The sequence below is a fragment of the Myripristis murdjan genome, chromosome 10 (assembly GCF_902150065.1).
Source record: "Myripristis murdjan chromosome 10, fMyrMur1.1, whole genome shotgun sequence".
In the NCBI taxonomy this organism is placed as follows: Eukaryota; Metazoa; Chordata; class Actinopteri; order Holocentriformes; family Holocentridae; genus Myripristis; species Myripristis murdjan.
In genome coordinates this window covers 27,468,634-27,580,276 of record NC_043989.1, presented here as the reverse complement: position 1 = coordinate 27,580,276, position 111,643 = coordinate 27,468,634, and the positions used below count along the sequence as shown (strand labels likewise).

At 42.7% G+C, this 111,643-nt stretch overlaps 8 protein-coding genes and 2 pseudogenes across 9 annotated transcripts; 8 read left to right on the top strand and 2 right to left on the bottom strand.

The window, feature by feature from the left end:
- Nucleotides 1–2,267: 2,267 nt before the first annotated feature.
- Nucleotides 2,268–6,435, top strand: LOC115366674 (reticulon-4 receptor-like 2). The gene is made up of 4 exons (XM_030062237.1): nt 2,268–2,316; nt 3,981–4,207; nt 4,318–4,551; nt 5,563–6,435. The coding sequence occupies exons 1-4, from the start codon at nt 2,268–2,270 to the stop codon at nt 6,433–6,435; spliced, it is 1,383 nt and encodes a 460-aa protein (XP_029918097.1).
- Nucleotides 6,436–17,459: 11,024 nt separating this feature from the next.
- On the top strand, nt 17,460–21,640 carry LOC115367042 (selenoprotein H-like; annotated as a pseudogene).
- Nucleotides 21,641–37,942: 16,302 nt separating this feature from the next.
- LOC115367043 (selenoprotein H-like) lies at nt 37,943–40,602 on the top strand. Its single transcript, XM_030062742.1, has 5 exons — nt 37,943–38,059; nt 38,397–38,520; nt 38,641–38,783; nt 39,637–39,756; nt 40,335–40,602. Exons 1-4 carry the CDS (start codon nt 38,044–38,046, stop codon nt 39,741–39,743), a joined length of 390 nt encoding a protein of 129 aa, XP_029918602.1. The 5' UTR covers nt 37,943–38,043; the 3' UTR covers nt 39,744–39,756; nt 40,335–40,602.
- A 1,482-nt stretch (nt 40,603–42,084) lies between these two features.
- Nucleotides 42,085–44,410, top strand: LOC115366599 (selenoprotein H-like; annotated as a pseudogene).
- A 162-nt stretch (nt 44,411–44,572) lies between these two features.
- Nucleotides 44,573–48,683, top strand: clp1 (cleavage factor polyribonucleotide kinase subunit 1). Of its 2 annotated transcripts, none has more exons than XM_030062831.1 (6): nt 44,573–44,701; nt 46,106–46,371; nt 46,481–46,588; nt 46,690–46,809; nt 47,324–47,461; nt 47,629–48,683. In XM_030062831.1, exons 2-6 carry the CDS (start codon nt 46,108–46,110, stop codon nt 48,313–48,315), a joined length of 1,317 nt encoding a protein of 438 aa, XP_029918691.1. In that variant the 5' UTR covers nt 44,573–44,701; nt 46,106–46,107; the 3' UTR covers nt 48,316–48,683. The 2 variants fall into 2 exon arrangements, with proteins under 2 accessions (XP_029918691.1, XP_029918690.1); XM_030062830.1 differs by having other exon boundaries at nt 44,596–44,701; nt 46,089–46,371.
- Nucleotides 48,684–52,735: 4,052 nt separating this feature from the next.
- On the top strand, nt 52,736–67,631 carry zdhhc5b (zinc finger DHHC-type palmitoyltransferase 5b). The gene is made up of 12 exons (XM_030061560.1): nt 52,736–52,854; nt 55,362–56,913; nt 59,247–59,368; nt 59,727–59,884; nt 60,008–60,180; nt 60,540–60,642; nt 60,855–60,946; nt 61,346–61,478; nt 61,847–61,955; nt 62,625–62,731; nt 63,755–64,707; nt 65,217–67,631. The coding sequence occupies exons 2-12, from the start codon at nt 56,765–56,767 to the stop codon at nt 65,320–65,322; spliced, it is 2,205 nt and encodes a 734-aa protein (XP_029917420.1). The 5' UTR covers nt 52,736–52,854; nt 55,362–56,764; the 3' UTR covers nt 65,323–67,631.
- A 24-nt stretch (nt 67,632–67,655) lies between these two features.
- Nucleotides 67,656–77,045, bottom strand: tmx2a (thioredoxin-related transmembrane protein 2a). The gene is made up of 8 exons (XM_030061561.1): nt 76,778–77,045; nt 76,598–76,658; nt 75,466–75,579; nt 75,097–75,173; nt 69,673–69,779; nt 69,218–69,283; nt 68,933–69,062; nt 67,656–68,299 (listed from the first exon to the last, which is right to left on the bottom strand). The coding sequence occupies exons 1-8, from the start codon at nt 77,042–77,044 to the stop codon at nt 68,126–68,128; spliced, it is 996 nt and encodes a 331-aa protein (XP_029917421.1). The 5' UTR covers nt 77,045; the 3' UTR covers nt 67,656–68,125.
- Nucleotides 77,046–77,083: 38 nt separating this feature from the next.
- pmf1 (polyamine modulated factor 1) lies at nt 77,084–80,097 on the top strand. The gene is made up of 5 exons (XM_030061562.1): nt 77,084–77,363; nt 78,383–78,488; nt 79,028–79,128; nt 79,285–79,480; nt 79,939–80,097. Exons 1-5 carry the CDS (start codon nt 77,155–77,157, stop codon nt 80,002–80,004), a joined length of 678 nt encoding a protein of 225 aa, XP_029917422.1. The 5' UTR covers nt 77,084–77,154; the 3' UTR covers nt 80,005–80,097.
- A 135-nt stretch (nt 80,098–80,232) lies between these two features.
- med19a (mediator complex subunit 19a) lies at nt 80,233–84,055 on the top strand. The gene is made up of 6 exons (XM_030062754.1): nt 80,233–80,601; nt 81,336–81,458; nt 82,463–82,596; nt 82,771–82,867; nt 82,988–83,082; nt 83,635–84,055. The coding sequence occupies exons 1-6, from the start codon at nt 80,382–80,384 to the stop codon at nt 83,698–83,700; spliced, it is 735 nt and encodes a 244-aa protein (XP_029918614.1). The 5' UTR covers nt 80,233–80,381; the 3' UTR covers nt 83,701–84,055.
- Nucleotides 84,056–85,370: 1,315 nt separating this feature from the next.
- On the bottom strand, nt 85,371–104,783 carry slc43a1a (solute carrier family 43 member 1a). Its single transcript, XM_030062745.1, has 15 exons — nt 104,598–104,783; nt 99,870–100,030; nt 99,216–99,408; nt 97,807–97,862; nt 97,269–97,345; nt 90,902–90,994; nt 90,571–90,704; nt 90,274–90,401; nt 89,886–90,032; nt 89,273–89,308; nt 88,946–89,081; nt 88,546–88,675; nt 88,357–88,430; nt 87,519–87,642; nt 85,371–86,933 (listed from the first exon to the last, which is right to left on the bottom strand). The coding sequence occupies exons 2-15, from the start codon at nt 100,021–100,023 to the stop codon at nt 86,736–86,738; spliced, it is 1,680 nt and encodes a 559-aa protein (XP_029918605.1). The 5' UTR covers nt 100,024–100,030; nt 104,598–104,783; the 3' UTR covers nt 85,371–86,735.
- Nucleotides 104,784–111,643: the final 6,860 nt, after the last annotated feature.

Sequence of the window (111,643 nt, the reverse complement as noted above, 5' to 3'; positions counted from 1 at the left end):
TTAAATCACAAAAGTCCTGGAAAAACCTGCTACCAGGGTACACATGAGCAATCCCCATATCCCTTATGCCACTTACAAACCTCTGAAATTAACTCCCAAGTAGCTTGCCAGTAGCACTCCAACACAACTTTCTCACTCTGATGGCTTTGAAGTTTCCTCATTTGTCAACCCCGATGTTCCTTGTAATACACACACACACACACACACACACACACACACACACACACACACAGCCTTTGAGTGTGTATGAGTGTGATAGAGCGAGAAAGAGTGGGGAGGTGGGTAAAGAGGGAGTCAGCAGCATGTTTTGAGAGTCAGGCCAGATCTTGGGAACATGCTGTGTTTACAACAGATCAAATGCCAGTGTGCCTGTGATTCACATGGGTGAACTGGGCAAGTGAAATGAGGGCAGGGATGGGGTTGGGTGGGCTATGGGGGAGACGGGGTGAAAACAGCTGTGTGGGTGAGTGAGACAGTGTTTACATATATCTGTATGTTGTGTAATGTGTCTAGTGTACCTACAACTGTTAGGATCACATGGGGTATCTATGATTTATAGAACATACAAATGTGTGCACAAATGTGTGCAACTCTTTGTTCAGAAATACATGACTGCAAACACACACACACACACACACACACACACACACACACACACACACACACACACACACACACACACACAGCTTATGTCATGCCCTGCACACAGCTTGAAGTTACATATGACCCCCCATGATCAGCTCGTTGGTGAGTGTTTGGTTCATTTGGGAACAGACGATGTGCATCATGGTGCCGCACGGGAAACCAGCTTTGACCCGTGTCATGCTGAGGAGAGTCAGTGGTGAGTAAAGCCGGCCCACCCCTGCCCAGACACGGCTGATCTCACATGCACTGGCCCCTTGTGTCCCGTCCATCCCACGTCCTACCATATGAGACATCCCGCCCCCTCCAAAACGCCGCTTCTGCAGTGTGAAGTGAGAAACTTGGTAAATATGCCCGGTGCTATTAAAGTGACTTATCGACTCATGTACACCCAAATTTGTGACTGCAGTCTGACAGGCACAAGGCGTCCCTCATCCTCCCATCGGTGCGCACTGCTGAGGGATTCCACAACATCTTCATCATAGAAGCAAAACTCACCTCACTTCCGTTTTCCAGCAGTGATTTGTGACATTCAAACTACCACTACCTTGACTTTGCATCGCTTGATGTAGATGATTTAGAAATAAATTAAACGAGAAGAAATTGTGTTGCGCGCGTCCTAAGTCATGTCCGTGCGTAAAAATGCACTCCTAGTCTCCTTTTCCTTTCTTGAAACTCTTCGTGCAAAAATATCTGTAATCAGAGCATGTGTTGGATTACAGGACATGCTGCTGCTCCACTGCAGGGTTTTCCTCTCGTGTTCATCTGGCGTTCCAAATTGTAGGCGACGCGCGGCTTCGTTCCAAGCTGGCCTACACAAAAGAATGATTTTTTGGTTTTTAATGCCAAATGAGTTTTCACACCTCCTGTCCTCCTCCAGCCCCCCGCCGCGTTTCCATCGGGTCAAACCACACATGAATCCACAACCACAATTAATTCCAGTAATAATAACCCATCATAACAATATTCGTCTTTTTTCACCAAAGAAATTATTGGCTACCAAAGTGTTATCCCTGCTAGTCCTTTTGGAGATGTAACAGTGAAAGTAATTGAGTAATACCTTGCTTTAGTTTAGGAAAAATATGTTTAAGCAATGCTGAATGACATTCACTTTTCTCATTTATACTAGCATTTCTGCATATGGCATAAATTCATGCCACCATAATCATAGAATCATCATCGGATTATTAAATTGAAACTTTTCTCACAAACACATACATTGTATTTGGTCGAGATGTGCCTATATGATCATCAGCAACTGTGGGTGCTTTTAGGTTCACCAATTTACAGCAAGCAAAGTAATTACTTTGTTATTTGCATGATGTAATGCGCAACTTTTTGGAGTAGCTGAAGAAACAGTGAACACCACACACTGCCATTGCCTTTCTTGTCGCTTCCTTTGGGGCCTGTCATCCCCTCCTCCTTGGCTGACGTAGAGAGGATCCTCCACTGCCCACGGCCGTGGGCGACTGCCGGCCGCGAGTATAAACGGCTTCCCGTGAATCCAGCCCGTCACTCCCTGAACCCGCAGCGACTCTGTCACCAGAGCTGAACCTCAGCGGAGATAGCAGCAAGCAGGCACCTCGTCGCCGCTCAGGCTAACTCGCTTTCGGCTTTGGTTCGAAATGGAGACTCGTTGGACCGCACGGAACTCCAGCAGCCACAGCTTCAAGAGTGAGTTTTCTCTTTGCCATGCACCTGCTACTTGAATGCATTTATTATTAGCAGTAGTATCATTTATTTCTTTTTTGCATGATTGTAAAGTGTCTTCATGCAGGTTGTCACTCAGAATTGTGGAATGCAATGCTTAAAAAAACTACTGTTGTAGTTTTGGGAACGATCTCTCAAATCCCAAAACGAAGAAATAACATTTTTATTACTTTCTAAGAATTTATACCCTTGTCTGCCTGTGCTAAGCTGATGAATTTATAGTGACTTTGCATGGTGTCTAATGCCTTTACGCACATTCACTACGCACTACAACGTGAAGACTTTCTTAGAAGTTTGCACAATATACATTCAGATTTGCATCCTCGTGTTGCTCCGCATTATATGTTTGGAGCTGACAGGAGTATATCTTACTTAGAGGGACTTAACATGCGTTTGGAGCAAAAACATAAATTAATCTAGAAATGGGTCTGTAACTCGATGATGAGATTTATGTAGCAGCGCAGTTGTCGATTTATTTGTGTATAATATTGACATTGGTAATATTTATAGTAATAATAATATTATTATTAGAACATACTTGCAGCAGCTTCTCAAAATCATGTCCACTTTTTGTTGTTTTGGCTCTCTGCAAAGTTTGCCAAGACCTCCACATCTCCTTTACGCACGGAGAAAAACGGCCATGATTCCATCCGCATGATGCTGAGGCTTGTTGCTCAGTGTCACAGTGACTTTGAGGTAAATTAGTGTTACTTTACTGCGGCATAGACTCACGAGAGGTGTTTTATTCCATTTAAATGCCGGACACCGGTTCTCACTCAGCATCCAGCAGTTAATTGTCCGCCTTGTTAGAGGTCAGGAGGTGAGCCGCTGGAAAATCTTGCGCAGAGGACATGAATGGGAACCTAATAATTATTTCATGAGGGTACTTTTTTCCCGTAGTGGCCACTTTTGTGTGCCGATATTCGAGCTTGCCAAGCCGGTGTGGAATTATTGATGAGCAAGGAAACTGAACAGGGTCCGGTTTCAGGTGTCGTGCTGATTTTACGCGTGCCCCTAACATCACAAATCTCTGGGGGGGGGGGATTCATCCTTTTGGTGTAGATGGCTTGCGAACTGGGCCAGTAGGTTAAGTCAGTCCAGTCTGGCACTTCTGATTTACTTCTCATGGATCTGTCTCGATTTTTTCTTCTCTACTGCATTTCTGGCTTCCAGAGTAATGCAAGCTTGTGCCCCGATGGTCTGGTGGTCACCTATGTAAAGTGATCAGGTAGACATGAATGGGTGAATGATTTATGTAATGTAATTTGTTTTATTATGCATGAGTTCCAAAGCTCTTGGGACAGTCAACAAGTCACGGCTGTGATCACGACAGTGCGGTGAAGAGTCCGTGCGTCACTACAAGTTTCAGCGCCAGGTTGATGGACAGGCAGACAATAAGCCTGGGCTGAAAGCTGAAATCAACCTCTCTTTCTTTGTGTCTTTCTCTCTCTGTGTCTTTCACACACATGCACGCACACACGCTGAACATCTTTTCGAAAATATGACTAACTACTGTAACAGATGGCTTCTACTATCAGTTTGCGGTCTTTTCCATCCCTAGAGAAATCAGTATAGCATGAAATAACCTCCTCCCCCCCTCCTCTCTCTCTCTCTCTCTCTCCCTCCAGGTGGACTGACCCTGTGGTTGGTGTTGTGGTTATTGGTAGTGAAGCCGGGTGGAGCAACAGCATGCCCCAGGTTGTGTGTGTGTTACCCCATGCCAATGACGGTTAGCTGCCAGTCCCAGAACTTCACCATAGTGCCAGCCGGCGTGCCCTATGACTCCCAGCGTGTTTTCCTGCAGAATAATCGCATCACAGAGCTGCGGGCAGACTCCTTTGGCTTTGAGACACAGGTAGGGGTGGCATCCCGTGTGTGCATGCATATTTTCACCCGTGTTGCCTGGTATTTGGAGCTATTTCCCTTTCACTTCTCATTATTTCTCTGTGTGTAACCTGTGTGCAGGTGCTGTGGCTGTACAGCAACAACATCACATGGATCGAGGCCGGGGCTTTCAGTAACCTCAGGGTGCTAGAGGAACTCGACCTGGGCGACAACCCCTCACTGCGGCGCTTGGAAGGTGGAGCTTTCAGGGGCTTGGAGAAGCTGCAGAGCTTGCACATGCACCGCTGCAAGCTGGCCACTCTCCCCCATGACCTCTTCCACAAGCTGTACAGCCTGCAGTTTCTCTACCTGCAGGTATGCAACAACAGCATCCACACACGCTTGCTTGCAGGAACACATGCATGCATGGAAAGAGAGGCATTGTAAAGAATTCAGTTTTGGGGATATTTATTCAGGCAGACAGTGAGGTGGGGAATCATGTGTTGTAAATACTGCAGAAGCTGTGTGGTGTATCACTATGGCATGATGGTGAGCCATTAGTAGAACATTATATCGTTCCTCCCATCAAAGCAAAGCACATGCAAATACATATAACCAAATATAATATCTATAATATTTTACATTTTATTGTCCATAATATCAAGAATCAAAACAACACACTTAAGGTAACATTTGGTCACTAGTGGAAAAACTACATGAAGGCTTGTTGAAGAATAATGTTTTTGATCAAATACAATCAATTGCAGTCAGTAAATTACATTAATTAGAAAGGGCATTAATGTCAATGAGAGTGGTCATATAAAAAAGCCAGTGCATATTTTAAAGAGTGAATAACAAACACAACAGGGACCATGCACCCACACATCTCTTTTTACAGTCTAGCTGCCAGCCAGATGAAGCAAAGTGATCAAATTAAAGTCTATCACCTAAAAACTCTAAAACCTTTTAGTAAAATAAGCTCAACACAAGATGTAATCAGCAAAACTGTCCAAATTTAAAGCACCACTATAAATGCATCACTTGAATACTAGACTACAAAGTAGGGAGTGATTTCATTCAAATTGTAATTCACATTATATTTAAACAGAAAAAAATGCTTCCTGTGCAAGAGTTCTCTCTCTGCTGCAGGGCAATCATAGCTTTTTTTTTTTTTTTTTTTTTTTTTTTTTTACCAATTCTAGATTGATGCTTCAGTTCAGATAGTTCAAGTTAAAATGTTTTGGCATTTGGAATGTAAGTGATTAAATTTTGCAGTACTACAATTTCAGGGAAAAGCTGTCTTCTTCCACAAGGACAGCTTTTTCTATCAACAGCTCTTCTCAACAACCTCATCCCTAAATTTTATTATATTTTGACTTTGCCCAGGAGAACCAGCTCCACTTTCTGCAGGACGACCTGTTCTCAGACCTGGTCAACCTCACCCATCTTTTCCTGCATGGAAACCGCATCCGCATGCTGTCTGAGAATGTGTTCCGAGGCCTGGTCAACCTGGACCGCCTCCTTCTCCATGACAACCGTATCAGGCAGGTCAACCGTCGGGCCTTTCGCGACCTGGGCCGCCTGACCATCCTCTACCTGTTCAACAACTCCTTGGCTGAGCTGCCGGGACAGACCATGAAGGACGTCCAAGGCATCCAGTTCCTCCGCCTCAATGGCAATCCCTGGTCCTGCGGCTGTGAGGCGCGTCCCCTCTGGGAGTGGTTCCGCAAGGCCCGCATCTCCTCCTCTGAGCTGATGTGCACCTCACCATCTCCCCGTCGTGGCCAGGACCTCCGATTCCTCCGGGAGATGGACTTTGCCCTCTGCCCTCTCCCAGACCCTGGCTCTCTGGCGGGAACGACCACGACCACCTTTAGCACCAAGACTCGCTGGTGGTTCTCCAAGCACAAGCCAGCAACTTCGTCCAAGGCCATGTACCAGAAGAGCTCAGAGACGGTCAAGGCCTTCCCTTTCTCCTCCGGCAAGAACCAACACCTCCCCAGCAACCCCTCCACCTCCTTCTCCGCCAAGTATGAACTATCAGAGGATGAGGTGGCGCTTCCTAAGCTGGAGCCAGAAGAGTACTGGGCCAACTACGGCAACGAAGACGCCTCCATCCGCTGCTTCGAGTTGGAGTGCCCCCCAGGCTATGACAACCCAGCCTTCCCCGCATCCTCCTCCTCCCTCGCCACCCCGTCCCTCCTCTCCCTCCTCGCCCTCTCCACAGTAACCCTCTGCCTCCATCTCCTCTTTGGCTGAGCTCCACTCTTCTCCACACCATTTTCTACTCTAACTTCTCTCCTTGCTCTTTCCTACTCTTAAAAAAAAAACAACCTGGATCTTGATTCCTTTCAGTCGCCTCCTTGAGGTGCTGATGCAGGAGACAGGCAAGACAGTAGGGAGCTGCTGTATGGAGTCATGTTCAGTTGAGATGATGTATTGCAGGGTGGGGTTTACATCAGGGAACTAGACTCTATCATCAAGCAAGCATACAGAGGCACCAGCTCCGAAACTTGCCATTACATTTTCACACGATGCGAAACACAACACACAGACAGTCAGCTGGTGGATTCTTCAGGTATTTTTTAACACCACAACTATAGTGGGGGCAGCAAACAACGCAGGCGTTGTGACTCTTTGTCTACAGCGATTTTCTATAAGCACTCACCTCGCAGTCCCTAGCATGGCTTACAGTTCAGCTCGAGCATGCACCTTTTAATTTTCATCTCCCTTACTAACCATTGCTTTTTTCACGAAAATACTTGGACAGCAATGACCGTGACAAACGACAGTGACGCACTGAGAGAGGATAGAGTGTGATTAGTGAGACGAGAATTACAAGACAGAGACAGATTAAGATGGATGGGGCTTTGGGGCGACAGGGAAAAAGAATCGTAGGGAGAAATGGATGGACGAAAGAAAAATCCATCCCAACAAGATGAGTAGGGTTGAAAAATCTAAAGCGGAGAGGATGAAAGGATTATGAACGTGGAATCTGCAGCCAAGAGCAGTGAGAGTGCCAGAGCGGCTCTCCTCTCTCCTGGTCCAACTCCTCAGATTCAATCTTCCCTGATGCTGATCATGCCAGCAAACCACCGCCCACACTTGTACATACCAGACACCATGACTGTACATACACTCACTGCGCTCCAGCAAATATACAATAGACGTTGTTGTTTTGAAACCTTTCTAGTTTGATTTTTATTTTTCTATTTTACCTCTAACTGTTGCAACCAATCCAGTGAATTGCAGTTTTTAAAGATAGAAGAGATTCTTAGGTCCTAAATGGAAAATGTGCACATGAAACGCTGTGACCCATTCCCCACCACCCGTCACCTCCTAAAAATCCCGATCTCCCTTGTGTTTGGAGTCTTGTCTCCCCTCATGCCTTCTGCTTGTTTACTCTGTACCGATTTCAAATTCACCCCAGACTGGATGGAAAAATGGACTGATAGACATAGCACACCACAGCTAACGTCCAGCATAAATTAAGAGATTGATGCCCACTGCACACCTGGCACTACCAGAACAAGGAAGGCTTGTGGTCCAGTTTTTTGTTTGTGATTCAGTTTTTTGTTTTCGTTGTGGGCGAGCGTGGGTGGAGATGAGCGTGAGGCCTGTTGAGGACAAGAAGATAATGCAAGTCCAAATTTCTTGCCAAGCCCAATTTGATGTAGTTGCTTTTCGCCGAGTGCACGTGTCCTTATCTGTCTCTTGTTTGTTTTTCCCTCATGTGACATGTCTGTACGCCAAGATGAATGCAGGATGAGGTATATGAATCATACTGGGGTCCGATAGAGCAGCCCATCAAGTCGTCTGAAGCACTGGGTCTCAGTCTGACACTGAGACATGCTGTTGGTCAGCGACAGATGTGGAGTGACCCAGTGTGTTCAGGACATGAGTGTGTCGTCCACTTTGCCTTGTATTTCCCTTTAACTTGCATTGACAATGTTGTTTAATGCACTGATACAAAACTAGGATCCAAAACACCACAAATGCATTGGAAAGTCAATTGGAAATTCTTTTTCCCTCAATTTCTGACAATCTTAGGTTTTCACCCAACTGCAGTGAGATGTGTGTTTTTGTCCCACAGGCGATTTCCAATCACACTCCTGTTTGCATTTTTGTCGTGCATCAGCCAGCTTTCCTGTGTTAAACCTGTACCTTGTCATTTGACCCATGCAAGTCCATTGTGTGAAATGGGAGGGAGAAGTACTTTGCTGAGCAATCTGTTCACTTCATAGTGCAACCAGATTATGATCTGCATTATTCATGGAGGTTGTCTCCTCCTTGTGAATCCCATGTGTTCAGCCCGCACCTACCAACCCATGTCTTCTCCCCACACCCCAAAACTTAAACCCTGAGTTGTAAGTTTTTACTTAGAACATGAAGGAAACTGTAATGCTGTTAGATTCTGTATTTGTCAATAAAAAGTGTTTTGCTTTATTAAAAAATATAACAGAAGAGTGTGGGACTTTGTTTCATTATTTTTGCTAATGTCGTTGCTCCTTGAGGCTGCACAATAGGAATAAAACACACACACACACACACACACACACACACACACACACACGAACTGTATAGGAAACAATAGATAAGTAATATACAATAGACAGGCAAGTAAGCAGTGAAGCAATACTGTATATGCGCTGTCTTTTCATGATGTTGAATAGAGCGCACAGATTTACACATTTACACAAAAGCAGCCTGCATTTACACTGAAAGCATAATAAAACAAGAAAATGTATATGGCTGGACCATGCATATATGTTTTTATTGTACACACACTAAAATCCCTTTGAACTAAATTGAATTGAACTGAAATGAACTGAAAACCAGGAAAAGTTTCTAAATATCGTAATGTGCGATTCCACTTGGTTACCGTAATTACTGCAGTAGCAGCATGATTACTTTTAAAAATCAGCTGTTTTTTTGTTGTTGATTTATACTTTTTTTTTTTTTTTTTTTGAAGTAATTACTGAGGCTCTGACCTCCATGCCCTCAGAGCTAGCTAGGGCCATAAATATTTTGAAAGAGCAATGGCCAATGGGTAAAATCCAACTGTCTGCCCCACTGCCGCGGCCCAGCCAAAAAATTTAGGCTGCCATAAGCATGAAAGCATCATCACAGTCGTAAGCTGTACACACACTGTAATTCTGTCATCTGACGGTTTCCATCCTGAAAGTGGAGCAGGCAGGGAAATGGTTTTTAATCATTTTCCCCTCTTAGTGTTTTAATCTGCTCCTTTAAGACTTCGTTAAGACTTTGTGGAGTTTTGTATGAGTGTGTATGTGTGCATGTGATAAGATAAGATTGGACTAGATAAGATGAAATGCACCTTTATTGATCCTCTGTGGGGGAAATTTGTTTGACACAGCAGCACAAAAGGAATGTAGTAAACATCAAAGAAAGAAAGGACATTTCCATAAATACCTATGTATTTTCTAAAAAAGAAAGTTAAATAGAATAAAGTAAGATAAAGTAGGAATAAAAGCATCGTAAAATAGATCTCTGTTGTATATACATGTGCAATATCTGTCGCAGTCTGCAAAGAAGTCGTAAGTGTGTGAAGTATGAGCAATCCATGTGACTGTGTATGTGTTAGTGTGTGTGTTAGTGTGTGTGTGCGTGTGATTCAGGTCCAAGTCATTGCTGTCACCAGTCTCAACTGTTTTCACTCCTCGTCCCTGTCCATCTTGTCACCATGCACAGAAGGCAGCTATATTCGGCCGTGTTGTACCGGGTGAATGCATCAAGTGTGTGTATGTGTGTGACTGTGTGTGTGTGTGTGTGAGTGCGTCGGGGTGCGATGATTCAAGGGAGGGGCAGAGTGGGGAGCAAGCCAGGGTGAAGATGTGACAATTTGTCCCGGAATCAGAACACCCCCTCAACAGACCAGCTCTCACCATAGTGATGATGATGAGGAGGATGATGAGGAGGATGAGGATGATGATGATGATACATGCACTCAAGCATGTGCACACACTACACACACACACATGAAGAAATGACATGAAAATTCACACAGCGTCAGTCTAGTGTTTGCTCCAGTGAATGGTGAACAAACTTAAGGAAGCCTGTATCCTGCTGCTATTTGTCTTTTTTTCTTCTTTCCTCTCAAACAGGGCTCACACACAGGGTTCACTTTTGCACCTTGCTTTCTTCTCACCTCCCATTCCTCCCCTTCCCTCCCTCCCTCTCTCTCTCTCCCTCATTTCTCTCCTCCTCTGATGACAACTCCCTCCCTTATTCCTGTCTCACACTCGATAAGACACCAAACCCACATACTTTCCCTCTTTTTCAGAACATTTCATTTCTTTCTGCACCTTTTCTAGTCTCCTTTGACAAATCTGAACATGCCCGTTTCAGAGCACCAAAACCAAAGGACACAAGGATACAAGAAGGTTTATTGGTCATTATACAACAGGTTGAATAATGAAATTAAAGTGTGGTTCCCTCTTGATTGATTAATTGATTGTATAGAAAATAAAATTATTAAACATGGAGGAGTGTAGATGGTGCATTTAGTAGTCTCACAGCCTGAGGGAAGAAGCTGCTCTGTAGTCTGGTGGTACGGCAGCGGATACTTCTGTATCTTTTGCCTGATGGCAGCAGGGTGAACAGGCTGTGGCTGGGGTGGCTGTTGTCTTTTAGGATCTCACCTCACCTCCCCGATATCACTGATGCTTGGTAGATGGGTGCCAATGATGTTTTGGGCAGTTTTAATCACTCGTTGCAGAGTCTTCCTGTCCTGGGCCGTGCACATCCCATGCCAGTTTGTGATGTTTCCAGTCAGGATGCTTTCAATCGCTCCTTTGTAGAAGCTGACAAGAACTTGGCGTGGGAATTTTGCTTTCTTAAGTTTCCTTAAGAAACACAGCCGTTTCTGGGCTTTTTTAACCAGGGCAGAGATATGTGAAGTCCATGTCAGGTTCTCTGTTATGTTGATTCCCAGGAACTTAAAACTGCTCACTTGCTCCACCTCAGCTCCATTGATGTAGACAGGGTTGTGTGTCTTTGCCTCCATTTTTCTAAAATCAACTATCAGCTCTTTGGTTTTGCTGACGTTGAGCAGTGAGTTATTTTCTGTGCACCATTCTGCAAGAGCTGTTTTATCAGAGTTGATGCGTGAGGCATTAATGCCTCTGCTTGGCATTTGAAAGCCAAACTGTAATATATTGTACTGTGATCATTTGAAGATGAAAGTTCAGGATTCAAACTCGGTTGCACTACTGTTGAAATAGGCTTATAAGAGTCTATATTTGCTTAGAGAATGGATTAGATATTCCCCTGTGATTGGGTAAGGAAGCGAGATCATTTCAGAGTCAAATAAGATGTGGTGTCCAAGAGTGACAGATTTTAAGAACAAAAACATGTCCATTTCAGCAAGGGACCAAGAGACTTAATGTCAAATGAAGCAGAACTGCTGAAAAACGCTCTTCAGCATCATTTAGTATCAGGAGCTTTCCAATTCTGAATTCTGTTTTTTTCCTCTGCTTGTTTATTCTCCATCTGGCAGCTCTCACTGTTAAAGTAAAAATCCATCTTAAACAATCCTGTCTCATGCGAGTGCATGCAGTAGTCATGACATTTAATCTACACATTCATGTCCATGGAGACAAATTGTCCATTTTTGTGCATAAAGACACAAATTCAATTTGTGTCTATGAACACAAATTTCCCTTTAAGGGAAAGTAGCCTAAACCATTTTCAGAAGAGGATCAATTTTGGTAGTTTTACATCACCGGAGCTGGGCGGAGTCATATCCAAAACAGATTCAGGTAACATGGCAACATTTTTGTGGTGAGCCTGGTCATGGGGCATGAAACAGCTGATTACACTAATGAGCCAAAATGGGGCGTGGCATATCACAACAAGGTGCATAATTTACAGATGGATTTGCATAACTCTGCAAGATTTTATGGCCAAGTTGAAGTCAAAGAAGCACAGCAAGGGAAATAGTTCCATTAAAATGCTTATGGAAACATTTTAAATGGTATCACAAATATATTTAAGCCCCGGTTTCACAAAAAAGTACAAGCAGCTGCTACTGAGGACAACCAGCATTTATTTTGTGGCTTTATCCAAACTGGTTCATACCACTGTAGCAACATCTAACAACCATGTGTTTGCTGGGGTGTTTTAATGAATCTGGGCACCTGAGGCCATTTGTGCTGATTTGCTGTGAAAATCGTGAGCCACGTGACCTAATAACAGTCTTACCTCGGGGGTGCAGTATTTATAAGCTTCATGTCTCCTGCCGGCATAAGAGCATCTAGCCATGCAAATGAAAACTTTTAATTGTGACCTTAGTGATTACCCTTTCTAGGAATGAAAGTTATTATTTCCTATCATTGTAGGTGTTTTCCTGACTAACAGCAGCTTGTGTGGTCATGGGGCCTATTAGTTGTTGTGCAGTGCAGAAATGAAACACAGACCATTAGCAAAGACAATTTTTCTGAAGCCTCTGATGTGCGCTTATCACACAGCACTGTGCCTACTCATTCTCCCCCCAAGTCTCTGTGCTGCCGTTCTTGTCTCTGCCTTTCTTCCGCTCTTTTGTCTGTTTACTCGTTTTTCATAATGCTGTCACTCTGCCTTTGTCTGAACCCATATCACATCAGCACTTCCTCTCTCTCTCTCTCCCAGTCTCCCCCAGATGGCTGTGTTTGTCTTGTCCAAGTCTGCGTGTTCGCGTGTGTGAGTTGGCGTGTTCGCTTGCGTGTCATTGGCGTGTTCGCTGACGTTTGTCTTCACGTGCGTGTCTTGATTGAAGACCCTGACGTCAGCGGGCCCGCAGATGAAGAGGAAGAATGGCTAAAAGAACATTTCAGGGAGGATGAAATGGATTCACCGCAGAGCGTTGACAGGGTGAACAAATAGAATAGAGTAGATCAGCACTCACCTCACAGCAATGTCCTGGGTCCTGGTGCTTTCTGTGTGCAGGTGACATGCTCTCCCTGTGTTTGCGTGGGTTTCCTCTGGGTGATCTGTTTTTTTCTGCAGTCCAAAGACATGCAGGTCAGGTGAACTGAAGACTCTAAGTTGCGTGTAGGTGGGAATTTCCAACCTGATCTCTGCAGTCTGCATACAAATAACACAACTTTACACGGTCAAATTGCATGCAGTGCAAACTCCGATACACCAATCGTTCCCCTTAACTTATGTGGGGTGTGTCACTCCCTTTACACTACATCACATTACTGGTGGCTCTAGTATATGCCTGGGTGTGCAGCTGGATTGCTGCATCAACTGCACACAAAATTGGATTTTAGCGCATGCACTGCATGCAATTTGAAAGCTGAAAGGTTGTGTTATGTGTATGCAGACTGAAGAGACCAGAACAGAAAACAGAACACAACTGGCTCCTGACCAGTGACAACGCATGACTGGTTAAAGTGACGGCTGACGTATTACATCCATAATTGATAAATATCATTTTCAGCACTGCTGCACTGACCAGCACTCGTTGTCCAGCATGAGGAAACATGAGCCGCCGGGGCGGAGACCTTCTGTTCCTAATAACTCACCCAACACAAGAGGAGAGAGACAAAGGAGATCCTCTCAGCAGCTCATCTTCAGTGCCAACAGAGACTCCCAGCTCAGTGAAGCAGTGAGACTTTGTTGCTGTTATGAGTGTTAGGGCCTGTGTGTTTCTCCACAGTTTAAATGAAAAGCGGCCAAATAGTCCAGGAGGGCACCGTGTCTATCCTGTCCAATGCTGCGCCATCATGGAGACAAATGTCCTCCAGGATTAATCACAAGCCTTAGTTGCACCCAGGCTCACATATAGACAGCCATGCAAATGCATATTGTAATATCACTGTAAGATAAACAGCCTCTATCACCATAATGTCACATTTTCAAAACTGAGCTTTGTTTTAGCTTGGTGTCAACTTTAGACCTTTTAGACTCAACTGTAATAAATGTAGAATAAGCATATAATTTGTTGTTTGAGTCTACATGGCTCTCATCATTGGCCTGCCTCACAGATAAATGACAACAACGATCCATATGACCTGCCTTAGTAAATACATCATGGTGTTGTTATTTACAGGACCACTAGAGGTTGCTTAATGCAAAACCATAACTGCAGGTCATAATACGATGCTGCACCAACGACCTATGGTGTCGTTCTTTGCAGGTGAACACTCAAATTATGTGCTTTCCCATTTTTTTTGTAGGTTGTCAATAAAATCAACTCTGAAATTTTGCACAGTGCTCCTTTATGGTTAAAACGGAGCTGTAGATTTTATACGACAACAGCAACAGGTTATAGAGTTATAAATGTATATGAGCCAATGAAGTTCTTTGCAAAATTAAAACAGAAAACAAAGCACAGTAGAAATGGCACAAAGTGAACACACACAAGCAGACACAGCTAAGGATTTATGAATGATGTTTGTGCATGTGGTTGTTATTCCTCTCAGTGCATCTATGGCTTGAGACTGTGTGTGTGAGCGAGCATTGGTGAAAGTGTGGGATCGATCCCAGGGCCGTACATAGTGAAGCGTGGATGTGGCAGGGAGCTCTGGGGCATCCGGTCCTGAGTCACTTTTCAAAGTAAGGGAGGAGATAGCGGGGTGAAGGCAGGGCACATCTGTCTGACCGTCTGTCCGCTCCTCCACAGCTTTACTCACATGGCCAAAAATACACAGGAACAGACTGCAAAGACAGATTGGAATCCACAGAAACAGAAAAAGATAAGTGTGTTGTGTGTAGGCCTATGCGTCTTTGTGTTTGAGTGTTTCCAAAAGAGAGAGGCACGCTGAGCAGATGATCATATGGCCAAATCAGGGAGAGTGAAAGTGACCGCGCAGCCAAACCGCAATGTGGGCCTCGAGTCTGTAGCGAGCAAAAGAGAGAACAAAAGAACAGTGACTAAATGAAAGCCTGTGAGTCAGTCACACCGCCTCGCTCGGGGAGGTATAGCCCTCATTTGCTGGCACAGACGGAACTGGTGACGTCTTGAGCCGATTTGTTTTAGTTCCCAAAGATGCCTCGTGTACTGCTATGATTTGGTGTTGCTATTCCGGTAACACCATATTTATTCTTAAATTCAGATGGAAGAGTTCTCCAACACATCTGTGTGTTGCTCAGCATGGGTTTTCTGTCACCTCCCTGGTTGATCTGGATCTTTTTTAAAGTGTTGGCTCAAAATTTCACAGTTTAAAGATTCTGCAGGCAACATGGCACCGCCAACCCCTGGGGCCTGCCTTCGTCTGTCCATTTGCTTACGGAGGACTTTACCCGGATCCTCGTTAAAACTGGCAGAAGGGAGTTCGATCCCAGAGTGTGTGTGATGACGCAGATCTGAGACAGTGGTGGAAAGCCCAGCTCCCATGACTCTGACAGAGGGCACGACACGCCATCTGTGTGTCTGCACTGATCGTTTCAAAATAGTTACAACTATTAAAAACACTGCAAAACTATTTGGTATCATAAACTAGAAAAATAAATGAACCAGGGTTGTGATAATTGGTGGCCTCTGTCTCATGCAATTGGTACTGTTAGTGGGCTTATTAGTCTTTCTCATGGCATCATACGAAAGGAAAACACATTTTCTTTTAAAGTCGGAATATATTTTATGACAACATTTTTTAATATGCAAGCAATCAGTGGTGTAGTGGAGGGTATCAGGTTAAGTGGTACACAGATCTTTTTCACACTTTAGAGTATAGCCACCTATCAGCCAGTATAAATGAGTGTATTAGTGTTACCTGATTTCCCCTCAAGGATCAATAAAGTACTTCTGCTTCTGATTCTAATTCCTCCCTAAAAATATCCTCCTGATGAGCCATCACAGCAGCCCTGCTTGCCATGTGTTAATTCAGCCAACAACCCGGCTTTCAGATTGTTTTTGTTCCGACTCTTACTCAATTAATCATTTAATCATCTGCAAACAGTGGAAAATCACACATGCTGCTCTGCATGTGTCACACAGCTGAGACAATCCAAGAGGAAGTTTGTGGGGCATCTGAGGTTGGGTGATCACTTTCCAGGGATGGTATCGCCCACAAAATTTAGCTAAATATTGGTACAAAGTTTGGTAATAGTTTTAGCTTGTGATAGGAATTCTGGCTCTTTTTAGAGAACCGGCTCTTTTGGCTCGGCTCACTAAAAAGAGCCGGCTCTTTCGGCTCCCAAGCGGCTCTTCAGATTTATTTGTTGCTTAAATTAATTCATTACCAACAATAATGTAAAATTATGCACAAAATGAATTACTAATGTAAAAAAAACCAACCAAACAAACAAACATGTTATGTTTTTTTTAATTTATATGTTTATTATATGAATATGCCTTTATTTATTCACTCTACATAGTGCTACAAAAAAATATATTATAAAATACAAAAACAAACTTTTAACTATTTGCAGTTGAATTGAATTGCTGTACACACTGCAGCAGCAGCAGCAACAGTTGCAGTAGACACACTGGCACCTTTGTTACAATTGGCCTTATAGTTCAATGTTTCTTGCATTATCCAATGTATTACATAGTTCAGGACAGCTTGGCTGCTAAGCAGAGGACAGACAAAGCAAAAGCCAGATGTACTTTCTCTATCTTGTTATTTAGGTCTGTTGCATTAGATACACGCCCAGTCAACATTCACACACATAGCATCACACATTCCAGAAACAAGGCATGGACAGTGGTTGGCCTGTCCATGTCCGGGTAACTGGCCAATTATTCTCGGTTGCGTTTAAGTCCAACCTATGTACGGGGCAGGCCCAAGCCCAAGAAGATAAATGTGCATCATTTCCTAATATCAGGGTTCATCCTGATAGAGATCCGGCGACAGCTGTGTCATTTTGAAACCAGTGCTGTCTTGCTTTATATGTGACCAAATAAATATTATATCTGAGAGCTGAAGATTGACTCCGGTCTGTCCTTGGGCATTCAACAAAAGAATCGGGTGCTAACACCTTCATTAATATCAGGTTTGATTTCTTGTGTTTTTTCTTCCCATTGCACTGACGGCCAGACAGTTGTCATGTGCCTGTGCAGGTTGTTTGTGGAGCCGGCTCGATAAGAGATTTTTTTTCTTGCAGACTCTACACCAGGGGTCACCAATCATGTGCCATGGAGGGCCGAGAGGCTGCAGGTTTTCATTCCAACCAAGACCTCCACCAGGTGATTTCACTGATTAGTTCCTCCTTTCTGATACAAGGTGAGGTGATCAGTGAAGTCACCTGGTGGAGGTCTTGGTTGGAATGAAAACCTGCAGCCTCTCGGCCCTCCATGGCACATGATTGGTGACCCCTGCTCTACACTCTGCCTTTCTATCGTCAATAAAATTGAAATGGGTCCACATTTTACTCCTTTTCCTGCTGTCAGTCATTTCCTTAACTACACCTTTCCAGCGCGTTCGTGTTGTCTCTCCTTGTGGCTCCTCACTTTCTTTGTCTCTCGTCTCCCTCCCCCCTGTTCCCCTGTTCTCCTGTTCTCCTGTTCTCCTGTTCGTGTGTAACTGCCGGTCCGGGGTGACGCCCTCAGCGCAGACAGACGGCACCCCACATCTTGACCAATCACGTGCGGCTTTCGCAAAAAAATAACCAATCGGCTCCTGAAAAAAAAAAAACAGTCAGGAGCCGGCTCCCGCGGTTCACTTCAAAGAGCCGGCTCTTAGAGTCGGTTCGTTCGCGACCGACCCATCACTAGCGAGCATGGCTTCGGAGACAGGTAGGTGTGTGTGTTTTGTATTCACTGATGTTATTTAATACACAGCACCAGGGGTGGTCAATAGACGGATACCTCTGTTAGTGCTTTATATCAGACAGACATGACGCAGGTTACTCGCTGATACACGGACAATGTCGCTGTGTCGCTGAATGTTTCTTATCTTCTTAGCTTCTTATCTAATGTGTGTTCACGTGCAGCCCCTGTGAAGTTAGCTTAGCTGCACGGCTAAGTGAGGCCACGAGGATGTAACATGCGTTTATGATTTGGTTCGTAGTAAAGGTTTAGCTCATGTCGGTTAGCTCCTCTGAACCGGTGCTGACTGTCAGACCCGTCCGACCCGCTGCTTGTGTCGCTCAGATCCCCGTGGAGTGAAGCGCAGGGCGGAGGAGGCAGCGGAGGAGAGAGTGGAGGTGGAGGTGGAGGTGGAGGAGAAGAAAGAGAGAGGAGGAGGGGAGAATGGCGCAGCAGGCCAGAGAGTGCTCATTGAACACTGGTGAGTGTTAAAAGAGCTGGGTTACAGTCACTCTGAACACATGCTCACTGCAGGGAGCTGGACATGCAGCCAGCTACACAGTGAATACAGGTGAACTGAACATGACAAACTGTTTCTTTAACTTCTCAGCAGCTGAGGTGTCAGCTCTTACTGAGTTACTGCATTTAGAAAAACTGCTTTTGGACCAGTAACCTTTTCACATCGTGCAGCACTAAACTGAACCAGAGTGCCATCAGAGCTAAGCATTCATACGTACTTTAATAGTTGATGGGATGTCTGTTGCTGTGCTGAAGTTTGCTTGTTTTCATCATATTGTATCTGTAACGACTGTATAAACTGTTTGTTTGCTGTGTCTTGTGCATGCTGTCTTGGTTAAGTTCTTTTAAACCATAAACATGCCAAGGGGACCTGTATGTTTTGTTTTATGTTTATTAATGTGCATATAATAATAATAATAATAATAATAATAATGATGATAATAAAAAATAAACAGCTTGTAAACCTGGCCAGTTATCCTAATGCTATCAGTTACTTATTTCTAAAATGCAGACACCCTTGTTGAGTGATGTTGTCATTCCTTGCAGCAAGAGCTGACGAGTGTATAGGCGTAATGCCAAGGCGATGAAAGCCGCCCTCCTGGCTGCCCACCCTGACCTGACCGTGGTCTTCAAACCTGGGAAGCCCCGCAGGGACAGCTTTGAGATCACTCTGGTGGACGGGGGGAAAGGTGAGGAGGAAGCATCGGTGTCTCTGGGGCAAGGCCACCATCTTGCAGATGATGATGATAATGGCAGGGCTGTCAGTTGTCTGTTGCTGTGTTATGACACGCCAAGCACAGACACACAGTGTACTGACATGGCAGGCTGGGTTTTGGCTAACAGCACCAACAGCAGTGCTGGCTGGGGGCAGTTTTGCAGGCTTGAAGAGATGGTGGACTCACATATGCAAATAAATTAGTGGTTTGCATGCCCTTCACTGGCATGCATCTTTTACATAGCTTGCAGATAGGCTGTGTAATATCCTCAGGGTCACATTTGTCATCTGGATAAAAGATAGAATATTCCCATTTTTTTAAAAAAAATTTAATATCTATAAAACTTTATACTGAAATGTGAAGTGAAAAAGGAATACATGTTTCTACAGTATGCTGTTCATTTCTTTAATTCCAGGATTTCAGTTTGTTTAAATGTCAGCCAGTCAACACATTCTCTGTCTGATGTTGCAGTCTGTAATCTGGGAAATCTTTTCTTGAAATATTACAGTTGTACATCCATATGTGGCAGTGTGTATTCCCTGTTCAGTTCCTGTAACACTTTTCACTGTAACCCTCCTTTCAACAGAAACAACCCTGTGGACTGGAATTAATAGAGGTCCACCTCGCAAGGTCAAGTTCCCTGAAAGTGAGGTTGTTCTTGCTGCTCTGGAGAACGCTCTGGACCCAGTAGACTCCGAGTGAAGGTTTGTCACTCACATCGCTGCTTCAGCTGTAATAAGTGGAGGGTACAGGTGGGACGACTCGTGGGGAGTTTGTTCCATTTTCCGTTAGGTTCGGTTGCTCACTGCTTAATTTATGCAAACAAATGATCTAAAAGCTGTTGAAAAAACAAAGATTGCAACATCTTTACTTATAGATAAATTGCAGTAGCTGCAAACCTTTTTCTATAGCCTGTATAAAACCTTTGTTGGTAATTTTTTCAGCCTGCACTCAGCCTGATTTAACATTGTCTCTAGGCAAGTTCATTGTGCTGATTTGCAGGTTTTGTTTTCAAGGTAAAATGTTTGCACATGTCTCAGTAGTGACTGTCTTCATGGCCCTGTTTCAAAAGAAAGGGACAGTAATCCCAGAAAGTTGATGTATAGTGATAACATTTGTCTTCCTTAAGACATAGCTTGTCAGTGCTGCTTTGTTGTTTTACTGGCATCTCCTCACATCCTCTGAGAGCGGTTACTTCTGTTGATCACTTGGCTGTAATCCACTGTGCAGCTTATACAACAGCCTGCCTTTAGTTCCTCTATCACAGAGCCATGTGCCACCAACTTAACTCTGATTTCCTTCAGATGCCTTGAAATACTGAGATGGCAGCTATACTCTGTGTGATATTGCACTATCCCAAATGAAGGATGACCAAAGTGTAAAAAACTTTAGGATGACCACCACACAGTGTGGCTGCTGCTATGGCCTGTGTCTACTAACCGAGCAATAGGAATGCAGCATAAAACTATACAAAGATCAACATGACACTGGCGCTAAACTCAGCGATGGAAGTAAAATTTGCTCAATTTAAATTTTGGGATTCCAACAAAGAAAATGACCGGGTCCGCATTCTCCTCCTCCCTTCTTGTTTGGATTTTTGTCCAAACAGATTAATACCACCACTGCAAGGACTCCATTCTTGATAGCCTCATTGTTCACCATGCAGATAGATGAGGTAGGCTCATGTTTTCTTGCGTCAGGTTTATTAGATCCACGTTGCACAGCGTGGCTTTCAATAAACTTGTAAGATTGTGAAATCTCACAGGCTGCAGGTGCCATAAAAAAGGTGGCTGCGACTCATGGGTGTAATCCACTGGAGTCCAGGCTGAGTGTTCTCACTCACTGATCAAAATGTTGCCCAAACATGTCAGAGAATACAGTTATTGGTTGCTGGCTGCTTAACACAGTGTGCAGACTGTATCTCTTGACTGTATCAGATTATTAATCAAAACATTTTTCACCAAATGCTTTGGAGAACTGGTGATGGTTGAGACCACTGCCTTACAGGAAACCAGACATTTTGTGACCTAGCACATTACAAATAGTGTTTTGATAGGAAATTTGATGTTTGAGCTTTTTCATTTGTTGTGTGTGCAGCCCAGCGTCCAGACTGTGTGACTCCTGGGAGCAGAATGATGAGGAGTGACCAACGGGATGTTCCCAGTCTCTCCTCTGATGAGCCAGGCTCCACACTCACATGAACTGGACACAGGCTGACACCTAGTGGTGCATCTGAGACATTACCTCATGACCAACATTTACTGTCCTGCAGCTTTTAATTGTGTGCGTTTTTTTTTCCATTTCCCATCTGTGTGTTGTACTTTTATAAAACTATAAACTTTTATAAACTTGTTTTTATACATGAAAAGCGTGTTTGTTTTCATGGTTGTGGTTATAGCCAAATAATCCTCTGTGAAATGTGTACTGTCCTGCTGTTTTTAATTGTGTGTGTGTTTGTGTTTTTTTCCATTTCCCATCTGTGTATTCTTCTAGATCTGTCGGTAATAAACTTTTTTTCTGCATGAAAATGCCAGTTTGTTGGTTTTGATGGTTCTAGATATGTACATAGCTACACAAAGGCAACATCACACAAACAAGATATATTATTCTTCAGTTTAAAAGGATGGTTTGTTTGTTTGTTTGTTTGTTTGTTTGTTTATTTATTTATTTATTTATTATTTTTCCAGTTATAAAACCCAAATATAGAAACTAGTGATAGTGGAGCTCTGTCCCGTGCTTTCTGTAACTCCCTCGAAGCATATACAGACACAAGTGGTTTTCTTGCTACTGATGGGTTTATTAGAAGACTCCGCTTTTCCTCCAACTCCACCGTGAAAACTAAACAATAATAAATAGCACATTAGCAACACAACGTAAGACCAGGCACGATATATAAACAAATAGAAACGAAAGAAAACAAAATACCTCGTTGGCTGCATGCTATTCGAAGGAATAAACCTTCAGAAAGTCCCCGCATCTTCTTGTCCAACTACATGTCTCTTTTTACATGATAAAAACGGAGCAAAAAACACCGTGCTGCTTGCTGCTTCCTTAACGAGCGGAAAATTCCGATGCGCAAAAAACTCAAGTTGAGCGCAGCTCAAACAAGACACAAGACCTTGACCCTTCAAAATAAATGTGTCATAACAGGAAGTGAAACACAAATAACTTAAATCACTAAATTATAAATTTAACTTATAATGCCTGGTTTTAACTGAAATATATAAATTATATTACATGAATTTAACTTATTAAACTTTAACTTATAAAATATAAACTTAAACATAACTTAATAAACAACAACAGTTACACTCCCACCAAATCACACAAATCTTAATGTGGGATTTCTTAAACATCTTTCCTTCTTTTATAAGCAAACATGAATTTCAAAATACATTTACCATGAAATGTCAGGAAACAAAATAAATACACACCTTACTCTGCCTCAAGCAGAGTGACAACCTTTTGTACAGGTCTCTCAAGAAACACCGCTTTAGTAATGGGCTTCCCCTTTTGGTCAAATGTGGTGTCACTAACCAACAATTTTAATTTTCTCACCCTACCATCTGACCCTGGATGGGCTTCAGTGATTCTGGCCAGTTTCCATTCACAGCGTGGTGCCAGGTCATCTTGAAGAAGGACAATGTCATTGACCTTAGAGTTCCTTCTACTCTTGTGCCACTTTTGTCTTGATTGTAGGTTCAACAGATATTCCCCTTTCCACCGGGTCCAAAACTCATTGGCTAAATACTGCACTCTACGCCACCTCTTCTTAAGATAAAGATCTTCTCTGATGAATTGTCCAGGTGGGGGCAGAATTATTGTAGACTTCATTGTAAGGATATGGTTAGGAGTCAAAGGTTCAGGTCCAGATGGGTCATTTAGATGTTCAGCGTTGAGTGGTCTGCTGTTGATGATGGCCATGACCTCATATAAGAAGGTTCTTAATGATGTACTATCGAGCCTTTGTGTAGACTGGTCGAGAACAGCTGTAAGGACACTTCTTATAGTTCTTATCTGCCTCTCCCAGATGCCGCCCATATGACTTGCTGTTGGAGGGTTCATAAGAAACTCACATCCCAGAGCCTTCACCTTTTCTTGATCCATTCCTTTCATGAGTTCTGCAAACTCTCTCCTTGCACCAATAAAATTGGTACCTTGGTCACATCGCAGTTGACGAACATTTCCTCTTATGGCAATGAATGCTCTTAAAGCATTAATAAACGCATCTGTTGTCATGTCATCAACAACTTCAATATGTATGGCCCTTGAACATAGACAGGTAAGTACAAGACCGTATCTTTTGAGATCCTTCCTTCCTTCTTTAACATAGATTGGACCAAAGCAGTCTACGCCTATGTAAGTGAAAGGCGGAGTTGTCTCCATTCTATCTTCAGGTAAGTCACCCATTTTCTGTTCCTCAGTGCTTCGTCTGTACTTTCTGCACTTTACACATTTGAATATGTGTGATGAAACTAAACTGCTACATCCCAGGATCCACCATCCATTAGCTCGCAGTTCGTTCATTGTCATTCCACGACCTTGATGATGTATTCTTTCATGAAAGTGTTTGATGAGTAACCTTGTTACGTGGCTGTTCTTTGGGAGTATTGCTGGATGCTTCACATGTGGGTGTAACGTAGCTTTGCTCAAGCGTCCTCCCACCCTTAGGATACCTTCTTGATCCAAGAATGGATTCAACTTATACAACTTACTGTCTTTAGTCTTGGCAACATCTTTCTTTAGATTCAAACTCTTTATTTGATCTAAGAAAGCTTCTGCTTGAACTAGCTTGACAATAGCAAGTTCTGCTTCCTTCCTTTCTTCCAGGCTTGTACTTTCACTAGTTCTTTGTTTCACCCCTTTGAACTCCTTGACAAGTCTTTTCAACCTGGCAATTGCTCTTACTCCCCTTGACCATTCAGAGAATTTCTCTAGGCGATCCAACAAGAATCTGTCTTCATTTGCCTTAGTGTTGCAAGTAAAAGTTTTATGGAGTTCAGGATCATCATCCTTAATTTCTCCCACCATGCGTTCTCTTTCAGGTAGGTGCTTTTGCCAGAGAAATTTTGGTCCTGTGAACCAGTTGGAGGTCTTCAGTTGCTCTGCAGTCAAACCTCGAGAGGCGTGATCCGCTGGATTATCCTCAGATGCAATGTAAGCCCACTGTTCAGGCTTTGTGCTTGACTTAATTCTCTGTATTCGGTTGGCTATGAACACTTGGAACCTTCTTGCATCATTGTTTATGTAGCCAAGAACAACTGTGGAATCTGTCCAAAAGAACTCTTGTAGATTTTGGATTTCTAGTTCTTTTCGGAGCATGTCACTGGTTTTAACTGCAACAACTGCTGCAGAGAGTTCCAGTCTCGGTATAGTAGTGACTTTGGTTGGTGAAACTCTTGACTTTCCCATTACCAGGCAACTATGAACTTCATCTGACTTATTGATGGCTCGCAGGTAGGTACATACACCATATCCAGAGAAACTTGCATCGGAAAAATGGTGAAGTTCATACCTTTTGACATCGCCAAAACTTGAAGGTAAGTAGGGTCTTTGGATTGTCATTTCTGCAAGATCAGGTAAGTCTCTAATCCAGGACTCCCATTGAGGTCTTAGGGTTTCTGGAAGTTCCTCATTCCAGCCAACCTTTTCTCTACACATTTGCTGGAGAATCTGTTTCCCCAGTAGGACAAAAGGCGCCATGAACCCAAGGGGATCATACATGGACGCTACAGTAGAGAGCACACCTCTTCTTGTTAGAGGATTGTGTTTCACTTGAACTCTGAATTTGAATGTGTCAGATGTTATACACCACTCGACTCCAAGAGCTCTTTCAATGTGTGGCAAACTCAAAGCCATGTCTTGATCTTTGATTACAGCTCGTTCTTCTTCTGGGATGGTTGCCATCACGTTCTCACTATTGGAGACAAATTTGTGGAGTCTTAACTTTCCAGTACAACAAAGTTCTCTTGACTCTTTAACAAGTTGGATGGCTTCCTCCTCACTTTGAACGCTTGCGAGACCATCATCAACATAGAAATTTCTTTGAATGAAGCGTACAGCATTTTCACTAAACTGACCTTGACTTTGTTCTGCCAGATGTTTTAGGCCGAAATTGGCACAGCCAGGAGATGAGGCCGCTCCAAACAAGTGGACCGTCATTCGGTAGGTTGCTGGTGTGGTTTCCATGTTGCCATTCTCCCACCATAGGAATCTTAAATAATCTTGATCTTCCTTTCTCACGTGAAACTGGTGGAACATTTTTTCAATGTCACACATGACTGCGATAGAACCCTTGCGGAAGCGGCATAGGACACCAACTAGCGTATTGGTCAAATCAGGGCCAGTGAGCAGGTGGTCGTTGAGGGATGTTTCTTGAAACTTGGCAGAACAGTCAAATACTACACGTATCTTATCTGGCTTGTGTGGATGATAAACTCCATGATGAGGCATGTACCAAGCTGACTGGCTATCAAGTTCTTCCTCAGGGACCTTCTCTGCGTCACCACGTGCAATTATGTCATCCATGAAGGTTACATAGTCCTTGAAGTACTTTGGATCCTTCTTCAATCTCCTCTCAAGACAATTTAGGCGGTGCAATGCACATATCTTGTTATTGGGTAATTTTGGTCGTTCCTCTTTGAATGGTAATGGCATTTCATAGTGACCATTGTCCTTCTGTGTAATGTTCTCTCTCAGCTTTGACAAGAATTTAAGATCTTCTTGAGACACAGGAGTGTCTTCTTCAGTTCTTTCTGAGAAGTCAGATTCAAGGACCTTAATTATGTCTGAGGGAGTGATTTCTTTTACTTGGCTTCGATTCACATAGTGTACTTCGGTTTTGAGTTTGACAGAAGGCTTAACACCTGGTGTAACTTGTCTCACTACTATGCGATGGCTGATTCCGATGGCGTCACCGTAGCCTACACAGGGATTCCCATGGCCAACAATACTCCATCCAAGGTCTGTGCGCTGCGCATAAGGCTGATTTTCATTGCCAGACACAACTTCCCTTGGAAGTAGGGCTTGTGAACAGTTGTACCCAATGAGCAGACCCACTTCACAGTCTTGGAGAGGTGCTATTTCATCTTGGAGATGCTCCAGGTGGGACCAAGCTTTTGCAGTTTCACCTGTTGGTATGTGAGTTCTGTTGGCAGGGATAAACTCACGTGTGTAAACTGGTGGTAGAGAGATCCTCTTACTGGAGTAAAAGCCTCTGACTTGTAAGTTGCTTACCTTTTGAGAACTTACTACTGTAGTTCTTGCAGTCATAGTAGAGAGTCTAAGCTTCACTTGTTCTTTGTCTGTTTCCAGAGCTTCTGCTACTTCACTTAGAACAAAGGTTGTGTCACTTTGAGAATCCAACAGAGCATATACAAGGACTTCTCTTGCTGATTGAGATGTGGATGAAAGCCAGACTGGAATTATTGCAGCTGTTTGTGTGTTAGCTTCCTGAAGTATTACTCTGTTTGAAGTAGCAACTGTGGTTGTGTCATTGTTCTGTGATGACTGAAGTCTTTCAGTGTATTTTTCTTGGTTTGTACTTGGCCTTTCTTGACTTGGATTCTGCTTAGCTTGTGATGGTTTTTGTTCTTCTTTGGCTCGTTCCGCATGTAGACAGGTAGGGTGTTTCTTCTGGCATGTATCACAAACACTCCTACTGTTGCAGCTCTTTGAGTGATGACCAGACTTAAGACAACCGAAACAAAGTTTTTCAGCTTGAACAAACTTGACTCTGTCTGACACTGCCTTCTCCATGAACTTTCTGCATTTGTGCAATATATGCCCTGTCTTCTTGCAAAAGATGCATGTCACATTCCTTTCACTGGAGATTGTAGTCAGTGTCTTTTCATTAGAACTTGTGTTCAATGTCTTTGCTTCTAAGCTTTGTTGTCTTTGAGTCTTTGGTTTTTCAACATCACTTTGTTTCAGTGACTGCAGTGATGTGACAGGGTTGCAGGCAATTTTTGCTTCCTTCATCAGAAATCTGACAAATTGGCTGAAGGAGGGAAATTGGTTACTCTCTTCTTCCATATTGACAACCTTTCGATTCCATCTCGCTGTGAGCCAATCTGGTAACTTTGAAAGTATCTTCCTGTTCTCATTGCAGTCATTCAGAATTTCCAGTGCCTTGATGTTGACCATGGCAGCCTCACAGCTACGAAGGAAATCAACAAACTCTCTGAGCTCAAAGCTGTCTTTAGAGCCCATCTTAGGCCATGATTGGAGTTTATCTCTGTATGCCTTTGCAATGGTAAATGGGTTTCCATATCTCTCCTCCAAAATCTCCCATGCAGCAGCGTAGGCAGATTCAGTTCCGAGCAGGAAATAGCCATCGAGTGCCTTCTTAGCTTGACCACTCACATATCTGCGTAAGTAATATATCTTCTCCTTGTCTTGAATGTTCTTGTGGTCAATCAGTGTTTCAAAGGAGAGTTTCCAGTCATTATATTTCAATGGATCCCCACTGAATACTGAAGGTTCAGGAATTGGGATTCTGTTGGCACTTAAAGCACCTGCAAGCACCTTAACGAGCTCTGTTGTACTTTCATTTGAAGAGCTGATCACAGCTTGTGGAACAGGAAACCTGTGCATGGAATGAGAATTTATGGGAGCAGGTACTTGGTTATCTGATACACTATTAAGTTCCAATATGTCTTCTCTCTCTTCTTTGATGTTTGCCTGATCATATACTTGCAGTCTCGCTTGTGCTGCAGTGAGATTTTTTACTGCCTCCAAACGCTGTATCTTTCTTCGTTTTTCCTCCAGAGTCCTTTGTATAGCTATATGCTCTTCCTCCATTTGAGCCTTAATCTTAGCTTCCTCTTCTTCTCTCTGTAAACGACGCTTTGCTACAGCTGCCTCTTGGTCAGCTAACTTCCTTTTAGCTTCTGCTTCTAGGCGCTCTATTTCCAATTGCTCATTCTGTTGTTCTTGTAACACTTTCAGAACAGCTTGGCTTGCAGCAGCGTCAGCAGCAGCTTCTTGTCGTTTTACAGTAGACTTATTTGAATGCTCTGAGAAGAGGCCCTTCAAAATGGAAGCTGATTTGGAGGTGCTTGTGTCAAAAAGGGAGCCTGCTTCTGGCCATTCTTGCTCTTCCTCTGGAATCCTTTCATCCCGTCGACTTAAAACTCTGGAGATAATAAAATTAGAAATCTCCACACACAGATCCACTTTTCGGCGCATTTCTTGGTCTGGAGTTGAAACTTTACGTAGCTCTTCAAAAGCACGTGTGACATCTGAACAAAGACCTTTAATTTCAAGAATGGTGTCATTAATTAGCTCTTCAGATAGAGATTCTGTAGTTTGTGATAAAGGCTGCTTAGAGGTTTTAACTTGTGACCTCCATTTAGCATACACACAGTTGAACTTGTGTTGAAGAGCTTTAAATCTTCCAGCTTGCATCTCTTTACCCTTCTCTGTCAGAGTTCTTGTTCTTTGACTCCGCCTTAACTCATTCTCTTGCTGTGTTTTCTCTTGCAGGACTTCATCACCACTTACTTGACCTTCTTCAGGGCCATGCTGTTCTTGGGAATTTTCTCTATCCCTGTCACTGTCCCTTACCTGTTCTAAGAGTTGACCTGTTTCTGACATTTTTTTTTGTTTGTTTTTTAAATCACAATTTAAATGACAAAGGACCCTGCAAACACTTTTCAAATTCACCCAAACATCAACAGATGAAATAGCTGCAATGAAATCTCTATATGAATTTTGTACGCTTGTAAACTTACACTACAAAGGTACTAGAAATATGAATACTATGAAATTTCAATTCTAAGATCAAATAATTCAATACAGCTTTGAATATACCCTTGAAACACTCAATATATATATTTACCTTAAACTTCAACTGTAAATGTCAAATGGATGAAATAGCATAAATGGTTAAATAGTAAATCCTTCACTTATTAATACAAACAAACACAGCCTTAAACTTCAAATACACATAGAAATGAGATGAGAAAAGGTGTAATGTCTCTTTAAAATGGCATCTTGAATGTGGCTAAATGGAAAACTTAAATGCACTTAAATGAGCCTATCAAACTTTACCAGGCACTTCACAGCATCTATGAACAAACGTTTTTGGAGCACTCTTAACTTATTAATGTCCAAGTTCTTGAAAACGTTGCTCACGTATCTTTTTATTTGTGTGCATGTGCGTGCGTGTGTGGCTCAACTGTCAGTCCCTTGCTGAAAGCTCCGTGCGCTCCGTGGGCATGCGCTGACATGTCCGTTGAAGTTAGCGACCGTCAATTAACGTCCACTGCGTCGATGAACAGTGCGAGTTTTCACTGTAACTCCCTCGAAGCATATACAGACACAAGTGGTTTTCTTGCTACTGATGGGTTTATTAGAAGACTCCGCTTTTCCTCCAACTCCACCGTGAAAACTAAACAATAATAAATAGCACATTAGCAACACAACGTAAGACCAGGCACGATATATAAACAAATAGAAACGAAAGAAAACAAAATACCTCGTTGGCTGCATGCTATTCGAAGGAATAAACCTTCAGAAAGTCCCCGCATCTTCTTGTCCAACTACATGTCTCTTTTTACATGATAAAAACGGAGCAAAAAACACCGTGCTGCTTGCTGCTTCCTTAACGAGCGGAAAATTCCGATGCGCAAAAAACTCAAGTTGAGCGCAGCTCAAACAAGACACAAGACCTTGACCCTTCAAAATAAATGTGTCATAACAGGAAGTGAAACACAAATAACTTAAATCACTAAATTATAAATTTAACTTATAATGCCTGGTTTTAACTGAAATATATAAATTATATTACATGAATTTAACTTATTAAACTTTAACTTATAAAATATAAACTTAAACATAACTTAATAAACAACAACAGTTACACTTTCCATAGGATCTCCACGGCGTCTTCATCATGATGTAACTTCGCGATGATCACTCGCGGTTTCTCCCGGTCTCCAAGATTTCTGGTGGCGAGTACACGGTGTGAGCGTTCCACCTTTACATCCCGGTCCAGCTGTAGGATTTCTCTGATACATTTAGCGACCGCTTTAGGAGAGCTGGAGTTCGGATGTTCTTCTATGCCTGCTATCCTGAGGCCTGTACCATAAAGCTGGATTTCGGCTTAGCGAGCTAACTTCAGGCTTAACCCTGGCTTTTCTGTACCATAAAGGTGGCTTACTTTTTATCGGGCTACGTTGCCATGGTAACGTATGCTGAACACCTAACCTGCTCCGGAGCAGGTTAAGTTCAGGATAAGAGCTCAGCAGGTAGAAAAGCCCCACCTACTGACCAATCAGCTCTCTTGGAAAATGGCCTGCCCATTTTCCCTTTCTTCTTCTTTTATAAAATTAAAATTAATACATTTTACAATTCTTCTTGTAGGCTATTTTTTTTTTTTTTTTTTTTACTCATGACTGCACTGTCCAACCAAAAATTGATCTTGTAGACTGATGTAGCCTAATGATTTTTTTTTTTTTTTTTAATGTTTATGAAAATAAATGAGGGGAATTTAATTCAGAGGGTTAAATAAAAGTTTGATAAAATACACGCCAGCCTCTGGGCTCCTTTAGGTTTCCATTAGTTTGCTCATATTTAGTATTTAGGGGGTCTGCCCTGAAAAGTCCACATGGGAGTTGATGCTAAATGTTTTACTGTCTTTAAGTGACAGTGAAATAATATTTTAACCAGCAGAATAATCACGAGGCGTCAGATGCTTTATAAAATGAAATATCAGAATCAGTTGAATCAAAGTGACGATTCTGACGAAACTCAAACTGAAGGCAGCGGTCCAGCGAGAGTCGCCCCTCACTGTGAGAGAGAGCCAGTTCCTCTGCAGGAATGTGTGGTTGAGTGGGAGACACATTCATTTAGTGTAGTCAGATCGACTCTTGCCGTCATGGTGGGGAAGTCAGATTATAATCCCACTAATTTACGCATTGACACAGTCGGCGATTTTTTGCCACCATTCCTTGCGGCTCTTGGCAGCTGCAACTGAGTTGCTTTTTGCCTGGATTATTGATTTATATTCCTCGTATTTATTAATGATTATTGTCTACTCCTCGGTTGTGACGTATGCGGCTCGGGTAGATTTTTCCATGTCTGCGATTGGTCGCATGCAGCAAACTCCGCCCTTTTTATGTGAGCGCGCACAGATCTAGATTGGAAAAGCCTGGGTTGAATTAGCGAGTTGATAGTCGGCTTTATGGTACCGAAAATCCTGAGTGCTGATGTCTCGTTAAGTGAAGCCAGATAAGTAAGGGAAAGCCCGACTATGTTAATCCAGCTTTATGGTACAGGCCTCTGATGTTGTTCCGTCTCATTCTCCCCTCCATGTCCTCACATCGGTCTTTATGAGTTGTCATCTGGTTTTTAAGGCTGGATACCGTGGCTTGCAGGGATGTCACTTCATCGGACCATGTTGATAATCCGTCCTTCACATCCTGTATGTCTGCTTTGAGGTGGTCTACTTCTGCATGCATTGCCTTTGTATTATTGGCAACTTCAGACTTCAGTCCTTGAAATTCCGATTTAAGTGCATTAAAGTCATCCGCCAGCGCACTTTTAAGTTCATCCCTTATGATTTTGGAAATCTCTCCTCTCAAGGAAGATAAGACCTCTTCTTTAATACCTTCAGCTCAGCAGACATATCTGAGTTTTCAGACCGGGTGGGCGAGGGTTGGTCGGAATCACCTGTTGTGCGCTGCCTCGCAGTTCTAGCAGGCCGTGAACTGTTAGCTTTAGCTTGGCCGCTGTATTTGTATTTTTGAAGCTTTTCCACCATTCAAATCCACGCTCAGCATGCAGTTCTATATTTAGCTGTTTTTTGGAAAAAAATATTGTTTATTCTGCAGGAGCTCTGAAAAACGCTTCCTATTCCATGTCTTGCTCACAAGCGCCCCCCTCCTCAGAATTATGATAGAAAAGTCAAAATTATGACTTTTTTCTGAGATAAATCTCAGAAGTCAGTTTATTTATGTGTTTATTTATGTATTTACTGTTGGGTCGGCCCAAATCCTCTTCCTTATAATTGCACTTCATGTGTGATTCTTGAAATAATGTCCTCCTTCCTTCTCTGAGCAAAATTTAACTGGCAGAACTTATAATAAAATATGAAATAACACCATCTAGCCAACAAAGTACAGTAAAGAGACTTATTCAGTAAAAAGCAGCGATCAGGGAGCCTCAGCTGAGGGAGAGACAATTGATTTTACTGATGGGGGCAAATTTAGTCGTGTTTTTGGAGTGTGGGAGGAAACCGGAGTGCCCGGAGGAAACCCACGCAGACACGGGGAGAACCACGAAAACTCCACACAGAGAGGACGGGGCCGCGAGCCCAAGCCCCGCCCCCTCGCTGTGAGGCCGCAGTGTTTCACCAGCAGCCACCGTGCCGCCCGAGGTGCACTCTTAAAAAGGACGTGGAGCTTTTCAGGACATCCCGGCTCCCAGGCTGGGACGTGTGGAGCGCTGGAAAATAAACTGCCGACGTCCTTTTTAAGAGCGCACATTCATCTTGAAAAAAAAAAATCTAATCTGCCAATCATGATGAGACCTTTTGGTGTGTGTGTGTGTGTATATGTGTATGTGTGTGTGTGTGTGTATATGTGGTGTTCATTAGTATGTAGGGTTTAAGGGGCGTGGAGATTGAGAGGAGTGAAGGGTTGTGGTGGTGGTGGTGGTGTGTGTGTGTGTGTGTGTGTGCGTGTGTGGTGTTAGAGTGTGTAGGGTTTAAGGGGTGTGGAGATTGAGAGGAGTGAAGGGTTGTGGTGGTGGTGGTGGTGGTGGTGTGTGTGTGTGTGTGTGTTAAAATGGGAAAGGATGCTGAAGGTGAAGTTGGTTGGGATCCTTTCCTCAGTTTAGGACAAAAGGTCTCATCAGGAGGAGATTTTGTTTTCAAGATGAATGAAAAAAAAAAAAAAAATTAGGATGGGCCCGAGAAGTCCTCCTTCTACTCTGCTTTCTTCTTCTTCTTCTCCTCTTTTCTGCGGGCCTTCTCCTGCTGCTCTGCTCGCCATTCTTCCTCTCTCTTCTGTCTCTCCTCTTCCTTCCTCAGCAGCTTCTTCCTCTTCCACTGCTGCCGCTCAGCCACCTCAGGGCAGCCGTCCACTGCAGGAGAAAAGGGACAGGTGGACAGGTGGACAGGTGGACAGGTGAGTGTGGAGTGTGACGGAGCTGCAGCGGCTCTGAAGGAGGCCACGCTGCCGTCACTCCTCCTGCTGAGTGAGCGACCTGACTTACCTTCACAGCTGCAGCAGACGCCGTGCTCCTTCTGCAGAGACCTGGAGATCTTCTTCAGGTTTCTTTCTTTCTCCTGCTTGAAGGTCCAGGCCTGGAGCTTCGCCCTGAAGCCGAGCTTCAGCTCCTCCTCTGCTGCCGTGGACGCTGCCTCTTCCTCCTTTTCTCGGGCCTCTCTCTCTCTTTTCTCTCTCTCTCTGGCCTTCTCCAGCTGCTGAGCTCTCCACGCCTCCTCTCTCTTCTGTCTCTCCTCCTCCTTTCTCAGCAGCTTCCTCCTTTTCCACTGCTGCCGCTCAGCGAACTTCACCCCTTCTGTAAAAAACACAACATTATTTTAAGTTGACGGTGCAAAAAGGTGCTCAAACAATATTGCATGAATGTCCCTGAGCTGTTTAAGTTATATTAAATTATAAATCATTTTAAAAAAGAAATAAATGTTAAATTTAAATTAATTGGAGACTGACTATATTATTGTTAATGGTTTCACACACCACTTTGAAAAAATACAACAATGTGTCTGTGAAGCTACACATCCCTGAGGGGGATACAACTCCTAACCTGACTTACCTTCACAGCTGCAGCAGTTGTGCTCCTGCCTCAGAGTCCTGGAGATCCTCTTCAGGTTGCGGTCTTTCTGCTTCCTGAAGTTCCAGGCCTGGAGCTTCTCCCAGAAGCCGAGCTTCAGCTCCACTTCTGCCTCTGGGACTCCTGCTGCCTCTTCCTCCTCCTCCTTTTCTTGGGCCTCTCTCTCTTCGGCCTCTCTCTCTCTTTTCTCTCTCTTGCAGGCCTCTCTCTCTCTTTTTTCTCTCTCATAGGCCTCTCTTGCACAGGCCTCTCTCTCTCTGGCCGCCTCCTCCTCCCTCCTCTGTCTCTCTTTTCGGAGCGCTTCCTCCCTCCTCTTCCTTTCCTGGGCCTTTTTAAATTGTGGAGAAGGCTCCAGCATCCACTCCCTCCTTTTCTTCAGGTTGGCCCTGAACAGCTGCCTTTGGCGGCTGAATCTGTCCTGGGGGTCAACAATGACGAAGGTCAGTTTGGGAGCTTCATCACCTTCCTTCTTGTTGTCCTCCTCAGTGTCTTTTGTGGCCTCCCTCTCTTGGTGTTTCTTCTCTGGAGAGGCGAAGGAGCTTTGGAGCTCCTCAGAAGTTTGGTGTGGCTCCTCAGCTCTGGTGGAGCTGAAGGTTAAAGGTCAAGAGTCATGCATCAACAGCAGTCCAAACATCACAAACTACAGCAACAACATAATTAGAGCAAAAGAACAAATATAATGTAGCACCATACATGTCAGACATGATACAGCAGTTTGTTAGTGGCTCAGTCTGATTGGACAAGAGGCGCTCAGTGAGTGCTGATATACAGAATAACAGCACGCTGCTGTTTTACTGTTATTATCACTAAATGAGTAAATCATAATCTGTCGTGTCTTATTTCCGTTATTTGATGGAAGCTGTTTGTGGAAGTGTTGTATAAAAGCAGCATCACAGGAGAGCGAGCGCTGTCACTCTGAACATCAAACCTGTCAAACCAAATCTAACCGTCTGAAACCTGGATCAACGTCACGTTTCCTGTGTTTAAATTTAATTAACCCTTTGCAACCTGAGCAAACTGGCTTGATTTCTTCCAAAAAATGGAAACAAAAGCAGAGAGCAGCTGAGCAAGATGTGACCCGAGAGAGAGAGTCAGAAAGTCCCTTAGAAAGTTGTGTAGACAGCAGGGAAAATGTCCATACCTGGTGTGAATGTGGGTGATGGGAGCCTGGTGGAGGCTCTGTGGAGCCGGACGGAGCTGTGAGGAGCCCGTCCTCCTGTGGTTGTTGACCTGCTTCAGTGACATGCTTACTGTAAGTGATCACTTTGGAAATGAAAGTCCAGACACACGCGCAGGTCCAGGTGTCTGCTGTGTGTCGCCGATGTCACAGAGGAGCTTTGTGACGGCGTTCCGATGCTCCTCTGTGACGGGAATTCTGGAATTCTGGACCGAGTCAGAATCGAACCTTCTGAGACCTCAAACTTTTCAAAAATATTTTAATGGAATAATATATATAACATATATATGTCATATGTATGTAATGCTGCTTTCACAGCTTTAAAATATTTTTTAAAATATCAGTTGGTCTAAGCCTCCAAATTTTAATGGCTGTCTTGAATTTTAGATTGAAATATTTCTTGCAAATTTCCAATTTCCAAATTTCTTCCAAATTTTCCCCTTGATGCACAGAAACATATGTTTCTTTGTTGTTGTTGTTTTTTTTTAAATCACAAAAGAACAAATGTACTCTTCCATTTGGCAGTCTGTTTGTGTTCTCTCTCATCTCTCTGGCCTTAAATAAAGGTTGAAGGGAGCTGAAAAGTCGATTGTGAGTATTTAGGCATGATCTGCTCAAACTTCATCTTCGATCCTGCTGGACTGACACATTTTAGCAGATAATGTGGAAAATCATAACTTCACAGTTACCGGTTATATAGTTTTTATAGAATTTTGCATATTTTGGATGCTTATGTTTGCTGTTTACTTATGCATGTACACTCAGTGACCACTGTATTAGGTACAATCTAATCTAATCTAATCCAGCTGTTGTGCCATAAAGTCTCCTCTCCTGCTGCCTTTAATGCTCATCTTGTCTTGTTGTCACAGTAACAGAGGTGATCATTCACTTCTATGTTTGGCATTGAGCTCATAGTTAGTGCTGCTGTTGGGCTGGACTGCACTTTACTGACAGCTGTTTCCACTATTCTGTCCCCCCTCATGTATATTAAATAGGCGAGGACAAAAAATTAGAAACACCTCTCAGTATAATGTAGTCCAGTAGCAGACATCTGCAAACTACAACCTCAATAATAAACACAGAATTAAAGTGACACATTCTCCACAATGTCAACACAAACTGAACATTATAAACTTTCTTTAAAAGTAGAATTTAAGGCAGAGCTGCTGAGCTGAACTGCAGCAGACTGGACAGGTGGAGCTGATAAAGTGACTCTGAGTGTGTATATTTATTGATCAAATTTTGATGTGCACACATCAGAAGAAAAAGAACCTCTTCTCTCAGAATTTTTTTTTTAACTTAATTTTTATTTATTTTTTCACAATAGTAACATGACATGTACATTTCCCTTCATTTACATTTTTTTCCCTTTTCACATAATCTTAACATTTATAATCAAAATCATGTATGAGTACATACATGACAAAATAAAATAATAATAAATAGAACATAGGACCAATTAAATTACACAAATTTAAGATGAAAGAAAGACAAGAAAATAAGGAAAAAGAAATAAACAATTCAATAAAATAATGATAATAATAACAATATTAAAGCTGCAAGCAGCGTTGGATGGGCCCTCGCACCCGTGCTGCCGCGTGCCCACTTGTGCCTGGTGGCTGTGGCATTAAGCACACACACACACACACACACACACACAGAGTTGTTACTGCTCCTTCCCAATGAGTGTGCATTGGGAGAAGGCTGCAGGCAACTACTGTGAGTCAGAGGAGTGGAGGAGGGGAGGGAGAGCAGTGCAGAGCAGAGAAACCAGAGTCCAAACCTGTTGAACAACTCTTCACAGTGGACACACACTTTTTCCAGTCCACACCATGATACATAATTTTGTAGGAATTGTGGTCCTCTTTCCATCGGCATAGGTTTGAAAGCTGTCAGACATGTACTTTAGTCACCAGGGGCCTAATTAGCCCCTAGGAGTCTGAATTATTCCCACCAGGGTCCATGAGAAAAAGTGGAGGCGCTGGTTGTGGACACTCTGACTTTGAGGGCTTCTGAAATCCAAACCGTTCGAAATGTTACTTAACCTTGAAGAACTTTTGTTAAGCACTGTGTCCTCTGTCATATATTAGCTGTTCAGGCCGATAAAATTAACTCCCTGGGAGGAGATAGATTTCATGCAAAGTGGAAATTTGGGCGAAAACGTGACTTTCAAATGCACATTGTGGACTTCCTGTTGGTTTTAGGTGGGGGGCACGGCACGAAAAATGTCGGGCTTGATGAGATCTACGTTTCGGCGCCGGTTTGGTCTTTCTATGACATTCTTGTGGGCCGCAGCGGCTGCCTTTGCGTCCCTAGGTGGCGCTACCGAGCCCATTTTTTGATTTTATCGAATTTTTTGCCAGACCTGGTGTGCGTGCCGAATTTGGTGAGTTTTTGAGCATGTTTAGGGGGTCAAATTAAGCCTCGAAGAGACGTAATAAGGGAGAAGAAAAAAGAAACGGTACAAATACAATAGGGCTCTCTTCCAGAGAGGCGAGGGCCCTAATAAAAAGCAGTTCTTGTATTTCGATGGAATAACTGGACACCCAGACAGAGAGTACAGGAACTGGCCGTGGAGGCTGTTTTGACTGTGGGAGGCAAGAAGGCCACAGTCGCCCAGCCACAGGGTGACCTGTTCAATGCTACTACCACTAGGGGCGCTGGAGCAAAATGCCACAATGTCAAAACAATTTACCTAATGTTATCGATTATGTCTATATTGTTATTGTTGCACTGTGTAATGCATTTTAAAATATAAGAATATCTTTATCATTTGTCTGTTAATATACTTTACTGATCACGCCTATATTGTTATCGTCGCACTGTGTATTGCATTTTATGTGGGTATACCGGGTGTCGCCCACTTAGCCCAGCCCCCGTCCCCCCAGCCTGTTGTGCATAATGGTACAGTCCACGACACACGTGCGCGCCAAAGTTTTGTAGCATTGGCAGCAAGCATGGCTCCGAAGACAGGTGGGTGTGTGGTTGTTGTGTGTCCACTAATGCTATTTAAGACATAGTACTGTGCTAGTACTCCGTATCAGACAGACACGAGGCAGGTTGTTCGGGCACAAAGTAAATTTTGTTGTTTAATGTTTTGGCTGACGGCTGGAGAGTGCAAAGTGCGTGACGTTACGTAAAGCATGACACAGTACGGAGCTGCACGGCTAATGGAGGCTTACGCCTCAGAGGCTGAGTGCGGGAGAAAACACGGTTTATGACTTAGTTTCAGTGAAGGTTTAGCTTAACGACATTTGTTATGAGCCGTTTTCACTTGAGACTCGAAAAAGCCGCTGCTTGTGTCGCTCAGGTCGCCGTGGAGTGAAGCGCAGGGCGGAGGAGGCAGCGGAGGAGAGAGTGGAGGTGGAGGAGAAGAAAGAGAGAGGAGGAGAGGAGGATGGCGCAGCAGGCCAGAGAGTGCTCATTGAACACTGGTGAGTGTTAAAAGAGCTGGGTTACAGTCACTCTGAACACATGCTCGTGAACTTATTTTAAATAGAGTAATGCAGTTCACAGAAATCTCTGCCTGAGTGATCTGCTGTCATTTCTTGCAGTAAGAGCTGACGAGTGTATGGGCGTAACGCCGAGGCGGTGAAAGCCGCCCTCCTGGCTGCCCACCCTGACCTGACCGTGGTCCTCAACCCTGAGAAGCCCCGCAGGAACAGCTTTGAGATCACTCTGGTGGACGGTGGGAAAGGTGAGGAGGAAGTGTCTCTGGGGCAAGGCCACCATCTTGCAGATGATGATGATGATGATGATGGCAGGGCTGTCAGTAGTTTGTGGCTGTTGTGAAATTGCACTATTTTCCAGATAATTTCTCCTCTTAGTTGGCTAGTTGAAAATGTTTGGAAGTGTGTGAATTTGATTTAAGAAAAGGTGTACAAACAACGAATAATGTGTTTACATTGTACCCAGTTTCAGACTGTGTACACAGATCACATATCAGTGAGGGAAGAGATGATCAACAGTTGTTTTTTCCTGCGCCAATATTGTGGCAATAATAAAAAATACTATCACAACTAAGATGTTACAAAAATAATTGCTAGAATCTGGCTCCTACTGTGAATTTAAAATGTTTATTGTGGAGTGCCATGTCCACCCGCTGAGCCCCATTAAGGCAGTTTTGCAGGCTTGAAGAGATGGTGGACCCACACATGTGCAAATAAATTAGTGGTTTGCATGCCCTTCACTGGCATGCATCTTTTACATAGCTTGCAGATAGGCTGTGTAATATCCTCAGGGTCACATTTGTCATCTGGATAAAAGATAGAATATTCCCATTTTTAAAAAATTTAATATGTATAAAACTTTATACTGAAATGTGAAGTGAAAAAGGAATACGTGTTTCTACAGTATGCTGTTCATTTCTTTAATTCCAGGATTTCATTTTGTTTAAATGTCAGCCAGTCAACACATCCTCTGTCTGATGTTGCAGTCTGTAATCTGGGAAATCTTTTCTTGAAATATTACAGTTGTACATCCATATGTGGCAGTGTGTATTCCCTGTTCAGTTCCTGTAACACTTTTCACTGTAACCCTCCTTTCAACAGAAACAACCCTGTGGACTGGAATAAAAAAAGGTCCACCTCGCAAGTTAAAGTTCCCTGAAAGTGAGGTTGTTGTTGCTGCTCTGAAGAACGCTCTGGACACAGAGTAGACACCGAGTGAAGGTTTGTCACTTACATCGCTGCTTCAGCTGTAATAAGTGGAGGGTACAGGTGGGACGACTCATGGGGTTTTGGTACATTTTCCGTTAGGTTCAGTTGCTCACTGCTTAATTTATGCAAACAAATGATCTAAAAGCTGTTGAAAAAACAAAGAATGCAACATCTTTACTTATAGATAAATTGCAGTAGCTGCAAACTTGTTGCACAGCGTGGCTTTCAATAAACTTGTAAGATTGTGAAATCTCACAGGCTGCAGGTGCCATAAAAAAGGTGGCTGCGACTCATGGGTGTAATCCACTGGAGTCCAGGCTGAGTGTTCTCACTCACTGATCAAAATGTTGCCCAAACATGTCAGAGAATACAGTTATTGGTTGCTGGCTGCTTAACACAGTGTGCAGACTGTATCTCTTGACTGTGTCAGATTATTAATCAAAACATTTTTCACCAAATGCTTTGGAGAACTGGTGATGGTTGAGACCACTGCCTTATAGGAAACCACACATTTTGTGACTTAGCACATTACAAATAGTGCTTTGATAGGAAATTTGATGTTTGAGCTTTTTCATGTGTTGTGTGTGCAGGCCAGCGTCCTGACTGTGTGACTCCTGGGAGCAGAATGATGAGGAGCGACCAACGGGATGTTCCCAGTCTCTCCTCTGATGAGCCAGGCTCCACGCTCACATGAACTGGACACAGGCTGACACCTAGTGGTGCATCTGAAACATTACCTCATGACCAACATTTACTGTCCTGCTGCTTTTAATTGTGTGCGTGTTTTTTTCCATTTCCCATCTGTGTATTTTTTTAGATTTGTCAGTAATAAACTTTTTTTTCTGCATGAAAATTCCAGTTTGTTGGTTTTGATGGTTCTAGATATGTACATAGGTACACAAAGGCAACATCACACAAACAAGATATATTGTTCTTCAGTTTAAAAGGGTGGTTTGTTTGTTTATTTATTTATTATTATTCCAGTTATAAAACCCAAATATAGAAACTAGGCAATGCCTGTAAAAGATTCAGGCACTTTTGAAGTGCTACCATGTTACTGACACACATACACCAGAACAGTGATCATCTAAACTGAGGCTCTGCAACACAGACCAACAGCCAGCAGTGAGAGGACGTACAGCTGGACATCCTTTATCTTTGTGTCCAGCTGTCCTGCTGCAGCTCTAGAGCCATCCTGTCAAACCCACACTGACTCTGGTCCATTTCAGTCTGATTCAATTTTCTCTCTCTCTCCTCGGCCTGCAGGATTTTTGTGCAAATTACTCTAAGATTTTTAGATTTCTGCTTGATTTCCAAACACAGAATCAGCTAAGCAAGGTACCTGTTGTGTTAGGTAGCTCCTTAGCTAAGCATCCAGGCTAAAAATGTGATAGAGCTATCTATAAAAGCACTTCAGACAGCATACATTTGTCTTTGGTCACTGGGATATAGGTAAAAGTTTCCATCTTGAAGACAGTGAGCTGTGTTCTCACCCTGCAGCAGGATGCAGTTTCAGCTCAGACTGTGAGAGCCTTTGACAGCTGAACACTGAAAAGGGGCTGTGGCTGAAACTGAATGGAAGTTTTAACAAGTGACCTAAAGGCTACTTTGAAAAATAAAACAACAGGGACTGTGCAGATTACATCAGAGATTACAGCAAAATGCCAGCAAGATATTAGCCTAACTTATTGGCCCTTTCAAAAACATATAGTAAACACTTTGCACCTTCTGAGTTTTCTTCATCAGAAAGACTCCTGGGGAACCTCCCATTTGTCCCATTGTAATGGCTCCACATCACATTTTCTCTGAGACCACCAGTGCTCTCACCACAACTGTTAACTATGTCAGTGTGACTTCTTTACAGTGGTGGAAGGTTTTCAGTTGGATGCTTTGTTTTTTGTGGTTACTGTTTCCAGAAAACCCTGTTAAAATAACCCCTGACATACAGAGGTGCCTGCGCCGTGATGCTGCTTATGAACAGTGTAAAATATTCTTGGTGAAGAAAAGAAGTTCTTGTATTTTGATGGAATAACTGGACACCCGGACACAGAGTACAGGCACTGGCTGTGGAGGCTGTGTTGACTGTGGGAGGCGAGAAGGCCACAGCCCCCCAGCCACAGGGTGACCTGTTCACTGCTACTACTGCTACTAGGGGCGCTGGAGCAAAATACCACAATGTCAAAACCCTTTACCTAATGTTATCGATTGTTATTGTTGCACTGTGTAATGCATTTTAAAATGTAAGAATATCTTTATCATTTGTCTGTTAATATGCTTTACTGATCACGCCTATATTGTTATCGTTGCACTGTATATTGCATTTTATGTGGGTACACCGGGTGTCGCCCACTTAGCCCAGCCCCCGCCCCCCAACCTGTTGTGCATAATGGTACAGTCCACGACACACGTGCGCGCCAAAGTTTTGTAACAGTGGCAGCGAGCATGGCTTCGAAGACAGGTGGGTGTGTGGTTGTTGTGTGTCCACTAATGCTATTTAAGACATAGTACTGTGCTAGTACACCGTATCAGACAGACACGAGGCAGGTTGTTCGGGCACAAAGTAAATTTTGTTGTTTAATGTTTTGGCTGACGGCTGGAGAGTGCAAAGTGTGTGACGTTACGTAAAGCATGACACAGTACGGAGCTGCACGGCTAATGAAGGCTTACGCCTCAGAGGCTGAGTGCGGGAGAAAACACGGTTTATGGCTTAGTTTCAGTGAAGGTTTAGCTTAACGACATTTGTTATGAGCCGTTTTCACTTGAGACTCGAAAAAGCCGCTGCTTGTGTCGCTCAGGTCGCCGTGGAGTGAAGCGCAGGGCGGAGGAGGCAGCGGAGGAGAGAGTGGAGGAGAGAGTGGAGGTGGAGAAGAAGAAAGAGAGAGGAGGAGAGGAGGATGGCGTAGCAGGCCAGAGAGTGCTCATTGAACACTGGTGAGTGTTAAAGTTGCGTTACAGTCACTCTGAACACATGCTCACGACATTGTCCCACTTTTTGAAGCTCGTGAACTTATCTTAAATAGAGTAATGCAGTTCGCAGAAATCTCTGCCTGAGTGATCTGCTGTCATTCCTTGCAGCAAGAGCTGACGAGTGTACAGGAATCATGCCGAGAGGGTGAAAGCCGCCCTCCTGGCTGTCCACCCGGACCTCACCGTGCTCCTCAACCCTGAGAAGCCCCGCAAGAAGAGCTTTGACATCACTCTGGTGGACGGGGGAAAAGGTGAGGAGGAGGCATCAAGCAGTTCAAGACAAGATGAAGATGTTAGGGCTGCTGTATGCCAAGGGCCTACCAGCCAGCGTTGCATAAAAAACAGCAATGTTGGACTTTGTGGCTGCTATCATAATTTCTCAAATAATTTCTTCTCTTATTTGGAACAAGGAAGGCCTGTACTCACAAAAAAAAACTCTACTCGATCAAATTCACATGCAGGTTTTTGGATTATTTTACTTCTTTTCACTGTGACCCTCCTTTCAACAGAAACAACCCTGTGGACGGGAATTACTAGAGGTCCACCCGCTCGGCTCAAGTTCCCTGAAAGTGACATCGTTGTTGCTGCTCTGGAGAGCGCTCTGGAGGCAGAGTAGACACCAAGTGAAGGTTTGTCACTCACATCGCTGGTTGATGGACTTAAATATGATTAGAAAAACAACATGGATTCAGTTCAGAGGACGCTACTGTAAAGCAAAAGGATTTTTCCCCCTTCTGCTGTAATAAGTAGAGGGTACAGGTGGAATGACTCAAGAAACTCAAGAGTTTGGTACATTCTGCATTAGGTTTAGTTACTGACTGCTTAATTTATGCAAAAAAAAAAAAAAAAAATCTAAAAGTTGTTCAGTAACATGAAAGAATGCAATACCTGTACTTATGGATGAATTGCACTCAAAAGTAGCTTCTGACTTTTTTCTGTTGGCCTATATAAAACCTTTTGTTGAGCATTTTTTTCAGTCCACATTCATGTATTTCTTTTTTTCAAGGTAACATGTATTCACATGTCTCAGTAGTGACTATCTTCATGGTCCTTTTTAAAACGAAAGGGACAGTAATCAGTAATGTTATCACAATTAAAGTTATAGTGATAAGATTTGTCTTCCTTAAGACATAGCTTGTCAGTGCTGCTTTGTTGTTTTACTGGCATCTCCTCACATCCTCTGGAAGCGGTTTCTTCTGTTGATCACTTGGCTGTAATCCACTGTGCAGCTTATACAACAGCCTGCCTTTAGTTCCTCTATTATAGAGCCATGTGCCACCAACTTAACTCTGATTTCCTGCAAATGCCTTGAAATACTGAGATGGTGTTTATGAATTCCCACTGTAAAGAAGGTGGCTCCTACTTGTCGGTGTAATCCAGTGCTTTTTTCTGTCCTCATGTGTTGTGTGTGCAGCCCAGCGTCCAGACTGTGTGACTCCTGGGAGCAGAATGATGAGGAGTGACCAACGGGATGTTCCCAGTCTCTCCTCTGATGAGCCAGGCTCCACGCTCACATGACCTGGACACAGGCTGACACCTAGTGGTGCTTCTTAGACATTACCTCATGACCAACATTTACTGTCCTGCTGCTTTTTACTTTGGTGTGTGGGTTTTTCCATTTCCCATCGGTGTATTGTACTTTTATAAAACTATAAGTTTTTATAAACTTGTTTTTATACATGAAAAGCGTGTTGGTTTTCATGGTTGTGGTTATAGCCAAATAATCCTCTGTGACTGGAGGACGGAAGGGGGCAGAAAATCACCATCTATAACACAAATTTGTAACAAAACTATACTCTGGCCGTGGGACACCATTACAATGTTTTGTAATAAGAAAAAAAATACATGTCAAAAAAAAGCCGCAGAAGAAAATGCACACACGAATTCAGCAACGAGGACGTGACATCATCTTCGTGCGACGAGCTAGCAGCGCCTCTGAGCTGGAAACTTGTGCTCGCCGTGTGAAGCTGAAGGTTTCCCCAGTCACTTTGTAAGTATTAAACATTAAACTGCACGGTGCTCTGCCGCTGTAGTCTGTGCGGTGTTTTGTACCAACTAGTTAAATGTTAACGCTAACCACGTCGCGGCTGAAGCACCAGCCAGTTGGCTAAGTCTGTTAGCCGCTCACAGCCACTCGACTGGCTCGTCTTTGGCTTTAAGCAGACAGATTTCAAAACGTATGAGAGTTAATTCGTGATCTAGTGACTGTAATATGTCAACTCCATGAGATCTGGCAGTCACTAATGTTCAGTTTGTTTACCATGAATTTCACCGAGCTGGCGTAGATGTGTGACGTTTCGTTACACCTCATCAAAGCCTCAAAACACAGCCGTTCTCCAAGGTTTACTCTGGTTTAAACTTTATAAAGTGATTTTAACCAGGACTTTGATCTGTATCAAGAAAGATAATCAACAAACTAACAGCTGGTTCGATATAACCCAGTTGGTCCAAATAGAGTTTCTTCATCCTCATTCATCATGTGGTGTCTTCTTTCTCACGGTCATGTGAATCAAAGGAGGCCCTCTTGTCATATATGAATGAATGAATGGTTTATTTTTGGATTTGGTTTGTACATCAATCATTGCACACAGTACAACAATCACAATAAACACATAAAAAAAAAAACCCAAAAAAAGGATTAGGCTAGAAGCAAAAGCTTATTTTTGTGCCTATCCTTTACACCTGTTTCACTGCTTCTATTACATTACATATGTACAGCATCTAGCATTCAACATTGAACAAAAGAACAACAATCAACAATAACAAAAACACATTTACCATCTCAACTTAGTATTCCTGTATGATCTTATACCTAAGGCATTTTTTAAACTTTGTCAGAGAAGTGAAAGTCTTAAATTCATCATCGAGTCCATTCCATAATTTCACACCCACAACCGAAGTACATCTAGACTTCACATTTGTCTTAACTTTCATACGTTCAAAAATACAATAACCTCTTAAATTATAATTGCTCTCTCTTAATTTAAAGAAATCTTGAATAGTATTTGGAACAGTATTATTTTTTACTTTATATATCATCTCTAATATTTTAATATATACAATATCCTGGAATTTTAAGGTTTTAAGTTGAATAAATAAATTATTAGTTGCTTCAAAATATCCTACTTTATTAATTATTCTAATAGCTCTTTTTTGTAATCACAGAAACATGATGTTTCACAGTAAACCAGCCACCACACAGTGTGATTTCTGTGCTGTAAAAGTCTTGAAATCTCTTTTTATTGGACACAGAGGAGGAGTTAATCCTTGAGCAGCATCATCAACATAATAGCAGTTTTTAACAGCATAATGAGTTGGCAATTTCCTATTTTTATATAGATATTTTTTATATACTTTGGTTTTACCACTGGTAACAGTGACTCTGTCATGTCAGCCATGGCAACGGAGAGTGCAGAAAAGACGGGTGAGGATGCTCCAGCGCCTGGGACAGGAGGCACCAGGTTCGACCTGGAGAAGGAGACAGAGCTGCGGTTCGAGGTGGAGGCGGGGGAACGAGTCCAGCTGGAGCTCCTCACGGGGATGGCCGAGGTGTTCGGCTCTGAGCTCAACCGGAACAAGAAGTACACGTTTGGACCGGGATCCAAAATAGCAGTGTTCACCTGGCAGGGGTGCAGCGTGTCTCTGTATGGGAAGACTGAGGTGAGCACCTGCAGGATTGTGTGTACCAGCTGTGTGAATACCACACAAAAATGGTTTCTCTTCTGCTTCCATTTGGATGTGATTTAGTATCTCTCCCTCCCCACCACAGGTGGCATATGTGTCCAAGGACACTCCCATGCTGCTGTACCTGAACACACACGCTGCCCTGGAGCAGATGAGACGGCAGGCCGAGAGAGACAATGAGAGAGGGCCGAGGGTGAGTGTGTGTGTGTGCCTGACTGAATGACATGTGCGAGTGCTTCAGCCACCATCATACGGGTTTTTTTCATGGATGCTGGGTGACTGTTTGCCCCTCAGGTCATGGTGGTGGGGCCCACTGATGTGGGGAAGTCCACAGTGTGCCGGCTGCTGCTGAGCTACGCTGTGCGGCTGGGCAGGAGGCCCACGCTGGTGGAACTGGACGTCGGACAGAGCGGGGTAAGATGTACTGAGCTTTCTGTAATCATACAGCAATTAGACTGGAGTTTCTTGAACTACCCCAGTTAAATGTTTTGGACGTGTTTACACATCTTGATTCCATGCATGCTTAAAATAAATCTAGGTTTACACAATAGAGAGATACTACTATTGACAGGTAGGAACCAATTTACAGTAGGAAATGTAACAGCTTTAGATTTTTGCAACAAGAGTGCAGGAATGCTGTGATCCACTTTGCTGTTGAAATTGTTGAAATCAGAGCTGATATTTATTAATTACAAGTCTTTTAAACAGTTTAGGTTGGAATGTTGGAACCCAAACTCAGTTTTCTAAGTTGTTCAGCTCGGAGCAAGTCAGCTTGAAAGTCATTTTGGTTGCTTTTTCTTCCTTAATTTCCTCTCTGAATCTCTAAATGTTAGCAGCGCTGGCCTGTACAGGTGCTGCTGGCCTCCAATGAGCTCTGAGCATTATAATATTATCTGCGGAAAGTGATAAAAACTTGGTGTTCTTGCAGGTGTCTGTGCCAGGGACGGTGTCAGCGCTCTGCGTGGAGCGTCCAGCAGACGTGGAGGAGGGTTTCTCGGTCCAGGCTCCTCTGGTCTTCCACTTCGGCTCCACCACCCCAGGGACCAACATCAAATTGTACAACAAGGTGAAAAGAAAGACCCTGGACTGTTGATGAAAGCAGCACCGCTGGTTTAGCCTGTGGTGAACTATTCTGGCATGATAAAATTTGCCATTTCGTTTTGGCTCCTTTTCTACATCTTGATCATCTTCCTCCTCGTCTCCCTCTTTGTCCTCCCTCTGTGTTTGCTGTAGCTGACGTCCTGTCTAGCGGAGGTGTTTTCCCAGCGCTGTGAGGTGAACAGGAAGGCCAGCGTGGGAGGCTGCATCATCAACACCTGTGGCTGGGTGAAGGGCTCCGGGTACCAGGCGCTGGTCCACTGCGCCTCCGCCTTCGAGGTGGACGTGGTGCTGGTGCTGGACCAGGAGAGGCTCTACAACGAACTTAAGCGAGACCTCCCGCACTTTGTACGGGTCGTCCTCCTGCCCAAATCCGGCGGGGTTGTGGAGCGCTCCAAGGAGTGCCGGCGGGAGGCTCGGGACGAGAAGATCCGCGAGTACTTCTACGGCTTCCGCGGAGTGACCTTCTACCCCCACGCCTTCGACGTTCGGTTCTCGGACGTCCGCATCTATAAGATCGGGGCGCCGTCCATCCCGGACTCGTGCCTGCCGCTGGGCATGTCTCAGGACGACACGCAGCTCAAGCTGGTGCCCGTCACGCCGGGGCGGGACCTCACCCACCACGTGCTGAGCGTGAGCTGCGCCGACGAGGGCGAGGAGGGGAGCAGGAGGAGCGTGGTGGAGAGCCCGGTGTGTGGCTTCATCGTGGTGACTGCTGTGGACACGCAGGCGCAGGTGATGACTGTGCTGTCGCCGGCGCCCCGACCGCTGCCCAGACACACGCTGCTCATCATGGACATCCGCTTCATCGACCTGAAGTGAGGGAGCACTTCGGATGTGGGGCGAGGGCCGGGGAGTAAGCAGGGATAATGGGAGTTCAGCTGAAACGCATTGAATGGACATGTTTTTTGTTTGAGGGCTTTGCAGCTCACTCTGTGGAAGACACTCAGTAAGGACTGCAGAGAGTAAAACTAAGCACTGCTGCTGAGTAACGTATTGACAAAGGCTCAAGTATGGAATTTGATACGAGACTGTTGTAAATTTCATTCAGACTCTATTTTATAGCCCACACTGTGCAGACGTTTGGTTGATGTATGACAACAAATGCTTTGTTAGTACTGTAATTTTTTCATGAGACGTTTTTCTAAAACCTGTTTTTGACCCAATCAATAAATTTTTAAAAAATGTCATGTTTTTGTGTTGATTATGCAGAAATGACAAAGAAATAGGCCAATGTTTCATGTTCAACACATTCTTTTTTAATGATGTCCTGCTTCAGTCTATACATACATACCGTGATCATCATAAATCTTACAAATGTGACAGCCTGGTGTCTCTGCCCTCTGATGGATGTAGAGAATTAACTAAACCCATAATTTTGGCAGCCACAATCCCTCTTCTGGACATATATCAATGTTTTAATTCTTTACTATTTGTGGTAGCATGCTTGTTGATGTCAAAAAACATCATTAACTGTGGTAGCTGGAAAGAAAACCATCATATAAAGCAAATCTTTATTTGAGGTCTGGCTCCTGTATGGAATAACACTGCATGAGAATGATCTGGACTGACAGGACTTTTTATTCCTCATAAGCAAAAAAAAAAAAGAGCTTATAGTAGTTTGTTCTGTTATCTTACAACAGAATTTGGGCCAGGGGTTAGCCTGCGAGCCAAAGACATAACACAATGATTACAGCACATTTTCAGATTCAAACAACGCAGTCATTACAGTCAATAATGCGACTGGAGTGTTATCAAGTAACAATGAACCCATATTACCTAAACTCTATGCCAAAGCTCCACCAGCCAGGACAGCTAATTCAGAGCTGCCTTGGTTGTTGTTTTTATTTTATTTTATTTTATTTTATTTTATTTATTTATTTATTTATTTTTTTGCTGCATCTGTCACAATCTGCTTATTCAAATTCTGATCGCCACCCTATATGGGATCAACAGACTTTATTAGCCCCTTCACTATTATGGAATTCAAAGCATCATGTTGATTGGAGAAAGAAAAAGTTACCTTGCATACAGTATTTGCTTTTGGATTTTGGATTTGTATAGAACACTATAAAAGAAGGACTGGTCAAATAATGCAGTTACAAGAAATGGACATTTTCCTTTCCTACACAAACCCTGAAACCGACAGTTTTCTGTGTACAGTTACTATTGACACTTAACAGTGACAAAGGCTAAGTATCCTGTCCTCCCACCCCCATGGACTTTTCCACATACTGCAGTGTTAAAACATGGAATTCAAATAGATTTTATTGGCCTTTTTACTGTTTGACACAACATGCACAGGGCTTTAAATACTTGGTGGAACCGCCTTTTGCTGCAATCACAGCAGCAAGTCTTGTGGGGAATGTCTCTACCAGCATTGCACATCTAGGTTCTGCAATTTTTGCACATTCTCTTCTTAGCAAAATAGCCCGAGCTGAGTCAGACTGGATGGAGACGCTCTGTGAACAGCAATTTTCAAGTCTCCCCACAGATTCTCAGTTGGACTGAGGTCTGGGCTTTGACCGGATCATTCTAACACATTAACATTCTTTGCCTTAAACCGTTCCAGTGTAGCTCTGGCTGTCTGGTCAGGGTCAGTGTCCTGCCAGAAGGTCAACCTCCGCCTCAGTCTCAAGTCTCTCGCAGACAGAGACAGGTTTTCTTCGAGGATTGCCCTGTATTTCCATTCATCTTGCCCTCGGCCGTGACCAGTTTCCCAGTGCCTGATGATGAAAAGCATCTCCACAGTATGACGCTGCCACCACCTGCCACCTGTTTCTCTGTGCAGAAAAATAAGAAACTTGATATGAAAACCATCCCCATCAATAATTACCCTGATAATGCCCTTAAGCAAGGCACTTATCTCCTGGCTGCTCACTCCACTGGACCTGCTCAGTGGTAAAATACTGCAAGACAGCGCTCAACACTCATTATTTCCTTTACCTGGTGGAAACGGCTCAAAATACTTGTACTGGCTAAAGTAACAGTCAAAGAAATCCTATACTGATGCTCAACCCCGATGCTCTCCTCTGGAAGGTAGAGGGACAGTCGAAATTTGTGCCGCTTTTGTTTTCTGCAGGGATGCCTCATTGTAAATGCTCAGCCATTATATAATCTAGGATTTATGGAAGGTTGCTGTGAGGTGCTGCAGGTCAGCTGGCCGTGTGTGTCACTGTTTCTATGTCAGCGGCACCACCTGACACACACTGTTGTACATTTATAGCTATTGGCAAATAACTAAGCACATGTTGGCTGCTCTGATTCAACACTACTTAAATGAAACAGTTATACTCAGCCTCACTGAAAAAACATATTGCTGGTAAATTGTGGACTTCACACAGAGTACAATTTGAAAAATATGGAATCACCTCAAATACCTGATTTATTTTGATTTAGAGGGCCTTGAGCTTATTTTTTGACACAAGACTTGATTTTACATGGTAAAACATTTTGTAGGAACTGCTTTACAGGACATTTCATGTTGAGGGAGACAAGATACCTTTGCACTTCATGAGCAGTGCTGTCACTCACACAGATTTCAGCGCATTTACTATGTTGGACAAATGAAGAGATTATAATTCTGAATGTCTATTGACATTCAGGCATATGTTGGTGGGAGAGACATCCATGGCATTGAACAAAACGTAGGAACAAACAACTGAAGCAATACCTTTTTTTTTTTATGGCAGTTTTACAGTTTTAGGGATCCCTCATGATTCTGAAAATCAAATCCTTTGATTTTCTTTTATGGTAATATTCATTGATATAGTGTACAATGTTGATGATGAAACATTTCCATCAATTATGTTCAAGATTAATTTTTTTCAGAGCCCCTGTAAAAAAGAAATTTATATGTGATTTTTGCATCCTCAAGGTGTGTCCCACTGCAGTCAGGTTTAACAATAAACAGCTGGTCCCATCTCACAGCAGTTTGTGATATGAAAATGAGATTTAATCCATAGATTCATGCTCACAGACATGAACTGTCCATATTTATTTATTTATTGGTGAGAGCACACTTTTCAAAGTAATGTATTTCAGTTGGAAGTATGTGTTGTGCCTGTTCCAGGCACTGTGAGATAGAAAAAAGAGCAGGAAAAGCTTCATTAGGAGGAAGGTGGCTGGTGGATGGCCCAATCAACACGACTTTCCAGTAGGAGGTTGGGGTTTGATTCCCAAGTGTGTTGTTCATTCATGTAACATTGTGTTACATAGGATAAACATCTCATAACATTTAACCATGACGTTTTCCTAAATGTTAACCATGATCTTTCCCTTCCAGTGAAGGAAAAATCGGATTCACGGACACAAATGTGTAGATTAAATTTTGTGACTATTGCTTGAACTGCCATGAGACGGGGTTGCAACAGCTGAATGGTAGTAAAAAAATAAAAATATCTGAAACACTTCCCCATGGTTGCCAAAATGATTTGTGGCTGTTGCATTTTCCGTAATTAGCTCATTTCAAATTCCAAGGATCTTCAATGGCAGAGGTGTCCACAAAAATCTGAACTAATATCCCAGGCCTGTCTATCAGTTTTTTGGTTTGCCTCAGTGAGATGGGAGTAGTGTCCTGCCTGCTCTGCTGTATACAAATTTAGAGCATGTCAGTTTGGACAGAAGTGGGTCCACGGCCCACTACGGCAGAGGCAGCCAGGTAAAAATACACACAGACACAACAGTCAGGACGTGGCAGCACAGTGTTTTGCTGTTGTGCATTTCCTGTGCTTGTGTTACAAACACTAACCAGCAGGCTGCAGCTTCTCTGGTTTACTGTGCACATGTTATTGTATATGACAAATCATGAATGAATGAATAAAATGTCAATTTCTTTTTCTACACAACAGCAATACAGGCAATAATACATGTTGGATACAGTTTTCAGCATGGCTCATTGACTCAGCATATATTGTATGGTCTCTGTGGTAAAGCAGCAGCTCACATAGATTTGCATTATGTATTTCTGCTTTAATCAATTCATTGACTTGTTTAAGTATTTTATATAGTTTCTTATACTTGCACGTTGCATTGAAATGTTTAACTACTCCTGTGTGCTCTTTGTGACTTGTTGCTGACACACACACATATGCATGGATGTGTGTATGTATCGATTGTGTCTCAGTTTGGTGGCTGACATGACTCTGGTGTGTGTTTTTATCCCAAACCACACTGACTCAGACGGCCACAACAGCCTCGCTCTCTGATTGGCTGCTCGCTCCACCTGAGGGAGGACGGACTAGTTCCGGGATTCCGATGTCGGCCTAGCAAGCTAGCTAACTAATTTGCTAGCAGCTAGCTCAAGGAGGACCGAAACGACACACACCCTACACATAAAAGGACCCGTGTGTCAAACACCAGGTATGTGTCGCTTACTTTCACACACTCTTCGTGATAGCCAGTTTCCCGTTCGTATATTGCCATTGCCAGGCGTTGAGAAACACCGTTCCGCGAAGGCAAAACTTCCACGCTAGCCAGGTAACGTTAGCTAACTACTTTAGCTGTGCGGCTCCTCGGTGGAAGAGGACCGACTAGGGTCGCAAAACAACTTTGAAGGCTCGGTAACAGCTAACCGATTAGCCAGGTGGGACTGTGCGGCTTGAAACGCGTTGTTTTTTGTTGTTGTCTAATTCAGCCACACCACGTCAGCTGGACGGTGAAAAAGTTGAGTTACGTAGGCAGCGGGTTTGATGAGGTAAATGGTGATGTGAGCAGATTGTGCTGGTTATTATCCCGGTTGACTCCTCGCACTGCCCTGGCCTGTTGGTAAACGCTTGGTTCACCCGGAGCCTTCATTATCTAACCTTTTCATACACGAGATGTGACGGGCGGCTAACAGGCACTATTTTTATTATTATTATTATTATTTTTTTTTTTTTACGTCAGACACCGGTTAGAGACAGTATTGCTCTGAAATTGGATTAAACTTGGCCACTTGGTGATGTAGCTTGATAGCTACAAATTGTTGCGGTGACATGACAGTAGTAGGCAAGGCTCGACAGGGAGATTTTAGGATTAACATCCATTATAGTCAGGAGGGGGGGCGGATTTGTCGTAGGGCAGATGAGATGATTACCAGCAGTGTCTGAGTGGGTCACACAGACGCTGCCTCCTCTCCGAGGCTCCGAGCCGCCGCTGCTGTTGATTGTTGATAAGAGGGGTGTGTCCAAACTATCAGGTTCCACTATCACTCCGGATCTGTTTTCATTTTGCTCCAGCACCCTGATTTTCATCTGGTGCCACTCAGTAGATCAGGGTTGAGATACAGCAGTGTGTGATGAAGGTCCCAGCCTCATCAGTGACAGCAGTGGAGATGTGTTGAGGTTGGCTGCAGGATAGGGACAAAATTTCACACCTCGATATTTATCTCGATAACAATATGGTTTTCAAATTTTTTTTTTCAATAATGCACCCCCCTAGAATATTTTTTCAGCTAAGTACCACCTGAGCAGTGCAAAAAAGGTAGAAAAAAGGCCCAAAGAGATATAACCTAGCTCCACCAATCTGAAACAACAAAATGATACCAAGGATAATTTCTCTGCTTTGGTTTTGCTTTCATTTTCACTTCTTCCCCCTTGTTTTCAGCTGTACTGCTGCCACGTTTCCTCCACAAATTCCTGGTCCATATTTTTGTCTTGGCCTCCCGGTCATAGTGGACAAACGTCCTCGCTCAACGACCATGGCCGCAGATTTAAACCACAAACGGACACATTTGACACCTGACACCTTTGGGTGTCAGGGAACACTGAATACAAAGTTACATACAATACATACAATACAAGTTACATTTTTTAAAAAATTAAAATTATCATCATAGCATCAACTAATTATTTTAAACAGTGTGTACGTCTGATATTTTTTAAATTAACATTTAAAAAAAAATCTCTTGTACCCCCTGCAGTACTCCAATGTACCCTAGTGGTATGTATTCCCATTTGAGAACCACCGCCATATGAGTATGAGTTCACACTTATTTGAAATTTTAAGGTAGCAACACTGAAAATTAAGCCTTCTTAAAAACAGCCCAGTAATACCAAATGGACGTAGAAAATGCGCTGGTAATACTTTACAATAAGAGTACAACAATTAACGTTAGTTAATGCTGTAAGAAACATTAAGTGACAGGTAATGAACATTAAGTAACAGTTAACTAACCATTAACTAATGTGTCTAAGAATCATTTACTAATGCTGCTCATGCTAAGGTTTAAATTTATATGTTATGTAAGGGTTATTGTAGGTATTATTAACATTAGTAAATGCCATAATAATCATTAACTAACAGTTAATTAACCATTACGGCATTAACTAATGTAAACTAACGTTAATTGTTGTACTGTTGTTGTAAAGTGTTACAAATGCACTTACTTCACAAAATGTTTTTTTGATCAAAACAGACCAATCATTAGGCTAGCCCTAACTCTAAATTTGATACTGTCCATATTGTTTCCTTAACGCTATGATACCTATGTATTGCTCAGTCCTAGTTTGGAGTCATGGGAGGTGTTTCATTTGACACACCTGAGGACATAAAGGTGTCGGCCGTTCTATAAGGCTGTTTGACAACTCTGAGTGAGAGAGAGAGAAATATACACAACGCACAGAACAGGCGTTTGACTCTTCTTGGTTAGTCAGCATGAGGGTTGTGAAATAAAAGTTGAGTAGAGAGAAAATGGTCAAGTTGTGACAAACATCCTGCCACTCCCTATTAGCTCTAGCTTGTAATCTCAGTTGGAAATCTCTCATAATAATGAAGTCATATAGTGTGGAATGAAATGGGTATTTTTACCTAAAGTAGTGTATGCATTCTTGTACTCCTCCTCAGCTGTTTGTAATCTGTGGCTTTGCTTTTTATGGTCTTTCTCACAGGGACATTGTACCATTTATCAGCAGAAGGTGAAAGAAGACAGAACAGAGTAATACCGACTGAGAGGCAGAGGGGAGAAAGGGACTGACATGCATCTGTCTACATAAAAACCCTGCTGCACATGGCATTGTTTGAACGGCACAGAATGGGAAAGGACATTTATCGGCAGAGAATTTGGAGGTGGGAGGGGTCTCTACACCCAGACCCGGCCAAGTGTGGCGAGACCCTGGTGACGTACGTGGAGCTTCTGTTTGGAATGAGTTGATTCTACCCCCACATTGACACAAAGACTGAAGGCAGGGGTCTCAAAAGATCCTCGGGGAATCTGCTCAGCTAATTGACCTATTTTACTTGCAAAGGCAAGGCTAGATGTCTTTTTTTTGAGCAGCTTTTTTTTAACAGCTTTTTTTATTTTTTTATTTTTTTTGCAAGAAATTTCAAATGGACATTTGTTTGACTTTTAGCAGCCTCTAGCCACTGGTTCTACAGCAGATTTTTTGTTTAGATGTTTTTCCCTGCTGATTTAGTTTGAAACGCTGGAACTGTCCTGCCTGCAGCCATCCTCAGCCTCTTCCACCCACCCAGTGCCTAAATAACCCTGCTCAGACAAGCACAGAAGTCAGCAGCAGCTGCTGTGCTCAATCCCTCTGCCTGTTCTCCGCTATGTGCTTCTGCTCTTCTCCTGCTGGCTGTCCATCTACTACCTCTTTAATTTTCTGATCTGTTCATTCTAAAAATATATATCTGTATTTTGTTTTCTGGATAAGAGAGAGATAATCAGAACTCAAGCACACTGAATAGTGTCATTGCAAATGTTGAGTTTCAAGAGTAGGAAGAAGCCTGGATTGCTCTGATTTTTAGTTGAGTGTATGCAAGTGTCTGCTTTTGGGTACATGCACAACCGTGATAAGACTGCACTGGTGCCAGGAAGCAGCATAGATTAGAGATATTTATATTGGTGTACCAAATACAGTTACATTGAAGCCATACAGAATATTTATGAAAACACACATATTTTTCTATCATATTGCTGTTGTATAGTCTTGCTTTTTTTAAAGCTTCTATTAAATTTATGTACACAAAATACACATATTTAGAATTATCTGTGCACAGGCAAGTAAAGCTGTAGATTGCTTTATCAAGAACCCTATCAGTTTTTGAGTGATTATATTAGTGCCGAGAGATATTCAGTGGCTGGACATCTTTCATGGAGGCGTGCCCCTTCCATTGCTGCTTTGCATGTTAATAGTAGTGTTGCTTTACTTTCTCAGTCTGTAGTCATGGCCCCTCCTCCTATACAGACAACATCACAATCACTGTTTTGACCTGTAAAGCCCCCTTTACAGTAGTTAGACAGTAGATATCTGCCCCTCTCTCCACCCCCCCTTCTCTCTGTCTGTCTCTCATGCCTGGCTTCAGTAGTGGGGGGGTTGGGGGAGGAGTAGGTGGCCCTGCTTCCGCTCCTCCCCGTCCGTTTCGGCCCAGTCGTTACGTCCCGGTCTCTGCGGCCACCACTTTTCTGGTCGGATCCACCACCCTGTTCTTCTGCTTCACGTAAGTCTCTGACTCTCTCACTCACATTCACATGTAATGCAAACACAGTGCCAAAGGCTTATACACACAGCTTAATCACTGTTGGTATAACCAGGGTTCCCACCTCTCCTGGAACATCACGAAATCCTGGAAATTTCTCGACTAATTATCCGGTCATGGAAAACATATGGGAAATTTGAAAACTTTTATAATGTCCTTAAAATAGTAATGAGATCCTGGAAAACTGATTTTCAAATGTTTTCCTGAGATCGAGTTGCACATTTTTAGCTGCAGATGCTCCGTTTCAGCGCCTGTTGATACACAGCTGTCGTCTTTCAGCATACTGCAGTGCCATGTGTTTGGAAGACAAAACATATCAAAAACACACTAAATGATGCTTTGATAAAGACAATGTTTTTACAGTCCATTTGTTAATTTTTAGCCTTTTGTTAACATTTCCACTTTTTTTTTTAACATGTAAACATGGTGTACAATGCAAGTAACGTGTTGACAATGTATTACTTGAGGCATCAGTTTCATGCAATTTTCAGTTTTTTGGCCACTTTGTTTGAATCATTCTAAGGTGATCTGTGAGCAACAGCTAACAATCAGGACTAGCCGCACTTCGCTTGTCAATGAATGACTGCAGGTAGCTCTTACTTTCACAGTATAACATTAGATACTAGATCTATAATTACATGAAATAAAGTCACCATGTGAATTCCTTTTATTCCACTACAGTGGTACTATAATACTAAATTTCAGACAGCAGCCAGTCCATGATGATACATCTAACAAACCAAGGAGACATGGGCTTTGTTAACTCTGCAGTCACAACAGCCAGTCCTAAGTGCTGTGCCCTAGTGCGCAGTCAGTGAAGACGTATCCAAACCCCCTTGGTATTTTCACTCACTTGAGAGCAGCCTTGCCCACGCATGCTAAACATAACAGGGCTGGGAATAGTGGAATACATTAGAGATGTTTGGGAATTAACTGTTAAACTCATGAAATTAATTGTCAGATGAATAAATAAAGTAGACATGCAATTCATTATTGATTTTTTCCCCCCCTTAAATAAAGTAACAAATATGCACTATACCAATGCAACTCCCTCACCAGCTGGTCCCTCCTCTGCTGTGTGTTGCACATCATGTTGGTCTGCTGTCCCATTGCCACATTCAGTTCAGCCTCTCTCAGCTTTACTCTTTGTAATGTCTCCTCTGAATAGTCATGTTGGCATCCAACACACAATATATTGTGCAAAACGCAGCATGCCACAAAGAGCGCACATTCTGAGCACTGCATTTTAACATGGCACCTAACTTGTTCAAACATCAAAAAAAAAAACAATTTCAACATGACAAATGTTGGCTCCACTATGCGGTTCTTGCCCTCAACAACACACTGTTGAGTCTACATTGCCGCTGAGTTGTTGGTATAATATCTGGTGTAATAAGCTACGTGTATAAAAGGTCTCCACACATCCAGAGGGCCCTGTCGTCAGGCCCAGTGTGCAAGTACGAAAATACTACATGAACTGGCAAAGACTGTTTCCAGGTCACCAAAATACCAGCTAGTCATAGCACTGGTTGTGATGGCCTTTGCACACTTTGAAAATAGGGCCCATTGTGTGTTTCTGACAGATCCACATTCATAAAGATAGAAGACAGGCTGAATATAGAAAAACACTATCCATCAGACTAACATTATCCTAAGCGGGCCTGTTGCCTACATTAATATATTTATCATAGGCTATCACTGATGCCAGCCTGATTTACTCACAGTGTCTCACGGGCCATAGAAAAAAAAGAAAAAAGAGCTGTGGGCCACTAGTTGAATAGGTCTGATGTATATAAATCACTGAATATGTGCTTGAAAAATTGTGGAAAATGATTTACTGAACTCTCATCCAGCTCTTCTTAACTCTACACCAAGCAGTGTTTGCTAAAGAGGTGTAGAAATCTAACTATGGTCTGTTGTTTAATTTGTAATGGCCATATTTATCCATTTGTTCAGGGAAATTTGACTGAATAAACAGTTCATCCAGTTTAACATAATCACACCTCAGGGCTTCCCAGAACCATAACCTACTCAGGCCACAGTTGGGTGTTAAGTGCCTTGCTCAAAGGCAGCTCAGCCATAGTTGGTGAGGCTGTGGCAAATGTTCCTCATTTGCCTGCTCACATTTTCCCAGCCTGTTCAGAGATTCCTGCATGCTTCTGTAATCTCTAAGCTGCCAAGTCTATCAAGAGTACACCAAGAACACTTTCCAAACTTGGAAAACTTTGCTTGCTTTGTCTAAAGGCATTGAATGTTAAATTTTGTTCTTCTTGTATTTTATTCTTGCCATCCAGGTGCCCGTGGTTGTCGGAGTACTTCTCCTCTGTCATTCCCATCTACAACGCTGTAATCTTCCTCTTCACCCTCGCCAACTTCTGCATGGCTACTTTCATGGACCCTGGAGTCTTCCCCAGAGGTATTTACATACATGGACAGTATTCAACACACAAGGATGTGTGTGCTCTCGGGTGTGAGAGCAAGGTGATCCAAACCAGGGAACAAACGAGATGTCAGATAGTAAATACTGCATGCCTTTGCCCCACAGTGTTAGTAATAATTTGCGATACACTGTATTGTATTTTTGAAGCGCTTTTCCGTAGGATAAATAGAACATAAAAATAGATATACAAGGTGATAAATAGAGCAAATTGACTGAAATAATAAACTGATGCTAATGCAGTGACATATTGTGATGGTAGCAAGTGTGACAAGAGAATAGTATTAATGTTTTTACTGTCACTGAAGTGTGTGTTTGTGTGTGTGTGTGTATTTAGCGGAGGAGGATGAGGATAAAGAGGATGATTTCCGCGCTCCCCTCTATAAGACGGTGGAGATCAAAGGCATTCAGGTGCGGATGAAGTGGTGCTCAACCTGCCGCTTCTACCGCCCACCACGCTGCTCCCACTGCTCAGTCTGTGACAACTGTGTGGAGGTACACACATAAACATGTAGTTTTACCACTTTTGTTTTGTATTTTTTAAGTCCTTTTTTTAGTCCTTGTCATTTCTTGCCTTAAATTTGAATCTCTTCGCCCTCTGACCCCACCCCCTGTTAGGATTTTGACCACCACTGCCCCTGGGTGAACAACTGCATTGGGCGTAGGAATTACCGCTACTTCTTCCTCTTCCTGCTGTCACTCACCACCCACATCGTGGATGTGTTTGGCTTTGGCCTGGTCTACATCCTGCACCACCGCCAGCAGCTGGACACGCCACATGCCGGCGTTACGTATCCTTCCTCAGGGGCTTGGACTCATTGCAGTTAGCAAAACATTAGCCACAGTGATTTTTATTTTTAAACCACACACTTACATTCCTAGATTTTTGACGATGCACAAATTTTCGTTTCCCATTCTTCTTACATTGTGGCTCATATATGCTTTTTCTGCACTGCTGCAGGAATAAACAGTGAAGCTTTACTGTCAGTCATCAGTTGTACCAAACAAAGAAATATTGAGAAATGTTATCAGTAGGAATGTCCATGTCATGTGTTTACTGCCATTAGCACAAGTTCTGCAACGTAATAAACTGGCACAGTAAACATTATTTGCTGTAGTTGTTGCCATCTCCTTGACCCCGTCCTCTTAGTATGGCTGTGATGTGTGTGGCTGGTCTGTTTTTCGTCCCAGTAGCTGGCCTGACTGGGTTCCACATTGTTCTGGTGGCTCGTGGTAGAACCACCAATGAACAGGTACACACAGCTGTCATCTTCAATCTTTAATCCAATCGGCATTACCGTTGAATTGATGAGTCCAGTTTAATCAAATTCTCGTGTTTGTTGTGTTGTTTGTCTCCAAGTGGACCAGAAAGCTTCATGTTAGTGAATTAAATGTAACCGTCAGGAGAATATTTCCTGCTCATGTATACGATGTCTTTCTGTTTCGCTCTCCCCCTCCTTCTTAGGTGACTGGCAAGTTCCGCGGAGGTGTTAACCCTTTCACCAATGGCTGCTTGAGGAATATCTCACATGTGCTCTGCAGCTCCCAGGCCCCCAGGTCAGCCCTGTTCTGTTTGTGCCTCGGTTTTCACCCTTCCTTTGATGCTGTCTCGCTCTTTTCCACTGCCTCTCTCTTTCCGTTGCTCTCTCTCCTCTTCCAGTTTTCCACTCTTCTCATATTGTTCGTACGCTTGTGTTTGCAGTTTAAATGGAATGTATGACTAAATGAGGCCTCGGTGTGGGCAACCTTGGTTGTGAAGGACAATTAAAAGCAGTTAGTTTGTATACTAGTGAGTGTAGTGCTCTGTACACAGTGCAGTTGTGTGTGTTTGTGTTCTGTGCCTCATGAGTGCTGGGGTAATCATCTATAAAACGCACACATTTGTCATGTCTAAAACTTTAGTCATTTTCTGTATACACACATGATTTAATGTTATTTTGTATGTCCCTCTTGTAGGTATATGGGCCGGTGGCGGGGCCCCCAGTCAGTGGAAGTACATCCTCCGTTTCTTAGGCCACCCCTCACTGAAGCCCAGCTGGAGGCCAAGGTCCTGGACAACGGCATCCAGAACGACCGACACAGCACCAGGGTACTGATGCTACACTCCCACAAACACACAACACTGTTAAACTTCAGGCCCACTGCAAAAGTCTGCAGACGCTTCTTCACAAATCAATTACAGTATTGCTACAGGATGAAAACCTCATATCACCCAAAAAGCAAAAAAAAAAAAAAGTAACGTTTTTATGGCTCAAGAAAAACTCCTCTGTTGCCTTTGTGACCGATTACTTTTGACTCCGTTTTTCAGGGTCAACAAATGTACTGAAAACACATGGGCTCATAAAAAGTTTGTAATGCGGTAAATGCTGTATGTTAGTGGCAGTGTATTAACTTATTGTGTGTGTGTGTGTGTGTGTGTGTGTGTGTGTTTATTCGTGACCTGTCTGTCTTTGCCAGTCCAAGAGCAGTCTAGATCAGATGGAGAGCCAGTCAGCAGATGCAGAGCCACCTCCTCCTCCCAAGCCGGAGCTTCGCTATCCCGGCCTGCCCCGTGCTGACACAGAGGGTGAGACCAACATTCAAACACCAACCCTGCATGCTTACAGTATTTTATGTCATATGTCAGCATACAGTGTGACGGTTTGTATTCGTCCCACAGTTCTGAGAGTCAACTCAGAGTCTACCTTTCAGTATGACGAATCAGTTCTTTGTCCCTGCCCCCTTGCCCTCCCACTCTGACATTGCACAGCTTTCGCCAGAATTTGATAATCGTCCCTGTTTTTCCTCCATCAGCTCAGTGGATGACAGCTTTTGTTTGGTACTATCGGAAATGTCTTGATTTTGCGCGCATGCATGTGACTTGCTTTCATGTTGATCACGGGCAGAGTAGCTGACAGAGTGGCCTCAGCACTGTCCCCTGTAATTTCCCAGTTAATTCATCCAATTAGTTCTAAAAGGAGATCAAAACGTATTACAATTTTTCCATTCCCTATTCCAATATATTCCCAGTACATTTCAAAGAGAATGTGTCTTGTTTTAATGTCATATTGCCCAATAACAATCTTAAAAAAACACCACCACTCTTCGACTCCATCTTCTGAGTCGACCGTGGAGGTCTATGACTGATGATTCAACTACTCGACTTTCAAGGGGCAGCCCTGTGGTTTGTTGTATAATTCACTCAGACATACACATTATTCCAATCCCTGTGTCTCTTCTGGTTTCTCCTGCTCAGAGAGTAGCTTGTTGACTGAAGCTCCTCCTACTCCATCGATGTATAAGTACCGACCGGCCTACAGCAGCCCAGGAAGGAACCACACTGCCCTCACACACCCCAACAAGGTAAACGAAACATGCACTTACACAGAACTCAAGTTGTAATACATAAAGTGTACACATAACATGATATGCATACATTATATACTATTCAAAGTATTATCTGTTTAGATTTCCAAAGTTAAACACTTTGCCTGACTGGACCAGTGAACAGAGCTGGCAAGCATAAATAAAAAAAAATCTTTTCAAAACTGGCAAGCTTGTTTTTGTACAACATAAGGAGACGTGGTTAACTTAAACTTGCATTGCACAAAGGCAAATGGAGAGAGCCAAAATAACAGTATCCCATGTCTGTAACTTACTCACTGGTGGTATGTAGAGCACTGTACTCACCAGCGGAGGAGACCCAGATATCAGGCCTAGATATTAGTCCACAAATGGTTTGGTTACAATTATATCTTTCCCCTTATAATTTCCATTGTGTTTAATACCATGCCCCTCTTTTTTGTTTGTTTGTTTTTTCAACTTTTAATTGATCATTCAGTGGCCATCGGTCGATCAGTAAGTCTCAGCCAGTGTCATCTGTGTGTGTGTGTGTGTGTGTGTCTCTTTGACTACCTGTGTGTGTTTGGGTGGATCTGTCCTTTTCCCTGAGACTGCATTGACTGGAATGTATAGTACATATGTGTACCTGTGTCTCCATCTATGTGTTTATATGCAGTCTTTGGCATCCAGTGGCAGTGCTTGTTCCAGCCAGTCAGTATGTTTCCAATCCAGTAGTTTGATGGAGTAGAGCACCGGTCAAGCATCCAGTTCCTCCCCACCACTCTGTTTTTCTATGTTACAATCTGTAGAAAAACTTTTCTTTTTTTTTTTTTTTTTTTGCCAAGAATGCGTTGTGCTATGTTATCTGTTCCTAGGGTAACATGGCAATTTCCATCTTTTTCCCTCCCTCTTTCTCTCCTACCTTCGTCGACATCACATTTTGCTTCATTCCATCATCCTCCCCTCTTTATTTATATTTGCCCCCCATTCATTTTATCTCTCCCATCCCTCTACCTTTGTCTGTCTATCCTCTCCTCTCCTCAGATGATCCGTGGGGAGAGTCTTGACTCCCCATCCACCTCCATCCTCCAGTCCAGCCACCATCCTAGCTACCGCTCGGAGCCCAGCAGCCTGGATGGGGCCACAGTGGTGGGGGGAGGTGTGGGGGCACGCAGGGGGGGAGGGGAGAGGGGTGAGGGCCCCGGAGGTCCTGGCGGGATGACCGGTGGGGTTTCAGGGGGCATGTCAGGCTACTCCCTGGCTGGGCGCTCCTACACCTCCTACCCATCCTCTCTGGTCCTGTCCACCGGTGGCTCCCACTCCTCAAGCCTGCGCTCGGCACACACGGCACACAACGCGCTGGCCACGCTCCAATCAGAGGGCACCACAGACACAAGCTACAAGAGCCTAGCCAATCAGACGCCTCGGAACGGCAGCTTGTCCTACGACAGCCTGCTGACACCGTCCGAGAGCCCCGAGTTCGAATCGGCCGCCCACGAGCTGTCGCCGCAGAAGCCCCACGCCCCGTTTCCCCCGGTGACAGGGGCGGCTGTGGCGGGCCAGCATGAGGTGGCGTCAGCCGGTGCCCCGCTGCAGGGCTACACGTCGCCCTTCCTCTCAGCTCAGATTGCCCAGCAGAGGGAGGGGCAGCTGCTCCAGGGCTCTGCCTCTTTCTCCTCCCCCCATAGGGCCTACCTGCGTGCTGTTAGCCCGCCCCCTTCCTCCCCCCCCGGTCCTCCTGAGACCCAGCACCTGCTCCAACACAACCAGGACTCCTCCCGGCCCCCTCGTGCCTCATCCCACGCCCCTTCCTCCTCATCCTCTTCCCCTCGGGCTCGCTCACTGGAGCCCCCAGTGTCCCCACCACCTCGCGGCCCCTCCCTAGGCAAGTCCCAGTCTTACACTGGGGAGGCGGGGCCACAGCACAAGCCTCGGCCCACGGGGGGAGGCAGTGTGTTGGGAGGGGGAGGAGCCGGAGGAGGGCCACAGGCTCCACAGTGAGTAGAGATCCATTGCCAGATCCGTCAACCTGCTACTCTTCTTCCTCCTCCTTTTCCTCCTAATCCTCCTCTTCCTCCCTGGTTTGTGTCAGCCCTCCTCTTCTTCCCTGATCTGTGTGAGTCTTCCTTTTCCTCCTCCATGGTTTTTAGCCAGTCAGTGCACACAGCTGTGTTTTGTGAAGACTCCAGTTCAGCTTGTTGTGTGTGTACGTTGGTGTTCACGTGTTTAAAAGCATGGCAGTACGTGTTTAGGTGTGTGAAAGCCTGCCTACTCTTGCATGCTCCTGTCTAATTCTGTTCTTTAGTCTGTTCTGTCCTATGTCCTTTCCTCACCCACTAAGGATACTTCACTAATAGCTTAAAAAAGTCATTGGTATAGAAACATGTTGCTGTTTGTTTGTTTTTGTTTTAATTTGCACTACTCACCTCCACGTTCCTCTCTCCCTTGTCCACTTCCTGAACATCCCTCTCCCGCTCCCTACCTTTCCTGATGGCTGTCCAATCAGATCCACCTCTCGCCCAGGCTTGACCAATCACAGTACATCCAAACCAGGGGGCGGGGTGAAGAAGGTGACTGGCGTCGGCGGGACCACCTATGAGATATCAGTCTGAGTGACGGCCATCCTCCACGGTTCGATAACGAGGAGGACACACCGTCACCGTACACCTTTCAGTTGTCTCTTAGTTGCTGGATATTATTCACTTCTACAAAAACAAAAAAGACTCTCTTGCTTTGTGTGTTCCGGTGCAGGGTACAAAAGGAGTAAGAATGTCTTGGTACTCACTTTGTTATCTTTGTAATGCCACTGGCCACTCTTCTCCGCCAGCCTTTCATATTTGAACAAACCGTAACGAGGAACACTGGTGCGTTTTTCACAGGATGAATTTGTCTCCATTTGGCCACTCTACGAGCCATAGACTGATGTGACTGTATCATCACGGCCGGGTGCAGATTTGTCTACAGAGCACGCATAGCTAATCAGAGATTTGGGGTTTTACTTTGGTACATTAGCACATGAGGAAACAGCGGTATCTAACCCTTCAGGATGGGATGGCCTTTATCCAGCGGACGTGGAGCTTCGGAGCGAGGATGGAGGACTCTTGACCAATAGAAACTATCACTGTTTTCTCTTCCACGGTGTGAATGGAACACAACCTGTTAGGCAAAGTTAGAATCACTGAGAGGTTGGAGAAGAAAGGACTTGTCAGCACCCATGAACACAATGTCAAGTTTAGTTTTATAAATCTTTTTTTTTTTTTTTTTTTTTTTTTTTTTTAAATATTGTTTTATATAAATGTGTAAAGAATCTTTGAAACTGTTATTGGGTGAAACGGTCAGGTATTGAAGATGAGTTATAGATGAGGGTGACAGATGTGCTGTGTGTAATTATTCACAGAAAGCAGTCGAAATCAGTTCCCTGTTTTATTAATTGATGGCTGCATCAGCCGATCAGGAGCTTTCGCCGGGACTGTCATCATCTTAAGAGAGCGATGATCCCCTGACGGACAGCTGGAGTGGCGCATCGTTGAGTTTGAAAGCCACAAAGAAATTCTGAGTCATGATTGCAGCACAAGCATCTTTGTGGAATGTACGCTTGTAACATTTCTGCTAGATAACATTATGCAAAATCTGTTTGTAGCTTTAAGATGATCGTATGTCCTCTTGGTGGGGTTTTTTTTTTTTCTCTTTCTTTTTCTTGCTGCAGTGTTTTGTCTGTCAATCAAGATGCTAGAAAACCTTATACCTTTAACGGATGGCCAGCCAAATAGGGGCAGGGAGGGAAGGGCTTATTTATTTCACCAGACAAGAAAACCTTGTAGTTCTGGACACAATTCCAAACCAGTCACTACCAGTCACTGGATTTGAGTTTAAAAATATATATATGTGTGTTAGTGAATATTGGTTCTTTTTCGTAAAAAGTTAAAGGTGGGTAGGGTGTTTGGACACAGAAGATTAATTTAGAAATGCTTATTAAGCTGGTGAATCAGGCCACTGAATAGATTTTTTTTTTTTTTTTAGTAGAGACTGGTTTGCAATTGGGGACTGTTTTGATTGGTTTTTGCCTTGAGACCATTCATAGTGAAGCAAGCGCATTTTTATTTGAACTATCTTTTCTATTTTTGTTTTTACACTTATTACTGAGAAATGACTAAAGGCAGATTAGATGTTTTGTCATGTTTTATTTGCCCTGTTGATGATCTACACTTCTTTTTTTACACTTTTGTCAAGGTACAGTTCACTTTTGCTTACAAGCAGGTTTAGAACGGAATAGCCTAACCAGAAGCAGGAAAGTGTGATTGTGTGTGTGTGCGTGTCTGTCAGGATTGGGCATTAATTTACAGTAAAGGTTTTTTTTTTTCTATCAAAGCCCACAACGGTGTTTAAGAGCAGAATGTTGAAGCTGGTTGAATGTAGCAGGTCTTCTGGAGTAGGTTTTAAGCTTGAAGCACACGCAAGATTCATCATTCAACCCAAACGACTGTGTCAGCAGAGTTTGCAACCCTTCCCGGCTGTGTCCCTCGGTGTGCATGTGGTTTTGTTTGTCGTGCTGAATGCTTCTCTGGCGTGCATACCTGTGAGAATATCCTTGTCAAAATGCCCACCTGGTTTGTGTGTGGGTGGTTTTACTAAATGAAGCATCACTCATGGCACAAGCCGCAGTCGTGTGCAGATAAGAGAACCTGTGTTACTTTTTCTTCCTGCTCTGGCCAAGGATGGTGGCCGATGAACAGTTTGAAATTATGTGAGTATATCAAGTATACTTGTATGTGAGAATAAATATTGCTATCGTGGGCTGTGATGAATGGAACGAGTTTCATGAATATCTGTAATGAAAATGTTAAAAAGACATTTCCAAAATGGCCTTATGAAGAATTTTTAAAAGATGTCTTCTCAGAATAAAAAAAAAAGGTCAAACTGATGAAAAACTGAATGCGTCATGTGTAATATTTTTTTTTTAATTTTTATTTCAGTTCCACCTATCACCCTTTGCTTTGGTGTCTAAACATTTGAGAAACCAGTTTCACATTAAGATAAGTAAATACACATAGTGCCAGGCAGGAAAACTGAAGAGTAGCTGGAGTGGTGAGACTTGTGGCTCATTGGAGCCAATAAATATTACAATAAAAAAGGCACTGGCGAACAATAACTTAATATCTCTTATAAAAAGTAGATTGTTGCTTGATGTGTTGCAGGGTTGAATTCAAACAGTTACATCAACACCAGGACCAGAAAAGTGGTGTATTTTTTCTTCTAGGGTAGATATTTGCAACAGCAGCAAATGCAACTTAGACAGAACTTGTAGTGATAGAATCTCTTCCTCTCCCTCCATTTCACAACACTTTGGACACTGGGATTAACTTAAGGCATGGCAATACTGGAAGGAAAGAAGCTCTTCATGCAGCTCTCTCCAGCTCACTGGTCTTTCTTGCTCTCTGTAGGCTGGTCTGGGTTGACGGCTGCAGACTCACTGCTGTCCTCCTCTGGCTGAGTGCCGTTCTGCTCCTCTCTATTCTCGCCGCGACTCTTGTACAGCTTCTTGGATTTCTGGAAGAGCTCATTGAGGTTGAACTCTCTGATGATGTTCTCCTAGGAGGTAATTTCACAGGCAGGTGACAAATAAATTAAAACAAAACAAAACGTTTCAGTAAGGTGTTGCGACACCACAAGCTGCCAGGACAGCTCCAGTGCTCCTTGGGCAGAGATTCACAAAGTCTCTGGTCCTCTACAGGAGGGACGGAGCTCCATTCTTCCAAAGTTGTACTGTACACATCGAGGGATATTACAGCAGGACTGCAGTCACATGCACATTTTAGAGTGGTGCAAAAACCATAAACACTGCTCTGCAGAGATGTGGAAAAAAGGGATTGTGGTCAGTCATGTTCTAGAGGTGGACGAGTGCATGTGTGGCGTTCACCAAGAGAACACTACAGGCCTGAATGCTGGACCCCTGCCAGTGAGGGAGGCTGCTTCTGTTATGCTGAGGGGTGCATTTGGCTCCTGTTAGACGGAAGACTCATTGCAAATCAGTACAAAGTTATTCTAAGTGATTGCCTTTATCCAGGGTGACAATGCCTCCCATCCAATAAGGCATCACTGAGAGGTTAGATAAGGATGAAAATAAGGTAAATTATTTGGCATGGTCCTCACAGTGTAGCCGGATGTGTACACCTGTGTAAGAGTTTGGTCTGACATGACATGACATGATAAGACAAGACGTACCTCATTGAAGGTCCAGGACACAGCTCTGCCCTTACTGTCCACCATCGGACGTCTTATGATTTCCCGCCCTCCTTGGAAAAGCACCAATGTGGGAAGCTGCTTAGCCAGAGGGGAGGTGCTCACCCTGTACCTGCACGGCGGCAAGTTGTGGGACGATCAGAACAGCACAGGGAATCAGTCAAATTCAGCAGCTTGTGGAAAGCACAAACACACTGTAAAGCGATACGAAAAAACAACAGCAAAGAATTACATGAACCATAGGTGTAGAGGAGAAAAATGGCTGACCTCTGTGAAACCTCTCCATAGCGTCCTATGTCCACCTTTCCAAACCTGAGACCTGTGCAGTTGTACCTGCAGGACATGAGGCAAGACACTCAGGACATTTACAGGATATTCAGACAACATATCTAACAAAACTGCAGTCCAAACACTACAGACAGGTCAGTGTTTGTGTGTGTATATTATTAGATTTTCCTGTGGAATATGTAATATAATCCAACCATTTTATTTGGATTTCTACGCCAGTCAAACCGGTGCAGGGAGGCGACTTACAGGAGCAATCCGATCATCAGTAACTGCACACAGGCTTTTAAAACCTTACACTGTTCTATTAGATTAGAGCTAACAGCTTGGTGTGTCCGTCCACCCCAACAAGTAGGCTACAAACTACAGGGGGACACATACAGTTTGCTGCTGTTCTTCTGTGTGCAAGTCGGTCAGACAGCGACATTGTATCTCACTTGAGGGAAAGATCGGCGAAGATGGGAGCAAAGGACTGGCACTCAGGGGACCAGTTGGCGTAGAATTCAATAATCCAGGTGACACGACTGTCCCTCTCCAGCTCCTCCTGATGGTGAAAATCACACTAGATTAGATTAGCACAGATTACCCATGTGTAAATCACTGGATCGCTAATCTGTCACACCAACTCAGTCTAAACCCATCAATTCAGGAAGTCAATCTCCTTAAGTACTTTGATTTTGGAATTGATAGATCCATTTGAATAATTAAGATGCTTGGAAAAGGAGGGAAATGTACAGTACAGGCCAAAAGTTTGGACACACCTTCTCATTCAATGTGTTTTCTTTATTTTCATGACTATTTACACTGTAGATTCTAACTGAAGGAATCAAAACTATGAATGAACACATGTGGAGTTATGTACTTAACAAAAAAAGGTGAAATAACTGAAAACATGTTTTATATTCTAGTTTCTTCAAAATAGCCACCCTTTGCTCTGATTACTGCTTTGCACACTCTTGGCATTCTCTCCATGAGCTTCAAGAGGTAGTCACTTGAAATGGTTTTCCAACAGTCTTGAAGGAGTTCCTAGAGATGCTGAGCACTTGTTGGCCCCTTTGCCTTCACTCTGCGGTCCAGCTCACCCCAAACCATCTGGATTGGGTTCAGGTCCGGTGACTGTGGAGGCCAGGTCATCTGCCGCAGCACTCCATCACTCTCCTTCTTGGTCAAATTAGTCCAGTCATTTTATGAAAAAACCTAGTACAAACTGCAAGAGAAGCAAACTCAACTGATTTTGTATCCTCAGTTTGTCCTGAGTGAGGGAAAAAAAAGTCCCAAGAAATCCCATTGGTGGAAAGTTTTGAAAATCACCTATTTATGACCACATATTACCAAAAAACACTGTTTTTAACACACAGGGGAAAGGGGTTCAAAATTTTACTTTCAGATATCACTATAAAAATTCATAAGTTGATTACACACACAAAGACAAGAAAAAAAGTCAATTACAAGTTCTTTGAATTATTCTGTTTACACATGCATATCACACATTATCTGATTTGATATGCGCTAATAAGGAATATAAGGAATAAATGCCAGAACAGATATTTAAACAGTGAATTAAAAGGTTACTATATATATAGTAACCTTTTAATGCAAGGTAACTTGTCTTTGTGTGTGTAATCATCTTGTGAATTTTTATAGTGATATCTGAAAATAAATTTTGAACCCTTTCCCCTGTGTGTTAAAAACAGTGTTTTTTGGTAATATGTGGTCATAAATAGGTGATTTTCAAAACTTTCCACCAATGGGATTTCTTGGGACTTTTTTTCCCTCACTCAGGACAAACTGAGGATACAAAATCAGTTGAGTTTGCTTCTCTTGCAATTTGTCCTAGGTTGACCCCAATTTTGGCCTAAAATTACTGCACTAAATAGCCCTTACACAGCCTGGAGGTGAGTTTGGGGTCATTGTCCTGTTGAAAAATAAATGATCGTCCAACTAAACGCAAACCGGATGGGATGGCATGTCGCTGCAGGATGCTGTGGTAGCCATGCCATGCACACCCCCACACCATCACACCTCCTCCTCCATGCTTCACAGTGGGAACCAGGCATGTGGAATCCATCCGTTCACCTTTTCTGCGTCTCACAATGACACGGCGGTTGGAACCAAAGATCTCAAATTTGGACTCATCAGACCAAAGCACAGATTTCCACTGGTCTAATGTCCATTCCTTGTGTTTCTTGGCCCAAACAAATCTCTTCTGCTTGTTGCCTCTCCTTAGCAGTGGTTTCCTAGCAGCTATTTGACCATGAAGGCCTGATTCGCGCAGTCTCCTCTTAACAGTTGTTCTAGAGATGGGTCTGCTGCTAGAACTCTGTGTGGCATTTATCTGGTCTCTGATCTGAGCTGCTGTTAACTTGTGATTTCTGAGGCTGGTGACTCGGATGAACTTGTCCTCAGAAGCAGAGGTGACTCTTGGTCTTCCTTTCCTGGGTCGGTCCTCATGTGTGCCAGTTTCGTTGTAGCGCTTGATGGTTTTTGCGACTCCACTTGGGGACACATTTAAAGTTTTTGCAATTTTCCGGACTGACTGACCTTCATTTCTTAAAGTAATAATGGCCACTCGTTTTTCTTTAGTTAGCTGATTGGTTCTTGCCATAATATGAATTTTAACAGTTGTCCAATAGGGCTGTCGGCTGTGTAGTAACCTGACTTCTGCACAACACAACTGATGGTCCCAACCCCATTGATAAAGCAAGAAATTCCACTAATTAACCCTGATAAGGCACACCTGTGAAGTGAAAATCATTTCAGGTGACTACCTCTTGAAGCTCATCGAGAGAGCAACTATCAGCTCCATAGATTGTAGTAATGAACTCATTTTACTAGGCGATTTCAACAAAAATTGGTTAGACAGGTCTTCTAGTAGGGACAAAGCTTCTTTTTCAAGCATGGATTTAACTCAATTAATTACTGAGCCCACAAGAATCACCCCTACTTCTCAGACCCTACTTGACTGGATTTTGGTTTCACATCCAAATAGAATTGCAGATGCTGGTGTCCTCCCAGAATGTTTTAGTGACCATTCAATTATCTATTGTATATGGAAAATTAAATTATCAAGAGCCCCACCCAAATTGATTAGAATTAGGCAATTAAAGAAATTTGATACCACTACTTTTATTGCAGATCTAATTAATTTAAATTGGGAACGATTTAGCTTAATTCCAGATGTCCAAAATGCATGGGATTTTTTTCACTCTGAGTTTTTGAGGGTTATAGATAAACATGCCCCTTGGAGAGATGTCAAAGTCAAAGGTGCTCATCTGCCCTGGATAAATCAGGAAATTATATCTCTCTTTAAAGAAAGAGATAAAGCCTGGGCTAAATTTAGACAGACAAGGAGTCCTGCTGATTGGGAAGTGTACAGAAAACTTAGGAATAGCTGCAAAACCCGAGCTAGGAATGCTCAGTCTGATTATTATAAGGAATCTTAACATAATAATTTCAATAACCCTAAAAAGTTCTGGAAGAAAATTCATGACATTATAAATATATCAGATAATCCATCAATTAATCAGCTTAGAGTTGCTGATATAATACTGAATGAACCACTGCCAATTGCTTCTGCACTCAATCAGCATTTCTCCACTGTCTGTTCAAATTTTATCCCTAATCCTCCCCAGTTAAGTTCAATTCCTGTTCAGTTAACTCATAGCTCCTTTAATTTTCAGACTATTACTCCCGCTGATGTTGCTGATGCGATTGCTGAGTTGAAAGAGAGCTCTGGTCCTGGGCTTGATGGAATTGAGACAAAATTTATTAAATTATCATCCCATATTATTTGTTTCCCATTATCAGACTTATTCAATCTTTCACTATCTACACATGAAATGCCAACTATTTGGAAATGTGCGCGAATTACTCCACTGCACAAGGGTGGTGATTCACTTGATCCTAACAATTACAGGCCTATTTCAATCTTGTGTTCTATTGCAAAAGTTTTTGAAAAAATTATTTTTAATCAGTTAAATTATTATTTGAACAGCAATAATATTCTTTCTCAATTTCAATTTGGCTTCAGATCCAATTACTCGACAACTACTGCTCTCTTAAAATTCACAAACGACATATACTCAGCTTTTGATCAGGGTTTTCTAACTGGATCCATTTTTGTTGACTTAACAAAAGCTTTTGATCTTGTCGATCATTATTTATTATTAGACAAGCTTTATGCAATTGGTCTATCCAGACATGCCCTTTTGTGGTTTAACTGTTATTTACATAGTAGAAAGCAGTGTGTTTCTCTAAAAGGTTTCAAGTCTGACTTACAAATCCAGCCCAGAGGTGTCCCTCAAGGATCAACTTTGGGTCCACTTCTTTTTTCTATTTTTATCAATGACCTTCCCCTTATTTTCTCTGACTGTTCTGTTCAGTTATATGCTGATGATACTATTATTTATACCTCTAAGCCCTCCTCCTCACAGATCCAAGAATCACTACAACATGACTTTAATATTTTTCAGTCTTGGCTCTCAGAAAACAAACTACTACTCAACCAAACTAAAACGTGTGCCATGCTCTTTGGTTTGAGACAAAAACATAACCCTGATTTAAATTCTTTGGTGTTAAACTATAATGATGGTAGAGTTCTCCAGATAGTGGACAAATATAAATATTTGGGAGTCTGGATTGACTCAAGACTAACATTTAACTCACATATCGATTATGTTTTAAAGAAAGTTAATTTTGGTGTAGGGGTTTTGTTTCGTTCTCGGCATTGCTTTACCCTTAATGTTAGAAAAAAACTTGTATTACAATTGATCCTGCCTATTATTGATTATGCGGATATCATCTATATGACTGCATCAAAAAACGATCTCCAACCTCTTAAAGTTGCTTACAATAAACTATGTAGATTTATATTAGGATGTTCCTTTTTCACACACCATTGTTTATTATATAATACACTTGGGTGGCTTTCTTTAGAGAATAGAAGACAATTTCACTGGTTTCAGTTTCTCTTTAAATGCATTCATTTTAATTTTCCTTACTGCTTGAAACAATTTTTTGTTCCATATGTCTGTAGTTACTCATTAAGAAGCTCAGATCAGTCTCTTTATGCCGTCCCATTTGTTGAGAAAGAAATTGGCAAGAAAGCCTTCAAGTATCTGGCCCCCACTACTTGGAATACTCTACCTCTCAATATTCGTGTGGTGTTTCCACTCCATATATTCAAAAATGTGTTATTTACTTATTTACAACCTGTTTGCCAATGCCTTTGATTATAATTTAATTGTTACTCCCCAATCCTCATTCTATGTTTGTTATTGCGCTTTTTATTTAATCATATCATTTAATTGGTTTAGGATAATCTAATCTGGTCTAATTTCTTTATTTTTATTTTTCCCTGATTTTATTTTCCTTGTTGAGGTTTTAGTTAAGTGTTGTCTTTGTCTGGTTTGTCACTTATTATTTGATTTTGTCTTTCTGTTCTTTGGATTGTGCTGCTTGTTACTGTTTCTTGCTTTTGTGTGGGACCCCCTTGGAAACGAGATGCTGCATCTCAAGGGGTTATCCCACGGTAAATAAAGAATTTATCAATGCCAAGAGTGTGCAAAGCAGTAATCAGAGCAAAGGGTGGCTATTTTGAAGAAACTAGAATATAAAACATGTTTTCAGTTATTTCACCTTTTTTTGTTAAGTACATAACTCCACATGTGTTCATTCATAGTTTTGATTCCTTCAGTTAGAATCTACAATGTAAATAGTCGTGAAAAGAAAGAAAACGCATTGAATGAGAAGGTGTGTCCAAACTTTTGGCCTGTACTGTATGCCAATGGTTGTGGTGATTAAAAAAAGCCCTGACTACATCTACATGAAAATATTGTTTTCACCGACTCAGTAATACTCACGTCTATGGTTTTGTCACTGAGGTACTTGATGTACTCTGGGCCCATGTAGAGAGGTGGCTTACAGGTCATGACGAACGCTGCAGAGAACACACAGAACCTCAGATTTTTAAATGTACCTGTCACATGTGCCATTTTGCATCAATTTACTTTTTTCCACTCCCAAATGGACTGACTGCATGCAAGAGCTACATGTGAGTTCTGTACCTTACTTGAACTATTCAACAATAATAATAATTCAGAAATAAATAGGAGACCGAAAACCAGACTTTTAAATGGACCTGATACATGTGCCATTTCGTAGCCCATAATTTAAAAAAAAGCTTGATTGTAGTTAAGTAGTTGGTGGTGGTGAGTTTAATGACCACTGACCGACACACATGGCAAGGTAGAGGATGCCCAGTCGAATGTCCAGCCGGAAGAAAAGAATGACGTTGGCCACTTTACTGAACAGGAACAGGTTGCCTATGTGCTGCTCCAGGGTGACTACAGGGGAAAACAGAGAAAACGGAGGATCAGCAAGAGAAAAAAAGAGAAGAAAAGACAGATGGGGGGAAGAAATTAACAGTATTTAGTACAAGGTCAGAGGAAGGGGAGGGCGAGCTCTACCACTGTCATGCAATGTTTACACAACAAAGTCAGGTTTTTAGTCAAGCACAGCCTACATAAAGGGGTTCCCAAACACGGCATCCAAATTGATACACATTATCTTGTGAATATAGTGGATATGATGTAGACACTGTTGCTGGATAAGACTTGGTAAACATCTGCATGACTGTTTATTAGTAGTAGGGGGGAAAAAAAATCAATTCACTTAAGTATCATGATTCTTTTTGCAGGGGATTAAATATTGCATGTCTCCCCTTGGCAAACATGCCCACCGTATGGTAATCTCATGCAGTTTGGTGTATTTGTGCAGACTGGGGCCTAAACAGTGTTGGAGTTGCATAAATTTGGGTTTGACTGGAGAGCTGAGACTCTTGTGGATTCCATGAGCCACACCTGATTCATGTGTGATGATGTTACCCCCCATAGCAGCCACTTCACTGTGGTGAGACCATTTTTTGAAACTTGACATCACTGTAGAAAATGACCTATAGTGACCTCTAGGGTAATCACAGCCTCATGAAACTTTACAACCACAAACTAGAGGATCATTCAGAAAACAATAAATTGCAACATTGAATCATAATACTTGCAGAATCACAATACTTGAGAATCGCAGTACATATCGAATCGGCACCCATATCATATACCCATATCACCCATATCGCTCCACTGTACACAGTAGAGCTGGGTAAGAGAGGGAGAGCTGACATTCTAGGTAATGAAACAGGAAAAACGGTTCACAAACGACAAGTGGTTTTGATGGCACGATTGTTTCTACAGTAAACAAAGAGTTGTAGTGACATCAGCCAGCTCTGACACCACTTTGAGTGTGTGTGTGTGTGTGTGTGTGTGTGTGTGTGTGTGTGTGCAGGGGGTGGGGGTTGAGGCAACTTACTGGCTCTCCTGTTCTTCATCATCACAATTGCACTGAGGAACATGAGGATCTCGACTTCTCTCTGTGAAGCAAAAGCACCGTGATCACTGAATGAGCCAGCTGCAGCACTGAGCCCACCACCATATTTAGCCACAGCACCGCAGTGCAACACTACCCCTCTCCACACACACACTCACTCACCCAGTCAAAGTCGCAGGAGTTGCCGTCCTCCCGCTGGGTGGCCAGGTGCTCGCACAGCCCCGGAGCCTTGCGGACGACCAGGAAGGCGACCGTCATGAGGAAGGACGCGATGTAGTACGGCTTCAGCAGCCATTTGTAGATCTGTGGCAGGTGGTAGAGGAAAGCAAAAAGTCCTGTGATTAGACCCATCGTCCCGCACGCAAATACAGAGTCGCAGACACCGCGTGAACTGGAGTTGACGCACGAAACGTGACTGGCACTGCGCATGCGCAAAACGAAAACCAATCTGATGTTTTCTGGCCGCAATTGCACGCCGTAGATTTGGCGGGTATTGCAAAACGTAAACAAAGTTCAGTTGGGTGGTAAAAAAAAAAAAAATGGAGGAAAGTGGCGAGGTGTCACAGAAAGAGAATGCAGGTAATGTTTGTACCGCAGAAAACGATGAAGGCCAGACAAGCGAAGCTACGGGGGAGGTGGATGTTTGTAAGCCGTGTGAGGGAGCGGAAGCCCGGCGGAGCAGGCTGAAGCTGTTCAACAAGGTGATGGAGAAGAGCCTGGCCAAGTTCATCGACGATGCTAATGTCAGGTAATGTTGCCTAACCCTTTGTTTGCGGGCGAATTTGAAATATGACATGTGTGCAGTTACAGTGCACGAAGGAATATATGAGTTTAGCATCAGTAAAAACTGGGTAATGTGAACTAGGTAAGGTTACAGGACCAGGGTTAGAGCTGTGGGCTCGGAGGCCGGTGGTTCTCGGATACCAGCGTTGAATTCTCCGGATGAATCCTGTTTTAGGAAACATCTGTCATAGGAATCACCCACCGGATAACACATGGAGTACCTGCTCTCACTTACTTACCTCTAGCAGACAGACAGACAGACAGACAGGACTCTGAGTGCTGTTACAGTGAACTGGTGTGAATTATTTGAGGGCTAGATACACAAACATGAATACACAACAATTAGAACTGATTTATGCAAATGAGTGCTCTTTTCTAGGATCACAATGCTACTATCCACAGTTAAGAAAACCTCACTAAGTGATCTTATTTCAAATATCTTAATTATGTAAACAATTATATGATAAACACTAATAAATCGTATCATAAGGTCTTGAACGTTACTAGATAGATGTGAGGACTTTAATCCAATCCATTTTATACAGTGACATTAATTTACATGGGCAGAAAATGCCATTCTGGGTGGATTCCAGAATTACTCATAGGTGTTAAATATGGTTGAAGTTCAGTGACTAAAATGGACATGGAAATTTAAAAAAAAAAAAAAAAAAAAAAAAAAAGATTATTAAAGATATTGGCCATCTAAGGTGTTGAGGTGCTAGAGTTTTTCTTTGTCACCCGTCTGTAGCTGCTATGTCAAAATATTACAAGTGGGGTTAATGGTGCAGTTTTGGTTGAATCTGCTGTCATTGGCAGTTTTCACAGATTCAGATTTTAATATGCGAGTGCCCTTTACAAAATAAAAGTAACTCAAACAGGAGATCTTTTGTGAGACAATTTTCTTTTTCTTTCTACTTTGTTACATATTTTTAATCCAACACCTATTTCAGTATGGATGTTTGTGTCATTTCTACTGTTTTTCAGCTTTCAGAGCTTCGCCAAAACCTTCCAGCCGTTGTCCAAGAAGAAGCCCCAGGTGATGGAAAGCATTCACAAGCAATTCATTGAAGACTTGCAGAGGATTATACAGGTGTGCACCACAGTGAGGTTGTATGTATGCAAATGACAAATGTGTATATGTGCATACAGACAGGTCTGCCTGTGTTTATGTCAACATGATTATGTGACAAACCCATGACTGGAGGGGAAGGGGTGATTCCATAAGGCTGGATCAGGTATGACAGTTCTTGAATCCCAGTACCGGGCGTTGGGTTCTGTCACTTGGTCTCATGGTTTCATGCTAACTCTGAACCTCCGTTGGAGCGGTTTGTTCCTCAGGTTTAGGTTATTTTCTTCTGTTGTTTAAATTGTTCATATTTCTATTTTTTCTATATTCCTTGTTTATAGTATTTATATTACTTGTTGCTATTTATTGTCTGTTTCTACTGTAAATTATGCTTCATATTTTGCTATCCACTTTGCTGCTGTAATGCTGGAAATTTCCCCACTGTGGGACTAATAAAGGAATATCTTATCTTATTTGAATGTCTGTGTGTGTGTGTGTGTGTGTGTGTGTGTGTGTGTGTGTGTGTGTGTGTGTGTGTGTGTGTGCGCGCGCCAAATTTAAAGGAGGACATCAACAGATTAATAGAGGAGGGTCAGTTACAGTGCAAGTTGGATGAGCTGGACAAACTGCAGCTTGCTGCCAAGGACAATCTAGAGCCCTCATGGTATGTAAAAAATATTTGATTAAACTCATTTTAAGTACATCTCAATCCTGCCATCCACCACCCACTCTTAAAAAATAGTAATTAACAAATGAGGGAGCAAAGCCAGCTAAAAGCGTCATCAACACCATGAACCCTACTTGTCTCATTTTCTCTTAGGCGACCTAGTGGGGTGCCGGAGCAGGACCTGTCTAGCTTTGTGATGCCCTACTACCAAAAGCAGGAGGCCTACCTGCGACGAGAGCTGAAAAAGATCCAAGCTGAGAACGCTGCCCTCGCACAGAGGGTACAGGCTGGCAGGGAGGGCGTCGCTCAGACAGAACAACGTATTGCAGCAGCTGTGGATGAGTGGAAGGTGAGGGAGAAAAGATCACAGAGAGAGAGAGATGGGAGCAATGAAGGAAAACCATACACAAATACAGTAGATGCTTCTGTAATAACGTATAAAGCTGAAGCACGTGCAATCAACAGTTCTGAATTATCTAAGTGGTTTACTTATGAATTTACATGCAACAGCCATGCTGTAAATTAATACACACAAGACTCCATAACAAAATGCAGAGTAAATTCATTCTGCTCACTGTATAGATAATGCTTTGCTGATGAATTTCAAATAATCTTGTAAAATTCTGTATTAACACGGTGGTAGACTTGGTTCGTATGGGTTGCAATGGCTTGCAGCATAAGTACAATAATGTGGACAAATGTAGAATAAACATAAGTGAGACAGAAATACAAAAAAACTTGTTTGCAAAGGGTAAAAATACATTTTATGTTTATCATTTTTTTGTGTTGTTTCTCTCACACGTTTAGGCATCAGTCAGAGAATACCAAAGGCTGGCTTCTTCTCTCTGCCCTGCGGACACCTTTGATGTGTGACCTTAAAATTCTTTTATCTGTATATGTTTAACTTAACTGTACATACTGATGCTGTTTACTATGCCCGTTAGTCTTAAAATAAAGCAAATTAAAACAAACTCTTTTGTGACTGTGATGACTGCATGAAACACAGGGGACAGCTGAAGCGAAGTTCAGAGGGTGACTATACAAGTACCATTACGGTACTCCCGCTGGCTTATGTTGAGGGAAGCTATATACAGACCATTACGGTAACTGGGCCATGAAAAAATGCCACAAAGAAGTGGAGAGACGAGCAGTTGTCACTCGGCGGATACGTGTGTGTTTTAAAACTTGGCAGGCCATAAACTTGAAGAACCCGTTTTATTTTCCATATAAATGTGTTATTTGTGATAGATATGACGGAAATGTTTTCAACTCTCTTTGGGCAAAATGAAGCTCAGGGACCGCCGGGCTCGTCGTCGCTTGGTTTCGGACCGGGAAAACCTCCGCCTCCTCTGCCGCAAAACCAAGTCCCCATGGCGGGCCAGATGCCACCGCAGCTCGGGGATGAAGGGCCTGCTTTACGGAAGCCCGGAGCCATGAATGAACCTTTCTATTTACTACGGGAACTGCCAGGTATTGTGTGATTTAACCAACGCTAGTATGCTATGTGTAATTTGTCTGTTTAGTCGGAGCATCTTAAATGCCCTAGAAAGATTTAACATACTGTAAAATACTAGCTAACACTTTGTAAACAATAGTGTTGTTATCACGTAGCAACAAGATTAGCCCCTTCTTAACTGTAGCGGCACATGTAGGTGTAACATGAGCATATCCTGATCAAGATATAGACCAAAGTAAAGATTTTACTATTATTAAAACACCAAAATATTTGGCCTATCAATTACAAGCCTCCTCGTTTCAACAAGGATATTGTTGAAACGGGGAGTCACTAGTATCAGGAACATACTACAGAAATGAGTTTTGTGCCCAGGTTTAACCAAGTTTTTTTGTGTGCTGTTACTCGTATTTATGTGCTCAGATTGTTATTTATTTTTATTTTTCCTTTAAAAAAAAAATAATAAAAGAAATATTTATTTTTATTTTATTTTATTTTATTTTATTTTTATTTTTATTGTCATTATCACTGCTATTTGCTTTGGCAATGCAAGCACTGCCTTGTCATGCCAATAAAGCTATTTAAATTGAAATTGAAATTGTTATCAAGCAGTTTAGCTACAACATGCTTATTTTGGTATGCTTTCTCTGGCATCTCATATTTGAAGGGTTCAGTATGAGGTCAGTTGTTATCTGTGGCATGTTTGCATACATGATCTCAACATAAAAGTCTTTTTTTTTTTCTTTACTAGTTGGCAATGAACTAACAGGCAACACCAACCTCATCACTCACTACAACCTGGAACACGCCTACAACAAATTCTGTGGCAAGAAGGTGAAGGAGAAGCTCAGTAACTTCCTGCCAGAGTTACCAGGTGGGTTATTGGTTGTACTGGGCCTAAAGCATGTATAGGACACCTACCCAGCAATGCAGCATGCACTCTGTGGTCTCAAACCATTCAGAACGAGAGGTTGTGGACAAATGAAATTTTGATTGTGACATCCAGTGGGAAAGCTGGTGACAGAATTAGTGTCTTTGTTGTTGTTAGAGCCTCACTGGACTGTTTACAAGATAAAAGACTAATGAAAGGTTTCTCATAATTACACCAACTTGCCTTCTGCCTCAGAAAGCACCTGCTGCTTCTTCAACATTTTCACCAGCGCTGGAAGAAAACTGTTTGTGCCATTGGTGCGTTCATTATTTTAAAATCTTAATGCTCTTTAACTAAGGCAGGGGCAACACTTTGAAAATCCTGTCCGAGTCTGAACAAACACTGCATCACACACATAACTGCACATTTCATAGATTTTGTTTTGTCTGTAAGTTGTAAATATTAGGGATGCACAATGTTGATTTTTTTTTTTTCAACTTGTACCAATAGCTGATTATTACCTGCTCCTCATGGCCAATATTGATAAGATAAGATTTGTTGTGTTGACACTCGTAGACTTTTCCCCTCCTCTCGGAGTCCTTGTGGTAGATGTTTTGCAAACTGCAATAGTGTTGTCTTCCTCTGAGACTGAACCTCCACACACCAGCGACGCCATGCTTAGCTCCACTGTGCAGCTCGCTTGACATCAGGAGTGTGACAACAGTGTGCTGCTGCTATATATTGGACCTAATACATATCATGCATCCGTAGTCAATACTCATGGGCGAGGATGGGACATTGCACACTTAACCATACAGCTGAGATCCTCTGCTGTGTTTCTAGTCGAATAGATTGAAAGTAGATTCAAAGCGCACCGTTACAGCCTCAGTCCAAACAGTAGCAGTATTTGGTTTGTGCTCACCCACTTTTTTGTTCCTTGTTGTCCTCCCTCCTCCTTCCTCTCTCCCCTCGTCTGTCTTTGTCCTCCCACGTCCTCGCTGCTGCAGGCATGATTGACTGTCCTGGCACTCAGGATGGCAGCTCGTTGCGCTCACTGATTGATAAGCCTCCAGTGTGCGGGAACTCCTTCAGCCCTCTGACTGGTGCTCTGCTCACAGGCTTCAGACTGCACACAGGACCGGTACAACACACACAGACCCACAGACTATATGTTCATCAGCTCAGATGCCACATAATTACACTTATATTCATTAAACACACATTATCGTGACAAAAGACCTAGTTTTTGTCTTCTTTCACCATTTATATCTATTGTACTTGTATTGTTGAACTGTCCACCTGTGTGTGTGTTCAGCTCCCAGAACAGTACAGACTGATGCACATCCAGCCTCCAAAGAAGAAGAGCAAACACAAGCACAAACACCATCGACCGCAGGACCCCTTACCACAAGGTACCATGCACATTGGACTCACACACACACACACACACACACACACATGCACGCAGTCACACACGCTGTAGGACAGGACCTGTTCTGCACACCGCTGACTCACTTCTTTCGTCGCTGCAGAAACTCCGTCAGACTCTGACCCCAAGAAGAAGAAGAAAAAGAGAGATGACGATCCTGATCGCAAGAAGAAAAAGAAAGACAAGAAAAAGAAGAAGGTAGGATAAACCATCGCGATCCACTCTGATCCTGTGATCTGAGAATTGCCATACGTTTGTAGTGATTCAGCTGACTTCACTCTTGCCTTGATCCTTGATCAGCTGAGGTCAGGGGGATCTGAAACATTTGATTTTAGCCACTTTGATGCCCAGATCCCATTTTATCCCACATACTTAGGGTAGATGTCCAGACGGAATTAAAATAGTTTTTAAAGCTTACTTCTGAGCTTTATGTGAGTGACACAATCTACCAGCAGGTGGCATTACAGCACTTAGTTTGTTGTTGCTTACAAGATTTGAGCAATTTAAGTTGTATAATCACAGCACCACCACCATTCAACATGTCAACACCTCCCTCTCCCCTAATTAATGCTCAACAACTGGCACATCCTGCCATCACAGTCTGTAATGAACAGTGTCATAGTTACGTCACAGTCCCAGTTAGCTAACCGGGGCTGAAGGCTCTCCCCACTCCCCCTCCTGTTAAGCTGCTAATCAATGAACTGTAGCTAACACGCTGTAAATGTGTGTTGATGTCTCTTGTCCCTCCAGAACCGCCACAGTCCCGACCACCCCGGCCTCGCTGGCTCACAGCCCAACAGCAACAGCCTCAGATAGACAGGAACCCAGTGTGTGCATGCCTGTGCGTGAATGTGTGTATGCGTGTGTATTTTACAGGAGCGGATGCATCAGAAGCAATGCGAGTGTGTGTTTTACAAAGAATTGTATTATAGAGCATATGCCTTTTGGTTTGGATGCCATCATGACGAGAGACGGAGTGAGTCAGATTATAAGAAGAGGTGTTTGGTGCGTGGATGTGGGAACAAATGTTACAGAACAGTGTACAAGGCACGGTGCCACTGATGTGCAATGTGATGTTATGAATGAATGAGTCGGTGTGTCTGTTTCCATTTTGTTGTAATATCTTTTGACCACATGCCCAAATTCCAATAAACTTTGGTTATTATCCTTATTTTTCTGCCTGTTTTTTTTTTACGCTTTCATTATATCTTTGTAATTATATCTTTGTAATGTTCAGACAGACATATACATGATTTCAGTGCTTTAATATTGCCACTGTACCAGTAGGGGTAATACACACAGCATACATACGGAGAAAGTGTTTGGAGAGGATGGCAAAAACAGCACTGTGACAAGCAGTTTTAATACTTAGATTTATTTGTTTTATCAAATGCACAAGCTGGCTATATTCATTGTAGGCAAGAAAGAAACATACATTTAATAAAGACACTCCAAAGCTTTAACCCCGATGGTGAAAATGCTGAGGACAAAAACAAACCACTGCATGAGATGGTGTAGCTACATTCCCCTGAGGAAAAGTGCTGTACGGTCCGCTGAAAATCAGAGGAACATAGGCCTTTGTCTTCAAACAGTTTTACAGCCTCAACACGACTTTGGTTTACCCAGAAACACGTTTGGCAGAGGTTGCTTCTCTACATTCACTTCTACTGCAGCAAAGTCAAGACGGCTGCTGAGGCACTGAGTTCAGCCAAAACATCCAGTCTCTCCTCCTGCCTCGTCGACAGCTGTGATTCAACACCGACGCACTCACACTCAAGAGACTAACAAGCGTACACGAAATGCATCAGACAAGGACTAACAACTTGCTGAGTGTTTGGCACTACATTTGGGAAACTCAGCCTGGATTGAGTGAAGAGAAAACTTCATCATTTGCAGAAATGCACACTAAAAATATTCACAATACTGTTGCATACTGTTGGCATAAAACATTTTCTCAAAGAGATCAGTTTGGTTACTACTTTGGAGGAAGCATTTAAAAGGCAACTATCTGAAACTGGCTGAATGAGGCCATGAGAATCCATTAGTTCATTCTCTCGGTGAAAGCCACATCCATGTATAGTAAAGCAAAAAGAATATGTATTAGAATACAGAGAAACACATCAGTTCTATTTACAAAGGAAAAAAAGAACTTGGTGATTTTTTTTTACTTCAAAATCAAAACAAGACAAAAACAAAAAAATTTGCATAAGCAGAATACACAGTAAATCAGCTGGATTGCATTAATAGTTAGCGCACTACAAAATAACATTTGCTAATATGTCGCCTGCCTTGCTTGAGGCCCCTTTGCTGCTTTTGCTGTCCTTATTTTGTCTGCGAGTGTGTTTTCTTTCATGAGACCGTGTCTGCTTTGGTAATCTGCCCACTGGGTCGGCACCTATTGCACACCTGTCTGGCCATGAAGAGCTCTCCTCTCTCTATGGTCCTTCTCAAGATTTCTTCCATTTTTCACTCTTCCACCTGTGTGCTGGGGGAGTTTTTTCTCGCCAGCTATGAGGATTAAGTCAGGGGGTGCCGTCCTGTTTCGTCTGTTGCATACTTGTGGGCCTCTAAAGCCCTTTGAGACTGTAAACAGTGGTGTAGGGCTCTAAATACACTTGAACTTGCCAATACTAAAACAAACGCTTCCCTTTTTTAACACTACTGCAGCTAAATAGTACAAAAAGACACTTAAATACATATTTTATACACACACTAGTTCATTTCTGTGCATAAAGCAGTAACTGACAAACATGGTGTCTGAATTTTAAAATCAGTCATGTCTTTCCTTGTAAAATTTCTTAAAAAATCCTTTTCTACTGAAAAAAAAAAAAAAAATCCAGAAATGTGAGGATTGAATCAAATTTCACCTCTTGGGAACATTAATGCACAAGGAGAAAATGATGACGTACTGATTGAATCACAGCCAAAGGCGACAAATTAGTGTTTCCTAATATAAAAAGCGAAAGGGACAGACACAGGAATCGATTGCAGAGAGACAGTACAAAAAAGGAACAGAAGAGGTAGTTATGGTGTCTCTACAACCAGCCTATCTCTGCATGTCTGTGTCTGTGTGAACACCAGGCCTATGATAATACAGAGGAGAGCAGTTTCAGAAGCTCTTTGTCTAAGCTTAAAATATGCTGATAATACCCAAACAGTTTGTTCATTCAAAGTTTGACATGTGTTTTCTCTCATAGCTGCTACGTGTGTTTCATCCATATACATGATAGCTTTTGTGGGGAGGATTACAGTAGAAACTGCACAAAGACCAATGTTTTCTTAATGAAGCGCACTTCTGAAACAAAGCTGACGGTGAAAATGTAACTTTTCTAACAGCTACGTGCTGCTCTTTGGTGTTAGCGAGGATTGTGATGATTGTAACAAGTCTTTGAAAACTATACAACAGTCTTTCAAGTACCGTGAAAAAGCCTTGGCGTGACAAAAAGGCCACACCAGGCTGCGTGCAGGTGTCCTTGCGCGAGTGCTTGTGAGTGAATCCTATGGCTTTTAAAATCATGATAATTTGGCTCGTTGAGCTAAAACCAAAATAAATAAAATAAAAAACAGCAACATATGATGATGACACAGCCTCTCTCCCAGTCCAGCTGCAACGCGACAACACCTTAATCACTAAGACAGAGTCATGATAAAACAAAGGACATCCTACTCGCTCTGAGATCACATGGTTTGCAAAGCAAAGTTTGCTTCACTGGCCCACCCCCCACCCCCCCAAAAAATGGAAATATCAAAATAACGTATATACTGTTGACTACATTGCTGGTGCTCATTTTAAAGGCACGTACAAAAATATATTCTACGGTTTCCCCAATCCTCGGCTCTGTGATGAAGCTCTAGACCTCCACGGCGCTGTGGCCGTTGCTGTGGGGTTTGTAGCCGTTGGCCTCGGCGTGGTTGAACGCCTGAGTCTCCTGGGCAGCGGCCTGCTTGTCCCTGGCCTCCTTCTCCTTCATCAGCTGTCTGCGGTGGTAAAACAGGTAGCCCGGCAGCAGGAAGCCTGCCAGTGAGAAGATCAGCAAGCCCAGGTTGATCTGGAAGAGAGAAAGTGTAACACAGAGTGAACTGATGACCAGTCAAGTGTTGTGTTGTTTTGATGAGTGTTACAGCTCATTTTCTGATGAAAATATTAGTGATGAACTAGATGATATAAATTAACATTACAGCAATGATAAACAGAAGAAATGATTTTGCATTTTTGTTAATCAAAATATGATTATGCTTAGATTTACCTAATTCAGCTAAATGAAGCTGTTGTTTTATAGTAAATCACATTTGGTCTTTGAAGACTATTAATTCATATTATAAACCTTGCCTCCCTTTGCCCCATCCCAGCTCTTACTATCACAGCACTTCCACTCCTCAAACACAGAAATGTTGGAAATTGTTTGGAAGTACAACTCTTAGTACAACTCTAATATAACTGGTGGAAATTTGCTTAACATGGATTTGACAAAAAGTTTGGCGAACCCCAGTGAGATTGTGCTGTCTGAATGTAAACTAAAACTACAAGTAACGCTGAAACAAAGCCCGTCGTTAATGCCAAAGTGAAACCAGCTGAGTGCTTGAGTACGTTTAAGCGGACAAGCAGGTGTGTAGAGATCGATGTGAGGACTCACCCAGTAGGGGTTTCCGTGCAGAGGGCCGACCATGGCGATGAAGAGAGGCTGCTGCAGCAGAGCGATCACAGCACTGATCATAGACTGCAGGCCGGTCAGGGTCCCAAAGTGGTTAGATGGATAGCTGTGGAAGACACCATTTATTAATTTAGAACACAAAAATCATCTCAGAACAGCAACTGAAAGCCAAATTACAGATTAGTAATGACATTACACCTAGTGAGCTAATGAAAAATTATTGCTATTGACTAAGAACATAGAAATAATAGTCTAGAAAGCGAGGAAGGAGGGCAGACAGCACTATGCACAACAAGTTTTCCAGGGTTAAGAAATGTGTGTTTTTCAGTCACAGTTACTTGGTGTTGTCAAGTGTGGGCTGGAGAGATGTTTGTGAGCTCTGGGTCATATGTTCAAAAGACTCCCAGACTTAAATGAACCCTGATGATTAAAATGAACCAAGGCGACAGCATATAAATCCAACATGAATAAACCCTGAGTTTTTTTTTTTTTTTTTCTTCTGTGGTTTAAATTGTTCACAGAGTATTTTTCTCATTCCTTGTTTACAGTGTTTATATTGCTCATTCCTTGTTTACAGTGTTTATATTGCTCTTTGGTACTGTTATCTGTATATACTGTTTATTGTGTAAATTGTGCTTCGTATCTTGCTATCCACTTTGCTGCTGTGATGCGTGAAATTTCCCCACCGTGGGACTAATAAAGGAATATCTTATCTTATCTTATCTTAGGAGGCCTGTTCTGTAACTGTACAGCGACAAAATTACAATTCCCTATTTCTTCTTGGGTGCAGATGGCGTTGTATTGTCAAAGGGCTACTCACACAGCAGCGTAAAGGCCTCCGCAGCACGAGTGGATGAAACCTCGGACCATGGTGTGCAGGATGAAGGTCAGGATCTAGAACAAGAAGAAGAACAACAAATCAACTCATCTTGCTCTGTTATTGGAACGGTAAACTAACCCCAAAAGAATTTCCTTGTTTCCGTGTGTGTGTGTGTGTGTGTGTGTGTACCTGCAGAGGCAGGTTGTCTATGAGGCAGCAGACTCCGAAGGCCAGCAGCAGCATGTTGGTGAGGATGAAGGCCCTCATGGCGTTGGTCACCTTCTGGATCTTGCGGTCTCTCTTGGGTCCAGTGGACTGCCTGGTGGGACAGAGACAGCCACGGAGTGTTACCGCTGTCCTAAATCACAGCCATCAGCAGAATGACACATCACACATACTCGTGTCCGTCTGGTATTGTGGTGTTGGTGAATAGCATTCCTCTGTTCATGTTCTCTCTCAAATCCACTTCCTCCCAAGCCTACTTCACCTCCTTCCCCCCTCAACCCTTATTCTCTCTACATCGCCCAACTTTCCTTGCGTCCATGTTTCTCTTTCTGTCACTTCTGCCTTCTCTCTCGCTTTCTCTTACTTCTGCTCTGTGCTCAGGGCAGGGCTCTTCTCCTCTTCACACTCTTTCATCTTCCAGTCCATAATGTAGCCAATCAGAGGGCAGGTCACCAGGCACAGCAGCTGCAGCGTGCCGAAGATGGATGAGTAGAAACTCACTGAGTGAGAGCACAAACACATACGAGGAGTCTTAGACGATTACACTTATTTAAACTCTTTAGTTTAGATCAGTCACAGAGAGGTCCCCAACCCACACACACTTGGGAGAACATCTGACACACAGGTGGATAAGCCATGCACAGAATTACAGATGCACACACATTCAAAGACACATTATATGGCTACTCACCGTTCTCCTCTGCCTTAAGCACCAGCTCATCAGATGCTGAAACAAACAATAACAGACATTCAGTCAGTAAATCCTCTATTGTTTGCTAAATGTACTAGATATCCATCTATCAATAAACTTTAAAATTAACTTAAAATAACAGCCACCACTTTAAATAAAATAAGACTAACCTTACAAAGGGTTTATGAATGTTTTATAATTATCTTATTAATTAGGTTGTAAATACTTTAATCTTTATAAATCATTAACAAACAATTATAAAAAGGTTATAACACAGTTTTCATACACTGATGCAGATAGCGAGGATGGCTGGTAAAGGGTCAAGATAAAGTAAACTAAGACACTAGCAAGATCTGAGATTTAACAGAGAGACGCAGTGCAGCGGTAACTTGAACTTGCCAAATAGTGAGCCTTCATAGATGGATGAAAACTGTGTTGTAACTTGTTTATATTTGTTTATTAATGATCTATGTGGTTGCAACAAAATGAATAACCTAAACCACTCATAAACCCTTTATAAGGGTGGTCTTACTATAAAGCGGTACAAAATAATAACAACAACAACAAAATCACTCAGTGAGTAATGGCAATATATCGGTTGCTGGACACTCACGGTGCGGGTCGCCGTGGGTGACCATGAACTCCAGCATCTTGTTCATTGCGCCCATGAAGAAGATAATCCTTAACTGGGACATCCCCATGGTAACCAGACTCCACAGGAAGATGGGGGAGAAGACGGACCGGCGGAAGGGAATGGCATCTGAGACACAGAGAGGACAGAAAGAAAAGGAAGACACAGGGAGAGAGAGTTTACAGTTTCTTCTTGTGAAATAATATAGAAAAAGACATTGCTTTGGGTGGACACAAAAAATATATTTTTGGGCGTACAGAGTAACACATAAGTACATAAGTAATGGTTTCTACATGATGCTGGAATAGTACAATTCTTGTTACTAATATCAGCTGTAATTCGATGGGTGTGTTCAGTAATGTTGACTCACTAGGTGCAGCGTCAGGCCCTTGAGGTAGTTTCTCTGTGGAGTGTCGCACATCCCCATTTTTTTGACTGAGTCTCTCGGCCACTATCTTCTGCTCTCCTGCAGGTAGGTCCTGCAGTGCCAGAATCTTACTGTGACGCACACACACACACACACAAAAGGGTAAAGGGGAGAGGTTGCAAAGTTGTGGTTAAACTGGTGGTTGCTTTTGTTTTCATCAGCAATGACACTGGTCAGCATCACTTTTCTGCTATATATGACTGTGGTGAGATGAAACAAAACATTGGCAGCAACACTAACCTGTAGTCCACTTCATCAGGTGTCGGAAAGCCCTCTGCTGGCCAATTAATGAAGCAATTTAAAAAGACAAAGGCAGCGAGACCTGCCCAAACCCACATGATCACCTGGAAGGAAACACCTGCATCGTAGATCAGCTGGGAAGGACAGAGAAGAGGAGGAAGAGTCTCATTACCCAAGGTTGAACATACAGTTTGAGCCACACTGTAGTCTACTTCAGATATATAAGAGAAATGTAACCATGTGCTTTTATTCAGTAAATAACTCATTTTGTTCCCTAACACTTTTGTCAGTATTAATGACAGTTTATGATAATGGGACCATTGAAGGCTACCTTGACTCCAGGGAAGGTGACGGCAGACGAGGCGTAGGAGCCGATCATCAGAGACATGATGGTGGAGCTCAGGCTGCCAAACATGTTGGGGAGCTTTAATGAGAGAGGGAGGTAGGTAGAAATGAAGAGGACATTATAAAAATATAAAAATTCTCAGTGACACTTGACACACAAATTAAATCAGTTCAACTGAAATATGTCAGATGTCAAATACACTGAGACTGTGTGAGCACAACCGACTTTGAATCTTAACTGTGGTTTAACACAGTGGCAGTGAGTGATTTTGACCACCAGAGGGCAGGGAGTTACTGTGTGAGAGAAGGACAGACAAGGCTGGGATACTTTCACACAGTCAAGAGTACTGTTGCAGCCCGGAGCCATCAGCAACTAACCATAGACTCACCCTGCAACCCACACCCATTAAATATTAGTTTTCTTCTCATGAAGGAACAAGAAACAAGGCCATGACCTATTTTGGGTCATGACCCCATAGTTCAACTATAGTCTAAGCTATACTTAGATACACATCTACGGCCTTTTTTTGTTGCAATTTCCACTAATTCGTGGGGTTAGGATTAATGTTGTGGAAATCCATAGTCAGCAGTCAACACAAACTTCACCGAGCATGGTGGACCCATCACGGGGGCATGCATGACACACGTCAAAGGGGACAGGGTAATGGGCACCAGGCACAGAGCAAATCATATATTAGGTCGACCTATTTACAGTAGTAAGGAGCTTAGCTAACATAACAATGACCTGTTGTGCTAGCAGTGCACCCAGTGTCCTTTGATTAGAGATTTAAATGGGTCAATCATGATTATAAAATCACATGTCTGGGATTTTAGGTGTGCTTGCATGACAAGCTGACTATTCTCTCCACAGGCCACCCGTGGTTTTCCAAACTTCTGCTGCTGTACGCTAATCTCCCCTCCAGGTCAGGGTTCGCCTAGTAGCGTCCTTTTTTTTTTTTTTTTTTTTTTTTTCCATAGCTCTGTGCACTTTCCGCACCCTTGTTCTGATCTCTTTGAGGCTGGAGAGGATGACAGATGAAGAGTTGAAAAATGGGCAACAGCCTAACCCAAACTACATTCAGAACTGTCTGTTTTTATACTGAGTATGTTACCGCACATGACTTTATCAGTTTAGACAGTTATGAATGTCTAATGACACTGTGTTCTTTTAATTTTTGTGAAAGGAGGATGGAGGGCAAAAATGTAAGACAACTTTGTAGATGTTCAGGTTGTGGTAGCATGTGGAGTAATGACCACTTGGATGAAAAAGAGCTGTAAATCTTGTTGACATGCACCTGTAAATGGAGAGCAAATCACCATACCTGTTTCAAAATTTCAAACTGTTTCCCTCTGTTTAACTATTTAACTTTAATTAACATCTGAATGTCTATAACTCTACATTCTTTTGATGGTTTAAAATGTTGCAGTGATGCTCTACAACTCAGGCCTGCTGCATTTGCGGGGACTCCCTGGAGGGAAGTTAGGAACGATAAATAACTCCCAAAAAAAGGTTTCCAGGAACATTATTACTTCATATAGACATTCCTAAAGCTGCTATGGCCTCCTCTCGTGCCGATGGAAAGGTGAGGTGTAACGTGGGGCTGAGACAGGAGATGTTTGCAGGTATGTGCATGACAATACAGACATGTGTGTGTCAGCTGGACACTGCGCGGTGTGTAAAGACGGTGCTGACAGCTAGCGGCTGGGAGACTGGTGTATGTGTTGCAGGGTCAGTGCGAGGTCATGTTGGGCACGTCAAGGGCGACACACCAGCAGGGACAGCAGGTAAACAGGGGGAAAAAAGCTTTCATGAGGATGCTGTGAGGAGAGGTTAAAACATCCCTGAGAACACCCGTCCTCATTCAGTGGTTCTGAGAATCGAAATATTTCACGGCCCGTCCCTGAACACTCTGGCTGTGGATATTTGTGGAATGTAGGCCCTCTGAGCACACAGGGGAGTTTGCATCTCTTACTAATGTTAAAGCAAAGTTATTCCAGCCATGCGAGGTGTCCGCTTGCTAATGTTTGCTTCAAGTGGTAACAGCCTATGTCTAGTAGAAGCAACATGTGTATGCATGTGGTTGTGAGAGAGAGGGAAACACCATGTGTCCGTGCATGTGTCCACAGCAGGTGTGATTCCCACCACTGTGTCCTGGCAGTTCCCATAAAATACATATTTCACACATGGCTTTGCAGGCAATGCCCTGCATGCCATCCCTGCCAGGGGGAAGTGGACAGAAACACGTGAAGTTATGGAGGCAAACAGAGGGGTCGTCTGGTGTTACAGAGTCACACACAAGGCGGCAGCTTTGGGTCCATTTACTTGTCAGGACTTATCAATTAAAGTTGCAGTCCTGCGGTGTTCACTCACTGGGGTATCGTACGACTTCAGCATTAGGTTTAATTAAGGCCTGAATGACTGAGACAACTGACAGAATAGTAGCCTAATGAGCATGGACATTTCAATGCAGCACTGAATGACTGTGAGTCCGGAGGTAGAATATATTGGCAGAAAATGAAAGAGAGGGGGACATAAAAAAAAGAAAGAAGGTTATAAAAAAAAGAGAGAGAAGAAAGAAAAAAGGGGGGAGAGCCATGTTTTTGTTTTTGACTGTGATCTCTGCAGGCCACAGCTGCAGCTCTTCTCTCCGTGAAGTTCCCAGCAGGAAACACTAAACCACAGCTGATTAGCGCCGGCTTCTTCTCCCTACTTATTGGCTCTCTACATCTATCCCTTTCTCTCTATCCATAAGATATAAGCTAATATGGGAATCATCAAACCAACTCAGCTACATTCTGATACACAACTAATGGGCCTGATGTCAACACAGATCCTACTGCCTGTGCGAACAGGGTGGCAAACGATCACATGACCTCTGTTTCAACTACCCAAAACAGAAGCCTCAAACCACAATGTGTAATTTTCACTTACTTTCACAACATTTCTTACTCAGCGCTACTCTGACTCACTCCTCTCCATGTTTATTCTCCGTCACTGCTGGGTCACCGCTCCTCCACCTATAGCCTATTTCTACCAGGCCTTTCACACCTCTTCCTCCATGAGAGTCTTTTACACATTTTTTTCTCCCTTATAATGTATTTGCATGATGAAATTCAAATGTATGTACTTGCATACACAAGCATCTCTGCTTGTGTATCTGCTAGCACCAGTGTCCAAGTCAGGCTAACCATCCAAAAAAATAAAGGCTCTGCACTTCTGACAAAGCTGTTACCCTAACACATGTAGGTAAGTATAGATGCATATCCTGTAAGTCAGATGTGTTTATGGCAGACCATAAACACATTGTGTATCACATACACACACAGTGACGTTAGGAGGAAAGGAGTCCTCTGAGGGTCTGACTGATCAAGGCAGGTTTGAGCCGTTGAGCTGTATATCCTGTTGCATGCACATGTCCAGCTGAGTTTTGGAATTCAGCATTATTCCTATTCATTAGCATTAGATATATTCTAAAAAAAGAAAAAGAAAAAAAACTTTCACTGTGCCAACTGTTTGGGTTTATTACTTTTTTGTCCAAGTTCTGTTGCAAACCCATTCAGCTGCAAACATTTAGGTCTGGGTGACAGCCAATACGGTCATGCGAGGGTGAAGTATCTTGATCAATAGTGACTCACTCATAGGGACAGTGTGACCCAGTCATTTGCAAATGTTTTTCACTTGGATCTGAAACAGCAACTTTTTGGTAGCCAGCCTCCGCCTGTAACTTTTAAGATGTTGCTTCTGGAAACTTGATCAAACCACGGAAGAATTTGTGTATTTGATTAATCAATACTTGCCATATAATATTATGTATTGATATACAAGCAGTAAACCGGTGGCAGCAGAACAGAGACAGCATCTGCCAGAGGAAGTGGGAGTTAACTACTCTGCTCGAAATCACACAGTGGTCACACAGTGTTACATTACCTAGGTTCAAAATGTTTTTTATAGCTGGTTTGATGTGTCCTTGTCGAAGCTGACATTTACTCCTGACAACAACAGCAACCTTGTGGAGGCAGTTAAGGCTGGTACACCAGGCCAATAAAAAGGAGAGAGAGGGAGGGAGGTAGAGGTCACAGAGGGACCAATACAAGAGAGGAGGACTGTGTGTGTGTGTATTTGTGTGTGTGTGTGCGTGCGTGCTTGTGTGTGGGTGTGTGTATTTGTTACTGGTCCATTCCTAACAAGGTTGTGGAGAGACAGAAATTTTGATGTTTCCTCGTGTTGCATGGTTTCTGCTGGTACGCTGTGTCACTGTAGAAAAGGGGCGGACTGATGGAAGCAAACCAACGCACAAATTCCCATCCACATGTCCACATTCCCAAGAATTTGTTTAGAGGTGAGCGTCACTATGTTTGTATGTGCTGCCAGGACTTGTCTGTGTTTGCATGTGGGTTTCTGTGTGTGTGTGTGTGTGCGTGTGTGTGTGTGTGCGTGTGTGAAAGACAGCATACAGAAAGGCTGACTCATGTGAAAGTGAAGTTCCATGAATATGTGCACATGCACACAAATATGTCTTTTTTTCTGAGCATGTGGAAAGGTCACTATATTGAATTGTATTTTGTATACTTTGTCATTTAGCTACATTTTCACCTGATGTTACCAGCATCATACATTTAGACAGAGACAACATGAATGCTCCTCTGTTTCAGGCTACAGCCACCGATGGCACCACATGGGGGAGTGGTTACAGGATTTCCATGGGATCATTTGTGCATATTCACCTTTGACCTTCAAAATCTATACATCTGTTTCATGTTCATGTTCTTGTGTGTACATAGCCATACGCACACATTTGTGCATACACATGTGTGCACAGTCATGCCGAGTTGAAAAGGTTCTGCTTTGAGATTTTTTTCTGACTGCTGTGTAGAGCGAAGAAACAGAGGGAAAGAGCAGGAAGAGGGAAGAGAGGAGGAGGGGAAAGGAACACAGGAAGTGAAGAGGGAAGAGAAAAAAGGGAGAGAGAAAGAGAGAGAGAGATGGGGTGGGGGGGTTTGGGTAGCCTTGAAGGTTTTGGGTAGAGGTGAGTGGGCAGAAACTTGGGCAGGGGGTGTGGTGAGCTGGGAGCGGTCATTGGTCAAAACACAAGTGGACGACTGAAGTCATGTGCGACTCAGAGGGGAAACACTGCAACACACACACCGACCAAAACAAAGCACTCTAATAAACACCTGCCAAGACACAGCAGCATGTGGCACGAATAAAACCAACCAAATAATGTAGGTACCAGCTGACACATCACATGCAAAACACATGCCTGATGACAACACACACACAAACACAGTTCCCTGACACAAGGCACTGTTCCCTCTGCTGACACAAACACAGGCCCAGGCCACGCGGCATCATTTAGCTGCCAGAGACTTTCTGCTCCTCTGTTCCAGGAAAATAATGTTAGATTTCTCGGTATATGTATTACATAACTGCAAAAAAGTTTCAGTTTCAGCAGTTTTCTTCCTGTAATGTGGGCCAAGTCCTAAAGCGCTTGCTGAGAGGCCATGGCAAAGTGGTTTCACGTTAAGCCGTGTGCCAAAATGTGCATGCTATGGAAATTTGACTAATGCCCTTCAGAAAAAACGCCTTCTGTGTATGAACGACCTCACATATAGGCAGATTTTAAAGAACGCTCTGTTTGGTCGACACTGTGCATATTTAACAAGGTGACCTGTGGCCTGTCGGACAGCAGCAGGGACACTGTGGAGGAGAGAGAGAAGAGAGGCTGCCTTGGTTGCAACGTAGGCTGCAGTGAAGTGACAATAATGCACTTGTTTGCCGTCTCTCACATTCTCTAGTTTGTGTCCACGGGTGAGAAAATAAGGCAAAGACTGAGAAGGAAGAAGGGGAAGGAGAGGGAGAGAGAAAGAGTTTTCTATTTGTGTTTGGCTTGAAATCTGGCGTGGCATTTAAAAAATGTTATGATTTTGGCTGAAGGTGTGTGTTTTTGACTTCAAGTACTGACTTCATTATCAATTGTGTCGTGAATGCCAGACAATTCCTCTGACATGATAGCAGACAGGAGTGTTGTTTAGCATGTCAGCTGTGCCACATGAAATCCAAAACTGATAAAATCTCACTCCGTACATTGGAAATTTACAAGTTTTCTCAACTGATTGAAATCTGTAGTGAGCTTGCGACCACTCTGTAAAAACTAATAGCTTTCAACAGTACACTGATGATGCAGTAAACGGATATTCAGATCCTGTGTTAACAGCCAAAGGGGAGCAACTGAATACGTCTGACACACAGTATTTCATTCTCTCTTCTTTATCTCTCTTGCTGTGTATTCCCCTCAATGCAGCTGAGTCATATTGTGTGTCTTTTTGTGCTTGCTGCCAGTTTGCTGTCTCACCGTGAGGGAGGTGAAGGTCAGGCAGATGCCTCCAAAGCCGTTGAGGGAAAGTGCGAGGAAGATGAGGGCTGACAGCACTGGAGAAAAGGGGAGGAACACAGATGAGATAGATGTTTCTATTTATACTCCATAATGACAACATTCTCCCACTAATTTTGTGCATGTATCTGTATATATTCTACCAACAAATACTGCAAACCAGGCCCTGAAACAAATATCTGAAACATCTGGCCAGTCATATGGGCCTGAGCAGGAAAGAACACCTCTCCTTTTTTCATTGTGTTTGCTCTCACATTAAATATCCCAAAACCGAGCCTTTTTGACAATGTGAAATAGCTTATATTAAAAAAGATAACACAATAAATCTTCCACAAAATATCCTTGCAAGAATGAGATGCTCTATCAGACATTACCAGCTGGCCTTGAAAAACAAAAAATAAAACAGGTGGTGAAGAAGATTTCCTGTATGTCATATTGTGTAGCTGTCTAGTTGATGCTTTGTAAAATCACCACAGTGTTTGTGTTTCTTTGTACCTACCACCAGGATTGTAGGCAGACACAGACATCATGATGCAGGACAGGGCGAAACATGAACTGCAAAGAAAACAATGGCAAAGAAAAAAAGCAAAAACCCTTTAACTCAGTGTGTTGCATATTATACCATTATACCATTTTGATATGAGATTGGATAAACTTGCTACAACAGGTTAGATTTGGTGCCTTTGGCAGAAAGCTGAGTATGAGTAGGGCAACTCCCCTGAAGCCACATTTGAAACTCCGGGGGCACAACTGTGAGTGGTTCAACAGCCCCGTGTCTTAACAAGTCGGAGCTACACAGCTCACACGTTGGCAAGTCAAACTGCCATGTGAATAAATGATTATGTTTGCTCAGGGTGGCCTGTAGATATGGATCAAAGAACACACATGTAGCAGTCTGTATATTTTGTTAGTCAAATGCTTGATACAATTGGTCCTAGTCTGTGAACTTAAAGGTGAAAACCCTGCAGACGTGTACAGTCTAATGCAGATAAATGCAACAGCTCTGCTATAAATTCTATGTTTTAAGAAAGTTTGTAGTGTTCAGTTTTTGTTGACATTTTGGAGAATGTGTAAATTTAATTGTATGTTTATTATTGAGGTTGTAGTTTGCAGAGGTCTTGTACTGGACTACATCTTATATTGAGTGTTTCTAATTTTTCTGTCTTCCCTTTTTATATACACAAGGGGGACAGAATAGTAGAAACAGCTCTCAATCAAATGCAGTCCAGTCCAACAGCAGCACTAACTATGAGCTCAATGCCAAACACAGAACTGAATGAACACCTCTATTACTGTGACAAAAACAAAACCTGAGCATTACAGGCAGCAGAAAAGTAAACTTTATGGCAGAACAGTTGTTTGGATCGTATTAGATTGTACAGGTGGACCTAATAAAGTGGCCACTGAGTATCTATACACACAAACACACACACACACACACATATATATAAATATACTGCTGGTAACGTCTACACCTCTGCCACCATCTCACACCCACTGTGCAAGAATTTCACTACGTGCATACTCGTGCTACAGTAAACCACACACATACGAGTGCCACACCTACTTTCATTCATCCATATGAAAGGAGCAATCTCTGTCCTCCCACTTTGGGAATGTGATCTGTCTGCTTTTTTTTACACACTGCTCCTCTCAGCTATGGCTGATCAAGAACTAATGGCTCTGCAGGAATCCAAATCCACCTTGTTCCTATATTCAAACTACCTTGCTGATATTGACAATCTTATTGGACAATCAGCAATCACTTTAAGACAAAAACTTTCCTTTTCACTGAAAAAAAAGATGAAGTTTGGAAATTTTGGAGATGTCTTGAACATGAAAAGACACATTAGTTCTGTCATTCTAAGGCATAGTATGAGTCTATGTTTATGTATTGATGGCTATTACCTGCCCACCAGGCGGATTGGGCGTGGTCCAAACTTGTCCATCAGGATACCCAGGGGCAGGGTGGTAGCACTGAGCAAGAAAGAGCCAATGGTGAAGCCCAGATTCAGCATCTCCTCCTGGTCGACGCAGCTGAGCCACTCCTCCACCTCACCGCCTGAGGTGTTGCCCAGGGACACGACCACCGAGTCGTTCTCTGTGATACAGGGGGGTGCGGGGGATGCCAAGGTATGTGAGTGAATGTGTATACGTGTAGGGGTTACATAATTCAAACACTAAAACATATCTTCTGGGGTGCTAATTGAGCTAATACTGGGTAATATTCATTGAATAAGAAATTTTTCCAGGGGTTGAAAATGAAAAGCTGGTGAACATCATCACACATGTGGTACATTAGTTCACCTCTGTGTAATGAGACTGATTTGACAACTCCCGCTCCATTTTCTCGACCAACTGCATAACGCTTTTCAAACTCTCGCAGAGGAGACGGAACTGAAACTGGGGTGTCATCACGCTTCTATTTAAATTTTGATATCAACACATGCACAATATCTAGATATTCAGCTGTGTTTAGCTAATGCAACTTGTCCAAAACATGCACGTTAAACTTTATGGTGCAGGTCGTGAGGTGATTTGCATGGAGCTGTTGGTCTATACCTGAGCACAGGTGGGAGTAGAGGCCCTCCCTCTTGAGCATGATGAGCAGGGAGCCCCAGCCCAGCAGCACGGCCGAGCACAGCAGGTTTTCGATCACAGCCGTCACTGCCATCCACCAGCGCCTCCTATAGGCCAGGAGGAGAGAAGGCGCCATAGCTGCTCTGCAATGGACGAGAGGAAACGGAGTGGAGGGGGGATAGTGAAACATCGAGAAATGAGATGTGGTTGGAAAGATACACAAATGTAAACATTTTATATGAGCACTGGGGACAGTAAATTATCAGCAGAGAAAGAAATTAACATTTAAATTGACACTGAAAATTAAAAACTACTCAGGCTTTCAGAATAGAAATTCCAAATTTTATTCATATTTATTTTCAAATTTTATCCAGTCCAAAAATGTCTATGGCTCCTGCACTTGCAGCCATTTAAGAAACATGAGCCAGCCTTTAGAACAACGGCACTTAGTTGGCTGAGACAAGATGGGACAGCTTCCTCCGTCACCGCTCACTGAGCCAGTCATTGTTTTGGAAATCCCAGTTGGGCACCTGACACCTCACTGCATTGTACTGAGCAAACCACCGATCACTTTCTTGTCTGCTCTGCCATTGTTCTGACAACAGGGCAGCTATTTCACCCTTTATTTGGATCAGAGTAAATATAACACAATTCCCAGAGGACTTTATAGATTTGTTGTTGTTTGGCAAATAGGGATGATGTCTTAATCTGACCAGATTTCAACAGAAATGCAGTGGAATGTTAGCACCAGGGAGATCACGCGTGCCTTTTGTTGTGTTGTACTGTGATAAATAGATCACGGTTGAGTGATGATGCATCTTGTTTTCACATGATACACAAACAAACACCCCGCCACACACTTAGAGAACGGGTTGCTATAACCTCTGATGTGGACTGGCAAATAGCCCCGGGCCAGTCATGACCACCTTTAAAGGGATGTCTGTTTTTTTTACACATTTGAATCAACAATACACTCACATACAAACACAAACACACACAGAACAGGTCACCGTATCCTCTGACATTAGTGACCAACATCAACAAACTGGCTTCTTCCAGTCATGACCATGTTAGCAAGTGCAGATACACACACACTCTTCCACACACATCTGGAAAACATCTAAACAAGACAAAAAAAAAAAAAAAAAAAAATCCAAATATAGCCCGCCGTTCAATCAAGGGGAGAAGAACAGAGGGGAAAAAGCCTCAGCCGGTTGGTTTGAAGAAGGAAGGGGGGCTAGGAGAGGTGGAGTCAAGGCCTCCAACAGGAAACGCTCTCAATGGACCTTTATGAAGGCATCCTCTTCGGTGCGTGTGTGTGTTTAAGTTTGTGTGCAATACGATCTAACAGGAGAGATCTGCCTGGGTCTGTGTGCAAGCCCCTATGTCTGAATATATGCTCATGAAGCGTGTGTGTAATGTGATTAGCCACAGCCCACTGAACTCCCTTTGTGCTGAAAAGAGCATTTGAAGAAGGGGGGATTTCTTTGTAACTGACACTCCACGCAGGAAGCCCATTCTGCACACACACGACTCACTCGGCTCCCAACAAAGGCTGACAGAGCTAAAGGCGCTCACCCACTCGACCCTGTAAATTTATAACAAACCAAATTAGGCTATTCATTAACACAACAATACATTGTCTTATGATAAAGAGGCTGGGTATGGCTGCACAATTAGGAGTCAGTGATTTGCAATTACAATTGCAATTGCAATTTCTGTTTTCACATTTAATAATCACAAAATATCATTATGTTGTCACTGAAACACATCATTTATTTTAGCACATACTCTGATGTATGTAAACTGACAAGATGTTTATAGTTGGGATAGACATAGTAAAATAATTTGGTTTCCTATATCATCAAGACCTGATCACACTCCCAATTAAAAATCATGGTCTCTTAAATAACTATTTTGCTTTAACAAATCATGAACTATTGGAGCTCACTGAAATCAGTGCTGTAAACTCAGACATAGCCCCCACCGGTAGACTAAACTACACAAATGGATGTCTGCATTATGGTGAATAAGTGTGCTGGCACAGCCAAGTGGCTCCGACCGCGTGCTTAAATCCAGGTGTGAAATCCTCCTTTGTGGGCTGAAGTCCAATTCTCCTAGCTGTGGCATTTTGTGCACTATTAACCTTTCACATACAACACATCGAGAGGTAGGAGAAAAAGTGTCAGCGCAGGACTACTCTTAACCCACATTGTGGAAAACGAAGGTCTGCGAGCTGTGATCCATTTAAATATGGTCGGACAGACAGAATGGCCTTTCAAACAGAGCAGACACAGCCCATTAACTAGGCCTAAGTATAGAGGCTGCTGTCACATGGGCTGGATTTGTTGTGCAGTGGCTGCTGCTGCAGAACCAAGACACACAAAGTGTACACATACTCATGGTCATCACAGAGGTCAGCAGTGTTCAACAGAGATCATTCATGCACTCAACTGAGACAGACAATGTTGTGAAAGCCAGGGAGTCATGGCGACTCAGTGTGTGTGTGTGAGTGTGCATGTGTGTGTGCAGGAGGGGCATGGTATGCTGTTACTACGGTGTGTAGCAGTAACCTGTTTGAGCTCAGGAGGCATGGCCATGTGGAATGATACAAGACACACACAGCAACTACGGTCAGGATTTTCATTTTGTCTGTGCCTCCTCATCTGCTTATCACACATTCTTTCTCTTCATTTCCTGCCTATTTCCTTGTCCTTATCATAAACTAAATATTCTGTTTGCTTAGAAGGAGTAAAGCGAGGGCAGCATGGGAAAGCAGGTTTCAGCGCCTACCCTGAAAGGCTTCATTAAGAGAGAGCTGATGTGACGTAGGGGAGGTCAACACACAACAGAGACTCGCAAACAAGCAAGAACACGAAGAGGCGGGTGTTTTAGGGTTAGCAGGCAGCTGTGAGCCCCTGTCATAACACTGTGAAGTGTGTGGGTTTGGATGGGTGGGAGAGAGAGAGAGAACAGGTGAAGTCTGCACTGGGAGAGGCACCATATTAGGAAGTGGCTTCCTGAAGCCGAATACCTGCATGATGCAATGTTGCCATGAGTTACTTGATTATTGTAGTGCTGTGCTTTGGCATGTGTGGGGGCAACATTTTGACTTATTATATAATTATAAAAACCCACTCTGATGTTTTTGGTGCCATATGATAAGTAGACTGTGACACATTCGACTTATCACATGTCCTGCTCTCTTTTATGTTTTTCTGCAGCTCCCATTCCTACTCCTTTTTTCCCTGGGGGGAAGTTTCTGACCTTGAAAAGCCGTGTTTATCAACCTCTGCAGGACACAAAGGATGCAGGGCAAACTCTTTATCCTCACAAGTTTTCAAATAAATAAACGACTCGCTGTAGGAGCCTCTGTTCCCCGAGGAGTCCAAAAACGCAACCCCTGAAGCTGCCTGGCCGGGTGACAGCTGTCTCTCCCCGGGCATGACCTCAGCTGCTCTCCGGTTACCGTCACTGTGGGGTGGCCATGGTGAGCCTGGCCTAATGGGGAGAGCCCAGAGGAAGTCTGGTGCTGCGTTCAAAGTCTGTCTGAAATATCTTCAGGATATAAAAGAAGCACACAGACACAACAAAGTGGAAAAATATGGTCATGAGTTTTACATGACAGTGGTTCTCAACCTGGAGGTGGGGACCGCCCAGGGGGTCGTGAGATAATTTTTGGGCGTTGCAAGATGATTAAAAGGTAAATGAACAACAACAACAACAACAAAACTAATAATAATAATATAGAATTATCCTGCTTTTTTCAAGTTACTCTTTTTCTGCATATTCAGCCTGTGACAGGAGGCTGTGAGTAGGCACTGATTCGTTATAGGGGGTCATGAACCGAAAAAATTGAGAACCACTTTTCTATGATACCAGTAATGTCTAGATGTCCACATCTGATTTATAAATAATTTAAAGCACTGTTGCCAAATAATTTCAATTAAAACATCAGTTAAATTCAGTGACGCACAAGCTGTCACTGTAATTATGTTGCAGCAGCAGCAGCAGCAGCAGCAAAAAAAAAAAAAAGCCTTCTCATCATTCTCCCTTGCATCGTATTATTATTTTTGAGCAAAAGCTTTAGAATGAACAGCTCTTAATTTGCGGCCGGCGAGGTCTTGTGTCCGAGCTTTCCGCGAAGGCAGCACAGGTTTTCATCATGCTGAGCTTAACGTATGCCCAACTGCCTAAATACCACCGTAAAACACCGGTTAACTCTGAATTAAATCAAAAGAACAGCATGAATCGCTTATTCCTCTTACGAATACTTTCACATTATTTAGTAAAGCAGATAAGATAGGGTTATCTCCACTATACTGTAAAAGCATGGACAGTGGCCGAGCGGTCAGCTCCGAAACAGCCCGCCCCGGGAGACACAGGTTAGCCTAGTCGACTAATTAGTCAGTATTTGTTGCCTCTACGGACGCTTTCATTCTCTGTAATAAAACAATGTTTCAAAACTTTCTCCTCACACTTGAGTTACATAGCTTAGTGTTTAGAAACGCCCTGTATGTAGAGCTGGGTATCTCTAGTGGCTCTATAGGGACTAAAAAATTCCCAGTTTCATGCCACGTGTGAGTGCTCTCCAGCCGGTTGGTCCAGTTTGCCGCTCTCCTCAGTTTTGATAACGTTATCTTTTCCGGCCTGTCATAACTGTTAATACTACACTACCGGCACGTTCAAAGTACACAAAAGTAGACTTACTTGAGTTTTAGGGCCTTTTCAGGAAAAAATTGTTGTGATATTTCTCTTTGAACCTCTGTCAAAAGGAGGTTTCAGAAGCCCTTGCACAGCTGGCTGCTGCTTTGGAAATGAACAAGCAGTGAAAGTGTGGCCCAAAGCCTCAGAGCTCGTGCGGTTCTCTCCCTCCACGAGGCGCGTTCTCGTTGAGGTTTTCTTGTTAGTCACTCTGTGGCTCCACACTTCTTTCTCTCGCAGCTTTCATTACAAACTCCCCCTCTTCTGCTAATTTGACTTCTAATTCCCTCCCTCTTGTTGCCTCACGGAGAGGGGGTGGAGAGTCACTGTACGGCCTTATATTAGGCCTACCAGCCTGCCTGCGGAGCCTGCATGCAACATGAAGGCCTGCTGAGGCTTGGCAGTCTCCTCCACACGTTTTCCTGCAAATGCCACTCATTCTATCCAAACTCAACCTTGAAAAACATTTGTTACATTTGCATACAAATATGTGATACAAAATCACACACTTTAATTCATGGAAATACGGTAAAATAATCAGAAATAATCAAATCTCATTTACTAACACATCAAAAAAGTTTGAATATTCCATATCACTGATAAACATGTATTATGACAACTTAATTACTTTTGAGTCGTTTTTTTAGTATCATATTTAGTGTTATATTTTATTTATTTCAGTGTTATAAAATGAAGTCACCACTCAGTCAGTGTACTGTCAGAATAGGGCTGGGTCTAATGATACATTGATATTGTATGTGAGGGTAGAAATTATCTGGAATTTTACATAATATCATAATATGGCATCTGTGTTTTCCAAGTTTAAAGGCTTCCTTAGAGGGATGCAGTTTTCTAAACTTAGCTCTAGCTGTTTCATTATTTGCCTCTGCCTGCATGGCCATCATATCCACTTTAGTAATAGCTGTTTATCAAAACCTTTTTCTGTGTAAATATCATACAAAAGCACCACTCTCTAAATCCTAATCAAAACGTCAATATCAAGGTAGTGTATGTGCTCAGAGATATTGAAATATATAATTTTAATTTAATATTTAATTTCTACAAAGACGCAAAGCTGTCGCTGCTGAAATTTAAAAATTGGAGGTGAAAAGGAGATGAAATGGTGATTGAGTCTAAATTCAGCTGACAACGTGCAATGTGCATCCTGGACTCAATGTGTTTTTGTCAGCTGGATCTAAATGCCACCTGAAGGGCTTAAAATATAAGATTTTCTGCAAAAATACTAACTTATACCCTGACATACAGCATTGCCACAACCATGAAACCCGTGTTTTAAAGGGGAGGCCTAGATATGACATTCAAAGCCCAGATTCAGTAGACTTCACTCTAATGTGAATCTTTGTCATGTCTAAGTTGTAATGGTTTTGCAGAATTACATATCGTCTCTCAGATAACAGGGGACTCAGGTCTGGTAAATGGTGAAGAGAAACCTGACATCTTAACATCAGCTTAATTTCCCACATCTTCATCAGGCTCTTGCATTGAAAGCTGAACTCGCGTAATTCTGGCTGCCATGCAAAAGCATGAGCCACATTCTTGTGGGCTTGTGTGTAATGTACTGTAGCTGCAAGAGGGCCAGCACCACAAAGGAAAATCTGCACCCCACTGGGCCCTGAAAATGCCCGGTTTTCAATTTCGACCCCACAGCAATTTAGCATGGTTAGAAGCAGAGTTTAATGATACTCCTGCTAGTCACACCATCACAGCTGGACATGAACTTTTGTTCCATGTGAACAGGTGGTCAGGTAAACTCTAAATCAGACTGACAGTGTTATACGTAACTCGCTGTGGGGAAGCTGAATTTAAAATGTAAAGCCAGGCAAATCTACATTTAATATCATAACTTCTGACATATAGGTTGTTATTATTTACCTGACATGTGTTTGTACTGCAAAACCCTGCAGTGTTCCTCAGAGGTGTTGCTGAAGCTTCCTGTCAGATAAACAATAACACTATATATCTTTATGTAAGATCTTCAGTCTAAATATAAATGTAGTTGGAGCCCGGTGTCTTTGTTTACATCTTGATGTTTATTTCTATAAGTTCCAGACAGTATCAAAAACTTTTAGCGCACTTGATGTGCAGATCGATTCGAAACAAGAAATGACTTACAACTGTGTATTAAAGTATTCCAGTTTATTGTATCTTGTTCATCAGCAAATGCTGCTATTTTGTTGTTGTTGGTGTTGTTTAATTTTAAAAATGTTTCATTTTATATCGCTCTTCAGCTTCCTTATACATTTGGAAACATGCCTATCCTGGTTTCCAACATACTGTGGGAAACAAACTTGAGGATGCCGTGCAGAGGTTCTCAGTTCACATTGTCAGCACACAAAATACTGCTGGTTTTCTATCCTACTAGCTAGTTAACTGCATTCAGCTGGTATCAAAAGTGTAAAGATGGCTAGATGGCTATAATGAATGCCAGCAAAGCCGTGGGTGCTGCAGACCAGCGCCTGGAGCTGCTGGTACCTTCCTGCATGTTGTAGTGTGGTATCTTTAACCACGGCTCCACCTGCTGGCCAAGCAGGAGTACTGGAGGGAAATCCAGGGAGTCAGCTGCTCTGAGCAATAAAGTGTCCAACTGTCTGAAAGCGCTTTGTGCCAGATGGCTGTGTTCCACATATTACACAAACAGGATGAAGACAGTCTTCTCTTAAGGCAAAGTAAACTCCAAAAGACATACATCATCCCATCCACATTGTTCTCATGTCAATGTGATGAATTCTTCAAACATTAAAGATATGACTCTTTGTCATATTTCTTCTTTTTTTTTTTTTTTTAACCTATATTTCCCACTGGTTGCGTAATAATAATAATGACACTTTTACACACTGTATGCTTAATGATGCATAATGGATATCCTTTAGAACCACATTTTTCTACTTTCAACGGGTGAAACCTAATTCACACACAGAATGAACTATGGGAATTTCTCATCTAAGTTAGTAAGTAAGTAAGTTAAACTTTATTAATCCCACAAGGGGAAATTCCCCCTTCACAGGGAGGTCAGAGGTCAGGGACAGATAGAGAGCAGCAGGTATGGAGCCTTTAGGAGTCAGTAGCCATCTCCCAAAAATATACTACATACTCATTCTAATCTAGTTTTGAGTGTGTGTGAAAGTATGAAAATGCAACATACACAAGAATGTCAAAATCCAAACTCATTTGGCTCATTATTTTGAGTTTGTAGTCACTGCACAATACTGTCCCACAATGGCTCTGTTTAGTGTTAGTATGTGGTGTGCTTTTGGAACACAGCTAGTGGTATGCTCAGGGCAGATGTCTGTTCTCACAGGGGTTTGAACTAGGGCCTGTTCATCAAAAAAAAAAAAAATTTGTATGCTCACTTTGCAATGCTGCTGCCGATAATCACACTGATGTACTGATGTGTACAATCAGTGAATTATTATTGGTTCAGACACATAGAGGGAAATAAGGTAACCCAGATAGCAAAAGTTGTTAAATCAACATTGATTCATGGTCAAAAATGTTTGACCAGTGACTTTTTGGTTGACATTTGGTTAGGGTTCAATGATCAATGAAAAGATGAAAGGTTGAAAAGATATTGTTGAATCAACATTGTATTGAATTTAATGATTGAATGGACAACACTGAATCAATGTTGAGTCTATATTGTAAATAGTCTTGGGGCGGGGACATTGGCAAGCAGGCTGGCTCTGCGTGATATGGAAGGTTGTGAGTGAGGTGTGGCTCAGGAGGTAGAGTGGTTGTTTGGTAAGCGGAGGGTTCCTGGTTCGATACCCAGCTCCTCCAGAGTGTGTCAAAGTGTCCTTGAGCAAGATACTGAACCCCTCACCACTCCTCATGGACAGCTAGGCACCATGCATGGTAGCCTCTGCCATCAGTGTGTGTGAATGGGTGAATGTGAGGCAAACATCACAAAGCGCTTTCAATGATCAGTAGACTAGAAAAGTGCTATAGAAATGCAGTCCGTTCACATTTACATTTTGATCAGCTAAAATGTACATGTACATTTACATGTACCTAATCAGATGATGGTTCAATTGATTCAATAACATTGTTTCAATGTATAATCAACTAAAATTTCCCATTTAGATGATTGGTTGAAGCAACATTGATTCAGTGTCAGTTGTGGTTGAAAATCCAACATTTATTCAACGTCAAACCTAGGAGACACTTCCTGTATAATTTCGATCTCGGGTTTCAACATGGATTCAATATTTCTGCCTGACCATGTTTCAACGTTGTTTCAATCACATTTTGCTATCTGGGAACTGACTCTGTGCATGAATGCTGACCCTCATACTCAACTTTTCACCAACCCATGCATGTCTGTTTTTTTTTTTTTTTTTTTTTTTTTTACTGTGTGTAATAATAAATCACCATTCCCGGAACTCTTAATTTTGGACGTTCATTCTTCTGGCATTCTGACTGATGCTCCTACAATTATAGTCACCAGTCTATCCTGCAAGCCTGTTTTTTTACTTGGGGTCTGCTGTGAGTCTGTGCTTTTTTGTTGGCCATGAAGTTGGATCGAAAGCAGCCAATAGTTACAGTTGAGGACCCCAGAAAATGATCATTTTATGTGGTGAAAAAATACTACACAATGTAGAAGTCACTTATACCTTTTCACATTTCTACACGCAGACATGGAAAAAAATCCTCAACATTGTTTACCACAGAAGTCTGAATCATAGACGGTTTTTGTTCATGTGTACAACGCCGTGAGCAAAAGAACAAGATGTGAAACTGAGGGATTTTAAAGACCTTGCTGATTCATGGCTGGATTTGCCTTTTAAGGAGAACAGGACCTAAAGGAATAATACTGTGATACATATGTGATCACAGTTGGGAAATTTCACTTGTCTCTGGAAATGTGCAATTCACTTGTGCACACTGTCTCTCGTCAAACATGGATTTTTCCATCCTACACACTGTACTGTAATACTTGACTGAGAAAGATCATGCCTCCACAAGGTAATAACATCACCCATGCCAACAAAACAAAATCAATCAAGTCATTTACCTTGTGTGGTTACTATAGCCTGACATGGGGCCTGGACTGCTTAACAAATACTCCCGAAATTCTTCCAGTCGGGCTGTTTTTTCAGTCTAATTTCATCCCAGTTACAGGTGGCAACAGTCAACATGTGATCCACTCAGCTAAACTCATGGTATAACTGCAAATTATCTGATCTCCATCCCATTAAATCTTCCATGTTCCAAACTAAGACTGCATGGGAAAAAAGGAATATGGCACCTCTACATTTTGGATCACTAAGAAGTAAGGTTTTCAGATGTTCAGATATTAATAAATTAATATCTGAACATAAACATGACTCCCATGTTTTAAACAGAAAACTGATTAAATAGCAACAAACCTGCTGTTCTTATTGGTAAAAAAGGCATGGGACTACCCCTATATTTGCTGATGCCCTAAACTGTAGGGCGTCTCTATTGGTGATTTTTGCTCCTTTTAACCTCATGCTGTGCTGTTAGAGTCCCACCCGCCTGTGCTCAATATAGCAATATACAGCCCCCCCCCGCCCCAAACCGTGTCCTATAGTTTTAGATGAGTTCACTGAAATGTTGTCAGGATCAGTTATGACAACATTATGGACATAGGTGATTTTAATCTACATGTGGATAATGCAGCCGAGTCTAAAGCTGCTGACTTCCTAAGCTCTGCGGATTTTAATCAATATGTTAATGGGCCAGCTCACAAGTTGCTGAAAATTTCATAAATCATATTAATAACATACCCCTACAGATCCTTCTTTCCTCTTGAGATGATTTAGTCAACAATTTTAGTAATGAGCTAAAGACTACCCTTGTTGCTATAGCACCAGTTAAACACTTAAGAAGATTAAATCTACAGAGGGGCCAACATTGAGAACTGGGGAAAAACTAAGCTGCAAGTCCGTTGTGACATTTTTAAAGAACAGCTCACTCTCTCCAACAAAGCAATTAGAAATGCAAGACAAACACATTCCTCAAAGTTGATTTTAAAAATCATAAAAATCCCAGAAAGCTTTTCTCAATTACTGACAACCTCATGAATCAAAAGACACTCTTTTATCACCTCAACTTCAAAATGTACAGTTTGCCGGATTTTTTGAGACAAGATAATGAAAATCTAGACTTGCATGAATGATTTTGCTGTTGTTACAGTTTTTTTCATTCGCTTTTTCCAGTATAATGAAACTGGGATCCACTTTGTCGTCATCTTCACCTCCAAACCACAGCAGAAGTTTTCTTTTGCAAATGTGTTCATACATTTTCATTGGATTCACAAATTTTTCAGGCTCTTTTGCACAACACTTCTCACATGTGTCATTTACACGGCCCTGACTCCATTGACTTCACTGTGGTAGTCAAAAGCAAAACATCTGCTCACAGCTGATAGAAATGAGCTGCGTCACTGTGAAATCACTAGTGCACCTGCATCACTACCCTTTCCACAAATCACCATTCACCAATCAATCAGTATGCACCTACAAAAAAGGGGCCTATAAATTCTATTCTGTATTTTTTTTTTTTTCACAACTCCTTTGAGTTTTTCTGTGTAATACTGTATGTGACTTACCGTATTTCAGTTTTTGCCATCAATACAGTAAAATTTCACCTCAAAGTCTTTCTGAGTTTGGATGCAATTCTTTACTGTAAGTTCACATTTGAATGTGTAGCTCACAGGAGAACCTTGTTCAAACTGAGAGCTGTATTTTGTATTGTGTTGTCAGCTGTGTTACAGTACAGTAGAGCTGACTGAAGGAATCTACTAATTTGGGCAGAAGTTGAGTTGTTTGAGGGAAATATTGGCTTTTGCTTTATGTAAATTGTCAAAAATATGACTGCAAGACACACAGGAAAAAGTAAGGTTGAAACTGCTCAGACTAAAAAGGGTATGGTGCATTTTGGTGTTGAGTATGAAGTGAGTGAGTGGCTGGATTATGTCGCTTGACTGCAAGTTGTATTGGGCGGTGACAAAATGTGCTTTTGCTGCATGTCTGAAATGTTTTGTCATGGTAAGAGCCTTTTGCAAACAA

Bases quoted from the DNA above. Each gene is read 5' to 3' on its own strand.
- med19a (XM_030062754.1), top strand. From the start codon at position 80,382: ATGACGGAAATGTTTTCAACTCTCTTTGGGCAAAATGAAGCTCAGGGA. The intron at 82,597-82,770 runs GTACAACACACA...GTGTGTGTTCAG, and splicing joins TCAGACTGCACACAGGACCG to CTCCCAGAACAGTACAGACT. The intron at 82,868-82,987 runs GTACCATGCACA...TCGTCGCTGCAG, and splicing joins GCAGGACCCCTTACCACAAG to AAACTCCGTCAGACTCTGAC.
- slc43a1a (XM_030062745.1), bottom strand. From the start codon at position 100,023: ATGGCGCCTTCTCTCCTCCTGGCCTATAGGAGGCGCTGGTGGATGGCA. The intron at 99,409-99,869 runs GTATAGACCAAC...CCTGTATCACAG, and splicing joins CTACTCCCACCTGTGCTCAG to AGAACGACTCGGTGGTCGTG. The intron at 87,643-88,356 runs GTGAGTAGCCCT...TGTCTTCCACAG, and splicing joins GGAGGCCTTTACGCTGCTGT to CTATCCATCTAACCACTTTG.
- zdhhc5b (XM_030061560.1), top strand. From the start codon at position 56,765: ATGCCTGGCTTCAGTAGTGGGGGGGTTGGGGGAGGAGTAGGTGGCCCT. The intron at 60,181-60,539 runs GTATCCTTCCTC...CCGTCCTCTTAG, and splicing joins ACGCCACATGCCGGCGTTAC to TATGGCTGTGATGTGTGTGG. The intron at 62,732-63,754 runs GTAAACGAAACA...TCCTCTCCTCAG, and splicing joins CCCTCACACACCCCAACAAG to ATGATCCGTGGGGAGAGTCT.
- LOC115366674 (XM_030062237.1), top strand. From the start codon at position 2,268: ATGGAGACTCGTTGGACCGCACGGAACTCCAGCAGCCACAGCTTCAAG. The intron at 2,317-3,980 runs GTGAGTTTTCTC...CTCTCCCTCCAG, and splicing joins CAGCAGCCACAGCTTCAAGA to GTGGACTGACCCTGTGGTTG. The intron at 4,208-4,317 runs GTAGGGGTGGCA...ACCTGTGTGCAG, and splicing joins CCTTTGGCTTTGAGACACAG to GTGCTGTGGCTGTACAGCAA.
- pmf1 (XM_030061562.1), top strand. From the start codon at position 77,155: ATGGAGGAAAGTGGCGAGGTGTCACAGAAAGAGAATGCAGGTAATGTT. The intron at 78,489-79,027 runs GTGTGCACCACA...CCAAATTTAAAG, and splicing joins ACTTGCAGAGGATTATACAG to GAGGACATCAACAGATTAAT. The intron at 79,129-79,284 runs GTATGTAAAAAA...ATTTTCTCTTAG, and splicing joins GACAATCTAGAGCCCTCATG to GCGACCTAGTGGGGTGCCGG.
- tmx2a (XM_030061561.1), bottom strand. From the start codon at position 77,044: ATGCGCAGTGCCAGTCACGTTTCGTGCGTCAACTCCAGTTCACGCGGT. The intron at 76,659-76,777 runs GTGAGTGAGTGT...TTTGCTTCACAG, and splicing joins ACTCCTGCGACTTTGACTGG to AGAGAAGTCGAGATCCTCAT. The intron at 68,300-68,932 runs GTACGTCTTGTC...ATTACCTCCTAG, and splicing joins TGTCCTGGACCTTCAATGAG to GAGAACATCATCAGAGAGTT.
- clp1 (XM_030062830.1), top strand. From the start codon at position 46,099: ATGTCAGCCATGGCAACGGAGAGTGCAGAAAAGACGGGTGAGGATGCT. The intron at 46,589-46,689 runs GTGAGTGTGTGT...TTTGCCCCTCAG, and splicing joins ACAATGAGAGAGGGCCGAGG to GTCATGGTGGTGGGGCCCAC. The intron at 47,462-47,628 runs GTGAAAAGAAAG...TGTTTGCTGTAG, and splicing joins ACATCAAATTGTACAACAAG to CTGACGTCCTGTCTAGCGGA.